General features: G+C 36.2%; 10 protein-coding genes and 2 long non-coding RNA genes across 16 annotated transcripts in view; 6 read left to right on the top strand and 6 right to left on the bottom strand.

Annotated features, from left to right (window-relative positions):
- The window catches only part of LOC110720529 (proline-rich receptor-like protein kinase PERK8), a 7,322-nt gene extending 827 nt beyond the window's left edge, over nucleotides 1–6,495 (top strand). For all 3 annotated transcript variants that reach the window (XM_021899578.1, XM_021899575.1, XM_021899570.1), the window contains 8 exons: nucleotides 1–1,087; nucleotides 1,739–2,146; nucleotides 2,234–2,320; nucleotides 3,422–3,492; nucleotides 3,577–3,653; nucleotides 3,767–3,914; nucleotides 5,096–5,257; nucleotides 5,346–6,495. The exon at nucleotides 1–1,087 is cut by the window's left edge. In XM_021899578.1, coding sequence (XP_021755270.1) covers nucleotides 1–1,087; nucleotides 1,739–2,146; nucleotides 2,234–2,320; nucleotides 3,422–3,492; nucleotides 3,577–3,653; nucleotides 3,767–3,914; nucleotides 5,096–5,257; nucleotides 5,346–5,936 — 2,631 coding nt within the window. In that variant the 3' untranslated portion in view covers nucleotides 5,937–6,495. The remainder of the gene's footprint in view (nucleotides 1,088–1,738; nucleotides 2,147–2,233; nucleotides 2,321–3,421; nucleotides 3,493–3,576; nucleotides 3,654–3,766; nucleotides 3,915–5,095; nucleotides 5,258–5,345) is intronic.
- Nucleotides 6,496–6,570: 75 nt separating this feature from the next.
- On the top strand, nucleotides 6,571–8,469 carry LOC110720546. The gene has a single exon (XM_021899585.1). The coding sequence runs from the start codon at nucleotides 7,883–7,885 to the stop codon at nucleotides 8,429–8,431; it is 549 nt and encodes a 182-aa protein (XP_021755277.1). The 5' UTR covers nucleotides 6,571–7,882; the 3' UTR covers nucleotides 8,432–8,469.
- Nucleotides 8,470–9,786: 1,317 nt separating this feature from the next.
- On the top strand, nucleotides 9,787–10,902 carry LOC110720518 (probable calcium-binding protein CML15). Its single transcript, XM_021899559.1, has one exon. The coding sequence runs from the start codon at nucleotides 10,328–10,330 to the stop codon at nucleotides 10,823–10,825; it is 498 nt and encodes a 165-aa protein (XP_021755251.1). The 5' UTR covers nucleotides 9,787–10,327; the 3' UTR covers nucleotides 10,826–10,902.
- Nucleotides 10,903–12,567: 1,665 nt separating this feature from the next.
- On the bottom strand, nucleotides 12,568–20,015 carry LOC110720508 (putative phospholipid-transporting ATPase 9). The gene is made up of 11 exons (XM_021899550.1): nucleotides 18,341–20,015; nucleotides 16,547–17,925; nucleotides 16,035–16,145; nucleotides 15,594–15,870; nucleotides 15,393–15,481; nucleotides 15,204–15,312; nucleotides 14,477–14,686; nucleotides 14,252–14,377; nucleotides 14,036–14,134; nucleotides 13,737–13,928; nucleotides 12,568–13,512 (listed from the first exon to the last, which is right to left on the bottom strand). Exons 1-11 carry the CDS (start codon nucleotides 18,737–18,739, stop codon nucleotides 12,889–12,891), a joined length of 3,615 nt encoding a protein of 1,204 aa, XP_021755242.1. The 5' UTR covers nucleotides 18,740–20,015; the 3' UTR covers nucleotides 12,568–12,888.
- A 25,552-nt stretch (nucleotides 20,016–45,567) lies between these two features.
- Nucleotides 45,568–50,574, bottom strand: LOC110720498. Its single transcript, XM_021899538.1, has 5 exons — nucleotides 50,346–50,574; nucleotides 49,093–50,166; nucleotides 48,859–49,008; nucleotides 47,499–47,684; nucleotides 45,568–46,019 (listed from the first exon to the last, which is right to left on the bottom strand). Exons 2-5 carry the CDS (start codon nucleotides 50,116–50,118, stop codon nucleotides 45,939–45,941), a joined length of 1,443 nt encoding a protein of 480 aa, XP_021755230.1. The 5' UTR covers nucleotides 50,119–50,166; nucleotides 50,346–50,574; the 3' UTR covers nucleotides 45,568–45,938.
- Nucleotides 50,575–56,021: 5,447 nt separating this feature from the next.
- LOC110720488 (probable glutamate carboxypeptidase AMP1) lies at nucleotides 56,022–66,775 on the bottom strand. The gene is made up of 10 exons (XM_021899527.1): nucleotides 65,581–66,775; nucleotides 62,834–63,076; nucleotides 62,383–62,535; nucleotides 62,238–62,306; nucleotides 60,535–60,622; nucleotides 59,818–59,901; nucleotides 59,628–59,716; nucleotides 59,067–59,180; nucleotides 57,110–57,244; nucleotides 56,022–56,759 (listed from the first exon to the last, which is right to left on the bottom strand). Exons 1-10 carry the CDS (start codon nucleotides 66,508–66,510, stop codon nucleotides 56,580–56,582), a joined length of 2,085 nt encoding a protein of 694 aa, XP_021755219.1. The 5' UTR covers nucleotides 66,511–66,775; the 3' UTR covers nucleotides 56,022–56,579.
- A 6,340-nt stretch (nucleotides 66,776–73,115) lies between these two features.
- On the top strand, nucleotides 73,116–93,883 carry LOC110720476. Of its 3 annotated transcripts, XR_002511334.1 has the most exons (7): nucleotides 73,116–73,550; nucleotides 74,019–74,140; nucleotides 75,568–75,707; nucleotides 77,131–77,213; nucleotides 90,468–90,573; nucleotides 91,799–91,851; nucleotides 93,411–93,883. It is a non-coding gene; the product is annotated as an uncharacterized LOC110720476 (long non-coding RNA). The 3 variants fall into 3 exon arrangements; XR_002511335.1 differs by lacking the exon at nucleotides 91,799–91,851; XR_002511336.1 differs by lacking the exons at nucleotides 77,131–77,213; nucleotides 90,468–90,573; nucleotides 91,799–91,851; nucleotides 93,411–93,883 and adding an exon at nucleotides 76,371–76,786.
- Nucleotides 93,884–104,823: 10,940 nt separating this feature from the next.
- On the bottom strand, nucleotides 104,824–125,905 carry LOC110720449. The gene is made up of 3 exons (XM_021899485.1): nucleotides 125,534–125,905; nucleotides 105,929–106,167; nucleotides 104,824–105,847 (listed from the first exon to the last, which is right to left on the bottom strand). The coding sequence occupies exons 2-3, from the start codon at nucleotides 106,116–106,118 to the stop codon at nucleotides 105,402–105,404; spliced, it is 636 nt and encodes a 211-aa protein (XP_021755177.1). The 5' UTR covers nucleotides 106,119–106,167; nucleotides 125,534–125,905; the 3' UTR covers nucleotides 104,824–105,401.
- Nucleotides 107,160–108,047, bottom strand: LOC110720458. The gene is made up of 2 exons (XM_021899496.1): nucleotides 107,580–108,047; nucleotides 107,160–107,489 (listed from the first exon to the last, which is right to left on the bottom strand). Exons 1-2 carry the CDS (start codon nucleotides 108,012–108,014, stop codon nucleotides 107,319–107,321), a joined length of 606 nt encoding a protein of 201 aa, XP_021755188.1. The 5' UTR covers nucleotides 108,015–108,047; the 3' UTR covers nucleotides 107,160–107,318.
- Nucleotides 111,928–123,833, bottom strand: LOC110720440. The gene is made up of 2 exons (XM_021899475.1): nucleotides 122,323–123,833; nucleotides 111,928–112,707 (listed from the first exon to the last, which is right to left on the bottom strand). Exons 1-2 carry the CDS (start codon nucleotides 123,167–123,169, stop codon nucleotides 112,598–112,600), a joined length of 957 nt encoding a protein of 318 aa, XP_021755167.1. The 5' UTR covers nucleotides 123,170–123,833; the 3' UTR covers nucleotides 111,928–112,597.
- LOC110720469 lies at nucleotides 123,921–125,197 on the top strand. The gene is made up of 3 exons (XR_002511333.1): nucleotides 123,921–124,052; nucleotides 124,314–124,388; nucleotides 124,981–125,197. It is a non-coding gene; the product is annotated as an uncharacterized LOC110720469 (long non-coding RNA).
- A 1,044-nt stretch (nucleotides 125,906–126,949) lies between the features above and the next one.
- Nucleotides 126,950–135,295, top strand: LOC110720430 (tRNA(adenine(34)) deaminase, chloroplastic-like). Its single transcript, XM_021899466.1, has 4 exons — nucleotides 126,950–132,062; nucleotides 132,157–132,244; nucleotides 133,733–133,860; nucleotides 134,810–135,295. The coding sequence occupies exons 1-4, from the start codon at nucleotides 128,245–128,247 to the stop codon at nucleotides 135,129–135,131; spliced, it is 4,356 nt and encodes a 1,451-aa protein (XP_021755158.1). The 5' UTR covers nucleotides 126,950–128,244; the 3' UTR covers nucleotides 135,132–135,295.
- Nucleotides 135,296–144,179: the final 8,884 nt, after the last annotated feature.

Here is a 144,179-nt window from a genome sequence, read left to right as displayed (position 1 = left end):
GCGACAGTATCGCCATCTCCTGATTCTGCACCTTCTGGTGTACCACCAGTTTCATCTAACCCACCACCATCACCATTGCCTGTAACACCACCACCACAGCCTTCAACAACACCACCTCCTCTTGCACAACCCACTGCTAATCCACCGGATCCTTCGACGCCTTCACCTCCGTCTACGGTGCCAAATGCTTCACCCCCTAGCAATCTAGGAACTCCAGTTGTTACATCACCACCTGTAGAGTCACCTCCCCCACCTACTGCTAGTGCACCACCCCCTGCTACACCTGTATCCCCTCCTCCAGCTCCCTCCACTGCTTCCCCACCACCGGTCCCCAGTGTTTCACCACCTACACCAACAACTAATCCCCCAGTAAATGCACCTCCACCTGCAGTAGTTACACCTCCTTCGCCACCTGCCAACCCGCCTACTGGTTCACCTCCATCACCCCCATCATCTACCCCACCTACAAGTTCTCCCTCACCACCTACAACTTCTCCCCCAACAAGTTCTCCAACCCCACCAGCAGCAAACCCACCAAGTAATCCTCCCCCTCCACCGCCAACGTCAAACCCCCCTGACGGGTCTCCACCTCCACCAGCATCGAACCCACCAAAAACTTCACCTCCTCCAGAAGCACCAACTTCTCCTGTAAATCCAACACCACCATCATCACAGCCTCCTCGAAGCCCTCCTTCTCCACCTGCTGCATCTCCTCCAAAGAGTTCAACTCCACCCTCTGGAGATGCCCCACCTCCATCTGATCCTAACCCAGCTTCTCCACCATCTACAAAACCAGGTGCACCTCCTGGATTGCGACTTTCTCCGCCGCCCCCAGGCTTAGTCCCACCGACTTCTAGTTTACCGGGGAATAGACCAGGTTCTGGTTCAACTGAAACTGCAAATAATGCTCCCAGTAATGGGGGGATTGGTATGGGAGGAGCTGTTGCTATTGGTGTAGTAGTTGGCCTTCTAATGCTTGGACTCATTGGTTTGGTTGGTGTGTGGATCTTTAAGCGAAACAAAAAGTCTTCTGGACCTTATGATGGGCATGTCATTCCTGCCTCAATTGGCTCTTCTCCACGATCAGGTAATATTTTTGCTCCTTTGCTGTGGCTGAAGAATGTTGATTACTGATAACTGTTTTCACTTTTCTGTTAATCTGATTTCATTCCAGTTCTTATTTTCCGTTTGATCAATATACTTTTTTAAGAAACTTTTGGCTGAAACCCTTTCAATGTCTCTCTAATACATTATTTCATTATGTGTCATTTACTTTTTCCTGGTGAGAACTTTTAAGTTGTGAATATATGCGGAGTTAATGTTAAGAGAATGCTACTAATATAATTTTGAAAGAAGTAACTCATTGCGAAAACTTCTTGCTCTTTTGATTAAAGGGTCTTGATATAACATTTCATCCCAAGTTGTACCAACTACCTAGCGTCAACTAATGCCCCAAAAGAATGTACTTTTCTTTCAGCAAAGTTTTACAAATGATAAGGTACCCCTACCAACAAAGTTCTACTGTCTTATCTGGTAATCCTTTATGCAGTGTTGTCTATCAATATGATACTCTCTGAAGATAACTTAGTTAAAGAAATTCATCAATATGGTGTATGAAGGTTTGGAAGCTTGTGAACGTGTCTATATAATGTTGATAATTAAATAGGTTGTAAAACTGGGTGAATTGGTGTAAAATATCGTGTTAATATGACTCAGATGACTACTTTATTGGTTACAGATGGAAAACTGTTAGTGACGACAGAGTATCCAGGTTCAAATTTTGGAGGCTCTGGTAGTGAAACACCCACTGATTATGGTGGATATGGCCATTCAAGGTCCTGGTTTACTTATCAAGAGTTGTATGATGCTACCAGTGGATTTTCTGATGAGAAACTTCTAGGTGAAGGTGGGTTTGGTCGTGTATATAAAGGACTTCTATCAGATGGCAGAGTGATAGCTGTGAAGCAGCTTAAAGTTGGTGGTGGACAAGGGGAGCGTGAATTTAAAGCAGAAGTGGAAATAATTAGTCGCATACATCATAGGCATTTGGTTTCTCTTGTTGGGTACTGCATTTTAGAGAATAAAAGGCTGCTTGTTTATGAATATGTACCTAACAACACACTCCATTATCATCTTCATTGTAAAGGTTTGCTCCTTATAGCTCTGCTTTGTTTTTTTTGCACCTTGTTATAGTGCTTGTAGATTTTTTTAATGAATGCCCTTATCTTGGCAGGAGATGAAAGGCCAGTTTTGGACTGGGCAACACGCATTAAAATTGCCGTGGGCGCTGCTCGCGGTATTACGTATCTTCATGAAGATTGTGAGTGTTACTCTTTGCTTTACAATTCTACTATAAATGCGTACATATATGTCTCACAATTATCTACAAAAAACATTTACTGGTTAACTGAGAATGCATTTGTGTTTCTCAAGTGCTGCAACTTTCTGCAAAAGAAGAGGGAGTCATAACCCTGGGTATAATACATCCAGAGCATATATGCAGTAGATCTAATATTAAGACTGAGTCCAAATTTTGGACACTAGATTTCTCCTTTTCCCTTCTCAGCAGCTCATATATAATTTGTTATGGCTAGAATGTCTTAAAATATCAAAGCCATGTGCAGATTTTAGGCAATGTTGGAGTTCCTTCATGTCTACTAGTCATATGCTCATACCCAGTCTAATTTGAAAAATTATAAAAGAGGAGAATGTGTAGCTGAAGGATTCTAAAATTTAGCACGCAGCCGACGCAGGACAATTACACAAAAGTGTCCACGTAGATTCATCCCTAATCACCTTATAAATCACTCACCAGCAGGCGGTCAGGTCTCAACCTTAGCAGTATGCCTATACCTTATCTTTAGTGTCTGCTGGTGACAACTGCTAACATGCTTGGCTTTCACTAAACTTACTGCTAGCCAGAGTTAGGATATGAGGAGCGTGCCCTGGATGACTGGATGGTGCTTCTTCTTCTTCCTTTTTTTTTTCATCGCTGCAATGTCATGTTAGATCACATTTATCCATTAGGTTGTATATTCCTGCATTATCACCATATATATTTTCATTACATGATCGTATATCTTTCTGTAAACCAATTTGCTTCATTGGTACTTAATGTTATATTAGTGTCATGACCCTCTGCTTAAGAGTCCATTAATTTTGTTCCATAGTTAAATGGAAGCATAGTCATAGTCTTGTAGAAATAAACTCTTAGACATATGTTGACCATTATCTATCCTTTCTCCATTGTCAACTTGATTTAGGCTTTTATATATTTTAAGACTGATACTTGACATGGTCCTTTACTTCTACTTGTTTTAGACAATCACTGATGGCTTCTTGTAATGTTCTTGCCCTAAATTTGTCTTCTTATACACTTCATTCTCTTTAATTTACTGTTTTTTTTTTTTTTTCGTGCCAGGTCATCCACGAATAATTCATAGAGATATTAAATCGACAAATATTCTATTAGATAATAACTATGAATCTCGGGTATGCAGTTTGCTCACAAGGCTTTTAGTCCTCAATTTCTTTCCTTTATATACCTTTTGGGTTAAGTGGTCTATTATTTTTCAGGTTGCAGATTTTGGACTTGCAAAATTGGCAATGGATGCAGAGACACATGTTAGCACTCGCGTAATGGGAACATTTGGGTAGGTATTAGTTAGAATGGTTGCCTTTATAGGTATATCTACCAAGTGAATATCTAATTAGGTGATAACATGTTCTTTGCTTAACATACCTGGTTGGTGCTGTCTGATTTCAGATACATGGCTCCTGAATATGCTACATCTGGTAAGTTGACTGAGAAATCAGATGTGTATTCTTTCGGGGTCGTCCTTCTAGAGCTTATCACTGGTCGCAAGCCTGTGGACGAGACGCAACCTTTGGGAGATGAAAGTCTAGTTGAATGGGTATGTATCTTGCCATTAGTCAGATTAACCTTTCATTGTGTAGTCCTGGCAAGAAATGGGGCATTGTTTGATTTCTTTGTATCATAAGCTTGAGGGGGGGTGCGCTGGGGGGGGGGGGGACATCTTTGTAGGGTTTGTATAAGAAAAAATAATCTTTTTGTTCTTTTATTCTCAGATAGTGTGAAACTGTGAAATATACATGACCGAACACAACTGAATTTACTTTTGCAAAAATAAAAATAAATGAAGAGGGTCTGCATGGATGGAAGAAAAATAGAAACAACCACCACCTAGTATGACTCCAGCTAGTGAAGGTTGTGGTGTATGCTGTCTTGTTCCTAACTATTTGAGATAGTGTTTGCATCTAAAAGACTTATAAGCCTTTTCAAAGAAGAGAGGTAGTATGAGAGTGAGGGATAGCTCAAGTGGTTAGAGCTTCCCTCCCGATTTCAAGAGATCTTGGGATCGAATCTCACCCCCGCCCTTGTGGCTCTCTAAACACCAAAAAAAAAAAGAAGAGAGGTAGTATGGAAGAAGTATTAAGTATATTATCATATATTTTAGCATAGATGGAAGAAAAATAGAAACAACCACCACCTAGTATGATGACTCCAGCTAGTGAAGGTTGTGGTGTATGCTGTCTTGTTCCTAACTATTTGAGATAGTGTTTGCATCTAAAAGACTTATAAGCCTTTTCAAAGAAGAGAAGGTAGTATGGAAGAAGTATTAAGTATATCATCATATATTTTAGCATAGTTGTCAATTTGCAATAGATGGAAAAAGCAAATTACTGCCTGTCTTTTTAGTTGTTCTGCTCTTTCCTATTTGGGATGTCGTGAAATAGTTCCATTTCGCTATTTGGTGTAAATTTATGGCTTAAATTATACACATGCTCTCTTTGCTCCTTTCCCCTCTTTATTTTTTTCTGACCTCCAAAATTTTGCCTTAATATCACAGGGGCTAAACTGTAATAAATTATCCTTTTCCTCATTTGTTATCTTCTTGCTATATGAAATGTGATCATAAGTCATTAAATGTTTTGATAGTAGTGATTTGGCATGATTTTCATGCTTCCTATGGGGTTCTTCCCCAATTTGGTGTGGTAATTTATATTTGATAAACCATTCCAATTCCAAAGTAATATTTTAGTCATTCTGAATCAAATAATTTTGCCATTTCAGGCACGGCCTTTGCTTGTTCATGCACTTGAGACGGGAGAACTTGACGGTCTGGTAGATCAACGTCTTGAACAGAACTATATTGAGAGTGAGATGCTTAGAATGATTGAGGCTGCTGCAGCTTGTGTGAGGCATTCATCTGTAAAGAGACCAAGAATGGGACTGGTAATTGACATTAATTTTGTTTTTACTGCTATTAGCCTAGTATGGAGAGAGTAGAAGTAATACAGATGGTCACTCTCTTGTTCTACAGGTTCTCAGAGCTCTTAGCATGTCCGACTCTGGAGATCTGTCAAATGGGCTGAGGGTGGGTGAAAGTCAGCTCTACGATTCTGCTCAACAATCTGCTGAAATTAGATGGTTTCGGAGAATGGCATTTGGTGGTGGTAGTCAAGATAGTAGTGATTTTTTCAGTAATCCCAGCCAGAATTTTGGGTACTCAGGCCAGAGCAGGCAGAATGTTGATCGTTCAACTCCGCATGATCATAATCGAAATTCTCAGAATGTGGGCTTTCCTAACCAAAGTGGAAATAATGTTAACGTTTTGGCTGATCATCATTCAAGCCAACACAATCAGCATAATAGAAATCTGAGTGGAAATAATGTCAACTTTTCAGCCGAGCGTCATTCAAGCCAAATCAATCAGAGCAATAGGAATTCCAGTGGAAATAATCTCGACTTTTTGGCAGATCGTTATTCAAGCCAACACAATCAGGGTAACAGAAACCCAAGTGGAAATTATGGTTACTTTTCATCCGAGGGTCATTCAAGCCAACACAATCAGGGTAATAGGAATCCGAATTTTTATAGGGAAGACAGCGTGAACCGGATGACAAGCTTATAAGGGGTGAATTCATCTCAAGGCGGTTGAAATTCGATATGATTGTTGGAAGGCTAGGCTCCGCTATGGAACATGTAGCTATGCTCTTTGCTGCATATTTTGCACAGAAATTTTGCATTTTCTCCATCATTCTTTATCATTGTAAGTATTACAGGTACAAAGATTTTGTTTAGCAAAATTTTTTACACTTTGGATGAAGGTGCTCTTTTTTTTTCATCCTACTCCCTATTTGGTCACAACTCCCTTTATCTAGAAATAATAGTCATGCACATAAGAAGTATGCTATATTAGGATTTTCGGAATAAGCTCACACTATCAATTTTGTGATTGATTTTACCCTTATACCTTCTTACTAAGATTGCGTTATAGGGAAGTACGAGAAGGGGTTTTTTGTGTATATAAGGTGTTGGGACAATGTAAGTTATGTAACTATTATTTCAGAACAGAGAGAGTATGTTGGTGCCGTTTTTGAAGTCTCTTGTTCGGTCTATATTTTGGTAATTGTACCTCTTGCTTAAGGATGCAATAAATTGTCGCGCAAGGTCAAGCCACCTTGATAATATATAGCACATGTATAAGTTCAGTAGCTCAGTAATTTGGCTAGCTTCATTCCATTTTTCTATAAATTAGATTAGAGGATAAGAAAATAAAGATATGTAGCAAGATTTTTGTCATGTGCTTGCATAAGTATCAGAAATCTATGGCTTGCAATCCTGTATAAGCTAAGCAAAAGATTTGATGCTGTAACATGAAGATCGCAGCATATGAAGGTTACTTAAAAGAGCAAAAATTTATGAATGAGCTTAGGTTTTACAATTAATACTCGAATTCAGGGGTGTAAAAAAGATTTATACCGAGGAGAGGTGAACTCATGGGTTAACCCAGATCAGCTCCATTCAACTCGTGAATCGCCTTTAACTTCAAATTATTATTAACTTTTTTTTTATGGTAAGGAGAAGGTCCATTCTAAAAGGGGGCATTTGGGATTGTAAGGAAAATCCCTCCTAAAATGTGTTTGGTGAGATTCAACTCCTGGCCTCACGCCTAGAAGTCGGAGAACTAGCCTACTACTATACTCTAGCCTCTTATCTCATCGCCTTTAACTCTAATAAATGACATATTTTGAACCTCAATTGAGCAGTGTATGACTTATACCATCCATGATGATCCATCAAGAGAATTGACCATCAACATCTTATAGTAATGGATGTTAAGAGTAAATGGGTCAAAATAAGTTTATTTTTTTTTAACTTCTATCTGTTAGGAGAACTAAGACTAAAGTCTAAAGAAAATGTCTTATAAGGTAGGTTGTTTTTCAATTTGTCTAACATGAATCCGTTACAAAAACTAATACTTGTAAACTCAATATATAGGTATTTCCTGACAAATTTTCCTACCAAGTATCGTTCCTCGAGTATATTTACGCATAATTTATCTATTTATCTTAAAGGAAGGATGGGAAGAAGTTGGTTATACCTGGAAGACAAGCCATTGTCACATGTAGGCTACTGATAAAGAAAGTTACCTGGAAGTGGACCTCCTTAAGTAGACATGAAGGAACATCAAATTGACATCTCCTTTTGATTCTTCTTGTTTTTTTGTGTTTTGCTAACCTCATTTTAATTTCCATTCGCTAAGTTTTTTTGTCTCCAAACTCCAATTCTTTTGACAAATTATAAACCATATGTTTTGTCTATGAAATACTAACTTTAAAGTTATCCTTTTTTCAAAAAAAAAACTCTATTAAAGAGTGGTTTTATTATATTCTCCTTTAATTTGCTTGCTTCACCCTTGTTCACAATGCTCTCCTTACAAGAGAAAGGAACATACAACTCTACAAGCAACAACTTCTTGTTCTCTTCTTTTATAATAATAATCCCTTTTTCTTTCATGATCACAACATCTCCTTGCTCGATCCCTCGATAGCTAGCTAGCTATAGCGCGATTCCATGGAGGATTGTAACATGGTTATCTCTGATTGTATCATCATATCATGTTGTTGTCAATGCTTGCTTCTACAACTCCTAATCTTCGTGTTTATACAACTCCCTCGTCGTGTGGCTCGTAAGACTAAGGAGTATGCAGAAAGGAAGCTAAGGAAGAGGAGGAAGAAGAAACAAGGTGATCATCAAGAAATAATGGTAGATGATCATAAGCAAAAGGCGGTATATGGGGACGAGTTTGTAGGGTTAGATGATGATGATAAAAGTGGAAAGTCAATGTCTTTGAGAATTCTTGAGTTAGAAAGTATGGCAATGAATGAGTTGCATAATTGGGGGAGTTGTAATGAAGAAGTTGATAAGGTGTTAGGGGAGTTGGCTTTAAAGGGAGAATTTGGATTTGGTAGTTTTTGGGGAAGAAATTCTGAAATTCAAACAAGAAAAAGTAGTAATTGTTATTGTAAATGTAATAGGAGATTGACAAAAGAAGATGAATTAGATTTTGGTAGTCACGTTGTAAAGTTTCATTTGATTGAAGTAATTGAATCTTTTGATTAACAACCTATAATTGTTATTTTTAATGATTATTAATTATATTATTTCAAAAGTCGCTTATTGTAATGAATGACTTAGTCATCAATTAATTATTGATGCATTAGGTTTGGACTTCCAACTATTTTAAAGTTATATATGGATAGGATTTTTTGACTTTTACCACAAAAAAAAATCACGAAATTATTTTTTACTACTAAAAATTTTAAAAGTTGTACTTGACCACCAAAAAAATTTCTAAAAATTATTTTTTACCACCTACCGTCAAGAAAACCCGTTAAATTTAACGGTTTTAAGAAAAACTCTTCGATTTTCGTGCGCAAAACATGTTGTTCATAAGTTTAGGGGGCATCTTGGCCCTACGGGTTCAATTTGAAGTCGGAATATAATTGACAAAAAAAAAATCAAAAATGCCTCGTTTTGCGTGTTTCACGCAAACCGAGGTATTTTTAAATGCACCAAAAGAAGCATTTCCGATCATTTTTTGTCGATTCCGACCTCAAATGGGACACGTAGGGCCAAAATGCCCTCAAGACCCCCCAAATATGATGTGTTTGACCCCAAAATCGAAGAATTTAAAATATTCCGTTAGGTTTTTGACGGTAGGTGATAAAAAACAATTTTTAATTTTTTTTTTTTGTGGTAAAATAAAACTTTTAAAATTTTTGGTAGTAAAAAACAATTTCACGATTTTTTTGGTGGTAAAAGTCAAAAAATCCATATGGATATTTTAGTTATAAAAAGTGTATATAGTTTTTAGATTCTTATTTAGTGTATTTTGTAATATAAAAGGTAGGATTTAGTGGATAAAGTTGTGTTTTCTTAATTATAATAAGAGGGGTTTGTACTTGGAATTGAAGGTGGGATAGCATAGATTGATTTAAGAAAGGCAAGCCTAATTCTTGTAAAGGATATTTTTCGTCATTTTATAAGTAATTGGGCCAAGACCTGGGCCAGGCCCAAATACATATATAATTTTTTAAAAAAAAATGGCTAAAATAACATTAAAAAATACCAAAGAGAAAAAAAAAAAAAACAATCATTTTGTAAATTCATTGCCTAGCTTGGAGAACCGGAGAAGTGATTAAGTGAAAACAGAAAATACTTTATATAAAAAATAAGGGTAATTCTATAAGGCTGCATATAAGCATTTAATATACTTCCTTTTTTAGTATTAAATGAGCAATTTATCGACAATGCACGAGTAAATCGGTGTAATAAATGTTTATTTATTGTCAACTCTTTTCATTTTTAGCTCCTTATATACAGCCGTAAGCTGCATACATCTGTTTCCAAAGATTAAAACAGAAAAAGTGATTTTACCTTGTCACAATAACAATCACAATGAAAAAACATGATCATGTGAGGTATAATTACCATTCAAACCTCTTCTCCAAAAATATAACATCCAAATTCACTAATCAAAAAATAAAAACATCCAAATTTTCATCAAATTACAGCAAAAAATTGGTAATAAAAACTCCTAAAAATTTGGCAAATGAACGACAACAATTTCAAGTTAAAAAAACTATTTTACAATTCCTAAATTTACAATTCCAAAATCACAATCAATTCTTTGACTCACATCCTCATGAAAGACCATAACATTATACATGCTCCACATTTTCCCCACTTGCTTCCCTTTTGATCATTCAAACAATTAAACCCTCCAACCAATTTAGACCATTTCAACCCTAATTCAATTCAACCCCTCTTACACCCTTTAATTTCTTATCCCAAAATTTCTTCAATCATAATTATATAACCAAAAACCAAATTGTTATGGCGAAAAAAATGAGCCATCGCCATAACAATTTGAGCAAATAAATAAAAAAAAGGAATTATTAGACGTCGCCCTAAAAGCCTGAAACACAACCCGTGTTAAATCCCACAAAAAAAAAAATGGATACCTTCAACCCCGAACAAATAAAACAACTAAAACACATATTTGAACGTTTCGACATGGACTCGGATGGGAGCATAACGCAGCTAGAACTAGCTGCGTTGCTACGCTCCCTAGGGGTGAAACACACGGGTGATCAAATATACGCGTTGTTAACATCTATGGACTCGAATGGTAATGGTTACATTGAATTCGACGAATTAGCACATGCCTTATTACCCGAGCTAAACAACCATGATATAATGATCAACCAAGAACAGTTATTAGATGTTTTTCGGCTGTTTGACCGCGATGGGAACGGGTTCATCACGGCAGCCGAGTTAGCCGGATCAATGGCTAAGATGGGTCATCCTTTGACGTACAGAGAATTGGCTGAAATGATGAAGGAAGCTGATACAAATGGAGATGGTGTTATTAGTTTTAATGAGTTTGCTAGTATTATGGGTCGTTCTGCTGCTGATATGTTTGGCCTTAATATTACTTGTCCTGTTTCTTAGATGTTACAATCAATTTTACTACTATGATTTTGTAATGTTCAATGATATAAGTATATATAAACCATGTTTCATATTCTTGGATTGTTGTTAATTGTTGTTAATTATTGGAATGGTTTAATCTAAATTGTTGGGATTTACTTGGTTTAACATTTACATTGTGTTTTTTTATGATTTGATTGAGGAATTTTGGTATATGTAAATTTGGTGAATGCAGGTTTCTTGTAAATTTGTAATTAAACTTAATGATTTGTTTTATGTTTGTGAATCTTGTAGTTTATCCAAAGGGCTAGCGTATGCGTTACTTTTTCTGTAGTCAATGTCCTTGGATGTTCAATGATTGATTATTATTATCTTTCTCTAATTCCATTCCTCGGAATCATTGTATGCCTTAATCAAGAATTTGTGTCCTCGAAATTATTGTATGGTTTCGGACCAATACTACTAGTCTTTTAATCATCCTTTATCCCTTTCTTGGAATTATTGTATGATTTCGGACCAATAATATGAGTTCTTTATCTCTTTAATGATCAATAACCATGATCCGCAACACGTTAAACAATATATAGCCAGTTAGTTAGCCACCTTAATTATCAAGGTCCAAGTGTTGATTTAATAACCCAATTAAATCTAGTATGCAAAGAACTATTTCTCTGTTTTAGTGTTCTTAGTGTAGCTATAAGAAGATTATAAACCAATTATACTTTGTCTTCTTTGATTTAATAATGCTGTAAGTTCTTATCTGGGTGTCTTTGATTTTGCTTAGTGATGAGTTTAACAATTACAAATTTACAATTAGACCCTAATATGTTCATATTAATTCTACTTTTGATGAAAATTCTGTTAAGATCGAGTAATAACGGTTAACCAAGTTCAATTTTCAACTAAATTAATTTCAAATGAATTTAACGCACACTTAATTTATGCCCTCTTGAGTTTTCCATCATGTGTTCCATAGGACTCCAACCAACCCATGGTTCGGAATCAGAAATATCTCTTGATTAACATTAACATTTTTCCAATCATTATGGCCCATTCAAGGCCCCAAACAAAATGAATGGCTTTTTCCACATTGATGGATGATGTTTATGGTACCCATCTCCATTGTTGTCATGTGCTTGTATAGTTTATGAGACTTGGCAAAGGGTATCTAATTGTTTGGTACCATAATTTATTCCTCTATAAATTTTAGGTAAATATATTTGGAGACTTATCAAACTTGTTTTCCTTTTTTTTTTTTTTTCTTTTTTAAGGGAAGGATTAAGGAGTAAGACCCTTACCGTATCTCAACCCTCACGGTTTTTTTTGGTTCGGTATTTGCGGGTCAGACACTTTGAGAGTGATGAGGATAGGTAAGGAATCTCCACTCCCAAGGTGTCACAAGTGGGGATTGAACCCTCAACCTCAAGGTTGAAAGGTGAAAATCTTACCACTAGACCAAACTTAGCTTGGTATCGAGCTTGTTTCCTTACCTGAATCATGTTGCAATATCAAATACTCCGTAATACTCATAGTTTAAATCTTAGAAGTAACTACATGTGCACAATGTATAATGTAGTACATGTACATCTCGAGTCTTTACGAGATTTTGACTAGCACAAATCGATCCCACGCGGACTATCGAATGAACATCAATGAGCTATGATGATGCTAAGCTAACTCGTAACTTTTGATGGACTTTCAAATGATATTGTAAGTTGCTTAACACTTAACAGTCATCTATGACAAGAAGCCTTATAAATATGTAGTAGAATAAAACATCTTTTTTTCCTCTATATATAAGAACACTGGATTTCTGTACAAAGTTCTACACAATTATGAGCTATAACCAAAGAATATTAGCAGTTGCTGATGGAAAGATAACGCGAGAATGTACATATTCTAGCCTCTTAATTCTGCCCTATCTGACACATATGATACAGGTTGAGTATACTTTTTCTGTACAAATCATCTTCAAAGTGATAACGACGACAAAATTCAGGCCGAAAAATTGACCTTAGTCCCCTCCAAGTTCTGAGGAGTTCTCTCAATGACTTTTTTTCTCTAATGATCCTATACAAATGTCATCAGCTTTTACTTTTCCGTCTATCCTTCTTTCTGGCTGCTGCACGGGCAGTGTAGCCCACAGTTTGTGGCCGTATTGATCTTTGCCTGACCATATGGCAGTACTCGGGGTCTTCGGTTTGACCCTCGAGTCTTAGCCATTGGATCATTTGATGGTACATGGGCACAAACCTCATCTGTATAGCGGAGTAAGTAAAATAGGGGAGTAAAGCTGAGATCACCACAAAAAATGTCAGGAGCCAAAATTTGGGTGCTGGAGCAAGTGACTCGACGAAAACCTGGTATCCTGTAGTTGAAAAGTTGGGATTCATTGAGCCATAAATCAAGAGGAAGATATACCAAAGAGCAATTGAACCCCAGATGACTATATGTTGTATTAGTGTAAAGTAGCAAATGAAAAGCGCCATTTGACAGTTGACCACCCAGACAGCACATGTGTACATAGTTGCTCCAAAGATTTGAAAGTCTACAGGCCTCCCGTCGTTACTGTAAGCCTGATTGTACATGGCTTCCTTGCAGAAGAAGAAGATGATTATACCACTGATCATTCCATTTACCATCCAGCTGAGAATACGCAACCAACTGAAGAGGACATTTTGAACACCTTCTTGATATAGTAAAGAGAACTGCCACAGGAACATTCATAGAGAAAAGTGTGAGATGAATAGAGCATTCATGATTTATTTAGTTATCCCTCTATCCTTAAATAACGCAAAGTACTAATAAGTAAGATTTTATTCAGGTTCGTTGTTAAAGATTTGTATTTTAAAAAGAAAAAAAAAAAGCACTACTTCAATTTTGTAATGATAAAATCTTTAAATTAATGGTGAGATTAGGACAATAAATCTACCTTGAGACAGAAACGTGCAGAAACATCTTGGTCAAAGACTCCCAAAGCAATTGCAGGAAGCGATGTGAAGAATACATTGAATGTTGACAAAAACCAGTCATTATATGCTGGTTGGCCAGAGAATGATGCATATGCCTCAAACAAGAAAACTGTGACTCCAAAAGTTACGTTCTTGTAGAAGAAATAACAGATCTGCCGGGAGAAAAAGAATGTGCCAACAAATTATCACTTGAAAATACCAAAATGATGGTGGAAATTAAACTAATTTAAATGGAACAATAGTTTCTAGTAGACAATACCATTGAGGTTATTCTTCTGTAACACCAATGACCATGGACAAGCAACAAACGCTCCAAAAATCGAAATTGTGCAATAGCAATATCACTGGACATTACAGCCTGGCAAGAAAGAAAGGGTAAGACATCATGCAAGAAAAGACTAAACGAGTGTTTCAAGGGGGAACACTAAAACAAAAAGACAAATCAGACAATTCCCAAGGCATGCTGTGTATATACCTGCATTCCTTCAACACCACTGATCCCAATTCCTATGTCAGCTTCTTGAAGCATTCCCACATCATTAGCTCCATCACCAATGGCCAATGTTGTTCTATTCGTACCATTTTTCACGAGTCTTGTGACCTGTGATTATCCATCGTGATTTAGAAAACATGACAAAGGGAACATGGAAATAAAAAAAGTTTTTGGAATCATGAGAAACAAGTAGCCATGCGAACTCACCAATGCCTTCTGCTTGGGTGATGATCGGCAGCAAATAACTGAGGCACAGCCAATAGCAAGCTCTAGAAATAAATTCTTCATATCATCTTCTAGAGCATATGCAAGAGATTTCCCATCAATAATCAAAGCATAGGCCTCAGAAGTTGAGCCAGATGCATCAAGTTGAGTCTTAGCAGTAGTAATTTGTTTGAGCACGGTTTCTCTGGATGCCTACAATGTTTAAACCATCACATTAGATATTACAGATTGAAAATAATACTTTCCAGCATGTAATTGCAAGAAGGCGGGGAAGCACAAGATTATAGGAGTCCATGTGATGACTGATGAGGAGCTATAAAATTGGCAATATATCCCTTAAAGTAATAGCTAACAGTGACAGACTGACAATTGTGACACTAATTCTTTTGTAACGAAAACAGGGAGATGTGCTACAAAGACTAAAGAATTCCTCCTGAGAGTTACTATCTGGCATCAGCATAATCACTCTAGGCCTAACTGAGAAATTCCTCCCATTAGAAGAATGTTCATGATATATTAATCTGAGTTCATTGCAAATACCAAAGAAGCACCGGTAAACTGGACAGTGAAAATAATTACTTCCTGGGCCATAAGAGTTTTTCAAAGGCCGCGTATGTCTAAAAGGTCAGGATGGTGGTTGTTTAGATGGTTTGCATAACTTTTTGTTTTATTTCATTGTGCATTAGTACTAAGATATTTATCAACTCACCTTAGTGATGGCATCTTTGTCACCCAACTTCTCCAATGTTTTGATTTCTGGGGTCTCTACACTAATTAGTATTTGCTTCATTCCCTGTCTCAGCAAGCTACAAGCAAACCTGAAGTTTCCATAGGCTTAAGTTAGAAATGGACTAGGATTTAAAGCGAGTGTAAATTGCAGTAGGACCAAAAACTATACCCGATATTAATAGCTGTCTCCATCTTATCCCCAGTCAAGACCCATATCTTTATTCCTGCTTGGGCAAGTTTGTCAATGCATTCTGGAACCTATACACAGATTACATGCAAAGATTAGATAAGTTCGATATCACTTTAACAATGGTTTATTTTTCTGAGCATAATTTCCCTATAAAAGAACAAGCAAAGATCCAAATCCTACCCCACGCTGAAGTTTATCCTCAACAGCAGTTGCACCAAGAAGAATCAAATCTTTTTCAATTGACTCAGCCACTTGCTCAACTAGTGATTCCTGATCTGCACTAACAGCATTCCTGGCAGCGTTAAAGTTTTCATTGAACTCTCTGTACTCTTCATCATCTATTTCCCGGTAGGCAAGTATTAAAGTCCTCAGTCCAGCATCAGCATATTCATTTACATGGTCTCTGGTCTGCTCCTCAAAGTGGCTGCCATGCCTGGCTAGTCGTGGAAACATTACACTGCATAGGATGAAAAGGAAATTGTAAAACACCCGCCAGAAAAAATATATATTATAGAAGTTGTTACGAATAAAGCAAAGATTGTCATAGTAAAATTAGAGTACAATTTATACACATGGAAAAGAGGAAAAGGGACTGAGTAAGAAAAGGTGGTTTAAACAAACCTGTCAGCACCCTTGCAGAGTAGAATTTTTTTCCCTTCCTCAGTTTCGACAATCACTGACATTCTTTTTCTAGTGCTATTGAACTCCAAGATACTTAGGACTTTGAACTCCCTGCATAACGGCAATACATGTTAAGAAAGAAGGACATAGTATAAACATTGGTTTGAATTGTACTGTTCACAAAATGTCAAAGAATACACAAGTAAAGTTGCTGTTTTCAAATATCGGAATATGAAGAGCTTGGACACTATGCAAATTCAGCACGCATAATGGTGAATATCTTAGTCTCTATATGCTTACTTCAGTTTTAACTTTTAAGCATCTTGAGGATGAAACTTAAAACCATGAAGTTGTTACAGGAACAATAAAATTAGGTAAATTAAAAACAATATATTCAATTTTCTAAGCTGGACAAAAGTCATACAGAATATATTTTGACTTTTGCAAAGGATTAATATATATATATGCAATAATATAATCAAAAGAGATCAATGTAATTGTTATTTACTAACCTGTCAATTATCTCTCCAGTAACAGGATCCAACTCATTCAATGAAACATTGGTCTGAGTCCTTTTGTGGAACTCGAAACCAAGTTCTCTAGCTGCAATAACAAAAGCTGCCTCATCGGGTGATTCTGCTTCATAGGAAACTTTGCCAGTTTCTTCATCTACTTCTGGAATCACTGTATGGCAAACGGACAGTAGTTGAAAGAACATCTGAATAACATGTGAATTTGGCTCGTTTACCCAGTTGCCATTCATAACCCTTTCGTCCTTGAAATTGAACCCTTTAACACCAGAATTTGCCTCAGCAAATTCCTCCTCAATTTCATCATGATCATTAACAATAGACTGTAAACCATTCATCAATCCATTGGGTAAAGGTGAACCTTTTCTTTTGGCCATAGCCCTCTCAACCTCTGTAATACCACGACCATAAGCTGTCCCTGCAATTGAACACTTAATGAACTCCATAGAATTGCATGTCAAAGTGCCTGTCTTATCAGAAAGTATTGTATCAACTTGACCAAGCTCTTCATTTAAGTTTGAGGTACGGGCATGAGCTGGCTTGTCAGTTTCTTCGTGATACATTAGAATATCTTGGTTGATAAAACGACTCTGGAGAACTTTCACTATCTCTATAGACACATACAAGGAGATAGGGATCAGGTAACTGTACAACATAAGGCCGGTGAGGAAGTGTAAAAACGCTGACAGTGGAGCTCTATTGGCATCGAAGTAAATTGTTGGGTGAGCATTCGGTCTAAGGTACCACCTCTTTACTACGCCATCTTTCAGGTCATCGTTGGTAGTAACACCAAACACAACAGATCCAACAAAAGACATCAAAAATAACATGAAGAATAGGAAGTATATAATCTTATCCATTTTCCTCTCAACCCTGCTTCGCTTAGAGGGTGGGTCAGTGGCATTCTGCATAACCTTGGTGTCATGACCAGTAAACACCACAACTCCATAAATATAATCTGTATTCCGAAGTTTCGAGTCTCTCAGGAGAAGTTGTTGGGGGCTGAGTGGAAATTGTTGCTCCTCATAATCCATAGTTCCAACAAAAGTATACAAATTGGCATTAGGGTCTTCACATCTAACAGTAGCTTTAAATTCCTTGAAACTGGAGTCCTCATGCAAAGATGTAGTAACTTCAAGAGCTTGTTTCAATTTCAAGTTTGTCTCCCCGTCGAGATTCATGGTTTCGACATAACAGACTGCATCCTCATAACTAGATGAAAGCAAAAGGATATCAGCTGGAAAGAACCCATCTTTCTCAACTTTCACCACATCCCCAACTTTAAGATAACTCGATTCTGACTCCTTAAACTCCCCATCTCCAAAATGCACTTGTACTTTTCTCTTATTCACCTCTACATCCTGAATAAATTATTAAATCAATATATCATACACTGGTTGACAATTCAACATCCAGCTATTAAGCTCAATAATTTTAAAAATTCAATTAGCATCCAATGCACCCCACCCTGTAACAGTCAGAAACTCAGAACTTGCTCAATCAACAACTAAATTCCAAAAATCGATCGAATTTAAAGACAAAACATAATCATCAAAACATACTTTTGAACTTAATCACATGCCATTTACAGCCACATAAAGTTAGGTTGGATTATTAAATTTTCAACAATGCAAGCCACATTTAGCAAACAAAAATCTCACCAAACAATAATTACTTCTACAGTTCTACATTCAATAACATAAACTCAAACAATGATCATACACAAATTAAACCACCATTTTTAGCTAAATTAAGGATAGAAATAGGATCAAATACCTGCTGATTTCGCCGCCAATCCTCGATGGCCTCCTTCAACATACTGACACCAATAACAAACACCAATGGTGCAATAGCACTAACAGCTGAATAAGGTGCAAGAGGAGTAAAAGCCAAGATTCCAGTTACCAGGAAAAAGAAATTGGCAACTCTCCTAAATTGCTCAAACAAAGATTTGGGTATAAAAGTTGCAAGTGTATACTTTGTTGTTCTAACATAATTATCTGGGTAATCTCTAATTGAAGACTCAAAACTATTTGGCTCATTACAATATACAACCCTTGAAAAACCAGGACCTCCAATTTGTGAAATATCATCTCCTTGAAAAGATGCTTTTCCACAATGAAAAGAATAGATCTTGCTAAAATTCAACCTCCTTCTTCTTCTTCCATGAACCATTTTTATTGACTAAAAATGGCTCAAATCTTGTAAGAAATTAAAGGTGGGATCTTTGGCAATAATTTTCACTCAATCTTGTAAAAAGATGAGTTCTTTTTGGGTTTTTTGGGCTTTTTCTTCCAACTTCAACAAGAACACCACCCAAAGTGTAAATTTTGGGAGAGTACCCAAGAAATTAATTAAATGCAACTAACTACCAAATTGTATGAACAAAACCCAATAAATACCTGACCCCAGAAAAAGCTCTAAACCCCAGTAAAAAAAAAAATTGACAAAATTATTTCTTCCTTCCAACAGCAACTTGAAAATGAAAGTGTTATGATTCTCAATAACCCGACCCAAAAACTCGTACGTCGCACGGGCTTAATCTAGCACACTCCCTCCACTTGTGTAGACAATAAATTAATCCAGTGGTTGCACCAAGCAGTAAAAAAAATATATGAAATTTTTCCAGCTGTATTGTAGAAACACACAACTATTAACAAACCTCAAACACACAAGAAAATCTCACAAGATATCGAGTAATCTCTGCAAAAGTGCAATAATACCCAGAAAGATAATTAATCACCTTATATAAAGATATTAAGAATATGAAAAAATAAAATAAATTTATGATGAAGAAGATGAAGAGAAAATTAGTTGCACATTCAGCAAAATAAATATAAGGTGATAAAATAGGGAGAAAATTATTTATGTTGAATTTTCAGGGTATTTTAAGATTATTTTTTTTTCTTCGACCAAAGAAGGCAGCTTTGAACGAAGACTTGAATCATCTCTCTCTTTCGTTTGACTTTCCACCCTTTTGTAATCTAACACGCATTTGCCCAATTTTTTTGATCTATAATTTAAAACCCATTTAAATTAAAATTAAAAATAACCCAGAAAATGAAAATGTAATAATAAAAATTCAAGATTTTCAACTACCATCAACAACCCCACAAAGGAAATTTAAGACCTTTATATAAAATAAAATAAAATAGAATATTCTAAAAGGGAATAGTATAGTATAATCGTATATTATATAGTTTTTTTATAGAATATATAAATTCAACAAAAGGGGATGATTGAAGATGACTGCAATTGATTTGATTTGGGAATCGCGGGAAAATTAAACCCAAATAAATAAAAATAAAATAAAAATTCTAGACTGGGTTAAAAAAGAAGAAGATGATGAAGATGAAGAAATTATTAATTTGTTGGTTTCAGGGGTTTTTTCTGTGAATCTTCTTCTTGTGATTTGTGTGACTGACTTTTTTGTTTCTGTTGTTTCGCTGAATCTTAGAGGAAAAGACATGTGAAGAACTCTTTACTGAGATTAATAATTAAAATTGATAGATGTACTCTTGTGGTAATATTAATTTTCTATCTTTTTTACTTTATTTAGTGGAGTGATGAGAATAAATTTACAAAAACAATTAAATTACAAAATAAATAATATAAAAGTTGAATTGATGTGTCATGTGTGTGATTTGTTGTGTTGTGTCTTTGATTCAATTTTGCATTATTAGGGATATTTTTAGCTCCCTAATTCACTATTGAGGTAATTAATTTTTTGTACATTTTAGGGTGCCGGGATGAAAAGAAAAATAAAATATCGTGTGGTCTAATTAGTTGGTATAATTAGCTAGTTAATTAATACAAATTGCTAGAGCTAATAGTTGATTTTTAGCCGAGGTGAATAGGTATAACCTAAGGGAACTTGATAATGTAATAATGAGCTGATGTTGATCCACCATGACAACACGATTGTATAGTATGATATGAATAGGAAACGATATAGGCATGTTGGTGTTAAAATTCTTAAATGTTAATTTAAAGAGGTAACTTGAGTGTAGATATATTATAAATTGATCGAATTAGTGTTAAAATTTTCAATTTGAAAGTGACATCGCATATAACATTAACTTAGAAGTTATTATCTTTATCTTAGTTCATTGAATTTATCTTAGTTCATTGAATTAAAATTGATTTTATATTCATCGAATCCTTGCTGATCTTGTTGTAAAACTTTTTTTTTTATCTAATTAATTTGTTTGTAGGGTAAAAGGTATGTTGTCTTTTTTTTTATTTTTTTTTTATTACTGAACAAAATTGGATTTTGTAAGACTAATGTAAGGAAATAGACCTACAAAAACCAACGACATTAAAATCGTTTGAGATATAACACAGTTACACAACTTTATTTATTTCTATCTTTTATTCTTTCCTAACAGATAATATTTGCAATTAGGAAACTAGATGGGTTTTAGGTATGTAATTATTCTAGGGTTATTTAGAATTTGGGAGCAAGAAGTAAAACATCCTAATTGATGTGGGTTTCTAGGTTAGGCTACAAAAGAGGTTGAGGCTTACTTTAGAATTATGATGGTTTGTTAAGGATGAAAAATTATCAAGAGGGCTAAAATAATTATATTTGATAGGACAAAGAAATTTCCTCATAAGCATGGTATTTTATTTTATTTTTTAATTATCGTATTTTGCTATTTTGTTCTATATTGTGTCTGAGGATGAGCTCGCAAACCATTCCATATGCAAGTATTTCATAATAACTAATAACTTTTTTTTTTACGGGTAATTACTAATAACTTCATACACTTAATTTTTTAAAGAAAATGGAATCTTCACAATTTTTTTTATTTTTTTATTTTTTTTAGTGTTTATAAAGTCATGAGATGAGTGATGAGAATCAATCCCAGGATCACCTAGAATCGGGAGGGAGAACTCTAAAACCACCTTAGCTATTCCTCATATCTGCATAGCTAAACTTTATACTTATCAAAATAGTGAAATACTTATTTTGAGTGTCTATTTAAAGTAAAGCAGAAGCTAGGTTTTTATGGAGCTACACTTCATATAATTCAATTTTTATTAAACAAACCAAGTTGAGAATTGAATTACTCGTTCTTAATTAGACTAATTTAAAAAAAAAAAAAAAAAAAAAAAAAAAAAAAAAAAAAAAAAAAAACCGAATAAAGCGGATCAATTCAAATGTCAATCATGTAAACAACTTACAACTAGCCACCACATTGTGCCATTGACTTCTTGCATTGTATCTTAAATTTCAAGTTTAAATAGTAAACCCACATTTATTTATAGTAAAAAGTTACAAGCTCATCAATATTTTACTCATTACTAAAAACTAAAAAATAGAGCAAATGTAAAAATGTTAAATTGACTGGAAACCTGTTGAGGTGGTACTAATTTAGTGAATAAAATGACAAGTTGTTGAACTAATTTTAATTAAAAAAAAAAAGTGAGTAATTAATAAAAGAACAAGAGTAACGCCGTCATTGAGGGCATAATAAGGGAAGAGGTGAGTAATTAGTGCAACCGGTGAGATCGGTCAAATGTCTTTGGTGTCTTACGTAATCCCATGCGTTTCTAAGGAGGCTTATATAAGCTCATTATTAATTATAAAACTCCCTTTATTTTAATCTAATAAACTTTTAGACGTAATTTAGTCGCTTCACTCAACTATATATTAAAGAATTCATCCGTACAATATTATTTTTAATTAGTAGAAAATATCTACATGTTTGAGTTTGAACCAAAGAATTTTAAGGTATTAAGAATGTGATATTGTGATCGAGATTCTTTGATTGTTTTGTGGGCTTTGTAACTGTTTGACAATAAGAGATGGATGATTAGCGGTTTGAATTAGCTGTTAACTGATTGTATTATCGAACTAGCTAGTTTGTTGTATTGATTGTGCTGTGTAAAAGTGTTTTGGTAAGTGTTTATTAGATTTTAGACTTTTACATTAATTGGGTGAAATGATCACCTACAAAATGTTACAATAATACAAAGTTTATTTGAAGGAAAAGTTTGGGACATCCCAATACATGATATGTACTAAATTTGGGTTAGAATACTCATTTCGCTAATAATAATAATAATAATAATAATAATAATAATAATAATAATAATAAATTAATTAATTAAAAATAAAAAAAAAAAAAAAAAAAAAAAAAAAAACCTCTCTACAAACCAAATTGTACTACGTATAAGGTAGATTTTTACGTACGTTTAAGCTTCTCTTTCAACTAAACATTTTCATAAGAGGTTTGGACTAGTCAAACCTCTCTTTTTGACCCAAATTATCTCCATCAAAAATTTCAGAATCCATACTTTCTTAAAAGTTTATATTTATAAGTCAAAAATAAAAAAAATTACAAAATAGATATTTTTAAATTTTGATCTAATTATTATTATTATTATTATTATTATTATTATTATTATTATTATTATTATTATTATTATTATTATTATTATTATATCTTAAAAATAGACAAAGTCATATAACCTATAAAAAGTTACTAGGTAGCCGAGATACAATGTGAGCCCCCCACTCCTCTAGTTATAGCAAATCTAATGCTAGTAAATATATGAGCAGTAGCACGTGCCCCAATGTCTTGCATCGTCAAGAATTTTTGAATCCGCTTCAGCAATGCAACAATCTCTTTCTCTATTTCCCCAAGTGAAGAAAATTAGAAGGGAATGAAACCATATCCAATTGCCTGACATCGAGCGTCATACTTAACCCGCTTTCGATGAGCCGCATCAGCCACAACCCGCCCAGGAATGAAGTCAGATAGCCTTGACTGTGTCAAATGAGAAGACATTATTATTATTATTATTATTATTATTATTATTATTATTATATCTCAAAAACAAAAGTCATACAACCTACAATAAATTAGTGGGTAGCCGAGATACAATTTGGGCCCCCACTCCTCTAGCTATAGCAAAGCCTACTCTAGTGAATATATGAGCTCAAGCACGAGCACCAATGTCTTGCGTCGTCGAGAACCTCTGAATCCGCTTCAGCAACGTAACAGGCTCCTTCTCTAATTCCCCAAGCGAAGAAAAGGAGGCTGATATGTCTTTTCAAATAAAAATATATTAGATGAAACCCGTGCGATGCACGGTTTATTTGTATTTTTATAAAAATATTTTTTGTATTTATGTGATAAAATTTATTATGTTATTCGTTGTATGTGGTATATTATTTAATATTTTTATTTTAAAATGAATTGTGAATTTCCTCTTATTCGTTCTATATCTAAAAAATAATCCATCCTAATTGCAAAAGATAATATATTATATCTAATTAATCTATACTGTAAAATCACATTTGCCAATTTTGCTTATGTGGTATTTGAATTATTAAATCTAAAAGAATTTGCAAATCTTTTATTTGATTGGCTATCATTAAAATTTGTAATCTTACATGGCGCGTCAAAACAATTTTATCCTCTAAAAAGTCAGAAAAAGCTCTCCTAAACAATCAATAATTAAGTTAGTTGGTATTAAATAACACGGAGTATATATATATAGGAAAACACTAAAATGTTGTGACCCTACATTTTCAACTTTTCATATAAATTACCTATAGTTTAATTTTTACCTTTCTCAATCCAAGACCTCGTGTAAATTATCGTGTGGAATGTTGTTAGATTTGTGGTAATTTGTATTTTTATAATATAAAATATTTTAAAAATTAAAATTTTTATTATAAAATCTATTAATCTATCTATCTATCTATATATATATATTATACTAAAAGACAAACGCCTCAATGTGAGGATGACAAATGTCACTCTCTCATTGGCTTATCTTATGTATAAAATATATCTATATAATTACTGTTTACATATTCAAGCATAGTTATTTTTGTTAAACTTCAAACAATAAAAGCAAGTTTCTATACTTGCATAAGATTTTCATGATTTCCTAACATAAATATTGATTTAATTTATAATAATAAAATATATACTTTCCAATACTACAAATAATCCATAACGTCTTTCCAATCTTTATTTGTAGTCAATTTAGAGAATAATAACTAATTTGTTAAACTTCAAACAATAAAAGCAAGTTTTTATACATGCATAAGATTTTCATGATTTCCTAACATAAATATTGATTTAATTTTTTTTATAATAAATATATACTTTCCAATACTATAAATAATCCATAAAGTCTTTCCAATATTTATTTATAGTCAAGATAAAGAATAATAACTATTTGAAGCAATATGATTAAAGTGGCATAATTAAGGAAACAAATATTTCGTATTTTGAAAGACTAATTTTTTTTTTTATGAAAATTAAATAAAATCGATAAAATTTAGTTTGACGTGAATTATGAAATCAATACAAATATTTAAAAATAATCAGATGTACAATAAAATATTGGGCACCTATTATAAAAGCTACCCTGTAATGAATGAAAGTTATTTATGCTTTATTAATAAAAGTTACCCAAAATAGTTTACAAGTTACCCTAAATTCAATTCAAGTAATCGGATGAATACAAAAGTTTTTGATAAAGATACAAAATAGTGTAAAAATTGCTTTTATCGTTTGTTGTACGTACAACTTGTACTCTTTGACAAATACTGAATGCTAAGCCGAAATGTTGTCTTGCAAAAAAAATACATAATCTTGAACATAAATTTAATTTTAATCGGCCTTTCATTTTCTATACAATGTCTTTTACAATGAACTTTTGTTTTTCTTGCATAAAAAAAATGAACCAATAACCAATCTAAACAAGAAGAATAAAAGTTAAATTGAATTAGACATTTGACGGAAAAGGGACAAATATAAAATATATTATAATTATTACTCGTGTTTTAAATTGTAATATTCGTAATAAGAATGCTATTACTTATGATTTTTTTTAGAAAAACTAACATTTTGATTTAAAAATCGTGCATTGATCATGTACTATACTAGATATACAACAATCATGTGCAATAATTGATGTTGTTTTACACATAATAATACTTTTAACTATAATAGTATGTGTATATAATATAATTTTTTTTATAATATAAAAAAGTATATGTATATAATATAATATTTTATAACACGTGTCCTTCATATCAAGTGTAGTCCCAATCACCACTACACCAATTGGTTGTTGGTGTAGTGGTGACTGAGACTACACTAGGTAGGGAGGACCTGTGTTCGCTCCCCTGTAACAACAATCGGAAGGGGATTGAAACCTAATAACCTAGAACTGATCCTCAAATCTGGATTAGCCCAAAGGGTGAACCGGATAGAACACCCAAAACTCAATGCATATATGACGGAAATTAACTTATCCTTTATCTATCTTAAACAAAACTCCAAAGTCTAAATTTTTTTTCAAAATATAATAATAACATTTGTAAATTTTTGTTAATATGAAAGATATAAACCTATCAAAATGTATATATAGTTAAATTGTTTAATAACTTATATCGAATGCGTAGTTTTATTAAAATTATTTGCATGTAATCATTAAATGTGTTGGATGTTGTGTAGCTATGCAATGTCCAAAACTTTAGTTGAGCGACTTTGATTTAGTGATTGTACGGTAAAAAGATATGACTTCGATCTTGAAACCTAATAGTCTAATAAATTCTAAATAGAAAAATTAAAACAAAAGAAAATGAAAATATTAAATGGCTTTAAATATTGAAATAAACATAACTTTTTAAATCAATTTAGCGAATTCAAGAGACAATTTTAAGACTTTTAAAATTAAATGGGGGAAAATATATGTAAAAAGAACATTTTTAGATATATAAATGTCCATGCACTATTATAAGAGTTTTGTTAACCTTTTTATAATTAAGGTAGGGATAAATTTTAGTAATATATACTTCGTATATTTTATTTATATAAAATTATCAGTATCCATACCTATATACGAAGTATTTGTGTTGTATACTATATGGAAAAATATTGTGTAGAACGGACTCACGTGAGTCAGTTCTATTAATAGGCCCGCGCGCGGCCCGATTTATATTCTTCTTCAATTCTTATTCTTCTCCTTCATCTCTATTGCTTTCTTCTGCAAACCTTCAACCATGAAAGGACTCTCAACAATGGCGGCGACCTTCTCAAATTCTATTCTTTGTCAAGAACTTATATGACTTATACTAATTTTTTGCATTGATGTTCCCAAATAGAAGCTCGGCTGCTTTATCGGCAATATGAAGCGGAATATGCTCTGAGTCATCCGATACATATATAGTTGTATTTTACAAGAATAGTCCATTAAAAAGCATTCATACAACTTGAATTGCATAATGTGCAGTAAAATTTCATTATCTGATCAAGCTTTTTAGAGTATGTAGTATAGGAGTAACATATTTTACAAGAAATGTCAGATATTAACCTTTTAATGTTTGATATAAAACTTATAATGTCAAATATAAAACTTTTGATGTCAGACATTAAACTTTTAATGTATGCATGATAGTAAACTTGTAAGGTTTGATATTAGAATATTATTGTCGTCATATATTAGAATATCATTGTCAGATATTATAATATATTGTTAGACATATTTTAAATGTCAGATATTAAGTAATTAATGTCAGATATTTGTTTATTATAGTCTGGTATTAGGTTTATTTTGTTTGGTAAAAAATTAGTATGGTCAAGTGTTAGGAATCTTTTGTTTGGTAATAGATTAGTATGGTTAGGTGTTAGCTACGAATATTAGTGTCATGTATTAGAATATTATTGTCAGATATTAAAATATTAGTGTCATGTATAAGAATATTATTGTCAGGTATAAGTATATTATTGTCATGTATTATAATATTATTGTCAGATATTAAAATATTAGTGTCATGTATAAGAATATTATTGCCAGGTATAAGTATATTAGTGTCATGTATTAGAATATTATTGTCATGTATAAGAATATTATTGTCATGTATAAGTATATTAGTGTCATGTATTAGAATATTATTGTCAGATATTAAATTATTAGTGTCATGTATAAGAATATTATTGTCAGGTATAAGTATATTACTGTCAATCTGTCATGTATTAGAATATTATTGTCATATATTAAAATATTAGTGTCATGTATAAGAATATTATTGTCAGGTATAAGTATATTAGTGTCATGTATTAGATATTATTGTCAGATATTAAAATATTAGTGTCATGTATAAGAATATTATTGTCAGGTATAAGTATATTAGTGTCATGTATTAGAATATTATTGTCTAATATTAAAATATTAGTGTCATGTATAAGAATATTATTGTCAGGTATAAGTATATTAGTGCCATGTATTTGAATATTATTGTCTAATATTAAAATATTATTGTCTAATATTAAAATATTAATGTCATGTATAAGAATATCATTGTCAAGTATAAGTATATTAGTGTCATGTATTAGAATATTATTGTCGGGTATTAAAATATTAGTGTCATGTATAAGAATATTAGTGTCATGTATAAGAATATTATTGTCAGATATAAGAATATTAGTGTCATGTATTATAATATTATTGTCAGGTATCAAAATATTAGTGTCATGTATTTGATATTAACACATGTGAAGGACATTTATAGCTTCATTCATCATTTGTTTTTAGCTTTAGCAAAAAGGGGGAGAAGTTGATGATTATGTGAGTACCCACTGACATTATCTTCTGAAATAACAAGAAAGCTAAAGATTTACCAGGCATGCAATTTCTTCATAACTATATTAGGTAACAATTAACATTTATTTACAAAACAAGTTTTTTGGAATCGATAAATTCGAATGGTGAAAGCATAATGAAGTAAATAGTTCAGAAATCAAATGAAAAACCAGATTTTTGATTCGATTTTCTCTCTCCTATAACTTCATTTTTAGTTGTTGTAGGAGAGAGAAAGGTTGAAGTTTCAAAGAATCGATAGTTTCTCGATCTAGACTCGGAAGCCGATGTTCAAAGCTCAACCTTCTTCTTCGGAGTATCAACAATGACGAAAAACAATCCAAGAAAATGGAGGAAGAAGCAGTACTAAGGAAGAGTTGGTGTCGCGGGCCTCGCGATCGGGTTTAGTTTACCCGTGTCTTTTTGTTGGCCTTTTGTTATTGAGCCCGGTCTCACACAAAACCTTTTGATACTATATTTAATCAGCTGTTGGTTATATATGTGACTATTATATAATATATATGTTTTGGCACAATGGTTAACTTAGGAAAATATATGTTCTGGTAGGTCAAATATAAGGTTATTATTGTGTCTATAGATTTAATGAGTGCGACGGGTAAATAAAACATTTATATATTAGATTGATTGTAGCTACTGATGCGGATGGTATGATAAGAAAATTTTAGTTTTTTCTCAACAGGAGATATAAATAAATTAGTCCACTTCTTATATAGCTATGTGGGGTATTATTCAATTATTTTTTCAATTAATAAAATAACATTATAAAAAAGTAAAAGAAATTCAAATAACATAAAATACTATTCAAATAACGTTCCTTTAATTTTTTTTATTGACCATTAGTAACCAAGTCCTTTAATAGTAAATGAATTACCTTTTTTTTTCCTACGGGTTTAATAATTTGATTTATAAACCATGCATCGCACGGGCACTATGCTAGTTAACTATTACTAAAACAGAAGTTGCTGACATTACCATTGCACACGTGTTGCTTTCTCAATAAAAAATTTCCCGCCTAAATGCAATAATGATGTCTTTTTTTTTTGGGAAATCTATCATATTTAACATTTTTAAAATTAAAATATTGGAAGCTTTTACATTGTATTACAACTAAAATCTATTAACTTATCGTAGGAAATTGAAGCAATTTTAAATAGCACACTAATAATTGACCAACTTCATTGAACTATGAATTAGACAACGTTGAATAGATATTATATCATAATATTGATTAAAATAAAAAAAATTAAAATTATTAAATATACGCAATTCTTATTTATATTCATGTATAATACCGATTTATTTTTAAAATGTACAAACTTAAAATAGGCTTCATATAAACCATGCATCACACGGGTTCTAACCTAGTTGGAGATATAATCGATCAAATTTATACCTAAAAAACCGTTGAAACACAAATGAGAAGAAATAATAAAGAATGGAGGGAACATTTAAAATAAGGTACAAAAGCACCAAATGTTTAAGCAAATTACACACTCTCTTCACTACCATTAATTTCCTTCCAAATAACCAAAAAAAAGGATACAAACATGAGACATCACGTACTATATTTTGGGATGACAAAAGCAGTATGAAAAATAATTTTTAGGTGCAATTAATGGGCAAATTGTGTAATTTTTTTTATTATTTTTTTATCGAGTCATAAAAAGTAGTGATGTAAATGAGATTTTTAAGTCAAATGGACATATATTGTATAAATACAACAACTTTATGGTACAACATGCCACATCTTGAGGCAGGGGTTACTCGAGTTAATCGATCAAGAGTTACTTGAAGGGTTTAAACAGGGGTTACTCGAGGGGTTTACTCAGTCAAAGGTTATCTGAGGGATTACTCAGTCAAGGGTTACTCGGTTAGGGGTTATTTAAGGAGTTCGATCAGGGGTTACTTGAGGGTTTAGTCAGCTAGGGGTTATTTACTTGATGGGTTACTCAGTCAGAGGTTACTTGAGGGACTCGATTAGGGGTTAATCGGTCAGAGGTTACTCGATCAAGAGTAACTCAAATAACCCCTGACTAAGTAGCTCGATTAATCCCTAACTGTATAACTCCGACCGGGTAACCCCTGTCGCATGGTACATCAAGCCGCATACAAATAATCGTCGTATAAATATTGTCACTAATTAGGAATTTTTTTTTTTAAACAATATTTTTCAAATAGATTGTCAGTATTCCGGCATTCCCTATAATAAATACGAAATTGGTACAACATTCTGAAACAAGAAACTATAATCCAATTATATATTGAAATATTTCCTTGGTGCACCTACTACAAAAACAATACTCCATGTTAGAAAAGATAGGTATGTATGATAATATACATATAAAAAGAATAAGGAAAATGCTATACATAGCCCTTAGGGCTACATATAAGCATTAAATTTACGCTTGAAAATCGTAAAAAGTTCAAAAATCATAAAAATATAAACACTAATTACACTGATTACGCGTGTTTTTGTCATGAATTCCTAATTTTAGACAAATTCCAAAAGTGAATTTAATGCTTATATATAGCCCTAAGCGCTACATATAGCATTAATAATATAATCATCATAGATAAAAGATTTATAAAAAAAAAAACCATAAAAAAACCATCATAGATAAAAGATTTATAAAAAAAACCCATAAAAAAACCATCATAGATAAAAGATTTATAAAAAAAAACCATAAAAAAAAATACATAATGAATTAATGATAGAGTGTTAGAGTTGTCCATCTGTCTGGGATATTGTAATCTATAATTAATTTATTAGGTTATCTACGGTCATAAAATTGCTACTCCTAATATTTTACTCAATCATGTGGTAGAGTGATTAGATTAATTGTGAGTTTATGTGACTCTTCTAGAAGAATCATTCTTGAATTTGTCTATAGGAATTAAAATTTGTATACATTGCTTTCTTTATAATGTAGGGTGTGTTTTTTCACCTGATTTTCACTAATATGAACTTATTTTAAATTAAATGAATTTATTTGAACTTAATCGAATTTAGGGCATATTCTCATTGACTGAACTGAGCTGAACTGAACTGAATTTCAACGTATGAGAACAGACCCTTATACGAATTTATCTTAATTTAATTAAATTTATCTAAATTTATTCAAACTTAATTTAGTTATAATTTGATGAACTTGAGTAACCCTTATCTAAACTTATTTTTTCCGAACTAAACTTATTTAAACTTTAATTGAACATTTTAACTTAATTGAAATTATATCAACTTATTATATTTGAAATAAGTGAAAATGAGGGCCTGTTTACATTTACTGTACTAACAGAACTGAACTGATTGGAGTTGAACTAAATTGAACTAAAGTGAGCTGAAATGAATATTTTATGAGACATGGAAATTAAAAGCTGAACTGAACTGATTGGAGCTGAGCTATACTGAACTGATTGGAGCTGAGCTAAACCGAACAGAATTGAAATTAAGTAAATGTGAACAGGCCTAAAGGTGAACAAAATATGTCCTTATTCATCAAGTTAACTCGGAATCAGAATTAGGACCATAAAATTAAAGCTAAGATTTATTGTGTACAATATATATATGTGGAACTTCTAGAATATTAATCTTGAGCACGTTTTTTCCCTACTTTTCTTTCTTATTCTTATATAATCAATATACAATATATTATTTTTACTGGGGCGGTTACCACGTATGGTACGCGCACCATAGCTAGTCATGTCCAGGGAACTCTTTTAGCTCGGCCTTAAACCACAAATTTAGTTGTTGACAATTAATAAATATGCAAACAACATTCTTTGCGGCATAAATGTCCCCTCATCATTTTATAAGTGGCCTCTTTCAATAAACATGTTTCTTTACATTGCTAATATATTGATAATAGGATGGTGAAGGCAATGAGTAGAGCATTGTGTATACGCCTTCATCATCACATTTGCAACTGATTTATAATTAATAATAAAAAATATATATATTTGTATGAGTATAAAATACATATCAATATAAACTTTCAAATAATTGATTTTACATTATTAGTAATCAAACACATTAATGATTAAAATGATGCATTGACGAAGGACAAGTAATAAGTCACAAACCAAATCGATAGCGGTTACCAAACACACAAGTACACAAAGAAAGAGGTCTGGGTGTTTAATTTCCAGCTTAGGCAAATCAAAGAGTAGGTTATCCCTACTATTGATGGGGCTTTAACACAAATATTGTACATATAATGGTACAACCTGATTAGATACAAATCATATACGTGTCACGTAAAATGTTGTTGTTGGCCTAATAATTTCAACAATTCATGTTCTAGAATCCTTTGACCAATCATTATATCCCACATCACATGCTTCATACTTTCACATGCTTTCTCTTTCCCTATTCATCTTCAACACTTTTTACTATTCTCCTTTTATTTTATTTATCTTTATTTATTTTTATCAACGTTACGTACTAAATTTCTTTTTACCTTCTTTATTTTTTCTGAAGTCAATTAATTGGTTTCACAAAACGTGATTCATGGGGTAATAAAGTAATGCGAGAAATGCATTATTATTACATGCATGCAAAGCTCTTTATGTGAGTGTTATGGAGTTACTCGTATTACTTATTGGATTAATTTAGAAACCATTAAATAAATAAATGGTATTCGTATTATTTAGAATTGATGAACAATTATTTCCAAAGGCAAAGGGATCTTATAGTATATACATGGAATAATGGCAATTTTCTGGGAGCTATGCCCAGTTAATTTCTCAGATAAACAAAATTTGTTTATCTGATGGTATAATTGTCTTTTCAAGTACCAATAGAGGGGTATATGCGTCTTTTATGTACTAGTTAAGGGGTACATGTGTAATTTTCTCACCAAACAGTAAAAGCAAAAGGCAAACAGTAATTGGATAGCTTACCAAAAGTATTGAATAAATGACCCTGCTTTTTCAATATATTTACAAAAATGCCATACAAAAATTCGTTTATCTGGCAGATTAACTTGTATTTTCCCATTTTCTGGCACGCGGTTAGAAAAAAAGGTCGATTTTTTTACTCAAATGCAAAATTACAAATTGACAATGAAATATGGCACAAGTTTAATCACTGATCGACATGAAATTGTCTACGACATAATTAAATTCACATCGATTTGGACTATAGTTATACTCACTAACATCCATTAAACTTATTAAATAAATCATAAAACATTGACATCGTTCACGTTATAAATTTAAGTGTCTTACATAAATATATATGTTTTGCACCAAAAAAATAACTATATGATACTGAGTTTTATAATGAATTAATAACCAAGATAATGTGAATTAATCTAACTATAAAGACATGTTCATGTTAATGATTGCAAGTGAGTTAGAATTCATATCTATGATGGGTGTAATTATACACCAAAAAAGAAAAAAGAAAAGAGAGAAAAAAAAAAACCCTTAAAACTTGCCATTGATGACATATGAATGATTGATACATACATCCTAAGGTTATGTATACAAAGTTAAATTATAAGACAATAAATGAAATAAAAACATTAATCATGTCAATCGATACATGATTTTGTCATATTTTCTAGCTAAATTAATACAATTAATTAAGTAATTTAATAGACCTCTTTCGCCAAAAAATAATAAATAAAAACAATAGACCTCCACAATATAATCTTGATGCAACATGTGGTATGTATCGGGGCTTAATTAATACGGAGTATGAAGTATATATGGATCATCGCTTACATGAACCAACGTCATTATATTATTAGATTGGAAGATGATACCCATGAATCAAACCAATAAGCTTCAAATATTACTCATACTATTTTTTTTTTTTTTTTTTTTGAAACCACTCATACTAGATTTTATGATTCAAAAGAGATTTAATATACCATGTTATTAAATTTTGAAATTGAAATATTGGACACTTTAGTTTGGTTTTTATAATAACATCATTGTAGTTGTAACCGAATTTAAAAATTGTATCTGATTTGATAATCATATACTCCGTATATTGATTCGGGTGACCTATTTTTGGATCAAATACTGAATAAGGTTTTCGAAAAGCCCTAATACGTATATCAGACCCTTGACATTATTGAAGGTGCATTGGCAAATGACAATACACAAAGCTATCGAGTTATCCATACAAAAGGTGAAAAGGAGTAGCACAATTATCCTACTATAAAATGTGTGCCATAAAACAGTGATAAATAAAGGTCCCTATGAAATTGCTTTTGCTTTAAATAATTTTAAATCCTTTCAAAAAAAAAAAAAAATTTAAAAAATTAAAAAAAAAAACAATTCTAAATTTAGCTAACTTTTTTTAATTACTAATTCTAGATTAAAATAATTATTCTTGTCTTTTATTACATATTATTGTTTATGAGAAAGGGATAGCTCAAATCGTTAAAACTCCCCTCTAGATTACAGGTGATCTTAGGATCAATCCTCAATATCACCCGTCCTTGTGACTCTCTAAACACTAAAAAAGACATATTATTTGATCTGTATTGTTTATCACTTAGCTTTAACATTGTATGATTACATTGATTCTGATTTTTGAGCTATTGCAAAAGTAAAGAATATTATATATTCGTTACTCCGTACATAATAAGAACAACTTTGAAAAATTAAAATTAAGGAATCTAGAATAATTTTACCCGTGCATGCATGACGACGCAAGCATACATTTTAAGTTTCCCCAACTTTCCCGGTGATGAGATATTGAGATCCAAATTGGACCAATTCACACGTTGTTTGTGCCTCAAATTTTCTACTTTTTTCTAGATTATTCTTTTTTTCTTTTGTTAAAAAGATTTGATCATTAATTAGTACACTAGCATTAGTATTATTAATTAAATAATTAAACAATGTGCTACAATTAAGGTTGATGTTATTGACCTGTAATAAGATAATTGAAGGTTCCAATCATGGTCAATATAGTCTAATATTTAATTATATAGTTTGTCTAGTTGTCAAAATGTCAACTAGTTCCTGCTGCAAATAATGTTTAACGATATCATACTTTGCCTTGAATTTTTATCTTGACCAATGACAATCTTTGCTAAGTCATATTAGCTCTGAAATTAATTAATGTAATTTCTCATAAATTATAATATAATAATTATAGTAAAATAAATAAAAGTCTATGCTCTAAAAAAGAATTTTTCTACACATGCCCAACTTATATATAGATTAGTCCGTAATGCGAAGTACAAGGAATTTTGCTAGCATGTCAAAGCCTCTAGAAGAAACACAATTATTCAAAGGTCATGGTACATATATTGAAAAATAATTAGAAATATAAAATGTTTTGTTTATAATTCCACTCTAATAATTTGCTACGCGGTATAACTCAAATATAATTAAGCAAATTTAATTATAATGTTACCATATGTCCAAAGTAGTAATAAGCTTCATTTCTAAACATATGTTTTACTTCAACGGTTTTCATGCATTTTGAAATATGGTACAAACAAAGCTAAGCGAGCTAGCAGGTGGGCTGACCATTGTGCTGGCTCATGTCACAAATTTTAATAATTATTATTATGAATAACTCATGGCCCATTGGCGTGTCGTGTATCAACGAGCTTATGACAGACTCGTGTCATGTCAAAATTTCTTAATATCATAACTCATATTTGAGTAACTCTGGGCATGCAAACCTTCACATGCAATCACAAATGCTGAAAATGAAGCACTTAGCAGAGAATCATCTTGCGTGCGTAGGCTGCGCAAAAAACTGTGTGCAACATCTAAGCTTGCTTGCAACCTTTGGTTCTCTTGTGCCCTGATTTAAGGTTTTACATCTTTGTGGCATGATTTATGTAATGTTTTAAATTTTAGTTTCTCCATATGGCGGCTACTAGGAATTTACTCGGGGAGCAATTTAGGATTGTTTGTTTAGGGTTCCACGATCTATTAATATTCCAATCAAGACCGTGGTTAGGTGATCATTCATATTGAAGCCTCAAAGCCGTCATGCCACATTAGAGAGCTGGGCATCGTGCCATGCCGGGCTACCGCTGGCCGTGTCTCATCATGCCAGGAGGTTGGTCGTGCCGTGTCGTGCCGGGCTTGGGTGATGGCGGGTCGTGCCGTACCAGGTCGGCACACCCCAGCCCACGGTACGACGCGGCCCACGTGCCTGACGAGCTGGGTCGTGCCGACCTACGTGCCAACCCATTATTTTTATTATTAATTACCACCTCCATTTCATATTTTTGGCAACTTTGGGGTATTATTTGTAAGATATAAAATATTCTGAAGTTGCAAAAAATATGAAACGGAGGTAGTAAATAATTTTATTATTAATTAATTAATTTTAATATATATTTTTTTTATATTGTCATGGTTCGTTTATTATTATTATTATTATTTATTATTATTATTATTAATTATTATATTTATTTTTATTAATTTTATTATTATGGGTCGTGTTGGCGGGTCAAAAGTTCTTACCGCCGGCGGGCTCTTGCTGGGTTTTTATTTTTTTGTTCACGGCCCATAGCCCACCCCTCGTGCCTCGTGCCATACCGCTCGTGTCGTGTCGGGCCTCTACCATCCCATTCCCGTGCCGCTTGCGGGCCAGCCCGGCTCATGCCAGCTCTATGTATTCATCATGTTCTTTCTCCATTATAGTGAATTGAATTCCTCACTTGTGGATTAGGTCTAGTTGGCTAACCAATTCCATGTAAACCCTTTTGTGTCAGTGTGTTTAGTTTTTTTATTTTCTTAATTTATTGCCTTCACAACCTTTATATTCATTGATCATTACTTCACTCTAATCAAATACAACATCACCTATATCTCAACTAAAAAGGTATGAAGAAAATGAGACATGTGAATGGCATAAATTTGCATTACATGGGTAGTGAACTAGTGACTAGCTTAGTGTGTAATAACAATAGGTTTTTCAATTCTTACAAATTTACTTAAAACTTCAATATCATTATGAAATCTTCCTTATAAAAGACGATGATTGTTGAAGTTTGCAACTTTAATAAATTTCATTACAATGATTTATTAAGAGATAATGATAATGAATTAATGATGATATGAATGCCATATATATATTGCCTTGTAGCGCCACTGGTACAAATCGTCCTTTTGCGGACCCTTAATTGTGATATTATAAATTATACACTTGATTAGTCGACATTGATGTTTTGTACTCCGTACTATGTAATGATATTTACCCTTTTTTTAAAAAATAATTTGAATTTTGGCTTTATTTAAAGAAGTTGAGTAAACGGAAGGAAAACGTGATTAGACAAAATAGTAAAGAAAAAACACCACCACTAAATATTTGATTTGTGCAACGTTATTGAGCCAATTGGGTGGATGTGATTTGGGTCTTTAGGTTGTCCACTTCTAGCAATAAAATCACTTAACCTTAATCTTGATATAATGTTATGTCATTACTCATAATGTATAACTTCCAATTTCACAAGATAGAAAAAAAAAAAACATTTTAAAATCAAACGTTGGCTCTCACCATCCTTTACATTGCCAAAATATAAGATCACATCACCTGTTAAAGGATCAACTCAATCAAAAATTTAAGGTGATGCGTGAAGTCCATGATCGGTTTATATACTCCTTCACACCCCCTCATATGAGAGCCCTATTGGACTTGAAATGTGGATATAGCATGAGCTCCTCCATACCCAGCGTTTAATATTTATTTCACTTTGAAAGGAGGAGTGGATGAAATTCAAACCCGACCTTTGTGTCACGCTAGCTCTGATACCATGTTAGAGGATTAATTAAACCAAAAGTTTAAACTTATGGTTGACGTCCATGATAGGTTTATATACTCTATCATCACCATCATTTAATTAATTAGCTTGAAAGTAACAAATTTAATTTTAACATCAAGACTGAAAACAATTGTTAAATATCACGTCAGTTCATTTCAGGTTCAATCAGTTCAATTCACTTCATTTCCTAATTTCCTTTTCTCATAAAATATTCATTTTATCTCTATTCAGTTCAGTTCAGATTATAATGCTTGTATAATGCAAAAATTCTCATAAACAAGGACCTTAACCAAAGATTACTCCTTTCTTGTTGTTTACCTAAATTTACTTTTTGGATCACCGCCTCATATTTTAAATGTCAATAGGGAGCTCATATCTTTACTTCCAATAAAAATTACATTACGTTACGTTCAATCTCACTAGTCACTAATAATATTCTTCGATCTCTCACATCTATTCTGAATATAACTTGAGAGAGCATATATATATAATTAATTAAGGACTAAGGAAGTGCAATGATATGATTGCTCTAATAGAAAAAGGCAATAATTTTACAACAAGGAAATGAGGTGACATCATAAAATGAGTATGTGCAAAAAGCATAGGTTTCAATCACGTCTTTTGTGTATGCATATTTCAGCATGCTAACAACCTCCACTACTCACTATTTTTTTAAAAAAAGCAAATAATGCAACAGTATTATTGATACGCCTAACGCCATGCATCACAAATTTCAATCTAGCTTTACATACCTTGTTTAGCCCAACCATGATTTTGATATGTTTCCGCAAGTGTATGTTAAAGATTTTGCACCAAAAAGGGACATTTTTTTAAAAAATGCCCAACTGATTCACCGAAGCTTAGCTCCAACTACATCCGGATTCGACTCGGGTAACACACCTGGCTTACGGTGGGTAAGTCTCTCAACAAGAGTTTCTACATATACGGTGAGATTCGAACTCGAGACCTCCCTTAAGCAACATCAAATTGCTTACCACTTGAGCCAACTCTTGTTAGTTACCAAAAAAGGACATCCCTCATGCATTTCTTAACCAAAATAGGGGTATCATATGTAAACCTCATATACTAGTACAACCAATAAAAAAAAAAAAAACCATTTAATTATACCTCTTCGCTAGTAATAATATCCTTATATGTTACACATAATTATTCGAGAGTGCTCCCATTTGCTATCCTAAGAGACAACTAAAAATCAAACGAAATTCACTACGGGTCGATTCTCTTCAGCTTAATTTCAGTTCAACTCAGTTCTTAATTTCCTTATCTTATAAACAATTATGTTCAGAGCCTATGTCTCACGTATGTAATGCCATAAGGCCCATAACTTATTTCATTCAATTTATCATGTTTGAACTTACCCTATTTTAATTTATATGAAATTACGTGCGGATAGAAATGTGTTTTGTGATGGAGATATACTTGAAAATGATCCTATATGATCATATTCGATCATAAAGATTCCAAGATCATATGCAATTCATATTGAATTGAATTTCAACAATAGGAAGACCATGGAAATTAAATGTCTTTGATGAAATCCAAGTGTGTACTTAACAGTTAACACACTCTTCTATGAGATTAACTTAGCTTATTGCTTGTATCAGCAACTAGCTAGGCATGCATATGAAGTATATTTCCAATCAAGCTATCTTTCTTTCTCTTTCTCTTTCATTATCAACATGGCTAACTTCTTGACCGTAGAATGAGTCAATGAGATCTAAAACTTGTTCATTACCCAAAACATGCAAGCTCATTCCCTATGTAAAAATGAAGGTTCATTAGTTATGGAAACTAATAAAGTTACATACAAAATTTATGATATATTCCGTAAGAAAGAATTTTGATGTTGGATTAATGGATTATAGAAAGAATTTTGATGTTGGATTAATGGATTATAGACTTTGTTTGGTTCAACTTTTTTTTATTTCAAAATACCTATACTAATGTCATTGTATCAAAACTTATACTGCTTGAATTTGTTTGAACTTATTTAATTTTCTGAAAAAAGACAAGATAAAATAAGTTATGACAAACAAACTCTTATGTGACAATGTGCTTTCTTATGTGTAAAGCAATTTGTTACGCTTTGCATTTTCTTTTTATTTGTTACACTTTGACCTTCACGATCTCCAATGCAAATCTTTGCCGACAAATATATTCAATTAGGTATGTGTAAAATTTATAAAACATTAATATATAGAGAATTCATTTCAAGAGTAATCAAACATCCCACATAACATCAAAAAATTACGAGTACTATATTAACTTTGACTTAGTCCTTTATTTATCAAACATTTATAAAATAAAGGACGTGCAATAATATATATGGAGTCTAGTAATTTCATTATTTGTTCAAGAGTGTTTGTTACGGGTCTCAAGTCAAACACAAACACAAACAAGATCTTAAAAAGCCAAGTTAAAAGTAAGTAGAAATAACGTTACATAAGTGCTTGTAAGAAAATATCTATTCCCTCTTGTTTCTAATTCTTTCAATGTTAACGTCAAATTATACATCAAATTAGACATAAAACACACACTTTAACGTTACATACACATTGGAATAAGACTCGTTTGGCCTTGTGCGCAATCTTTGTCATCTTTAGAGGTGGGACTAAACCTTCTTTTTAGAAATGGATTATGGAATCTAGTTGAGCAGTTGATTTGGTAAAGAATTGAAGGATTCTAAATAATAGACACAATTCATGTATTTATGGGACCAAAAATAATAATATCTAGCTACTACACTATACTACTTTTGTGTACAAGTCTCTATGCAATTATTTCTTAATTATCCATGCAAATATATCATTTTTAATATTTGCATTTTATGGTTTCAAGTAAATGTTAAAAATAAAGAAACAAATACTATCAAACAAAAAAATAAAAGTATTATTGATTTATTAGTATTAGGTTTTATTGATATATATTTTCTTAAGATAATTATACCAAAAAGTTGGTATATGAATTGATGTTTAAGCAATTATATAAAAAAAAAAATTTGTGACGTTTATGCTGAAATAATTAGCATCTAAAAGTACATTTATATTACGTATAACTAATGAGATTCATGTTTGATTGGGTACTTTATTTCCAAGCAACCAATAAAAGAAAATTATCATGAGATTTTTTCAACCAAAGAATTTGTAGCAAAGACTTAATCTTAATTAATTTGGCCTACTATTGATTTGGTTTGCATAAGATGGCTTCTTTTCTATATTTTGATAAAAAAAAATTGCATTTGGAGGTTTAGGACATAAAAAAGGAAAGATTAGGAGATTTAATTTGTTGTGAAATTATAAACCAACTTACGATTCGTCATCAAATTATAAATGTAAGCACACCATTGAACTGCCCTCACTAAAATTAGACGTAATAACATTAAATAGGTAACAACCTCTCTCGATCTTGCCTTGTTACAATACAAGTATCATATAAACTTAGTATATGCTAGCTAGTGACTATAAAATATAATTCCACTACTCCTAGGTTATACGAGTATCTGTTTCCCTAATTTTACTAAAAAAAACCCGTAAAACAAAAATCACTGAAAATTCAAAAAATGATTATTCACGGTTCACTCGTACTATTCATATTTGAAGGAGAGAATAGGATGTAAGAAAATTACGAAATATTATTTATAATTGGATCCCACAAAATAAGGTGAAAGATGATTAATTATGAATATAAGGTGAATAAAACATGATATTATTGGTCATGGTTTGGTTGATATCCAAATACTTAGAAGTAATAACTTGAATACTACAAGAATTTTGTAGGCGTGAATAAAAAACTCAATGTCAGAAAAAAAAAAAAAAAAAAAAAAAAAAAAAAACTTCCAAAAAAAATTCGAACTTCAAATATTAAATCAAAAAAATTTTACTCACTTCAAAGGTGCAAGTTAGAGTCTGTTCTGATTTACTGAACTAAACTAATTGGAGCTGAATTGAAATGAGCTAAAATGAATTGTTTATAAGAGATGAAAATTAGGAACTGAATTGAACTAATTAAAGCTAAAGTGAATTCACCGATGAACTGAACTGAAATATGAAACGTGTTCTCTGATTTGGAATTATAGGTTCTTTATTTGTTTTTGAGCTATATATTCTTTTAATTTATATATTTTTCAATAATACGACCCATATATCATGTTCATTTTATTTTTGAATAAAAAATGAACGTGTGTGTTTTGGATTTTTTTTTAAAGTATTCTTTAGTTTTCAATGCGGAGATCAGACATGTTATTTGCAATCAACTTATACATTACATTTTTTGTTGATTTTTGGATTTATGTACATTCGTTTTATTTCTTATTATGTTATTTTAGGGTCGGTCCATATTCATTTGTTTTAGTTTGTATGTACGTTATTTGAATTTGAATTTTATGTTCATAGGCTGTGTACCCGAGTGCACAAACCAATTATTTAAGGATGGGAAATTTCATAGAAATTCAAGTATATAACATCCAAAGCTATAACCAAAAGCAACTAAATGGGAACTTATGTAACTAAATTAAGGCCAAAGTAATCAGATACATGTCATGATTGTCATCCTAGTTAGGCCCTTATAATTGCTAGTCTTCTAGCTATTGTATTTGCTTCCTTGTTCTTGGATGAAAGTGAGCTTACAAAAAATATCAATAATAATAAATAAATAATTTTTTAAAAAAAAAAAAAAAAACCAACAATGTATAATTTGAGTATAGTGTGTCTAGAAGCTTTGACATTAAACATCTAATTAATTCTCTAGGATTAGATGACGTATGTGGATTTCTTTCTACAATTGAAACTTTGAAACTTATATCTTTGGACTTGACCACTTTCTTCCGCTTTTTAAACTAAGAAACCTCTCATTAGACATGCAAAACTTGTCATTTCCTTAGTACTTATTCTTCTATCACATGTAATACTATTATCATCTCTTTATCCATTGAGCTTAGCTCAGTCTACAGTACATTAAATTTTTATCGTAGGGAGTTAGGTAGTGACATAGTGTTTTCTTCACCGGAATTTTACATACGTAGTACATGTCTTATTTATTAGTTACGGTATAAATTATATATTGAAATACTTATTTTATCGATCTTATGCTTCGTATAAGACCTCAATTATCAGAATTAACATTTTTCTTATTTTATACAATTTTATTAATCTTTATATAATAGGAATTCCTTATCCATATTATATCTAAATTAACTTATTAATTAACCTTTTATCTATTTTGACATTAATCTTATTCCATATACTATCTCTGTTTCTTATCATTAACGACAAAAAAATATATTATCTCTCACAAAGTCTCTGTATTACCCATTTAATTTGTTGCATATAATAGAAAACAGAGGTCGTAAAAGATGAAAGAATACAATAGTTCTACCAAATGTCTATCACCTAATTTATGATTTCAATACCGTTGGCAATTTCTATAATACTTCTATAATTGGAGATTTGATAATACTTTTTTTTTTTTTTAAAAAAAAAAAAAAAGGTTAGATAGCAGTATTAGGTAATTCTGAGAATGAAGTGATGATGATACAAATTCAGCTACTTGTGCGTCTTGTAGTGTTGTTAATTGCAAAGATAGAATTGGATAATTACTAAAATGAAGTGAGCTCAACTATGTTACCACTACGTTTAATCTGTTGTTACATGTCAATTTCTTTCATTTTTTGCCTTTGTTTCCCATCATTTCTTTTCTTTCTTTCTTTCCCATTTCCTTTAATTTTGATTTCACTAAATTGTGTTGATATAATAAAATGGTGGCGGAGTCCTTACCAATTAAATGTGTTATTGATAGAGATTTTTTCCTTATCTATTACATTCCTTTTTAATATATACACCCCTGTCACTAAAACTATATCTTGATCCTCGTAGTTGGGTTAGTTGTAGGGAATATGGTAACAATGAATCCCATATCCATTTATGTACGCCTTTTTTAGGTCATGAATAAATTGGATCGATCAATAATTATATGTTTTTTTTACCTTGATAATTGAGGGTTTTTATTTAATTACTGCAAGCTGAAATATGGTTTGAAGAGAAAAGTCAGGTTATTTGTTTACATCAACTAAAAATTAACCAAAAATATTATGCTAGGCATGTCTTCTTGCTAAAGAATATGTCATGGAACAGCTAGATTACAGAAGGCAATTAGAAGAATTTATCAATAGTTTGGCTAAATTCTCTTAACATGTAAGGCTGTACGTATGCATATAGTTTAAACATCACATAAATTTTTTATACTACTAATTCCTAGGTTTCACTTAAACATACTTAGTGTATGCATATATATAGTTTGTTTTATATATCTAGTTTGTTTTATATTCTTAGCAACAAGGGATGACAAAGGACTTGAATGAGCTAAAATTGGGGACGTAAAATAATATCCATCACTATATTTGATAAGAAAGTTATTATTTCTTTGTAAGGAATTTTCAACGGATTTTGCAATGTGAATTACAAGCGTAACTACTTTGTCCTCTTATTATATACAATTGTGATCACGTATTTTAAATTTCCTTGTTACAACAATCTTAATCTATACTTCGATTATTTACCGGGACTATTTATTAAGATAACGCGTCTTTCATCATCACTTTCACGCATCTATGTACCACCCGTGCATCGCACGGGCGAAAACCTTGTTACATTCATAAACCATGTGAATTTTTATCTATTAGCCAATTTTGTTGGAGGCGAATAGTTCAACCAACGTGTTGGACCACTATGAAATAATTCGAGTGTTATTTTACGCAGAAATATGCACAATAAATCCAAGCTTCGGTCCATAGGTTATTTTGGGCTTTTGTGGAATGTTTAGATGGACTGAGTTATTTTTGGGTATAGCTAAAACGAGTGATGTTTCTTAAGCCCCCGACAGTACGTTAGATAGTGGTTTAATACGACAGCAACTAATTTAATTTTTATTTTTCCCTATTTTCTTATTTTAAAAAGATCATAAGAAAATTAATTTTTTTATTATTCATGTTTTGTTCTTTTACTTTAAATACATTTGTTATTATTGTTGTTATTATGCCCTTTTTTTTTTTTTTTTTCAAATATGTGATCTTCATTTTACTATTTTAAACAATTTTAACACTAATGAAAGCATGAGAAAAAGTAATGATGTTAAAATTTGAAATTATTATGTACAACAGCAAAAGCAATAACAATGTATCTAGAAATATACTTCCTCTGTTCGTTCCAAATTAATTCACACTTTTTTTTAATCACATTTATCAATGTAAAATTCAATCGAAAATATATTTAATTATACAACTATAAAAAAAACTGAAATTAAATTATAATTAATTACACATTGAATACAGGCGTAACAAAATCCCACGTGACTGGGTTTTATGAATTGGTTTCTTGGCGGTAATAAAATAAGGAGTAATTGGAAATTCAGGTATCAAAATCAGCCAGTTTGAGAAAATAAAAATAGAGTAAATTGCAACATGAATGGACCCAAACTTGACTGGGTAATGACCTAACAAGTTGCATGATTTATATTGTATTTCCTGGTCCATTAAAGAGGACAATGACAGCCCAAGAACAAATCAAGTCTTTCAACTAGAGACTAGGTCAGTCTCAAGAACTTTGATGCTTACAATTGAACAGTTTCTTTCCCTTCTATATTTCAGCAAATCTATCAATCGATTACGAGTTCGAATTTGCCTATCATAGGCTCATAGCTAACAACAAAATTGCAAAGTGATGGACAAACGATATAAGTCTAATTTAGCATGCCCACATGTTGATTGATGAAATTTTGCCTCAAAAAGAATGACATGCAACATTGGAAAGATACAACCAAGTACAAATAAGTTCCTAAAGCTGTAAATGGATGAAGGGTTATTCAAAACTAATCCTCCTTTTTAGGAAAAGGATGTTACAATGTCCAGAACATGATTTTGTTGGACTTGTAGGGTGTAAACAGCCAATCAGTAATCGAACAAGGCTAAATAATTTTGCTCACTTGTAAGACTTGGAAATCTCCAGCACCAACTTATCCATGAACTGGCATTTTCGATGAAATCCCCAGCCTGGGTTACTCTGCATCACAGATTAATTCAATATTACTACTGTGTATTAACGATTGAAACCACATTTTTAAAAGAGAGTTCAACCAGTAGATAACATGATCATTTAAAAGATTATAAACACTATCATGCAGCTTAATAATAAAAAAAAAACACTATTATTCTCAAGCATGAATAAAGCGAGTACATTTCTGCTTGAGTGAAAAACATAAAATTCCTAGAGGGTTCAAGCAGGGTGGGTTGTCCCTCCAAAGAATGTTGTTTGTTTGCTTGTCTAGGTAGTATCCACTATCCAGTAAATATTGAGTTTCAGGCATATTTAAAAAAGCGTCAGATGCTAGCTGAAACATTAGCCATCACATGCTTTCCAAACAAAGCTCTGTACTTGATAAAATCTCAAACAAACATACACACTTGGAAGTTCAAAAGAGATTATGTGCTCTCTTCTCACCCCCACACCCTAGAACATTATTATCTCAGTAGCACAAAAGTGGGGTGATCACCATCCTTTTCACAAAGCTTACATCCCTAACAGTTCTATGCAATAAGACAAAGCAGCTAAATCTATCAAATAAGTCCATACTAATGCCCTCTTATAGAATATGTTGGCCTATACGTGCAGCTCTATAGACTCTCACACAAACTTCAGCCTACTCCTTCCTGTCCCAAATTAAATGTCCTGCTAGGCTTTGGCAATTAAATAATTATAATGGAGTGGCATTTGCATGTTATAATGCGATAAAAATTGAAACTGGATGGAAAAAGTAGCAAGAGGAATAGAAATTTTGATGAAGCGAGAAAAGGTACCGAGAAAGTGAGGTTCTAATATAGCTGTCAAATCAGGGGTGCAGGTTGTGTTCAGTTTGGAGGGTTGGGTTGGGCTTGCGGGTCAGAGTGTTCATGCAGGTCAGATAAGAAAATGGTTCATTTTGTATTTGGTCAGATTGTTCTCAGGTCAGGTTGATTTTGGACAGCCGTAAGGTTCAGGGTGGGTGGATTTTTTATCTTATTTTTTTTTCTTTCCATTTTTAGTATATAGCCAATAATATTACTTAGGAACAGAGGGAGTATGATATAATTAGTACATCTCTCTATCAAAAGCAGAAACATTTACTTTCCTTAATTGTGTAGATGCACATAGATGACACTAAGTTTCTAAAAATTCATCCACGATCGACATACCAAAAAATAACTGATCAGCATCCCACTTAGAGCCCGGTAGAGATATCAAAATCTATATCACTTTCTTAGCTTTTATATATTTGGATCAACATCTTAACAATTCTGATCTAGTGAAGTAAGAATAGAAAGAGAAAAATAGTAAAAGAAATTTCAAAGCTTATATTATACATGTGCCATGGCAAAGAATTGAAGCTCAAATGCTTAATGCACCACAGATATTTAGCAGAAAGTTAAGGTATTATACTGCCAAAGGTTACTCCTAAAAAAAATTTACCCTAAAAATGTACTTTGCAAGGGAGGACAGACCAACCTGAAGTGAGAGAACAGCACGGTCCGCGAAGTGCTTCACTGAATTTGGTGCACTAGGAGGAAGAGTTTTTGCAACTCTTTGCAGTTCTTCATGTTGCTGCTTTGCTGTTACCGTGTCAGGCCCACAATAATGATCCACAATCTCTTTGAAAAGTGGCACCTTCTCCATTGTTTCCTTCATAATTTCCTGATAAAATCCATACAATAGGTTTCAGTAAATAAAAATGGATATTGGACCAGAAGAATGAATTAATCATCTAAACAATTAGCCACGAGGAAAAAACATTCCAAAATGCTTAGAAATAGAAGATACTCAGGTAGCTTAAGAGCTATGCATCTCACTATCTTGCTAGGGAATAAAAAAATCTGCAGTGTAAAGATATCATAGAGAAGACAGGAAAAACAACTTCTATCTCTAGAATCATACATACAAGTAAGCCAACTCTGTAAAAGAGAATTAAAATCATATTCTGTTGTCAGTCAATGAATACCAATAGTTGGGAATCGATTTCCAATACAGCCATGGAAACCCCCATCTATCCTTAGAGAGACAAACTTGCTCCTTGTCATGGAAACCCCCATTATGGACAAATGGAAAATCAGGTCAGGAAATGCAATTGGATGCCAAATTATGATCATTCCATGGGTAACTCAGCAGTGAATTCATTATCTAAAAATGCAAATCATAACTTTCAACTTCATTATACGGAATCATTAATAATTATTGTTCACGGATCAGTAGATAGTATGACTAACCGCATTACAGAAATAGAATGAAGAGACACAACTTATGCATAGGAGAAAGGAAGAGTCAAAGATAGAGAAGAGTGGGCAAGATCTGATATGTCAGCCTCAGTGAAGGAACCATGGTCATCCCCAAATACCACAAAGGCTTCAAAAGAGCTAATTCCCATATAACTAGTGCATATACCTCTGTGTGTGTTCAAATTTCTTCTCATCATAACAAGTCAGCTTAAATGATCTAATATCCATATGACTAGTGCATACACCTATGTTTTTATCAAAAAAAAAAAAAAAAAAAAAAAACACCTATGTTTGTTCTAAACTTAATTTCTATCTTAACATGTACGCTTTATCTCACAGTGCAATTAGTGCATGTAGAAAATGAAGATGGGTGAATGGATGATTTAAAAGGAAATCAAATATCAATGCAAGGGAAGTGGAAAAGGCCAATCTAAGCATCAAGGATTCCATATGCATCAAAATTCAAAGATACAAGAAACAACTTGCATAAATTTTTTCTTAATAAAAAACATTAATACTCATCTACAAGGGATTTAAATAGCATTGAAGAGGACAAGCTAATAGCAGAGCATGCAATGTAGCAGAATAATGCATACCTCCCACTCTTCTTCATTCTCTATTTCCTCATAAGCCATCAAGAATGGCTTCATCTTCTCAAGAGCATCACGAAGAGGAATAGGCGGGTTCTCATTAATATCAGGATTAGTCTCGAAATCTCCCATCAAGTATTCAGGCTCCAATTCGATCTACAATCCGAAGGTGAAGTTAACAAATGAAATAGCCTGTCCAAGTAATTATTTAAAAAAAAAAAAACAAACAGTGGTTATTACCTTAAGGTTGGTATCAAGTGCCTCAAGATACTCATCATCCTCAGGATCAGGTAAGACATCAGTACTCATGTCTTCAAATGCCTCTGACAGTTCAGCCATCCTGCTAGGTCCAAGTGCCTTGGCTAACTTCTCACCATCTGCATCATCACCCATGGCAAAATTCTCATCATCATCCTCATCCATTTCTTCATCTGAGTCATCTTTCAGTCTTCTAACCCTTCGTCTCCGATCACCTCCTCCTGCAGCACGCCCACCCTCTTTTCCATCGTCATCCTTGGACAAGATACCAACTGCCCTATTTTTCGCCTTCTCTAATTCCTCTTTGGTTAACTTTCTCCTTACACCAGCAGAGCCCGTATCTCCTTTCTCAGATCTATCTCTCCCTCTTCCAGCCTCAGAGGGAGGAGCACCAATTTGCTGCCTTGGCCTAAGATGCCGATTCTCTTCCTTAGCTCTAGTTTCCACAACCGGTCTTCTTTCAATGGTTCCCCTCCCTGATCCTCCTCCCAATACATTCAGTATATTTTCAGGAAAATTCTTCTCTCCAATGGGTTGACGAGGCATAGAAGCTACTGACTCAGCTTCAACACTACTACCTGTTGATTCATCCTTCTTAAGAAATATAGGCCTCTTAGGTTGCAAATCCTCTTCATTTCCCGCCTGCTGCACCGGACCACCTCTACCCCGACTTAACCCTAATTGCTGCCCCGGTGGGTTGGGAGCAACAAAACCATTATACGAAGGACGGAATGAGGTACCGTGCCCCCGTCCAGCAGGATGAGGCGATGATTCATCCGAATCATCCAATCCCTCATTTGAACCAGTCATTCCAGCCACAAAATTAAAAGCAGGAGAACCCGAGGCGGCACCTCGGCCACGCCCTCTACCTCCACCACCACCACCTCCTCCGCCAGAACCATCCCCAGCAGAAGAAAAGGCAGAACAAAAAACAAGTTTACTTGTCCTCCCAATTGTTGTGCTTCCTACACTACTAGGATTCATAAACAACCCAATTCTTCCTCTCATTTTCACCCCTTTCCCCCTAATTCTATCAAAAATAAATCAAGGGTTCACCTTGCCAATACAAAAAATTATCATCAGTATTCTAATCTAATGCTACAATCAAGTTTTATACATGGAATTGTGCAATTGTTTCAGTCTACAAATCAATTAAAAACAACATTAAAGCATTGATAATGAGAAAAATGTATGAACTTGAATTAACAAAGTTGCAATTGACAAATGGGGTTTACCTTTGAATATTGAATTTGATGAGGAAGAACCCAGTTTGCAGTTATTGTAACCGGTTGCGCGGCGTTGGTCGGAGCCACGATGGCCGCCGGAATGTAAGACGGTGGTTTGGTTGACGGCGGTGGGAAAGAGCTGGAAGTTAAGAATTAATTTTTTGGATTTTGGAAGTTGAATGAAATGTAGTGACTGCTTACTAGTGAGAGTTTTCAGAGATGGAATCGAAAAAAAAAATGAGAAGGAAAAGGATCGAACTTGCGATCTATGGGTAACTAAAGTACTTACGAGTTACGACACACAGTTATATACACCGTGGTGTACTGTACACATTGAAAATTTTACCCTCATTTTGAGGATTGTTTATCATTTAATTATTAAATGGAGAACAAAAATTAATATTAGATTAGTTGGTTGTACGGTGCACTCGAATGTATATAACAAATTTTAATTTACAAAGTATTTATTAAAGTGAAATTGATTGGTAAGGATTTTATATCCCGTACTAGTTTGAATTTGTTTGGTTTGTTGTTGGACTGGTTTTTACATTTCATTTAAAGAATGAAATGTGAATCTTCAAGGGTGAAGGGGATATTAAATGTGGATGCTTCATTAGTTGAGGAATGATTAATAAGTTTGAGTGTAACCGCTCGAGATTCAAATGGCACAATCCTTTTTGAAACCAGAAAAGTTCGAGTTATCAAATTATGCTTATTCTAATGGAAAAGATAGCACCTTCTAACTTTAAGGTTGGGGGTTCAATCCCTAACAAAGACACTTTGAGGTGAGAATCCCTTACCCTTCTCTCTCACTCTCAAAGTGTATTGTCCAGCAAATACTTGACCAATTTAACCGTCTTAAAAGGAATAAAGGAACTAGGGTACCCCTGCTTTAAGATTTTAATTTACATGACTCCACTAAAGTAAACATTACTAGATGAAGTCTGTGCGATGCACGGTTTGTTAGTATTTTTTTCTTTAAAAAAAAAAATCATATTTATGTGATTAAAATTGTTATTATATTAGTTTTAAAATATTAGATAAAATTCCTAATCTCAAAAGATAATATTTTGTATTTAATTAATTTAAACTTTAAAATCTCATTCGTCAATTTTTCTTACATGACATTTGAATCATTTAATTGTAAAAGAAATTAATAATCTCTTATTTAATCAATTAGTATTATATACTCTTGGAGTACTATGGATCATGGTACTCCTTACACAATTGCGTAAACTTTATGTTATTTTGTTTACACTTTATATTATTTTGTTTAAATGTTGTGTTATTTTGTTACAATAATATGTTATTTACTTATTTATTACTTCAACCCCAACTTATGCTATTTTTAATTTACATTAAATAACATGTACTTATTTAAAAATAACATATATATATATATATATAAATTGAAATGATAATAAATTCACATCAAAATAACATTAGCAGTGTTGAGTTTTAAGGCATCTTGAAGAGATTCAAACATTTTAAAAGATACTAAATTTCTGGAAATAAACACATTTACACTCTTAAATTACCTTCGAATCAATTGATTTCTAAGAAACACAGAAAATTAGAAGAAGAAAAGAGGAGAGAGAAAGTGTGTTAGATTTATAGTTGGAGTAGTGAGAGGAAAAGAGTGAGAGTGAGAGTGAGAGTGAGGTTGATTCCTAGAAAACCCAGAAAATTGAAAGAAGAAAGGAGAGAGAAAATGTATGATTTTGAGTTGGAATAACTGAGAGGAAGAGAGAGTGAGTGCGGGAGGAAGATGAATAAGACAAATGGCGAAATAACATACATGTATTTAAAAATAACATATACATAATTTGACGTAACAAAGAGTTAACATCAAAATAACATGAGTTTTATAAAACCTGGATTACCGTGTGCATGGTACTCCAGGAGTATGCTAGAAATTGCGTATTTAATTGGCTACAACTTAAATTTATAATCTCACATGGCGCGCCAAGTTAATGAAGCCCGTACAATGCACAATTTTTTTTTTTTGAATTTTTTTAAATTTTTTTTTAATTTTGTACTAAAATTTGTTAAATATTTAGATAAAATTCATACTATCAAAAGATAATATTTTACATATAATTAATTTAAACTTAAAAATCTCATTCGTCAATTTTGCTTACGTGGTATTTGAATTATTTAATTATAAAAGAAATTAATAATCTCTTATTTAATTGGCTAAAACTAACGGTTTTTTTGTATTTAATTTTGTATATTATTTTGTAATTTCTTATTATCTTTTATATTAGAATTAGAATATTTTAAAAAAATTAATTTTTTTTAATAGAATTAAAAAAAAATCTTTTGATCGATCTAAATGATTTTATTTAACCACCCGACGAATGAGATAATATTTTCATAGTTTATTTCAATTTAACAAATTCAAGTTTTGCATACTTGACTAATGAATAAGAATATTTTTTTTTAAAAAAAACAAACTTAAGTTGATTTTTCTATTTCGTATGCTCAACAAAAATATTATTCCAAAGCTTTACATAAACTTGTTTTTCCTAATAAATATTTCAATGAGAACAATAAAAAAATAACACATAAGCAAAATGTAAAAAAAAATAATTATTAGATACACATAAATATATGTAAGAATATTATTAAAACCTAATAAAAAATATCGATATAATTGTTGCGGAATATATCTAAAAATTGTAAATGTATAAAATCAAATCTATGCATTGAAATTTTTTCATCATTAATTATTGAATCATTATTTTGTTGTCGATATGACAACGCGATATTGCTTATTATTTGGAACGACTGAAAAGTTTCTAATAGAGTAAACATTTCATAGTCTTCAATCAAATTTGGACAAAAATGTTGAACACAGTTGGCTTTAAATTGAGGCATGAACTTGTGTAATCACCCTGAAATTAAAAATAAGAAATTAAATTAATTTAATAAGTTGATTATGCAATCCAAATCACAACATTTGTTTTTAAAAATACCTCTTCGTCCAATATTACCATATCCAGACTTATTAAGCTATTTTGTTTGCGGAAATTTAGTACATCAAACAGGTGAAAAACTCGTACTTTGAATTTTTAATCATTTTTGCTCGAATTTAATTCTCTGATATGCATGTAAAAACGAAATTCATCAAACAAAATACAAACATATGAAATTAAGCTAAAAAGTACCCTACCATTGATGACCTAAAACTGACACAAAATTACCAATACAAAATTCTCTAGATGTGAATTTTGTATAAATATGAAATTTTGTTGGTGTCGTATATATGTCAATTTATAACAGTAGGTATAAAAAAAATTTAATTTAATTATGTTTAATGAACAATTTTAATTTCTTATCATAAACACTATCAAAATTTATCTTATAATGATACTTTTCGGAGGTATTATTTAGCATTTGTGATATAGTGTCACAAGCTAGATAATTTTCCCTTAAATTTTTATTTGACCGGAAGTGTTAAGTATTAAAGTGGAATTATCATACTTATTATACTTTAATGGTTAAAAAAAAAATCATTTATAAGATAATTTTGATTCGGTTGCATTATTAAAGTGGAGTTGTCATTCCTATTCTACGGGTAAAATTTGTGCACTTTTCTTTTTAAGATAATTTTTTTCCAAAAAAATTATTATAAGACAAATAAAGATAATGATAGATGAAAATTATTATAAGATAAATAACGATAATGATAAATAAAATTTGTGGTTTTTCATCCACGTGGCATTAAAATTTTATAAGATAAATATCATATCTTATTCGCTACTTTTACCTACGTGGCGATACAATTTTTTTGTGGCATTAAAATTTTATAAGATAAATACCATATCTTATTCGCTACTTTTACCTACGTGGCGATACAAATTTTTTATTCAAAATTAAAATACAAATCTAATTTATCATTAAACGAAATATTTACTTTTCTTATGTGGCGCCCCGAATGCTTCCGAAAAATGCCTACTTTATTTATTTACTAGATGAATCCCGTGCGATGCACGGTTTGTTTGAATTTTTTAAAATAATATTTTTACATATATATTTATATGCTAAAAATTGTTAAATGTTTAGATAAAATTCCTGATATTAAAAGATAATATTTTATATTTAATTAATTTAAACTGGATAATCTCATTCACCAATTTTACTTACGTGTCAGTTAAATTATTTAATTCCAAAAGAAATTAATAATCTCGTATTTAATTGGCTACCACTAAAATTTATTATCCTATGTGGCGCGCTGAAAAAATTAAATCCTACGTGGCTCTCTAAAAACTCAGGAAAAAACTCCCCTTTATAGCCCGGGTTGTACGGTTGTTTATTGAATTTTAAGATAAATTTTTAATCTATATGTCAAATTTTAAAACATATCATTGATACAAAATTAGTTAAGAATTTATGTGTTTTTGTGATGATTTAAACTATATAGTAGGCATGTAATGACTAATAATAATAACATTGGTGAAAAACATTTCTTGACCCTTAACCTGAAATAATGACCCTGTCCGAAATGACTCGTGACCTGACCCGATTAACAGGTCTACACACAGTAATAAAATTATATTAAATTGTAAAGTATATTGTTTTAATTGATTAGAATATATTATAAATAATGGATGTGGTGCATTTTGAGCTAATTACTTCGCTCCAAAAAAAATACTATGATACAAAAAATAAATTTATATGATAATTTATGATACAAATTCTTAAATAGACCTGGTTCACACTAATTTATTGTGGACCACTAACATTAGGAAAACTATGATTGTTTTATTAGAAAAAAAATGGTCACTATAATAGAAAAAAGGTCTCTATGTTGAAATAAAAGCCATTTTGGTAATATATATGCTATAAAAGGTTAATTTTTTTAATGAAATATTTTATATACTTGTTAATTTGAATAATAAAGGTCACTATGTCAAAACTAAGGTCATAACGTTGTACTTTTAGTTCACAATAATATTAAACGTTATACTAGTTTTAATAAAGATTATTATGTTAAAAATAAGGTTACTATGTCAAAATTAAGGGTCACTATGTTCCATATAATGTCAGTTGTATGTGTATAAACCTCGGGTCCACAATAACATTATTGTGGACCAGGTCCACGCAAGATTTTCTTAGAGTGTTATTTTTTTTTAATAAAATTATAATTTAATTTGTACATATGAAATATTGGAACTTTATCGAAAATAAAACTCTAAATTAACAATTTTATCCTAAAATTCTATCCAAATTTGATTGAAAATAGAATTCTAAATTAACTTTTTTATCTTACTAATTGAATTCTATATAACTCTATCCTATGTGGCGCGACACTTGGCGAAAAGTTGAAACGCCAAGTGTCGCTATCTCGTCGCCTGACTAAAAGTTTAGCTTTATATATTAGTTATATTGTTTCATTAGGAAATTCATTAATTAATCAAGGAGCTTGCAAAGAAAATAATTTGAAAAAAAAAAAAAAAAACTCACCTTTTTTTTACTCTACTAATAAATTATATTCAGAAAGATGGACACGCCGTATATTAATGGAAATTGAAAATTTTGAATATATAATTTCCATTAATATATTCCATCTTCCTGAATATAATTTATTAGTGGAGTAAAAAAAAAAGGTGAGTTTTTTTTTTTTTTTCCAAATTATTTTCTTTGCAAGCTACTTTTAGACCCTCCAACACGATCAACAAACATCAACCAATCAGTTAAAAAAACAAGAGCGAGACACAAGTCATAGCTGGCTAGCTGCTATGTTCTTGAAAACTGGTATCAGCATCACTATTAGAGAGAGCTGAAGGCAAACAAACACACATTTCTTGCAAGTGAAATATGGTTACATTTCACCAGATAAATAGATATACAAGATTTCCAGGAAGATTCAGGCGTCCTACGTTCTAGTAACAACTGTACAATAAGCATAGGATGCCCATTTTCTGGCAGAAGGATGTCAACATTAAACTCTACATTCCATCCGAAAAGTAGAGGAATGCATCAAACAAATCCTACACCTGCCAGCTGCTAAGTATGTTCAAGTTAAACCTGCCCAGTACTTCTCCAACTTTGATCTCTTGACAGCATGTCAGCAATCCTCAAAATCTGACGCTGAAAAAGTGCTCGACCTTTTCTTGTTCATGCGTCCACTGCAAAATGGTATTAGCTATACCTAGGTCCAGTGACCAAGTTGTAACAACAATATGTTCACCTGCCCGAGGCTAAATGCATGTAGGTGAAATTTGCCCGCATTTTCTATCAGCTTAGGTCTCCTTTCAGAGCATTAGCTGCTCTTTGGATAGCTCTGGCAACCCTCCAAATCTCATGCTGTATTGTTGCTTGATTTTCCCTCTTCGTTTGTGTAGATTGAGAAATAGCATTAGCTATAGAAGGAAAGAAGTCTACCTTGCTATCATAGTGGTTGGAAGGTCCATAAACCTGTAACCATAAATATTATTGCAAATCTTTAGTCACTACATGAAGAATTCTTGAGTCTTGACAGAAATAATTTAAGCTTTTCAATAACAGCATAATTGTCTTTGATAATGAAACGACTGGAAAACTAGAGATAAACATCTGTCTCTTATAAAAAACTCTATTTTTTGTTTGAAGAAGCACCGCTTTTGCAGAGTACTAGTACAAGTACTAGATAGTGGCAACATGGAGATGATGTTTGCCTCTGCATACTACAGAGTCAGACTACCACGAATTACCTTTACAAATTCATTATTGCTATCTTACGTAGTAAAATAATGAAATAACAAAAACAAACAAGACACATTGCTTACCAGATGCTTGAACCACTGATTCCCTAGCAGCCCCTCAGCATCTAAGAAACCTCTTTCTGCAAGCATCAACCGATCATTTAACATTCTTTTCTTCAGTACTTCAAGATCACTAGAGACCCCCTCAGCTCTTAGATTCTGCAATTGTCATTCTGAACATGTAACAACATCCAACAGCTATGTTTCTTCATTTAAAAGAATAAAAACAAGAATACCTGCAGGGGCGCTTCTTCTAATTCATACATCATTATGCAAACAAAAAAAATGGTTTTTATACTATGCCCAATGTCATGTTTTCTATTACAATATTCAGGACGATTGTTATTAAAAGGTCTTGCTTTCTGTAGATCATTAGAGCTAGAATCCAATGGAGCAGTTTACTTGAGGTCCCATCCAGTAAAATTCTGCTATTAGCTTGTCTTACTTCTTAAAGATCAATATTTCACCTCCTTGGGACCAATTTTGGAACGTAAGGAAGCCTTGGACATAGGGAAGGACAATGGGCGCAATTTTCTCAAAGAGAAACAAAGTCCAAAAAGCTCCCCTTTTTCTAGGTCTTTTTCCTCACTGAGGACCATGAGCAGGTCAATCAGGTCTTTAGGACTCTTTACATCTATAAGGCCAGCAAAGATACAGAGCAATGAGTGATGTCATACTTTCCAGTCTCAATCCTATCTTCAGAGAAAGTAGAGAACAAGCTAGGGTAAAAAAATGATTCAAAATTACAGTTGCTTTTGAAAAAGAATTCTTTCAAAGAATGATGTGATGTTTGTGTCTACTTCTCCATTGCCTTTCTCCATGCACACAACTGGATCAATCCTTTTTCGGTTTTTTTTGTGAAGCGTTAGGTTTGTCCTGACGCTTTGTCTGCCTAGGAAATCTTCAAGTTTGGTACAGGAAACCGGGAAGTATTATCTGGATATGCACTCTCTTTGCAAATAATTTCAAGTACTAATCATTCCCTTCAGGTATGGACATATAGCCAAAATCAAATGGTAGTCTAGACTTTGTTTATGAAGTTTCCCAATAATGTCTTCCTAGATTATTATTTCTCTCTTTAAGAGAAGCAAAAATCTAGTTTTTTTCCCTTTCTTTTTCCCCTTAATGTAACCCCTAATGTATCTCTTATCTGTTTTTATGGATTATTTTTCCTCTATATATTCTACTTCTCTACTGAGGCTAAGTTTCACTAGGTTTTTGCTGATGTGCTCTGACTTTTGTTATCAAATCTAATCAAAATTTGCTTGTGTAGTCTGATCTAAGCTGATGAATAATCATAATAATTGTGGTTGCTCCTGCTGCTTTTTTTTCCAGCTATTGCTACTACTGGAAATGGCACTACAACTATTGCTAACACCACCACCACTAAAACCAACCTACAACTACTAAGGATCCTCTTCTTCCTCTTGCTACTTCTTGTGTTGATGCTAATGCTACTAGTATTGCCAATGCACCTTCTGCAGCTGTTAAGACTCTTCTTCCTACTCCTACAACAGCTTTTGCCTTTTGTTGATGCCACTGCCTACTAAAAATGTTGCTATCACTTCTGCTACTGCTCTTGCTGTACCATCACCACCATGACTACTACATCTAGTATTACTCGAGCTACTCTAATTATAAACTGCTACTGCTACTTCTGCTGCTCCACCTACTGTTGCTCATATTATTGCTTCACCTACTGTCTAATACTAATACTCTACCCGAGTTTCATAATCTGGATTGGTCAATATAATTCACTATTTTGATCTTATTCTTGTTGCACAGTCCAATCTAATCTGACATAAGCAATAGAGTCCCAGAATAAGGTGAGCTAATCATAGCTTGAACTTTAGTTTTATGTTTAAGATAAGGAAAAAAAAATAATGGAATAAGAATACATTACTAAACTATTTTAGTTACCATATGCTCGTAGGTTGTAGCACATGAGAGCATCAAATGTAGTTAGATAAGCTTATCTCACCTTTGCTTCCTCCTCAACTTCTTGAGCTACTGCAAATAAATTTTTGATAGATCTAGATATAGGAGTAAAGGACACAAGACCTTCCAGCTTATTGCTCAAGATACTTGTATACTCCTGCATAGACGTAGAAAGGTCACTTGGTTAGCCCTCCAATTTTTACAGCACAAGGAGCTTTGACCAAGTTGCTACCACACGATATACCATATGACAGAAAAGATCATTACAACAGAATAATAAAGGCCAAAACCCTACCTAAAAATCTTCATAACATTGTCAAACATCAAAGAGAATAGAAATAGCAGAAGGCAAGTGAAGATTATACAATTATCTCTAACAGCACTTTGCATGGAGTGATATCCTTCCTCCACTTTTTTTTAACCTTTATAAAAAGTATTTGCACAATCATGCTTGTAGAAAGTAGACCATATCTTCTAATAAAAAGCAAGTATACAAGAAAACAAATACGTAGTAAGAACTTCAGGTTAATTAATATTAACTCTACAGTAACGTGTAAAAAAAAACAAAAATGGTGAAGAGTATATCAAGTATAACACGGGATACCTGTAACTGCATTGCATATGAATGATAATTGAAGGGAAGAATTGGATCATCAGCCAAACGCAGAGCTAGAAGGCCCCAAAGTCCCGCCACTATACAAATCATAATTTATGAAGGTTATATTAAGACACTAAGCATCAGCCATGTTTTCCTAAAAATATAATTTACAACTTCAACTAGGAAAGAAACTGACCAGCCGCATGGCGATGGAACAAAGGATCTCCGTGGTTTAACATCCAGTCATACGAGTCAAAAGCTGTGTGATAGACTGGAAAATCTGGGGGCAAAGTGAAAAAGTATAATTATCACGGTTTTGAGCACAAACAAAATATTAGGGATGAAATAATTCAGTTACTTTCAGAAAAATTAGAGATTATGACCATGAAAAAAAATCTACATTTCATCCATAATCTAGGATTCATCTTAGAGCTGTCACTAGGGCATTATTATTAAACTATTTCCATGTAAAAATTAAAGTTGGCATGTAAAAGAAAATTCAATTTCCTCATACAATTACTTTCTTGTTTCCATCAAGTTGCTTGTGTCTTCCATTACCCAGCCTCTTCCCCACAACAATTATCCTCCTCATACAATAACTTTCTTGTTTCTATCAAGTTGCGGGTGCCTTTCATGTAAAAAACACACATTAAATATTCCCTTCATACCTAGTTTTAAACTTTAGTTATGGTTCAGCACTTCAGCAAGTAAGGAAACCAAAATGAATTGATCCATCCGATGAATCTAAGAAAAGTCATAGAAGTTCTGACTATTGATGGAAAATAAGGAATCTGTAGATCCTTTTCTACCTAGTAAGACATCATTAATTACAAAGAAACATAAGAAAAATGACATTATTGATACAGAGCCCTTTGTCCACAAATTAATTAATTAAGCTCTCTAAGAGAAATACCTTTCCCATAGTACATATCAACAGAAGGAACCCCTGCATGCTGCAAAAACGGAGCAAAATCAGAGTCCACTCCACTAAGCCTCTGGATCTGCAAAACAATGAAGAAAATATTACAAAGTTGACATGCCCTCAAAGAAACCGATTTATACTATTTTCCTCCTTTTGTGGCAGAGTTTTAATGATAAAGGCTCACATCAGCTATCAACTACGGGTATGTTTTATTCTTTCACTTAGGAAGCAAATTTTTTTTTGATGGGAAGTGGCAATTGATTAAGCATGTCACCAGATATACAATCTCGGTACCCTTTCTTTCTCCCTCATTATTACTCTCATATGTTTGAGGCCAGCATGTGCAATTCATGGCAAGCTACTTGTCAATAGGCATGTCCCATACTGACAGAATGTGTCAAAAATAACAGGACTATAACAGTGAGAAATGGCACTCAAATAGGAAATAGGTGCTGACGGAACTGATCCTTAAAACTGCCAACCAAAACCGGAATCAACTTTGAAGCAGCTAGAAAGACTCAATGAGCCAAATATCCAGCTAGACCATCCTCCCAGTCTCAGCAGAGCCACGTGTTTCATGACTTTCAATCAATCAATCAAAGCCTTAATCCCATAAGTGGGGTCGGCTGTCGGCTACACGTGTTTCATGACTTTGAATTTTAAAAATAGGAAGTTATTTCACAGCTAGAGAAATAACCATTAAGCCAATATATAATTATGCTTAAAAGCCTTAAATACATGTATTCTATCAACTTCTTGAGCCATGCTTTATTTTTTTTTTTATTTATTTTTTTTTTTTTTTTAAATGAGACTGAATCAATAACATCCCACCAAGTGCCAGTGGTCCAGTATTTGCAATAACGCAGGTACGAACGCCAATCTCAAGCTTCGCTATGAAAACAGAAATTTAAACCCCCTCCATCGACTATTAATTAACCTGATGAGGGGTCGAAAAAGAATTGCAAACATTACGACAATTTCGCCTCCAGCTTTGTTACTGACAAGTGACCACCCAACCATCTTGTAGCATAATGGCATTTCAACAATAATTTTTGAAGAACCTGATAATACCTATGAACATCATAGAGAAATTTGACAAACATCGGTGGATGGATGGAATAGAAACAGAGATAGGCGTTCCCTCACTTTTTTAATGTTGTTTTGAATCTTTTTTTTTTTTTGGTGTTCTACCCGGTTTACCCTTTGGGCTAATCCGGATTCGGGGATCAATTTTGGGTGGCTAGGTTCCAGTCCCCTCCCAATTGTTGTTGTAGGGGATCGAATATGGGTCCTCCCTACCAAGTGCAGCCCCAATCACTACTGCACCAACAACCAATTGGTATGTTGTTTTGAATCTCAGACAAAGTATTATGAGATGATTAAGAGCATGGGCCCCAACCCTTGAAATCCAAAATAATAATATGGCAAATAGACTACTCTACACCGTGATATTGCCTCCACACACATACCAACTGGCAACTAAAACAGATTTTCCAACACCTATATTCCATCGGTCCATCCATTTAAACCAAGTCTGTATTTCAATCGTTTATACATTCGAGACAAAGGGGCTTGCTGAAAAGAGTCGCACTACTTCAAAAAGAGATAAGAGATTCTAAAAATGTTACGCTGGAGCAGAGGCCCAGGTATATATACTACTGCATGAAAAGAGGACAGTACTTTACGAGGCTTACATTAATGCCTTTGTTCCTGGCAGTCCACTGGTCAAAAATAGTTTTATCTGCAGCATCAGGATCCTTGATCTACACCAATTCAAGCCAAATTTCACATATTAGCAATACGTATCTATACGGCTCAATTATTACATGATTTTCTTACCTTCTTCGTTATGTCAGTTAGAAGATCATCCAGTTGTGGAGTCATACTTGGAAATAATCCAGGACCTTGAACTGCACAATCCACATTCAAATAGGCTACAGCCCTAGAGCCAAGATTCATGATGTTTTCTTCAACCCATTCAGTTGAACCTATCTGGAAAAGAAATAGATATGACTAAGTAAGAACCAACATTAACAAGATCCTAATGAAGAAATCACATGAGGTGTAGCTATATGCAGGACACACAAGTTTATCCATTAAAATCAGTATCATTAATGAATTCTCAGTATAGTTATTTCTAGGTTCACTAAGCATTTGGAGTATTAAGGACCAAAAAATGGTCACAGCTAGTTACATTCCTTGTTAAAACAAGCACAAAGCTTGAGCATAACTTTCAAAAGTACTAAGATTTTCCACATGTCATAAATGGAAATAAATAAAATTTACCCACCATCCCAAACTCTTCAGCATCCCAGCTGCAAAAAATAATTGTTCGGCGAGGCCTCCATCCCAAGCGCATCAATAAGGCATATCTACGAGCAACATCAAGTAGGGCAGCAGTTCCACTATTAGGGTCCACAGCACCGAATGTCCACGCGTCTCTATGGTTACCAAGAAGTACATAACGGTCTGGCTCTTCTGATCCCCTGATGACAGCAAAAACGTCATGAATTGTGGCATTTTTTTCTTTTCCCTGCATAAGAGAACCAAATAACAAATATAAATTTGAAATCAGACAATTATAACCACAATAAGCAATGAAGGAAAGCCTTCAAACAATCTATGAATTAATTAATCATTCATCATTGAGAATTATGAAGCAAGCCATTTGGAGTTTACAACATGAACATTCAATTTGGGAAAGCATGTACTCCCTCCATTTTCTTTCGATGTACCAACTTATCTTTGACTCTTGATTCTAGAAGAATTGGGTGGACAATAAAAAAAATGGTGTATAAAGTAACAGAGAGGTTGTACAAAGTGTGTGTGTGTGTGTGTGGGTTGGGGGGCAAAGGTGTAAAATAGTAAAATTTGTTTACCCAAAATAGAATGTAGAAATAGGTACGTGGGTGTGTGTGTAAAGTAGAATTAGGTACATCAAATCAGAACACCTACAGAATATGCGTGCATCTTTCGGAAACAGAATAGAATGAAGTAGAAATAGGTACATGTATGTGCATGATTCTAGTGATGATTCGGGCTGCGGGTCCCACATAACGACTATTCAAATGTTTAAGGATTAGGGTTCATGTGAATGAAAATGAGCTTTGTTGAGGTTAGATAATTACATGTTTAATTAGGGTTTTATTGATCTTTTTGATTTGAATAGGGTATTATAGAATAGTGAGTTAAGGGGAAATCATGGAAATAGAAGTGAAAAGGGAGGGTAAAAGTGTGGCCCCACAGCCAGAATCAACATCGGAATCAGGTGGTGAAATCAATTTTTTTTTTTTAATAATAGGTAATATTTTAAAATAAAATTCAAAGATGTGGTTAAATCAAAAGGCAGGGTTTATGGGACTTCAAGCTCTTAATGTTGATAGATTTGTACGACATATGTGCTAAGAATCAATATATAGGGAAAGGGACAATTAGGTAGCTGCATCAGTAGTAGTAGCTTGAATAATAATTAGGTAGAGGGAAAACTCTATAAATAGAGCTGATTAGAGAGAAAAATCATGTTGAATATTGTTAGAGTGGAAATACTTTAGAGAGCTTCAGCTTATTTTAAAATTTTAATGCACAATTCATCTTCTTCCTTTGAATTTTTGCATAATTTATCTAGCATATAGAAAAGTTCTCAAAAGCTCAAGCTTAGATGGATTGGGCACATTAACAAGAGGCACAATCAAAAAATCATAATATAGCTTGAACAAGGGATATTAGGTAAAGCAAGAACCCAGCCGCAACTCACCTCGCGAACCCTCAAAATAGTTTATTACAGCATATTTAACTTCAATTTGGTCTCTTGAAACTCAAGGAAGTATCATCTTCACATAAATTTAACTTGTCTTATGTTATTTAAACTTATTATTCTGGAACTTATTGTAGTCGAATTTATTGTATTTGAACTTATATGACTGTAGAAACTCAAAATATGGTGGTGATAATAGAACCCCAAACATACACCAAGTATAAAATTAATAAGTGAAAATTAAGAGGGGAAAACAAAGCTGTGTTGCCTATACCAATTACTTTGACCCCTCCTCTTTTTTCTTATTGCACCTAGTTAAAATAAATAAATAAATACAATTGTTTTGTAGTTTCCCCTACCACCTTCCCTTCTAAAAAGAATTTTGCAGGTTTGCTGCCAGAAAAATGTTAGGGGTAAGGCCATAATGCTGCATAACGGAAAACTCAAGGACCATATTATTAGTCATGAATCATCATTGCCTTAAAAGAGCTGATTACATTAATATAGATCACCTTATTATTCATCTTGTAAACAAAGAAAGAGACAAGTTATATACACAGTGAAAAAAAAAATGAACTAAGCAATGAACTAAAAATCAAGAGCAGAAGTATATATATTTCAGACTTTGCTTTCATCAGGAGGAGTAAGGGCCAAAAAGAGATGCTATCAATGAACAAAGGGCCAAACTGAGGATTTTCCTTAATAATTCATCAACTACCTAAAACAAAAAATCTTCAAGCTGCTTTGGTAAAGCAGATACCTTATTCAACAACTACCAACAAAGAGAGCACAATGGCTAGCTATAGTAGCTAAATCATCACTACACCTTTTTTCTTTGATGATTTACCATAAAATTTTTATTGTGAATATATGGACTTAAAATCCATTTTAAACATTAACATGAACATCAAAATATACAAACTCTAATTCATTTATCCAGCAATCAAACCTCAACAACCCTCAACCATAAAAACTGTCGTCACAACGAATAACATGACTTCCTAAAATGAAAGCAATTCCAACAACCAAAATATGAAACTTAAATAGAAATACTTTACTCACTCAGCCTACCACATTCAGAAAGATACAAAACCACCATAAAATTGACCATAACTTTTAGCAAAAACACCAGTTCCCACAAACAGTTACAACATAATTCAGGACCACATTTCCTAACATACATAGCATAACACAAAGTCAAAATAAACAACAACAATCCAAATATAACTTCATTAGATTTCCAAAATTCCAAATCAAACCTTAAAATTTCCAAAAATTCAAACCTGATAAGTAAAATTCAGCACAGTAGGACCAGGACCAACCCTTAAATTGCTATCTTTAAGGGCACCCCTCCATTCTAAGGGCACCTTAGGTCCCTCAAGTGACCTTAAAATACCCTCAGCTGTCTCCATAGATATTGGCAAAGATGGAATTTTAGGAAACCTTTCTTCCACTTCTTTCTCATTTCTCCCTAATCTCTCTCCTCCTTCCATTACACTCCCCCAACCAGGACTCAGTGGGTCCCCCACACCCTTCATCACTGTCCCTCTCTCCACCCCTTTAACATACTCCCCCTCGGTGTACATCAGCACCGCGACAGCCCCTCTTAGCTCCGCCCCTTTCACTGCCCCGCCTCGGGACATCCCCTCGCCTCTCCTAACCACCACCACACACCCACTAACGTTCACCCCCACCACCCCCAACGCTCGGTAATCCTCATCCCTCCCGTAATTCGCAAACACCGCCTCACCCACCGCCGTCCCCGACGGCGAGTAAGCATGGTAGGGCCGAATTACGTCAAACCCCACCTCCGAAGTCTCGATTTCTTGACTATTTAGATTACTAAACTTCGCCGTAAGCGAAATTTGCGTTGGATAAGACAACAACACCTCGTACTCCGACACTTTTGTCTCTAAATTAAGATTTTCAAAGTGGGTTTTGACGTATTGCGCAGTTTGATAACCCTCCCGGGTTCCGGCGAGGTGGGGGTGGAGAGTTAGCGCACGAAGATACTGTGAAACGGTGTAGTTTGATGAGAGAGAAAGAAAAGTGTCGTGAAAATGGTGAGTTAATTTCGACGCTTTCTGGGGTTTTGCACTTGTTTGAATCTGGGTTTTTTCAAAAGTGTAAAACCCCAAAACACAGAGCAAAATTACAAAGATGAAGGTTGTTGAAGGGCGTTTGAAGATGGTAGAACAAAGATTTTGAGCCATTTCTAGTGAGAGAAAGAGGAGAGAGAAAATGATATACTGTAAAATGAATGAAGAAGTTAAGAAATCGACGCTTTAATCAACAAATGGAGGATTTCAAAAGGTAATATTAATGGCGATCAATGGTATGTGTGTCTGAAAGTGAAGAGAGTGGCTTTCAATGGAAAAGTTGTGGGGTCAACAAATAATTTGAAGAGACCAATGGTGGGTCCCACCTTATTTGTTGGTTTTGTTCTTGGTTGATGTACAGTCATTTTTCCCAGATTTTTTTTATTCGACAGTCAACCTGATGAAGAAGATGTATATTTTCATAAATCAGAACCATATATACTATACTATTTCCGAAGCAAAATCGTATAATAATATGGTTTCTAATAAGGATATTCCATTAGTAAAATCGTATAATAATATTTTTGTCTTTTGAAGGGTTGAAAATAAAATATAGTTCCTAATAACAATAAGAAGAAGATGGAGGCTAAAGGTGGGATTATTTCTAGATTACGCAAAGGTGAGATTGTTTTGAGAAAAAGTGCAAAAGGTGGGATTATTCTTTTCAATTTTTCCTAAGAAGAAATTTTTTTTTGAGACAAACAATGATTATAAGGGCATTTGGTGTTTAGCGGATTGAGCCAAATTCAGCGGATAGAACTCAAATTAAAGAGTTGACCAAGTTGTAAAATTTGATCTACATTTTAATCAGCTAATGTTGACCAAGTTGCATGAAATCAACTAATTTAAAAACGCGGGGTTTATCAACGTTTTGGTAGAGCTGATTAAAATCTAGATCAAATTTTACAACATTGTCCATTTGATCAGAGATATATAACTGTAGACACCTAAAAATGTCTCCCCAAAACCAAACCCGATGATGAACAACCTTTTACCGCCATTATTGGTCGGGTTGAGTATTTAATCTTGGAGTGCTCAAATCCATATTTCCATTTCTTAAATCAACCCAATTCCTAGTCCATTTCCCCAAATTATAACTTATTTTCCTCTTTTCGTGCCTTTAAACCCAAAATAATTCATTTCGTGTCCTTTAATTCATTTCGTTTCCTTTTATAAAAAAGTTTAATTTGGTCCATAATCTGGGTCTAATTATTGAAAAGTTGGATGGGGCTTGAAAAGAGCTTTACAACGATATATTATAAGCTCAAATCCGAGTTATAACGAATAAATTATGACCAAAATGTTAAACTGAGCCAAAACTGAAATTGAGCCCACACCGAAACTGAGTTCACCTTACCTACGACCCAATGATCATGTGGAGGGTCCAAATTATTTAATCTCATTCCTAAACCAATCAATAACATAATACTAAAACAGACACCAGAATCACACATGTCAATTTCTGGTGTAACTTTTTCCCTCCAAAAAAACCCTTACATTTTTTTGCGAATATCTTCTTTGAGAAGTTTGGTATAATATAACTATCATAATATTATTTCAAATATTTTATAGTATCTTTTATAGTAAATATATTACGTAGTACTTTAGTTGTTAATCCGTTTCCATAAATATTACTCTATATGACAAATCTTTAATACATCATAATTTTTTCATTCAATTGATTAATATAATTTAAAATGATGAATGTATTAAGTTATAGATTTGTACTACACAAATTATTATTGAATGGTAATTTTGAATTTTTTTATTACTTTAATTGGTTTCTCGCTTAATTCTAATACGAATAACCTAATAAATATATGAAGGCAGTTTAGCAACATAGCATAACATTATAAACACTTTATCTATACATGTAATCATGTAAGATAATTTGATTAAATCCGTTAGTTTGTATTTGTATCTCCAATACTTTCATAAAGTATCATAATTTAGGAAAAAAATTGACTAAATATTAAAACAGGGTTATCATTCCTGCCCATTAAGTGTAATACACAATTTTAAATACTCATTTGATTAATAAAAAGAAAATTTAATACTAAATTATCATTGAATTTTTAAAACACTCATATGGTCTAACATGTAGATGTAGTTTTAATATACTCATTTGGATAACTGAATTTTTCGTTATATTCATGTTTCATTTTATTATATACGCAAAATAAGAAGATAATAAATTTGTTATAGATATATTTTATCTATACTATTTTTTCATACACTATTTTTTTCTTTCATTGATTAAATTTAGTGAAATAACCGTGCATGGCACGGGACCTAATCTAATTAGGATTAATTAGAAACTTCTATAAGTTTCTAAAAGATCTTAATTATCCTTTTTGAAAAGATAAAATTAAAGAGTTTGAAATTGAATAAAACTTTTCTTTTTGAAAATCCTATTTCTATCCGAATTGAAAGACGTTCAAAGATAGTCAGATATGATTTTCGTGCCTCATATTTTTTAACCAAATTTTATATGGTTGGGTATCTCTTGAAATTATCTTTCCAATGATATATTATAATATCAATTCCGAGCTAAACGGAAAAGATATGAATAAAATGTCAAACTCTATCCAAAACTGACACTGTCTCACTATTTCAGCCATATCTTTTATTCTACAAAATATTTTAATCTGATTCTAATTGGGTTAGAAAGTAAACTTTAAGAGTTTTCCAACGATATCTTATTTATCTTATTCCGATTTCTGGATCAAAAGATATGATAAAAACAAAACCCGCAAAAATTGTTGTCAATCGCAAGAGTTTTATCCGATTCGAATTCTTATCTTTTCTTGATTCTTCGACCCTCTTTTTTCCTTATAAATAAAGGTCATATCTCCCCTTTTTCAATCATCAACAAGCTTAATCATCAAATAATTCTCTTCTCCCTCTTTAGCCTAAACACTAGCCTCCCCATTCTTTCACTATTCCTTCCTTTAAGCACTCCAAAGAGTCCATATAATACCCAAAGTTCTATACTTAAACCAAGGCGTGAAAGGTATAATTGACGGAGGGTTTGGACTAATTCAACTCTACTTTTTAATTTAATTGTTTCAATTTGATTTATATTTTTATTGAAGTTACTAACAGTTTATTCATGATGTAGCAATTCAAGGAAACGCTGAAAGTGAGTAATTAATTCACTTAATTACTCTTATTATTTTATATTGCTAGTATCATGATTAGGGTTATTATTATAATTTGATTAGACTAACGCTATTATTGTTAAATTGCTTCCAATATTAATGTTTATTCTATTATTATGATCACCACATTGCATGTTTAAATGGAATATGTAATTGAAAATCACGCCTAATAAGATAATTTGGACGACCGGTTTAGGTTCCTTTTTAATCTTATTGTTAAATCAAGTGATCACAATATTTTAGAATTATGTGTTGCATTAATATTCAACCAATTTAGCTTAATAATAGTTTGGAGAAAATTGAATATTTTGTTTGTATGCCTTTGAGATCGTAGGAATCATTTTTCACTATAAGAATCGAGTAGAGGCCAATACGGGCGAATGTGACTCCATGACTCACTTCGTACCATCAACCCCGATCCTCCTTTCGTGGTTCCGAACCATATGGAGTTAGTAATCTCATGGATCATGAATGGGGTGTAACCTTCACGGGTCAATCGTTGTTGCCTATCGTCGTCCCTTTCTCGTGGTTGCCTTTTATGATCCGTGAACGGTTTACAAGTTCCTTAAAAACTTGTTGGCGGCTCCCTGCTTTCCTTGTCCCTAATCGCATATGTCAGTTCCCACTTCCTAAGAGTGCCAAACATATTCACAACATGCTTTAACGTAGGCGCACTTCAAACGACGCCTACAATAACCATCTAAATTCAATTGGAGAACTCCATTAATAAAGAAGAAATTGCAAGAATGAAGTAAAAAAATAAAACAATTTGCTTCCAAAAAAAAACAAAAATTTCTGGCTAGTTACTCCACAGTCTACAGTAATAAATTTGGAATAAAAAGAAATTAAAAGAATGGCTGAGTTGTGCCATTGAGGGATTTATTTATTGAAAGTTTTCTTATCAAAGTTAAATATTTTTCAAATGCGAAATAGACAAAAAGTTTATACCAACAAAAAAAATGCTCGTATTTAAGTGATATTCACAATCTTCCATACCAAAAAAAAGGAGAAACAAAGCCGGGGCATCGCACGAGTCACTAACTAGTTTTTTTAAAAAAGACATAAGAGTTCTCAACTTTATACGATGTGCTGCATATTTTAGGGGAGATGAAATAATATAGTCAAAATATTATTCCTCTGTAAGAGTTGGACGACATTATATATAAGAAAAATACAGTTTTATATCCCAACTATGGATGATTTACTTTTAATAATCCCAACTAATATTTATTATCTAATAATTCTAACTATGGGGGTAGTTTTCCTTTAATAGTCCCAACCGGTCAATGACGGATCAATGACCTGTTATAATAGGTGATCATGACATGTGTCAACACATGAATGGTCCAAGTTTAAAAATATTAATAAAAAAACATATACGAAGTAAAACTTAAAATAAAATTTTTAAAAAAAAAGATTTTTTTACTTTTGCTACCTATCAAACACCTCAATTTCAATTTTGCTACCTATCAAAACTTTTATTTTATTTTACTACCTAACATATGCCATTTTTTAACTTTTGCTACCAGTTAACGGAATCTGTTAATAATTCCGTTAAGTTTATTTTTTTTTAAATAATAAAAAAATTAAAAAATAAAAATAAAAATAAAAAAACCCAGCTGCCCCTGCCACCCCTCCCCTCAACTGCCATCGCTTCCCTCCCCCCCTGCGGCCGACGCCCAGAACTTCGGCCGTCGCCGGCGCGAACCCACCCCCCTTCCTTTCCCCCACCCCTACGCTGCCAACAAACCTTTCCCCGTTCTCGCTGCTCGACCCCCACCCCCACCCCAAACCAAAAACCGACTTTTTTCCCCTCCCTCCACCGGAATCTACCCCCCAACCACATTTCCCCCACCGAAATCGACCCCCCTCCCCTTTCCCTATCGTTTCGGCCTTCCCTAACCCTAAACCACCACCCCAAAACCACCCAAAATGAAACCCTAAATTCGTATTTGGTGGTTTTGGGATGGTGGTTTAGGGTTAGGGAAGGCCGAAAACGATAGGGGAAGGGGAGGGGGGTTGATTTTGGTGGGGGGAAACATGGGTGGGTGGCGGATTCCGGTGGAGGGAGGGGAAAAAAAGTTGGTTTTTGGTTTGGGGTGGGGGTCGGGGAAGCGAGAACGGGGAAAGGGAAGGGGTTCGTTGTGGTGGCTGGTCGGGGCAGCGAGAACGGGGAAAGGGTTCGCCGGCGCCGACCGCCGGTAAGGGGGAGGGGACTGGGTGGCTAACGGGGCTGGCTTGGTGGCAGGTTTTTTAAAAAAAAAAATAATTTTTTTTCTTGGTCGCTGACGGGGAGGCATTTAAGGTGGCTAAGGAGGGAGTGGTGGCCGGAAGGTTGTAATGACGGAGGCGCCATCTCACTAACGGAATTATTATCAAATTCCGTTATCTGGTAGCGAAATTTAAATTTCGGGATTTGATAGGTAGTAAAATAAAATAAAAGTTTTCTCAGGTAGAAAAAATAAATTTGATGTGTTTCAGAGGTAGCAAAAGTCAAAAAAAAAAAAAACCCAAAATTCCAGCCACCCTCTCCCCTAACCTTACCGCCTTGCCGGAACCCTAACTCACCCCTAACATCGCCGGAAAACGACCGACTAACCCCCATAACCACCAAAAATAGCCTGCCGAACTCTTCCACCTATTACCGACCCCCAAAATTAAACCACATACCCAGATTAAAGAAGCGTCGAACCCAACTACCCGAAACTAGTAAACCACCACCAAAAATAACAATCCCTTCCAAGACTCGTCCCACCAAAAACCCTTGAACAAGCCGAGCACGGCGTCATGATAGAGAAATCCAGCCTGCTCTGCTTTACTCTACCCAGAAGCTCAAAAGAAGAGGGTAATAGGCTGTTTATCTTACCTTTATAAAAACAAAAAAACTTCTAATATTGTTGATATTACAATTTTACCCTCAATTACCTACTCTAACAACAATACTCATGTCCGACTAATCAATAATCAATAACAGAGGTTTTTTTGGTTCCCTCTAGGGTTTCCCCCTTGGGAGGGTTTTTTAGCCTCCATTGCTAGATTTTCTCTACTTTTTTTTAAGGTTTTCCTTCAATCTTCTCCTTTTGTCTCTTTCTCTTCCATATTTTTTTCTTTTGGTCTCAATTTAAAATTTTTAAAGGGCTTCCACCAGTGTTATAACTGGTGGTAAACCCCAAAAAACTTATTAATTGCTTTCAATAAAGGATCACATCTGTATGACGGTGTTTATTCTGTTAGGTTTAATTTATTTGTTTGTTCGTCTGCCAAAGATTGAAGATTTAGAGTTCACAATCTCCAAAGTTATCTAGAAGACCATATGAGTTTTTTCACCCAAACAACTATTCATCCGTGGATCTCAAGCCGAATTAGAGCTAACTCACAGATTGTTTTGTTTCGGATGAAGATTTTTATAAAGACGATCGTTGATCGAATCTGCAATGTAACTAGTTATAAGGTGAATTGTATTTGTATTGGAATTTTAGATTTCCTCAGAATTATTTATAAGTGTCGTTTGACTATCTTTCATTAATGAAATCCTATTCTTCTTAGAGGCGGTCCCCATTGATCTATTTGATTAACAAGTTATGTTAATCTATCAAATGGCTTATTTGTAAATAAAGCAAACAATGAATGCAACATCTCAGCTTTCGTTGTCTGATGTAACATTCAATGGTGGACGCTTATGCTGAGTCGGGCGAAGATGTTGCTAACAGAGGTTAACTGTAAGAGTTAACGGGGTGTCGAAAAGCTTACGCCATTGAAGCTTCCACCATTGAAGCTTCCTCCTTCCTTCCCCGATCTCCAGCCATCTCCCACCGACACTACCATCTTCACCGTGTCCATCTTCCACCACACCGCTTCCTCATCTCCACCTTCATTCCACCGACACCGCTTCCTCATCTCCAGGCCACCTTCATTCCACCGACGGCACTACCATCTCCGGCAGTTTCACCGCCAAATCAAATGAAAACCCTATGATTAAAGGGTGAAGTTAAGGTAGGGGTGACCATGTCCACCATTAAAGCTTTCATTGAGCTTACCCTACAATGTGAATGGTGATGTGTGGATAAGAGAGACGACACTTTGACGCCGTTGGGTACTTGGGTAACAGTCATTAATCTAATTACAATGTATCAATATGTTAATTTGTCCCAATCAGCACACATATCAGCATCCGCATTTTACTAGTTTGCTCCACTTAGGGCTTGTTCTCATTGAACTGAATATTTTATAATAGAAGGAAATTAGGAGTTGAACTGAACTAAATAGAACACATCACAACATAACTGAACTGGAAATTGAGTTGTATTGAAATTGAACTGAAATCTAAGTTGTATTGAAATTGAGATGTCTTATAGTGTGGGTTAAGATTAAATTGGAGTGGAGAGAGCTACAGAGAGATGATGGGAACTTGTAAATCATTGTTGTTTGTTCCTCTTTCTTTATCATTTTGCTCTCTTTCAGAATTCAAATTGTAGTCGTACGGTATACAATCGATGTTTAAGAAAGGTCATCTCCATCTCTCTTGAGTTGAGGAAGCCCACAAATAACTTTTCGACATTACTTGCATTGGAGTGGCTTTTGAGGTAAGATTTTCTTTCTTCTTATCAATCATCAGATATCAAATTCACAATCTAGGGTTCATCGAAATTAAATTACTTTTAGTGTACTCAATTTAGGATTATTCTAAGGGACACTATTAAACTATTGGCTATAAATCTTATAATGAATCAAATTAGTGTGAAATTTGATTGAATACTTTTTATTGAGATTTGCAGTTTTAAATTGGGTTTTTGTAGGATTTTAGATATGAGTTTTGCGAAGAAATGTGTTTAGTTTTAAACTAGGATTTGGTTTTCTACAAAATTGCAGAGAAGGGTTTCGCAAATAAAGAGTATAAATTTCTGATTATGTGAGCGGAAATCAAGAAAGATAATGGTCCTCTAATGTCCAATATTAATCCTACTAATAATCAGGTATAAGTAATTGTTTTTGAATTGAAACATTATTTGCCTGATAAAAAGTGAGGTAAATATGATATCTGAAACTTTGTTGCATTTCTTTTTGGGATTTTATTTTGAATTAAGTGTTGATTGGGTGTTAATTATAATATTTGCTTGTATGTTGAGTTATAGGAAAGGCTTGTAGTGGGAATTTATATGTCCATATGTCTTAGTTACATTCACCTTTCGAACTCCATAGGATTGTGTTGTGAAGGATGTTCTTATTTTTTTGATTAACTCTTGAATTTATGTTATAGTATAATTATAAACAATTCCACGAATCCAGATGAAGGAATAATAATGGCTAATCTAGGAAATTATGTAAAAGTTCCCGAATTTCTCTGGGAAATTCAGCTATAACAGTTAATAAATAGATAAATAAATTCCTTAGTATATGCCTATAACTTTATTTTCTTAGTCTATGACGGTGCAGTTGGGTTAGGATGGTGATTATGGTAGTACTGAGGATTGGATCATGCGTTCATGACCTTGAGTGATGTGGTAGAGGAACTGGTAGGAATTTATAATCCTTTAGGGGAGATATTGGGTATAAGGAATCCAGGAATTTAGGGGTAACACAACCAAAAAAGAAAAGAGGAAATTATTATGCACACAATTAACATGGTTTGCGGACTTGGAGGTGTAAGAAATATCTCTAATTGGATTCTGTTTAGTATCTGCATGCTTTTATTATTATATGGTCGAGGTCGTGGTGAAAGTAAGATAATGCTCTAAAATGTTCAATGTAATGCCAATACAATTTGCTTATATCTTATTCTCTATGTAGTATAGTTGTATAGTGCCTATATTATATTCGTCGGGATGGGAGGGGGAATAAATTTTTATTATAGTTATGGTATTCATGATTGTATGACAATATTAAAGGTTTGCTTCCTATTTTGTGTTCATGGTCAGATTTTATCAAAACTCCATGTCCTAAGCTTGGTTAAACCCTTTAGATGTGTATTATTTCGTATTTTGGTGGTGATTGTCCCTTTGTTGTTGAACAGGAATTTTGTTAGTGCCTGATTGACCGGATAAGTTTTGAGATACTACCTACATTACATCCTTGGAGTTGATATTGATGATACAATGTAGACATGCAGTTATATCATCAGTTCATCACCCCTTCTCTGTGGATAGCCAAAAGGTGAGGCTTGCACTCAAAGAGAATCAAATTGATATACATTATATCATATCAATCCTATCACTGCTAAGAACATGGATGCATCATTCACTAGTAGAATAAACGTAATGGGAAGCCCCAAATGGCAAGCGGTTTTGGAATTCCGCTTGCAATATTGTAAATGGCAAGCGGTTTAGGGTGAACCGCTTGCAAAATTGTAATTGGCAAGCGGTTTGTAACGTCAACCGCTTGCCATTTGTTAAAAAAAACCCTAAAAATCTCACGCTCTCTCTCCTCCTCCCCTCTATTTCTCACGCTCTCTCTCCTCCTCCCTTCCATTTTCACGCCCTCACTTCTCTCTCCAGCTCTCCTCCATCTCCGTTCTCCATCTCCTTTTTTTTACTCTCATCTCCTCACGAGCGACGGCTTCTCAGTCCGGTGATGGTGCGAGTGGGTTTTCGAGCAAATTCGACCCACGATTTTCATTTTCGAGCAAATTCGAGCCAAGACCATCATTTTCGAGTTTTTTAGGTCAAATTCGACCATAAAACTCTAGATCTAGAGTTTTCATGGTCGAATTTGACCCTTAAAACCCAAATTTCAAGCTAATTTCGAGGTTATGGTGGAATTCATGGTATTTTTTTTTTTAATTTTATGGTGATGTGTGGTTGAATTGGTTTATTTCAGGCCGATCTGGTGTTGATGGGGGTTTTGGTGGGGGTTGTGGTGGGCGAAGTGGGCTGGGATCTGGTGGATGGTGGGGGTTTTGGTGGGCGAAGCGGGCTGGGATTAATTTATCTAAATATTATTGGATGGGTCGTGTTAGGCCAAGCTGGCTGGGATTTGGTGGATGGTGGGGGTCGTGTTAGGCCAAGCTGGCTGGGATTTGGTGGATGGTGGTGGTGCGCGTGCGTGGATGGTGGTGGTGGTGGTGCATGTGGATGGTGGTGGAGCTGTTACTGGAACAGCTGTTGTATTTTTTTTTTTGAATCAAGCTGCTTTTTCATTTTTATTACTTGTATTAATTTTTTTTTTTTTTTTTATGAAATGTAATACTTACAACAATCAATTAATTTATCTAAATATTATTGGTTTTACATATAGTTTGTTCGTGTATCAATTTTAGTGAAAAACACCAAAAAAAAAAAAAAAAATAAAATTTATTTATTTTTTATTTTTTATAGCCATAATGGGCAGCGGTTTGGCGCCAAAACCGCTGCCCATTCACTACTAATGGCAAGCCCATTCTGAACCGCTTGCCATGTAAAAGGCTAATGGCAAGCCCCCTAAAAGCATACGGTTCAGAACTGCTTCCCATTAGGGGGTTTGAACCGCTTGCCATTACGTATTTTCTACTAGTGATTCTTCACTCATGCTGTCATTTTCAAATACAAGGCAGAAAATTATTTTTTGATATATTCAGTTAATCAGAAGTACATATTCACAGCTTCCAGGATATGAAAAGAGGAAAATATATTTTTGAATTCAGGCTGGTGAGGAGACTTTGCTTTGGAAGGGGTCCTGGGTCAGGTATAATGTGTTCATGGCATTAAGAGTCGCTTGAAACCTATTCTTGGTTGAGTTAACGTATGCATCACTGAGTTAAATGGGCTTGCAAATGAGCATCTCTGGTCTTTGAATTTGTCACACATCATACTTTGATTAGATTAGGTAGGGGCGTAGGGCTGAGGCACCTTGGTCGCATATTATGACAACCATCATAATTAGAATTGTGATTGTTCCTTTTTATAAACAAAATGAAAGCCAGAATAGCAATAAAATCTTAACACACTCATTATTAATCCAATAAAAAGCATATGTTCAGTATACTGAATGTGTGATTTATCTCTTTCTGCCTTTGAATTTTTTATTACTTTAATTTTGGGGCGTCAAATTGTTGATTGTGGTTGATGTTAGTGTTTGATGATAATTGATTATCCTTAATTTGCTATGTTTAATGATTAATTAGAGGTAGGCCTTAGTTTGATTCATTGAGATTGAGCCTTTGAAATGTTTGTTTTTTTTCTCAGCTCTTGATTGTGCAAATGGGTTAGGATGGTGATTATAGTATGGGCAAATAATTGCTATAAATGAATGTTGCTTGTAGTTCTCTTTTTATAACTGAATAAAGGTTAATTAATTAGAGGGGTTTATGCACTAATGAATATTAATTTGTAAAACAGAGTAGTTATAATTGATTTTTAGCATACATAACAAATAACCTATTATTGAATATGGAATGAGTGGTTACTTGTAATTAACAGTTTAGCTCGATTTTTTCAGCTGAAGGTTTGATTAGGAGAGTTATAGGCTGATGGATTATATACACATTAATTTTCATTGTGTTTCGGGTGAAAACAATGGGACCTTGCCGAAGGTCCGCTGAAATGGAGAAGGCTGGATTCGGTCCAAGTTATGTTGGGCCGAAGATTTCCTGCACAGTAAACACACGTAAACTAGCCTCGGGGGTGTTGCCGAGGAAGGCCCCTCCGATGCTAAAGTCAGTACAATGTGTAAGAAGAAGACACTATGCAAGAGAGTTTGTTGCTTGAGGCTTTTTTGGAATATCTCAGAATATATGAATGAACATATGAATCTATGAATGAATCAGAATGAATCTCCCCTTTGAATGTATCAATATGATGGCTTTTATACCTCATCATACATGGAGAGGTTGGGCCTTAGCCCAATTGGCTTGCTTTGTGGGCTGACCTTTGACTTTAGCACAATTGGAGAGTTGAACCTTGACCTTGAGCTTTTAATTGGATCATTTAGTGCTTAGGCCCAATTGGACTAAATTGGACCCAAACAACTTGCCCCCCAGACCCGATTTGGAAGGATGACGGGTCGGGTTTGATTTAATTCAGAAAAGGAGGGAAGTAAATGATTTAATTAATCCAAAAATTTGAATTTAAACCGTAATTAATGAGATAACAACGATTAATGATTGTGGAAGTTGGACGGATAATGGGCAGTTTAATCACAAGATCATGTGTTTAACGGTTACTTAGTGGAGTACTTAAGAGAAATTAAAACGCAGACTCCTCGTATCCCGTACCTGGAGATATAAACAGAGGCGCGTCATCTCTCCTCACTTATTCACCAACACAAACCCAAAATTCTCGAGAGAGAAACCAAGAACCCGCATCAAAACTTCGCAAATTCCCCGAGCATTAAGCTTAGAAACTGAGACTTGCCACTACGAACTCGTAAATCGGCAACTTTCGCTTCAGATTAAGGTAAATTCCTTTGATTTCAGTTTATTTTTCTTCGAATTCGAACTCCTTCCCCTTTTCTTTCGACTTTTTTCTTCGAAATAATCAATGGCAAGAGGAGTTAGAGGTAGAGCCCGTGCTCCAAGAAGAGCAAGGCCGATTCCCGATCCTAGGAACAGGATTGGGACCTGGAATGGACAAAGGCCAGAGTCTGATCCTGCTGAAGGGATTAGGGCGACTCCCCTTTCCTCGGCTCCTCCTCAGAGAACGGAGGAGCCGAGCGCTTCTGGACGGGATGATGAAGTTCCCGCTGTCCTTTGGGATATCCTCCCCGGGTTTTCAGAATGGGAGAATGCCGAAGTTGCTTCGGCCATGATAAAGAACCGCCCCTACCCATGGTGGGTGGAGAATGCCGATCAATATCGATTTGCCGAGCAAATTGAGTTGCATTACGGAATTTTTGAAGCTGATGGGTATTGGTGCCGAATGCCCTCGGCATCCGATAGAATCCATCGTCCACCCCCGGGGTATGTGGGGGTGTACACAAGACAGCTTCAGTACGGGCTGAGGTTCCCTTTGGACGTATTCGTCCGAGACTTGCTGATCCATTACAACATCTCTCTATGTCAGTTAACTCCCACCAGCATCCGAAGGGTGATGACATACTTATGGGTCTACAAGTTCTTCAAGTACGTGCCGAACCTGCACTGCTTCAAAAAGCTCCATCGGCTAGTGCCAAATATTCAAAGTGGGCACGGAAGCCATGGTTCTGGGTGGTACCGGATTGAGTCCCGACCCCAATACCTAACCATGTGGCCAAACGACTCTTCAGACAAGGACTGGAGAGGTCAATGGATTTGGGTTAGGGCACCCACAGATCCGGGCCACCCTTGCGTCTTCAGCGCTCCCCGGTACCTCGCTGAGCCTGATCCCGAAATGGGAAGTCTAGGTCCCCCCGCAGATAACGGGGCGGATCCGAACCTGGATCAGCAACATATCTTCGGCAAGCTGCCGAACCGGGGGGGCAGTGGCCGAATGCAGCATATCCCGGAGACTTGGCTCCCCGATACGCATTACGTTTTCCAAGAGAACATGCTAGCAGCTGTTGGCCTCAGCCGAAAGTTTAAGGATGGTAAGCTTCTTCGGCTGGGGCCGAGGCTTTTTAACTATCTCTTTTTCTTCTCTCGCTTCGCTTTTTTATGCTGTGCCAACCTATCTGAGCTAACCTTTCCCCTTTCCTTTTTTCAGAGCGGGACGAGACCAACGTTGGCATTAACTACGCTCGTCTTGGTGTCAACCGAGAACGAGTTGTAACTGAACGGGCCCCGTCTATCACTGAGCCGAGGAATAGGGAAGTTCATCTAGACTCTTCCCACTTCCAAATTGAGGCTGTTGCTCTGTATCAGAGGCAGAAGCCTTGGTGGAAGAAGAGAGACCCCTGGTTTCAGCTGCTGGACGAAGAAGCTGAAGCTGCCCGCACAGCCGAAGAGGTTGCACGGGTTCTCGAAGCTTGCGAAGGAGGAGAAGGGTCCTCCAGAGCTGCTGAAGCAGAAGCTGCAGCTAGAGCAGCTGAAGAAGACGAGGCTTTGCTGAAGACCTCGGTGAGCTTTCAGACTTAACTTTTTCTTTTTTCTTTTCTTCTTCTTTTTTTTTTTTTACTCACATTCTTCCTTCCCCCCTGTCTGTTACAGTCTGAAGAGAGTAACAGACACAGAGAAGGGAAAGCTCCTGCTCGTCCCGAAGATCAAATACAAGGAGAGTCCTCAGACTCAGATATGGACGAGCAGCCCCTTCTGAAAAGGCGCCGAAGGATGGCCATCATCGGCCCTCATGACTTTCAGAGGAGGCCGATGACCATCGGCGTTGCAATAAGGGAACCCGAGGAAGGCAATGGATCGCCGAGGGTTCCCCGGCCACCACCCCAATCACCTCAAAAGACCCCTCCGCCACCTCCTGAGATGGAGGTGGATCAGAGAACTCCCGAATCTAAGGGAGGGGTCCAAGAAGAAATTAGGGAGAGTGCTGCTGAGCACGAAAACAAGGATGCCGTGATGTCCAGTGCTGAGGGCTTCACGGCAGACATCGCAAGAGAGGTTGAGGCTTTCGTCCTCACCCCTGAAGAAGAGGAGGTCATAGTAATTGACTCCTCTGAGAAGGATGATGCTGAGCCATCCAAAGCTAATCAAGCTCCATCGTCATCCTTCCCTTCTTTCCAGACTCTGCAATCTGCAGAAATGGGTTTCTCGGCCCCCCGAATTCCAATCCCAGACCACATCTGGGACCTCATATGGGGTCAGAACCGAGAAGGAGCTGCAGCCTACTTCGGCGATTTTGCTGGCATGTCCGAAGTAGATAGGGCAAGGATCTGGTCGCTGAAGGCCACTGCTGGGATGGGCGAATCCAGCAGATCAGTTCCTGACCCAGCCAGGTCTAACCAACTGCTGATGATGCAGGTAATTTTCCTTGTCTTCATTTCCTCTGAAATTCAGCTCTTTATATATATATATATATATATTTTTTTTTTTTTTTGTCTTCCTGTTTTCAGTTCGTGCACAATCAGACTCTCACTGTAGAGCTGATAGATACCCTACAAGATAGGGTAGACGCTGCTGTGCACGACAAGAAGGTGGCTGAAGAGGAATCAAAGCTTGCTAAGCTGAAGCAAGCAGCAGCTGAAGAGAAGCAGCAGAAGGGTGAGGAGTATGAGAAAAGAGCTGCTGAAGCCCTCAAAACCTTCTGCGACGCTATGGAGAAGGAAGTTTTTCCCCCACTGATGGAAGGGGAGAAATTCCTCCAGGAGCATATGGGAGTGGACGTCTCCAAATTCAAGGCTGTTGTTGAGAGCCGTATTCAGGAAGGAGCTGCTGCACAAGCTGAAGTGCAGCAACGTCTAGAAGCTCTTGAAGCTAGCCGAATGGCTGCTGAAGAGCTGCTCCGGGCCAAAGATGTCCAACTCTCAGAGGCTGCTGCTGCTGCCGAAGCTCAGAGTTAAACTCCATGAGGCTGAGGATCAACTGATGACACAAAAAGTTGAAGTGGCCCAAGCTCAGACAAAGGCTTCCCAAGTTCAGCAGGAGCTGAATGAGCTGAAAGGTTCCTCCTCCAAGCTCGCTGATGAGCTGAAGAAATCCAAGGAAGACTTGGAGGAGACCCAGAAGAAGCTGGCTGATGCTGAGGCTCTACTCAAAGTCCGTGTCTATACCCAAGAGGAATATGAGATGGGTTTCAGAAACGGGTTCCGAGTATGCCGAAGAGTCTGCCTTCATGCTGAACCGAAGCTGGACTGGTCTAAGTGTGCTGAATGGGTCCAGAATCCCGAAGACCCTCATATGAAGTATGCAACTCCAGCCGAAGCTGAAATCCTTAAGGCTGAGGAAGCCGAAGAGGAAGCTGAGAGAATGGAGTTGGAAGCTGAACAGAGGGAAAGGGAGGCTCGGCAGAGTGCAAAGCCCGCTTCTTCTGCTGCTGGGGCTGAGGCCACCATGGGGCTCAACGCTGATCAGTCTGATCCTCAGGCTGAAGCATAGGAACTCGGGCAGTCGTCTTCAGAATCTTGCGGTTCATCATGTGCTTAACTTTAGACTTGTCGCTTTCTGAATTTTTTGCCTTGTTTTTTGCTTCAGCTTGCCTTGTCGTACATCAGTTTATTTTTTTTTTGCTTATGTACGTATTTCGGCAGCTGTTATTTTCCGCTTGTGGGCGGCTGCCGATACAGTTTAATTGAACTTGTAGCTCAATTTCTGAGCATGAATTATATATCTGATGCTCTTTTCTTCAGTTGCTTTGTTTTTGAATGCTTTACTGTTTCTGTTTCTTCAATTCTGCCGTACATACTTGCACTGAGAGTGCTTCTTGCCCCCCAGAAATTGAAGTATGACTTCAGCGGAATAAGCAATTTCTTCACTTCTTCAAAATGGGTATCCGAAACACAGGGCCAACTGAAGGCAGTGCTTCTGGGATACAAGTCTTACTGAAGATTGACTTCATCTGAAAGTTGGATATCCGAAACACAGGGCCAACTGAAGGCAATGCTTTGGATATTAGCTTTCTGGGATACAAGGCTCAGTTAAGGCAATATCCCAGAATTGTCCATGGACTAATGTCTTTGGAGAACAAGTCTTACTGAAGTTTGACTTCAGCTGAAAGACCAGTGTTCTTTAAAAAGACGCATATCCGAAACACAGGGCCAACTGAAGGCAATGTTTCGGATAATGGCTTTCTGGGATACAAGGCTCAGTTAAGGCAATATCCCAGAATTGTCCATGGACTAACCTCTTTGGAACAAGTCTTACTGAAGTTTGACTTCAGCTGAAAGACCTGTGTTCTTTTAAAAAGACGAGTTTTGTCAGCAATCTGAAACCCAGTTACCCGAAGGCGAAGGTTTCAGACGAGGCTGATATAAAAATTTTCAACTGTTGCTGTTATCCTTGATTTTCTGTCTATCTTTGAAAAATGGATACCCGAAACACAGGGCCAACTTAAGGCAATGTTTCGGATAATGGCTCTCTGGGATACAAGGCTCAGTTAAGGCAATATCCCAGAATTGTCCATGGACTCATGTCTTTGGAGAACAAGTCTTACTGAAGTTTGACTTCAGCTGAAAGACCAGTGTTCTTTAAAAAGACGAGTTTTGTCAGCAATCTGAAACCCAGTTACCCGAAGGCGAAGGTTTCAGACGAGGCTGAATAAAAAACCCTTAAAGAGTAGATAGAACAAAGAAAATTTTGAAAGGATAAAAAGTTGCAAACATTTATATAAATGGCGGCTCCAAGGCCTTTCATTAGTTCAAAATGTACTTACAAAGATTGTTCTGCCCCGAAGGGTTTACACATGGTATTTTTTCAGTACATCAGCGTTCCAGTGATTTTTCAACTCAGTTCCATCCAACTGCCGAAGTCGGTATGTCCCTGGCTGAAGCTCATCATAAATTTCATAAGGTCCTTCCCATGCAGCTGAGAGTTTCCCATGGATTCGGCCTTTCTGAACTGCAACAGCATTCCGAAGGACAAGGTCTCCAATTTTGAGAGGCCTTGCATGGACCCTTCGGTTATAAAATTTGCTGATTCTCTGCTTATAGGCGGCCATTCTATCTCGGGCTGAGTCTCTTACTTCGTCGAGGAAATCAAGAGATTCCCTCATCAGTCGCTCATTCTCAGCCGAGAAGTGGTGCACTCGAAGGCTCTCAGAGCCAATTTCCACTGGAAGGACGGCTTCGACACCATACACCAGTTCAAAAGGTGAGTGGCCCGTTGCCTCTTTTTCAGTTGTCCGAAGGGACCAAAGGGTTCCAGGGAGCTCCTCCAGCCACTTGGACTTTTGATCTTCCACCCTCTTCTTGAGGGCACTTAAGATCTGTTTATTTGCAGCTTCGGCTTGTCCGTTACTTTGCGGGTGGCATACCGCTGAATATGCCAGTTTGATGCCGAACTGATCTGTATACCGCTTCAGCGGTAAGTTATCAAATTGCCTCCCATGATCGAAGACAAATACTCTCGGGATGCCAAAGCGAGTGATGATATTCTGCCAGATAAATTTTCTGACAGTTTGCTCTGTAATGTTCGAGGCTGCTTCGGCCTCGATCCATTTACTGAAGTAGTCAACTCCAACTATCAGCCATTTTTTCTGGTACACAGCCTCTGGAAATGGTCCCAGTATATCCAGTCCCCATTGGGCAAACGGGAGTGGATTAAGGATCGGCTGAAGATCCCTTGCTGGCTGATGGATAACTGGAGCGTATTTTTGACATTTTTCGCATTTCCGAACCAGCTCCTTAGCATCTGCGATCATGGTGGGCCAGTAATATCCAGCCCTCAATGCCTTGTGGGCTAAGGTTCTTCCCCCAATGTGGTTCCCACAGATGCCGAGGTGAATCTCCCGTAGGATATAATCTGCATCTGTTGGTCCCACGCATTTCAGCAATGGGGCTGAGAAGGACTTTTTCAGAAGTTCCCCCCTGAAGACAATGAACCTAGAACTGGTTCTCTTCATCTTGGAGGCCAAAGCTTTATCCTCAGGAGTTTCTCCCCGAAGCTTGAAAGCTAGGATGGGGTCCATCCAACTAGGCTCTGGGTCAGCGCAGCACACTTCAGGTGCTTCGTCGACACTTCTCTCTCGACGCACTTCTACATATACAGATCTGTTCAGCTCGGTAAAAGATGAACTAGCAAGTTTGGAGAGTGCATCGGCTTGAGTATTCTGACCCCTTGGGATCAGCTGAACCTCAAAAGTTTTCAGCTCTGCAATGACTGATTTGATCTTGGCAAGATAAGCTATCATGGAGGGCTCTTTGGCCTCGTAGCTGCCACTGATCTGATATGCAACTAGCTGAGAGTCTGTTTTTAAGCAGACATGATCGGCTTCCAAGGAGATGCACAATTTTAGGCCGGCGATTGCTGCCTCATACTCGGCTTCATTGTTCGAGGCCTTAAAAGAAAACTTTAGTGCATACTCAAAGGATTTGCCTTCGGGAGAAGTTATCACTACTCCTGCCCCCGAACCGTTTTCGGTGGAAGACCCATCCGTAAACACGGTCCAGACTTTCTTTTCACTGTCTAGCGCTTCTTGGTATGAGCATTCGGCCAAGAAATCCGCTAGGGCTTGAGCCTTAATGGCAGCCCTCGGACGGTAGCTGATGCTGAATTCGGTGAGCTCAAAAGCCCACTTGGCTAGCCTACCAGATTTTTCAACCTTGCCGAGAACTTTTTCCAACGGCTGATCAGTTAAGACCACTATTTGATGGGAATCAAAATAGGGCCTCAGCTTCCGAGCAGCTACTACTACCGCGAAAGCAACTTTCTCGAGTAGAGGATAGCGAGTCTCGGCATCCGTCAGTGTATGACTGACGAAGTAGATCGATTGCTGACTCTTACCCTCTTCCTTCAGCAATACTGCGCTGATGGTGGCTGGGCTAACGGCCACATATAGGTACAAAGTTTCTCCTTCAGCTGGGCTAGCCAGCGTTGGGAGTTGAGCCAGATGCTCCCGAAGCTGTTTAAAGGCGTCTTTTTGCTCTTCCTCCCAAACGAGCTCTTTTGTTTTCGGGAGTTTTAGGGCTTTGAAGAAAGGTAACCCCTTATCCGAAGCTCTGGAAATGAACCTCGAGAGGGCTTCCATTCTTCCGGTGAGCCGCTGAACATCCCGCTTCGTTTTCGGCTCAGGAAGGTCGAGCGCCGCTTTGACTTTAGAGGGATTGACATCAATCCCCCTTTTGCTGACCATGAACCCCAGGAATTTCCCTGACTTCACGCCGAAGACACACTTCTTCGGATTCAGCTTCATTTGATGCTTTCTCAAGGTGGCGAAAGTTTCAGCCAGGTCCTTTACATGGTCCTCTACTTTTTTGCTTTTGACGATCGAATCGTCAACATAGACTTCCATGTTTCGGCCCTTTTGATCGGCGAAAACTTGATCCACCAGCCTTTGATAGGTTGCCCCCGCATTTTTCAATCCAAAGGGCATCATTTTGTAATTGTACACCCCAGCGTTTGTGACGAATGCTGTCTTGGCTCGATCGTCGGGGTGCATAAAGATCTGATGATACCCCGAGAATGCGTCCATGAAGCTAAGCAAGGCATGGCCACTTGTCGAATCGACTAGCTGATCGATTCTCGGCAAGGGATAGAAATCCTTTGGACAATCCTTATTTAGGTCCGTGAAGTCAACGCACATCCTCCAGGTACCATTGGGCTTCTGAACCATCACCACATTTGCCAACCATTCTGGATATTGTCAAGGTTCAATGAATCCTGCCTCCAATAATTTTTTGACCTCGGCTGCGATGTCTCGGTTCTTATTGGCGGAGTAATTCCGCTTCTTTTGCTTAACTGGTCGACACGTCGGGTCAACATTAAGCTTATGGGAGATGAGGTCTGAACTTATCCCGGGCATATCAGCTGCCGAGAAAGCAAACACATCTCTGTTATCCCGAAGGAGCTGAATAAGTTCGCAACGGGTGTTCGGATCAAGGTCCATCCCGATTGTTACACATTTCTCAGCGTCTCCTTCGGCCAACTCAACTGTTTCAGTCTGTTGGTCCATGTCCATTGCTGATGGATTGGACTCTTCATTATCTGGCCTGCTGCCAATGTCAGCAGGTGTCCCAGTCTTTTTGTTCTTCGGCTGGCTCTCTGAGTCTTGCGGCTCAGCTGAGGAGCTAGCCTTTTCCCTTTCGGGCCCTTTACCTCTGGGTACAGATCCTTGGGCCGAAGCACTTAGGCCTTTCGGCTTTTTTGTGCTTGGCTCTCTTTCTTTTTCTTTCTCCTCCTCATCCTTGTCGTCATCTGGGCGACTACTGGATGGCTTGAGGTAGTTGCACCTTCGGGCGTCCTTTTGGTTGCCCTGTATCCTTTCGGGGAAGCCGGCGTCTGAGACGTAAATCATCAGCTGATGATAAGTTGAGACGACCCCTTGGATCTCGTGAATTATGGGTCTCCCCAAAATCACGTTGTACACTGAAGGAGCGTCGATGACCAAAAATTCAATCATGACGTTCCGGGCTGCCTCATCGCATTCGATGGTGACAGGAAGTGTCACCTTCCCATCTGGATAAGTTGAAGCCCCATTGAAGCCGGATACCGGATAGGGTACCGGCGTAAGGTGCTTGGGCTTCAGCTTAATTTGATTGTAGGCCTTTCGGAACAGAATGTTTGCTCCACTGCCACCGTCAACAAGGACCTTACTGACGTCGTGGTTGGCCACCGTGGCGATGATCACCAACGGATCCTCGTGAGGGAACGTAATCCCCCGGCAGTCGGCGGCTGTGAACGTCATGTTCGGCACCGGCGACTGGGGAGATTGAATGTCAGCGTTGTTCACCTGGTGAGTCAAAGCTCTAAGGTGGCGCTTGTGCTCCCTCCGAGAGTATATTCCTCCCGAGATAACATTGATCGGAGGGAATTTCCCCTCCGGCTTTTTACTGTTTTTCCGGGGGAAATCAAGGTCCTGCCGAGGGTCCTTTGCTGACCTCTCGGATTCTTTTTTCTCGCGGTGATCCGCGATGTATTTTTTCAAGTATCCCTTCCGGACCATGTCCTCTATCTGGTCCTTCAGTTGGATACACTCCTCAGTGTTGTGGCCCGAAGACTCGTGGAACTCACACCACTGATTTTTATTTTTTCGCTGATACCACTCTGGGAGTGGTCTCGGCTTTCGCTAACTCTGCTCCTCCTTCGTCACACTGTAAATTTTGGCGCGTGGAAGAGAGAGCGGAGTGTAGGACTCGTATCTGCCTGTGTATGAGGCAAATCTTTCCTTCTTTGGGTCGTTGGCCAAAGATTGCTCCGGGGCCTTTGACTTTCCCTTTGCCTTATGGCCTTGGCCTTCAGACAAGGGTATTTGCCTCTGTTTCCCTCCCCCGGATTGAGGTTGGGTTTTCGCTTTGTTCCATTCTTCGGCTCGGATGAACTTATCCGAAGCACTAAGAGCGTCCTCCAAAGTCTGCGGGGTATGCATGACCATGAAGTCTAGGAACTTTCCTGGCTGAAGGCCATTCTGAATTGCGAAAACGGCTAGCCCCTGGTCCAGCTGGGAGACGCTTGATGACTCGTTACTGAAACGGGTCAGGTAGTCTCGGAGGCTTTCGGTTTCCCCCTGTTGCAGACTCATGAGCTCTGCGGTAGTCTTCTCTCGGCGGTTTGCCGTGGAAAACTTGCTCCTGAACTTGGAGGACAAATCATCCCACCCTGTTACGGAGCCTTGCCTTACTCCCTTGGAGATCCACGCTTGCGCGACCCCCTTGAGAGTGGTTGGGAAATATTTGCACCAAGCCGCCTCGGATCTGGGGCAAAGATGCATATGAGTCTCATACGAGGCCACGTGGTCCTTCGGATCCGTGGTCCCGTCATATGTGATGTGCGAAGGGATTTTAACCGTGGGTACGCGCTCTTCCAGTATCCATTGCTCGAATGGTGAACTAGCGGGTAGCATAACGGCCTTGCCCTTGTTCCTGGCCGAAGGGACCGCGCTCCGCCCTCTTAGAGAGGTAGGAGTGGTTTTCGTCCCTGGCTGGGAAGTCTGGGCCTCGGCTGCAGGGAACGAGAGGCGACTACGCACGCTCGGTTCCTGGCCGCCGAGTCGGTCAAGGACGCTTCTGCGAACAGTCTCAGGTTCTCGGTGAGTAGATTCTGGCCGAGAAGCTGAGCTGCTGCTCTTATGCGCTTCTGGTCTTGAGGATGAGGATCCTTTTAAAAATTGAGGGTTCTTTTTCCTCTGTTTTTCATTTTTCCAAGAATCCTCCTCCCACTCTTCCAGTTCCCGGAAGGAAGGAAGCTTCCCACCATCATGGTCTAACTTCCTCCGCTGATGCCGGGTATGCGGAGGAGTTCGATCACGAGGTGGTGGCATATTTTGTGCCCTCATCGCCTCCATGAGTACTGCCAGCGCTCTTGCCACCTCTTCCGAGCTGGGCCCCGTCAAAGGGGTCCTCGGCCGAGTGTGGGAATGAGGGCGCGCAGCCGATGGTTGGCTTTGGGACACTGAATATGTCCTATGATCGGACTGACCCCTGCTAGACCGAGAGTGACCCGGCCTATATTGAGAGTCATGAATTACGGGAGATAGGGAATCCTCCTTGTATGATCCTCCCCCCGAGCCGGCACCCTTGGGAGAGTTCCGGTCCGGCGAGGGCGATGGTGTAGGGGTTTTAGGCTTTTCGCCCGCTCCTTGACGGAGGCTTTTGCTCTTGCGGTTCTTAGCCATTGCTGCTAAGATAATTGCAAGATGATCTTGGTTAGGAATTTGGCTTAAAGATTTTTGAAAGTCTTCCCCACAGACGGCGCCAAATTGTTTCGGGTGAAAACAATGGGACCTTGCCGAAGGTCCGCTGAAATGGAGAAGGCTGGATTCGGTCCAAGTTATGTTGGGCCGAAGATTTCCTGCACAGTAAACACACGTAAACTAGCCTCGGGGGTGTTGCCGAGGAAGGCCCCTCCGATGCTAAAGTCAGTACAATGTGTAAGAAGAAGACACTATGCAAGAGAGTTTGTTGCTTGAGGCTTTTTTGGAATATCTCAGAATATATGAATGAACATATGAATCTATGAATGAATCAGAATGAATCTCCCCTTTGAATGTATCAATATGATGGCTTTTATACCTCATCATACATGGAGAGGTTGGGCCTTAGCCCAATTGGCTTGCTTTGTGGGCTGACCTTTGACTTTAGCACAATTGGAGAGTTGAACCTTGACCTTGGGCTTTTAATTGGATCATTTAGTGCTTAGGCCCAATTGGACTAAATTGGACCCAAACACATTGTTTTGGCATAAATTTTGGGCTGTCATATTGTTTGTGAAGTGAGACTAGTGTGGTGGTGGTCTTTAATTCTAAAGTATGATGGGTCTGCCTTCAATATATGTTATTTCCAACCTTCCTATGAGGCAATTACCTACTTCTTCAGATTGAGCTCATTCCTGAGCTTTAGATTACCTCAAATTGTGTATCTTTCAAATTTTATATTCAATTTTGATCTGTGACTGCTTCATCTTGTTGTTTTCATTTTATTTATGATTCTCTTAATCTCTTCATAATTATGATTTAGATATAAAATAAATCCTCTTTGAAAGCTGAACAGGATTGAAAATCAGAGGAGCAATGGCAGAGATATGAGGTTTTAAAGTTGGTTTTTAAAGTTGAAGCGGCTTCTGAATTTTCCATCCTTCAATGAATTAGATTATGAGGTAAGCTTTCTTTATTAATCATCAAAAAACCAACTAATAATCATACTTAATGATGTTTCGAATGATTATGCACGTGATTATATATATTGATATTTTAAAGCGACAAGAATTCTATATGATATTTGGAGCCTAATCAAAATTAAGCACAAAATTGAGCGTAGTGAAGTACAAGTAAAATTAATCCGAGTTAAGCCATGTCGGTGTTCGAATGATGTATTCATGTTGTGTGTACCATGGGAGCACCAGGCAGTTGCTACCCACCTTACCCAAGTTCCACTTCTGACCTTGAATCTGTCCACATCTACCACTTCTCAAGAAACACTTTCTATGGTTATCTGGAAGTAAAAAGTAGCTTGCACTTTATAAATTATATATGTATTAAGTTTTACCTAAATGTTTTTAGCTATATATCCTTGCAAAAGTAGCATCGTGCATAATGGTTTGTATAGTATATTAATCTGGGTAATTCAAAATGTCTTTCTTCCTTACTTTGTCTTTTGTGATTCTTTTGCAGTTTGTATCCAAATATTTGTCAGATCGAGCCTATTCGTTCCCAACCCAAAAAAAAAGAAAAAAATAAAAACTGAGCAATTTTGATAAAGATGTTGCACACTTATTTTCAAATAGCAGTAAAATTTTATGATAATAAAGAAAATAATGTTGTTAGATGTGGGCATGTGTTTGGACCTCTGTGTCTGCACTTGATCAGGTTTGTCATATTTGTATCATACTTGTTATTTCACTAAATTATTTCTTCATTTTCCCCTCTGATTCTGCTGGCAATATAACACATAAATCTTAATCTTACAAGCTGAATCATTTATTGTAGGCTTGTAGCCTTGAACACCTTTATTGTCAATAGTTGTAGAAACATGTGATCAGTTTATTAGGCTAAGAGTAATCATTACTCTTGTATATGATGCTTATCAAGGAAGACCTAATTTATACTCATTTGAACAATTTGAGAGTGATGATATCTTTAATTTCCAAGCCTGAACAATAAAAGTCAGCATGTGATATTTTAAGATGAGATAAGTGAAGCTTTTCATTAGTACTGTAGAATGTAGTTTACTCTCAAATTCTCATAATGGAGAAGCCTTGGCTCCCTTGAGAGTTTACAACTCCCCTATCGTCGACAATTATGGAAAATTGGATGATACTTATGTATGTTAATGTGAGGTTATATATATGGGATTTACATTGTTTGACTCTCCACTTTGTTAAGATTAGCGGTGGCAGTAGTGGTGGTGGATGTTTTGAAGATCAGGTGATTCAAAGGTACGTATTTTCACAACGACCCACCATATTGAACTAATAGCTACAAATATATTATTAGTGAAGCTATAAAAGATTATAAAAGTAACCTTATTGATATTTTAAAGCAAAAGGAATTTTATATGAATTTGGGAACCTAATTTGGTAATTGATTGAGTCAATTTAGAGGGTTCTTTTAAGGTGGATTATTAAACAATCAGTTAAAAGTACTCGTCATGAAAGATTATACGAGTCATTTTCTTGGTACTATAAGCGAGAATAATTTACTATGATTGCAGACCCACAAACCTCGTTTGTTTTCCCCATTTTTTTTTCTTGCCTTGCTTCCATTTTCGCTGATCTGATGGCAGAACTGCTCCCATTGTTGCCAACACCTCTATCGGCTAATGCCACAGCCTATCTGGTTATTGCTTGTGTATGTTAAGCATTTTGGGTTAAATATTGGCATGTATTGCTTGTTGGCTTTTTTACAAAGTACTATATGGTTATTGATTTATTGACTTATACCAGTTCTTTAATTTGCTTTCAGTTTCTGGGTTGTTTAAGATAATGAACTAACTGTTTGTTACATACATTCCCCAATTTCATTACAATTGATCTTTGATTTTTGTCATTTTTCCCCCTTTCTTTCTATTAGTATGCGTTAATCTTTGAAGTTAGATTCTGAAGTTGTGGGATTATTGATTTGATATCTGGGTCATAGTAATTGAGGCTAGACAAAAGGGTGATAAGGAAAATAAATTAAATTAAGAGATGGGATTCATTGTCTTAAACTTCATTAGACACTTTTTTTTGGGTCAATCGTTGCAATTGAGGTGGTTCTTTGAGTAATTGACATTTATTTGATTAATCTCAACATTCAATGCCACAATTTCATTTCCCTCGCCACATTTAAAACATCATTTTCATTTTAATTGGTGGAGAATAGCCTTTTACCATTGCCTTTGCCTTATATTTCTGGGATTTGATTTTTTAAAATCAGTTGTCCATGAGGTATCCCGTTTCCTTCTATTTCAAAGAATTACAGAAACTCTTTCTTGTGGTTTCTCTAAATGAACCTAAAATAAGTAAATTAAGAGGAGGTGTGATTAAATAAAAAGTAGAATATAGAATTTGGAACAAATGTAGCTTCATAGATAGTTCCATTGACTTCAAGTATAAGTGATTCAAAGTGGGGCAGCGTAGATTCATTAGCCAACAACCATGTATATGCATGCATTTCTATTCAGAAAAGAAAGAAATTTAAAAAAATTGTCAGTTTTGAAAATCATATACCTTGAAGATTATCTGCAGTAAGCCAGTACCACATGAATTTGCAAAAAAAGTACATAAAGGACATAATGACGGCAAACTAGGATGTTATGTGAATTAGTAATCTGGCAGCAAGAAACTTATTGAATTGAATGTTGTAGGGGAGGAAATTCATACATCAAATCTTTGTTATGCTCCTTTACTTTTTATAGTTTAAAAATATTTAGCTTATTTTGTGCTATGTTCGCAGTTCACAGTACACTGCTTTAGGTCTCGTGATACCGAATACTTACTGGTTGATTTGGTGTTAGGTTCTAGCCAAGGATGATGAAAATAACGTTTGAGCATTGTACATATGGGGGAAACACAAGAACAGAACTAGGGCAAATAAACAGATTCAGCTAGAGAAGACTTGGTCAAAGCTCGTAAATATGCTCCTGATGACATGGTTTTTGCTTAGCATGAAAATTTTGTAGCTAGAACCAGAAGGGGCATGGCAAAGAAATGCTGGGACAAAGAACTGAACCCAAGAGATCTATTGCAAAATCTTTGAGGCTGCTTGATGTGTTTAGTTTATTGCAAGCTTATTTGTACCTTTTTTAATTTTTTTCTCTATGTAACTAGCAACTTGCTTTTTAAAGACTGCATTTTGTGGTGTTCATTAAATTTACATGTGATGTGTTCTTTATCTTTTGTTTCATTTATCTTCACATTCTGTAAAATTTATTCTTAGAGTGTCTTTGCTAAATTTCCTTAGTATTATTTCAGGAGGTTATGACTTGCTATTGTTATAGTTACAAACTTACAATTTCGCTTGGTAAAGTAGTTTGAAAATCTCCACTCTCCAGTAATGTTTATGCAGGAACTACTTTGATGTTTCTTAGGTGGTATGAATTCCTTGATGCACTTCAGAGATTGAATGCATGATAGTATGGAAGAAAGATATCTAAATAAATTTCATCTAACATAATTTCTAGGAAAAATTGTAAAAAATAATACAAACTTTGAGCGGTCTGCCAAAAACAAGTCAAAGTTTTGATTATTCTAAAAAATACGAACTTTAGGGAGTGTCCGTTTTAAACAAGTTATGATCGGTTGGTGACTTGATTAAAAATACAAACAGGTATTTAAGACACGTGTCATTGTTTAATTGGTTTAACAATTTAATTTTTTTTAAAAAAATTATCTAATGGTTTTTTTTTTTTTTTGGTAAATCAGTGTAAAAGTTTTATAGCTCAAAAAACTTTTTACAACTTGTCCCAAATTGGGAGCAGACTAAAAGGCTACAAGCAGCCTGGGCAAAACAAAGAAAAACTATACAGTAAGTTTTTCTATCCTTTCTCTATCTATCAACTTCGACTTCCTAGAATTTACACCTAGAATCCTATTTTTAACCTCAAACTTTATACACTTTACAACTGTATCTATACAAAGAATTTTCATATCCCAAAAAGCTGCATTCCTAGCTTTCCAGATCTGATATATTACTGCTAAGGCGCATACTGTTAGCAATCTTCTCTGGAACTGAGATTTCTGCTTCTTTATCTGCCTCAAGAGTGTTGACAAGGTGCTTGTGTTACAATCCAGAGTGATCCAGCTCAAGATCTGCATCCATATCTTCTTGCTGTAACTACAGTAAAAAAATAAGTGCCTATGAGTCTCTTCTTTATCTCCACATAACAGACAGTCTGTTAAATTTCCAGCACCAAAACTATGAAGTCTATCTCTTGTCATCAATCTTCCCTGGAGTGCCAACCAAGAGATAAACTTATGTTTCGGCACAGCCCATCTTTCCCAAACAAAACTATCCCATATGCATAAAGGGAAAACAGGCCTTAGAGCCTTGTAGTGCTTACTGATCTTATAATCACCTTGCCCAAATTGACTGTTAGAGTATAAACTCTTTAGCCTCTCTTTTACAGCACAAAGTTTTTTCCAATACCAACTTGCATCAGCTTGTGGCTTGTAATCAAACCGATTCTTCCCCTTCAAGTACACACTATTCACCCATCTAATCCAAAGATTCTCTTTCTTTTGAGCAATAGCCCAAACATGTTTTCCAAGAGCTGCTATGTTCCAGGTTTCAGAATCCTGGATACCTAAACCCCCTGCAACCTTTGTCTTACACACATCATTCCATGCTACATAACAAGCTTTGTAATGCAAACTGCCATTCCAGAGAAAATTTCTGCATATAGCCTTAATTTTGTCAAAGACAGCCTTGGGGAGAATCATAATCCGAGCCCAATACACCTGAATACTCAGGAGAACAGAATTGATTAGAGTTACCCTTGCAGCAAAAGAAAGATTCTTAGAGCTCCAAGTTCTGAATCTAGAGCACATTCTATCAATCAGATGTTCACATTCAACTGCTGAAATCCTTTTAGAGCAAATTGGAACTCCCAAATATCTGAAAGGGAGCCGACCCTTTGAAAAACTAGTGATTTGCAAAATCTCCTGTATAATATCCTCCTGAACACCAGCACAATAAACAGAGGTTTTCTCAGGGCTAGCTTTTAACCCAGTGGCTTTGGAGAAAGCCTGAAAACCTTTCATTAGCAACTTAACAGATTCCACATCCCCTTTGCAACAAAGGATGAGATCATCTGCAAAACAAAGGTGGGTGAGCCCTGCTTCTTTGCATCTAGGATGAAACTTGTAATCAGTTTTGAGACTGATAATTTTCAGAATTCTGGAAAGATACTCAATGCATAACACAAAGAGAAGAGGAGAAAGGGGATCCCCTTGTCTTAAACCTCTTTTAGACTGAAAGTAGCCATGTAAAGAGCCATTTATCATTAGAGAAAATCTAGGAGATCTGACACAAACCATTATCAGCTTTATGAAATGCCCAGGGAAATTCAGCTCTTGCATCATTTCTTCAATAAATTCCCACTCAACAGTATCATAAGCTTTCTTCAAGTCCAACTTAATTAGACAACTAGGACTAGTACCAGAACGTTCGTAATGCCTCACAAGATCTTGACAAACCATAACATTGTGAACTATGTATCTGCTGTGGACAAAAGCACTTTGGTTCTCAGCAATAAGAACAGGTAACACTTGTTTCAATCTTTCACAGAGAACTTTGGAGATACATTTGTAAAGGACATTGCAGCAGGCAATGGGTCTAAATTCAGTCACATTTAGAGGAGATTTGGTCTTAGGAACCAAGGTAATAGAGGTTGAATTTATTTATTTCAACATTCTTCCAGTTTGCAAAAAATTAAGCACAACATTGCTTACTTCCTCCCCTACTGTATTCCAGCTTTTCTTGAAAAAGTTGCTCCCAAAACCATCAGGACCAGGTGCTTTATTATCATCAATATCAAACATTGCTTTCTTTATTTCCTGCATAGTGAAATCTTTAGCCAAAATATGCTGCATGTATTCATCAAGAATAGGACCAGATTTAACAACATGCTTGTGAACATGAGTTCTCTGAGTATCAGATGTACCTAGCAGAGAATCATAATATTCTAAAAAACTTTAGGGACATCATTCATCCCAACTAGAGTACCTTTCATATCTTGTATTGAATACATCTTGTTTTGCATTTGTCTTTTCCTGAGAGCTCTGTGAAACATAACTGTATTTTGATCTCCATCCCTTAGCCAGTCCATTTTAACTTTCTGCCTCAAAAAAGAGAAGTAAGTGTTCTGAGCTTGCAACATTCTCCTCTTAGCAGCAATCTCATTATCCCTAGCCTCTCTATCATCTGGATTTTTGTGAAGATTAACTTGACATTTATCTAGATCATTCTTTGCCAAATTATACTGAATTTCCACATTCTGCACTCCATTCTTGTTCAAAGCGATTAAACTTCTCTTCACTGCTTTCAATTTCTGAACCACACAGTACATGGATGTTCCCTGAATTGGAGTTTTCCAAGCCTGGGAGACTGTATCACCAAAATCATCTCTATTGATCCAAATATTAAAATATCTGAAGGCCATTTGATCATAACTGAGATAATTCTAGGGCAGTGATCAAAATCACCTTCATTCCCAAAAAACATTTCTGCTTGACTAAACATATTATCGCATTTCTCATTAATCAATCCTCTGTCTATTTTTGAGAAGACCCTAGCATCACCACTCTGCTTATTATTCCAGGTGTATTCCCCCATACTTCATATTAAACAAGTCACATTTCTCTATACAGTTTCTAAAATCAGCTATATCACTCCATGACACAACAGCTCCAATCCTCTCATTAGCCTCAAGTACACAATTAAAGTCCTCCAATACAATCCAGGGTTCCTTAATTGAGATACTTAAGTCAATAAAATCCTTCCATAAAGGCACCCTATCAGAGTTAGCATTAAAATCATACACAAAAGTACAATGAAAACTTTCAGTCATGCTTTTAGGCTTGACTATGCAATGAATCAGCTGACTAGTGCACATAAGAATGCTCACATCAAAAGACAGAGGTTTCCATGCCACCAGAATTCTTCCACCTGGGTGCATACTGTTATTACAAGTAAAGTTCCAACCATCAAACACTTTAAGGTAAAGTTTACCCATGTTTTGGGATTTTACCTTAGTTTCGAGGAGGCCAACTAATCCACAATTATTAGCAGAGATAATCTGCCTTATTTTCAATTGTTTGCTTGGAATGTTGGCACCCCTCACATTCCATGCCATGATTCTATCCATGGCTGTCAGAGGGAATTCCACCCTCTGCAGCATGAGCATTATCTAGTACCTCAGAAGGGAGCTCCTGAAGAACAACAAAAGTGTTATGAGTAACAGTAACTTCCATCTGAGTAGATCCTTTCCTAGTAGACCTTAAAACCTGTTGAAAAGGTAAATCCTCAGTATCCACCTTGTCTTGTTTCTTCTCAGTTGTATGTACATGATTACCAGTAACCATAGAAGTCCCCTTCTGCTTCTCTGTTTCCTGAGCGACCCAAGTCTCTTTGTCTGAAACAACATGTTGTTTTCCATGAGCATTTTGCTTCTTTGGCACCCATTTTGTCTTCTTCTTCCCTCGACACTCTACAGCTGTGTGTCCCAGTCTCTTGCAAGTAACACACAAAACAGGTCTCCATTCATAAGTCAAATTAACAGTCACCTTAATGCCCTTCTCATTAATGAAAGTGATTGAATCAGGTAGCTCCTGATCAATACCCACTTCAATCATGACTCTAGCAAAGTGCAACATCTCTCTCCCTGCTGTAGCCTTATCCATCTTTACCCAATTTCCAAGTTTACCAACAATCTTCTTTAGAGATTTTTCCCCCCAATACTTCATATCCAGATTCTTAATCTGAATCCAAATTGGAACAATTTTAAATTCCTCCTGGGAAATCACTAAATCAGCTAACCAAGGTTTCAGAAAGACAGGTTTATTATCAAAAAAGATTTTAAGCCCAGCAACTACTTTATCACGATTCTCCATAGTACTGAATCTAACTATGAATATCCCTTTCTCCTTCAAAGAAACTTTATCAACACCCAGATTCCTCCAGATCCGACGGAAAAAACCCTCCATTACAGTTAATGGTGGATTATCCCCACACAAAAAGCATACAACAGAGGAATTCCAGTAATCAATTTCATCTTGAATATCTTCCAAATCAATTACAATATTAGATTGGTCAGCAATAGAATTTATACCCATATTCCCACTTGTACCATTCACATTATTTGCCCCAAATTCCCCATCAAACGAAATCTGTAAATTCCTAGAAACAGAGTTTACATGCAAAACAGGGGGTTAAAACTTAGGGTTACCTTCCTCCATTGAAACCTTCGAGCTAGCCTTTACTGCACTAACCCACTCAGAGAAGGTCCTTCGCACATGCTCCCGTTGTTCCAGATCTCCAGAGAAGCTTTCGGAGATAAGATTTGATCCACAAAAAATTATTCAATTTCTGGGTCGCCATTTCTTCTTCCAAATCCTTCACTACTTCCTTCGATTTCTTATTCTTCTTGGATTTCTGTGTAATTTTTTGTTGTTTCTGGACAATTTCCGAGGAAGATTGAGTTCTTGTGACCACTGCCATGGCGGCTCAAGCTGACGTGCTTAAGCAAGGTTCACGCGCTCTTTCTCTCTCTAGAAATTTTTTTCAATCCTCAAGTTTCTATATTATCTAATGTTTTTAACTTTTAAAAGATATAAAAATAATATTTATTATTATTATTATTATTATTATTATTATTATTATTATTATTATTATTATTATTATATCTCAAAAACAAAAGTCATACAACCTACAATAAATTAGTGGGAAGCCGAGATACAATATGGGCCCCCACTCCTCTAGCTATTGCAAATCCTACCCTAGTGAAGATATGAGCTGCAACACGAGCCCCAATGTCTTGCGTCGTCGAGAACCTCAGAATCCGCTTCAGTAACGCAACAACCTCTTTCTCTAATTCCCCAAGCGAAGAAAAGGAGAAGGGAATGAAACCATATCCAATCGCCTGACATCGAGCTTCATACTTAACCCGCTTCTGATGAGCTGCATCAGCCACAACCCGCCCAGGAATGAAGTCAGATAGCCCTGACTAAGTTAAAGGAGAAGACCCTGTCAAATCAACACAGACATCGCGACCACAATCCCATTAATAAAGTAACACATCCACGGGTCTGAGGGCCTCGTCGTTCCCTCCGGCCAACCCAATGTCAACCTCTTTTCTCGCTAAAATCCCAGAACGATAGCAAACATCAACAAGGGTATCCCGAACAACATTATGCCGATGTTTAATACCCACAATACCAGCACAAGACACCGCGTGATCACCGAAAATATCTCCAGCAAAAACCCTCGAACAAGCAGAGCACAACGTCGAGATAGAGAACAATGGAACACCCAACCGATAGGACAACACACAGCGATAAGTCTTGGCGTTCATCGTCTGACCCAACCTTGAAATAGGAACCGCCCGAAGCCAAGCAGAGGTGTGATCACCCTGCTGTGATTTCCATAATGCTGATTGTCGAGGAGTTAAAGAATAAGTAGATTCTGCAGAAGCGGTAAACTTTGTGAAATATATATCTGCCAATTTCTTCATGAGTTTAGGGGCAGCGACCTCACTGGGATTACTCAAAATGTCAGACTCCACTGTTCCATTAAACAGACTCAACGCATCCTCAAAGGCTCGTCCAAGACCAACAATGCCAGCATGCCGAAGAAGTTGTGTCTGCAACCCAGCTGAATGTAACCGAGAAGCAAGAAAAGCATAGTGACGAACATCACCTGCAAAATAAACACCAAGCCCTCCAAACGCAAATGGTAAGGTGGCAAGTCGCCACTGCCAATCACCAAACCCAGGCCCCAAAGTAGTAACAATATGCTCCAAGGAGATCGAAGGGCAGTATCAAAAGTGCGCTGAGCCACCTCAAAAGTACTAGGAGGACAAGTACGTAATGCAAAGTAGAGTTTTGAAACTCCAGTACATGCCCTAAGTAACAACAGCTCACACTGAGGATCATCGAGCATAGCGACCTTATTCTTAAGGGCAATGGTCTTGGTCACCCTCTGCATCACAAGCTCACCACTAAAACCAGAATCGGAACTAGCGGGACCTCCAAGCAACCTAACACCACACAAAGGTCGAGCAATATTAGGTGGAAAGACATCCACCAGCCTACTTCGAGGGTCTTCTGTAGGCCAGAAAACTTCAGTTTTTTCCACATTAAGACATAACCCAGAACGAGGTCCTTCCTCCATAATCAACTGCAGAACTTGCCCCACCACCAAAGTGTCACCAATAATCGTGTCGTCATCTAAATACCAAGCCTGAAGACATACATTAAAAGTCTCTCTGATTTTACACACCAGGGGTTGTAAAACCAAAGAAAAAAGCAAAGGACCAAAGGGATCACCCAGCTCCACCCCTTGAGACGACCATAAGGTATGGTCCCCATAGTACAACTTGACTGGATTAGAATAGCAGAATTCTACCCATCGCGAAATGCCCGGACAACGACGACGTACCTCACGTAACATGACCGAACGATCAACCAGATTGAAAGCATTTTGAAAATCCACCAACAACATAGATAAACCAACATCAGAACCACAGTCCTCAATCAACCGATTCACCGCATGAAGAATTGCCTCACCACTTGAAGAAACCCTAACACCAAATTGAAGACCATCAAAGTAACTCCCTAAAGACTGACCAACCATAACAGCACCCACCTTCAAAACGAGACGCCGCCAAACCGTACCCACAGCAATAGGACGGATACCACCATCGGGCTTGACAAGTGGCGTAAGAGGAGCACTAGCAATGTACTCTCCTAATTCCATAGGACATCTCCCAGCTAGAAAGAGATTAACCACCCCAGTAATAGAGTCAACCAACTCATCTGAGACTGCCACAGCTGCACCACTCAAGCATTCCATAAGATTTTGAGCATGCAAACCATCCCTACCACATGATGTGCCACGAGGGAAACTCCTAATCCGATCCAAAACAACAGCAGCAGTCGTAACGAGATGAAGGTGATCAATAGGTATATCAGGCAAGGATGGAGCTGGAGATGAAGGGTGCTTTGACTGTAAATCTGCAAGAGTGGCGTCATTATAAGGTGCAACGCCTGAAGAAGAAAGAACCCGAACTGCAGCAGTGTAATGGCCATCACAAATCTTTCTACGACACTGCTTAATATTACGCTCTTCCAAATCAATGCCCTCATCATCAACCGACGACAAAGTAGGAGAATCCTCTGCCAAAATTTCCCTCACAAGCTGCAAATTACCACCCGCTACACTCCAAGAACAAATAGCACGGGAAATATTCTCTTCTTGATGCCAACGTCTTACCGAAGACCGAGACTCACGACTACTCCGCGGGCGAAAGATTTTAAGGATGCAAAGAGGTAACACCAACAAAGAGACCCAATTAGAAATGTCATCAGGCTTAGAGATCACCTTATCAAGAGCACCTTTCAGAACCCTAGAAAACCCCAAACGACACTTGGGAGGGATAGACTTAACAGAGCGAAACCTCTTAGAGAATACACAATGGAGAGCCACATCAAAACCACCGTTATGATCTCGCACCTATCCATCCATACGATCAACTCGAGCAGGAGAAGAAGGAGATTGCGGCTTGGTGAAATTATGAAGCACAAAATGAACAACACCATCACCTTCATCAGGGGGTGACACATCCTCATCCCCACCATGACGACACTTAATACGTACCGTGTGCGTTTTATAGCAAACTCCACATATTATTATTATTATTATTATTATCATTATCATTATTATTATTTATTAATATAATTATAAAAAAAACAACCCTCCTCCACCAGCCGCCCCTTCCCCGGCGCCAGGACCGTACTACCGGCCACCCTTTATTGACGTTGCAGCCACCACCCTCGCTGGCAACCCCGATCCCCGCAGCCATACCCTTCCTTCTCCCCTCCCCGACTCCACAACAAACCCACAAAGCCATTACCCCCCCAGTCCACCACCGAAAACCCCAAATCGCCACTTCCACCACTCCCAAAACCCTAGCGGCTAGGGTTTTTGATGATGGGGGAAGGTCCGATTGCGGGTTTCTGGGGCAGGAGAAGGATGCTTCGTGGTTTTTTTTTTTGTGGGGAGTGAGGGGATTACGTTTATGGTGGTTTAGAGGAAGGGGAATAGAGTTTCTATGATGATGGTTTGGAGGGAGAAAGGCGGCGAAAGTGGGGTAGGAATGGGTGGTGCGTCGACGATGTGGCTGGGCTGACGCTATCAGGTTTGGGGGAGGTCGGTTGTTGGTGGGGGAGGAGGGACTTTGGGGGAGGGGATTCAATGGTTCAGGCAGCGCCGGGAAGAGGGAAGAGGGAAGGGGGAAGCGGGTGACGCGAGGGGACGGGGGTCGGCGCCGGCGCCTGCATCGGGGAGTGGCTCTGGGCGCGATCGGTGCCGGAGGGCAGAGAGGGTGGCTGGTGGAAGAGATATTTTCTAAAAAAAATATTTTTGAAGAAATTTTTTAAAAATATTTTAATTGTTAATTAAAGTTGTTATTAAGGGCCTGTTCTCTTCCGTTGAAATTCAGTTCAGTACAGTTCAGTTCAGCTCAGTTCAGTTTAGTTCAGTTCAGTTCAGTTCAGTACAGCTCTTAATTTACGTCTAATGATATTGCTAATGATATAAAGCCAAATTTCATTCTTTTAAGATCTTATTACAACGATGACGACGACAACAACAACAACAACAACAACAACAACAACAATAATAATAATAATAATATTAAAAATAATAATAATAATTATAATAATTATAATAATAATAATAATATTATAATAATAATAATAATATTAAAAATAATAATAATAATTATAATAATTATAATAATAATAATCATCAATAAATAATAATAATAATAATAATAATAATAATAATAAAAATAATAATACTAATAATAATCAATAAATAATAATAATAATCATCAATAAATAATAATAATAATAATAATAATAATAATAAAAATAACAATAATACTAATAATAATAATCAATAAATAATAATAATAATCATTAATAATAATAATAATAATAATAATAATATGTACATTTGTATATACACATATGTATAGTAATAAATAATCAATAAATAATCAAAGATCACTAATCCGTAGTTAAAAATCACTAATTAATAAGTTCAGTTCAGTTCAGCTGAGTTCAGTCAATCGGAACAGGCCCTAATAGTTAATTACATTGTTAAACAAACCGTTTTTTTTTTGGGAAATTCTACATGGTGGCCCTCAACTTCCGTAATTTCTATTTGGTGGAAAAATAAAATCAACTTAGTCTCTAGTGAACCCCAACTTTTGTTAAACTCTAAATAGTGGCCTAATCTCACTTAAAACAGGTTAATAAGTGGATTATGGCTATCTTTTTAACCTTATTTGCTGCAATTACTAACTTACCCCTATTTTAACACTTCTCTCCTAAATCATTAATGTTGACTTAAACACTCACCCCCAATTCAACCATTACGCAAATGATCAGAGCAGCAACTGTTCATCTTCTCTTTCAAATTTGCGACTTTAATATGTTAAAAAAAACAAAAAACTTTTGATGAAATTAATCAATTTGTGGAGATTATTTGGCGTTATTTTGTAATTGCGCACAAATTCCATCTGACATAGTCAATTTGCGGGAGTATTTTTCGATCGATTTTTCGGGTTAATTTTTGGGAATTGCCGTGAAAATTGGTATTTACGACTGAAGATCAATTGTTCGGGGCAGCTTTGAGGTTACCAGGTATATTTAAAAATTACCATTCTAATTCATTCCACGAAGGGTTACCAGTTCATTCGGGTTCGCTGCGCGAACGGATGAATTTTCGTTTAATTACATCAAAGTATAGGTGCGCTTCTAATGGTTGCTTCAATTGGGTGAAGATGAAGCCATGTAACTGCATTCCTACAAAAAATTCAGAAGATTGTTGGAGATATGCGCAGTAGCTTTAATATAATTCTGAAGATAGTTGTTGGTGTTGTTGTTATTTGCTTATTAATCTTATTGAAATGATGATCTGGGTTAGATGCAAAATGTAAGGATTTGCTCCAATTACAATTAAGCTGATGTAATCAGTTATATTAATGAATAAAATTTCCCTTTTATTAATTATTAACTTCCAATTTATGTTGGTTTTACATTGTTTTTGGATTATATTGAATAAAGTTGAATATCTTAAAGAACAACACATGCAAAAAACTATAATTTGCAAATGCAATTAAACACTTGAATGATGAGTAAAAATTTAGTAAAAAATTACCAATAACTCAGTTTAGTATAGCAAAAGACTTGAGTTTAACTAGATTATTACAACTTAAAACTAATTGAAATCAAATATCCATGAAAATATGAAACTAACTTAAAATTAATATGAATCAAATATGAAAAACATCTAGGCTTTATGTTTCCCTTTGCCTTTACTTTTGTATGTGGCCTGAGATGAATGAGAAACAACTTGTGGCTGAGAAAAAACCAAGGTTGAGCTTATAGTTTGCATCCTGGTTGAAGTTTGCAGTGGTTGAGATGTAGAGCTTGGTTGAGATTTGGTCTTTCTCCTTCTTTGTGTTGTTGAGGGTTGAGAACCAGTTGGTTGGCTTGTTGAGGGTTGAGATCCTGTTGGTTGAGTTGTCTGGGAACCAAATGGATGGACTTTTTTCTGTCTCTTATGTTGGTCAATGACAAAACTCAGTGATGCTTTCTCTTTTGCACTCAAACCACCCTTGCATGTCTTTAAATTATGCCCATATGCCTTGCAATTTGAGCATTGAACTGTGCTAGATCTTTTACCCTTATCTGGCTCATCATCTGCTCTTCTCCTTTGTCTAGATGGGCCTTCCAATGCCTCTTCTCATTGGGGGAGGATTAATGGTGGGCTGGTCAATTTGAGGCCAATGTTCAGGATCTGGGATTGAGTTGATAGCAGGCCCATAAGCTTGTTTATATGCTGCTACAGAGTACCATGTGCTAACATAGTTGTGTGGATCATGTCCTGCATACAATATTGCTCTTAATGCATGCTTACAGGGTATCCCAGATATCTGCCAAGCCCCACAAATGCAACTATTTTTGTTCAATGACACATGAAGCATTGATCTTCCTTCCCTAATCTCATATTCTCCTTCTTTACTCTCGAAGGCTTTGCATGATCTAGAATCAAGCATGAGCTTTTGAATCCTCTTGACAATATTAGGACATGGCTGTGATTCATTCCAAGCTTGACATTTCTGCCTTCTTGCTGCTATCCTCACCATGCACATCCTTCTTATAGTTGAGTCACACAATAAGATGCAAATTCAAGTTAGTTTTTGTTCACTATAATCAAATCAAAAAAAATTTGTAATTAGTTTACCTTCCAATAAAGTCAACACAGGTCTGCATCTTTCAATCCCTAGTGTAGCATTGAAGCTCTCCACAAAGTTAGTCTTGTTCTCATCACTACATATCTTAGGGTCAAATTGATGTTTTGACCACCTCGATTGGTCTCCTAGTTTAGATAGCCATATCAGTGCAAGCTTGTTTGTCTTTTGTATCCTTTCCATTGTGTTGACCTTACATGTTTTGATGATGACTCAAGGAACCTCAGCAAACCTATAACGAGTTTAACTTTCGGTTTTAGCTTTGATTTGTGACAGGTTCGTGCTAGGAAATTCTTGAGTGAGAAGGGAGCATGGAACAAGATCAGAGCTAGCTATGGAAGAATAAAGAAATCAATCAAGTCGTGTTCCTTGAAGGGAACTGAAGCTCAAGAGTTGAAGCTTCAAAGGAAAGTTCCTTGGGTGAGGAACTGCAGCTTCAGAGTCGAAGCTTCTCAGAGTATCAAGGAGTCTAATGTATTTTATCTTTACTTTAGGAAACTTGTATTTGTGTTAAGTACATTGCAATTGATTTGATTTAAGTGGATTTAATTTTAATTTGATAAAGATTTTATTTTCCATATTTTAACTTGTTTTAATTTTATTTCGAAAAATATTTTTTAAGTTAAAATGTCTTGTTAGTTAAAAAGATTTTCTGTTTTAATTCTATCCTATTATTTTGGAAAATCTAATTTGGAAAATATTCTTTATAAACGGCTATTTTACTTGGTCAAGGAAGTTGAGAGAAAATAGGAAGCAGTAAACCACTTCCTTGTAATGTGCTCAGCTTGCTGCTCAAGCATCCACGAATTGCACTTCCTTAGTTTAAGGAAGTTGTGATTAAGTGGTGATTAAGGCAACTACGATTTAACTGCCAAACTCTTTTATAAATAGCCTTGGTTTTTAGTTGGAGAAATACACTTGAGCATTATAGTCTTTTAGCTTTTGAAAAAGAGTCATAATCCACTTAAGTCCTTGAGTGTCTTTGTACTTAGCAATTTAGAGTTTAATCTTTGAGTTGTATTGGGTTAGAGTTTGGGGAAACTCTAAGAGTGTTTTATTGCTTTGAGTGAAGCAAGGAGAAAGAGAGAGAGTTTGAGAGTTCGACTGATTGAGGGATTAGTTGAAGGGAGCTTAAGTTCATAGAGGAACTTGAGTTTAGAGTCTTAATTTGTAATAGGTTGTTTGCCCTATTATTATTAAGAATTGAGTTTAAAATCCCTTGTGGTCGTGGTTTTTCTTCTTGATTAAGGCCAAGAAGTTTTCCACGTAAAATCTCTCTTTGCACTTTTAGATTTTATTTGAGTTCCTTTATAAATTCCGCAAAAAAATACCCTAGTTCCTCTACAATACAATTCACCCCCCCTCTTGTATTGTTCATTCGAGTCAACACATTGCCTTTCTAAAGGTGAATGGGGAAGTAGCACTACATGCTAGCCAGAATAGAGAATGCATCAAAGGACCAGGAAAAGAGGTTTTCCAATTCTTAACCAATTGTTTGCAACAATATCTCCTCCCTACTTCTGGCCACAACTCAGTTAAGGCAAGATCTATTCCCTGGACATGGTATATAATTGGATATTAGATTAAACATGATACAATATACTGAATAAAGAAAAGGAATGAATTAAGTTCTAGAACTCTTACTTTTTGTCTATCAGATATAATGCACCATTCGTTTCCTCTGTTGCAATCTTTCAATATGTTCTTTAAATGACAAATAAAGAACTTCCAGTATTCTCCATCTTCAACGGGAACTATAGCCCATGCAAAGGGATACAGTTCATTATTCCCATCTGTAGCAACTGCTGATAAAAGGACACCTCCATAATTTCCCTTCAGATGAGCACCATCCACCCTAATTAGACTCCTACACCCTGCAGCCAGCCCTTCTATAACCTCTTTGAATGAGATGAAAATGTTGGAAAAAACTAGAGACCTTGGTGGATCATTTCTTTGCTTCCAAGCACAAAAAGCTGATGAACTAGGATTGGTCTGCTTAACCATTTCACAATATCTAGGAAGATGGCCATATGATTCATCATGACCACCATTAATCTCTCTAAGTGCCATACTCCTCATTTTGTACAATGTACTTGTAGCTAAACATGGGCACGGGCCGTGCCGGCACGGGCCCGACACGACTTCGGCACGGCACGGAACGGCGGCCCACTTGTGGGCCGTGTCGTGAACAATTTTCTGGAAAACGGCACGGGCACGGCACGTGGCACGGCGGGCGGCACGTGGGCCGGCACGTGGGCCAGCACGCTGGCACGACCCGCCGGCACGACACGAGGCACGGCCCGGCACGGCACGACCCGTGCCAAATGACCGTTGGAAACTAGCCATTTTTGGTCGTTTTCCAACAGCTATAAACGGCTAGTTTCCCACCCCATTTTCCACCCAAATTCCCTATAAATACCTCATTTTTTCCTCCAAAATTTTCACAATTCATCAACTCATCTCTTCTCTCTTATTCTCTAATTTTCTTACTCTCAAATTCTCAATTCTCAAATTCCTACAAATCCTACAATCTTGCTCTCTTTTGTGAAAAGAAAAAAAAAATTCCTACTCTCTTATAAATTTTACATTTTTACTATTATTACTTTTATTAGTCTACTACCAAAAAAAAATATATTGTTATATTTATATTCGGGAAATTATAAATTCGGAAAATTATAAATTCGGGAAATTATAAATTTGGGAAAGCATTGAAGCGTCATTGTAAGATCTAACTCAACTTTATTTTAATTGTTATTGTTATTGTTAGTTGTTAATCTTGTTATTAATTATTGTTATTATTATTATTATTATTATTATTATTATTATTATTACTATTATTATTGTATTCTTGGAACTACTTAATTATATAAAAACTACTTTCTATTTTAATTGTGGGTTATTTGGATTGTTGAAATCTGTCTAAGGCGGGACCTGGGCTCTGGACAACGTCGCTCCTAACCTCTCCTACCTGGGATCTCATTGATCCAAGTAATCTACTATTATTATAATTATTTTTAAAAATTTAATTTATATAAAAACTACTTACTAATTCTTATTGTTATTGTTATTATTATTGTTGTTAATTGTTATTATTATTGTTATTGTTACTTTGTTATTGTTATTTGTATTATTATTATTATTGTTATTGTTATTTTTATTGTTATTATTATTAATCATGGCATCAAACCCGAACTCTTCCTCTTCCTCTAGAAAAGTCAAGTCAAAACGTAGGGAATCACCAAACCCAAACACTTCAATGCCTATGCCCCCCTCCTAACATGCCCTTTCCCTCCCCTAACATGCCCTTTCCAAACACTTCCACCCCTTTCTTTCATCCCCAAAACACGGGAGGGCAAGAACAAATGGATGATATGGCTCCTTGGACCCAATTTCAACAAACCCAATTTCAACAACATGAATTTCCTTTTCCTCCTCCTTCCCAAGGTAGCCAAACACAAGCCTCCGGGTCGAGTGAACCATCCACCCAAAATCCTAACATATTAGAGTGGTGTACCGAAGAGGATTTTGCTCAAACCAAAAGAAAGAGTGAAGTTTGGTCACATTATCAATTAAGTAAAAATGGACAAAAAGCCAAGTGTCGGACTTGTGGTAAAATTTTCTCGGCCGATACCAAGGGAGGGACGGGACACCTTAGTAGACATTCAAAAAAATGTGGTGGACCATCTAGTGATCCAACCCAACCTAAAATTTCTCAATTCCATCCACAAGGCTTCATTTACAATTACGAGAGAGATAGGGATGAACTTGGGAGAATGATTTTACATGCCGAAAAACCTTTTCTTTTTGCCGAAAATGATGCCTTCAACAACTATATTAACCGAGCACTACAACCAAAACACAAAAAAATCTCCCGAAAAACCGTTCGATCTGCTGCCATGAAGACTTATCTAGAGTACAAATTGAAATTAGTAAATGAATTAGCTAATCTTCCTAGTAGAGTTTCTTTAACCGCCGATGCATGGGATGGTGGATACGGACTTCACTATTTATGTGTTACTTGTCATTGGTTAGATAATGAGTGGTTGTTACAAAAACGCATCATTCATTTTAAAATGCTTGAATACCCTCATACCGGTCTTAACATTTCACATCATTTAATGGAAGCCATTGATGCATATAGTCTTAGGCATAAAATCATGTCTATGACTTTCGATAATGCAACTTCTATGACATATAGTGCGAATTTGGTCAAATCCCAATTGACCTCGATGTTATGTTAGATGGAGATGCACTTCATGTTAGATGCATTTGTCATGTTCTTAACTTATGTGTGAAGGATGGAACACAAGCAATTGGTCCATTTTATCACAAAATAAGGAATGCTATTATGTCTATTAATAGCTCTAACATGAGATATCAAGAATGGAAAGGTTTTTGCAGGCAACAACGGATAAAAACCATAAAAATATCACCGGATTGTCCAACTAGGTGGAACTCCACCTATGAAATGTTGAGTTGGGCAATCGAGTACAAGGTTCATTTAACACTTTTTTATAATATGAAATTTCCACAATGTGCTTTACTAGAAGATGATTGGGTTAATTGTGAAAAATATATGCAGTTTTTACAATTACTATATGGTATGACACATTGTTTTTCTTCTGTATATAATCTTTGTTCTCATTCTTTTCTTAGCAATGCATGTTTACTTGCACAACTTTTTGCGGAACACCGATCACAACATGTTTATTGTGGATATCTTCCATCCATGGAGGAAAAATGGCGTAAATATTACACCGATATTCCTATGATTTATATTTTTGCTTCTATTTTAGATCCTAGGCAAAAATATGATGGCACCTTTTTATTAATTGATATTTATCATAGTAACATGAATTTTGAAGATGATGTTGAAACTTTTAAAAATAAGGTGACTAATGAGTTTTTTTTCTTTATATAGAGTTTATGAAAGTAAATATGAAACCGTGTCTCGATTTGCCCCTTCTCAAACATCCAAAAATGTAAGTAAACGGGCCAAAGGTTTATTTGCACAAGCTGCTAACATGATGTCCAAGTTTTCAGGTACGGAATCATCATCAAGTAAGAGAACACAAAGCGATGTTTCGGAGTTGCAAATGTACTTAAGTTACGACTTCATGAAAGGCATGGACGATGAAGAGAAGTTTGGCCTCGACATTCTTGATTGGTGGAAATCACAAACCGTGAAACATCCAATTTTGTCGGCAATGGCTTGTGATATTTTTGCTATCCAAGTCTCCTCCGTTGCCTCCGAAAGAGCTTTTAGTGCGTCGGGACGAGTTTTAGACGATAGAAGAACAAGACTAAAACCTGAAACACTTGAAATGTGTGTTTGCTTCAAGGATTGGTTGGATGCCGAAACTCGTTCTCAAGATCGTACTTATGCACAAAACGACGACGACGATGAAGGAACGTCGACTTCTTTTAGTACTCATACTTCTTAATCAACTCAATTGGCGGATGAACTTGAACCTCTAGGAGACGAAGACGAAGACGAAGATGAAGACGAAGGCGAAGACAAAGACGACCAATAATAATTACATGATTACATATTTACATTATACACTATTGTATACTTTTTGTATTATCGAACTTCGTATAATAAATGAAGTTATTCAATATTCATACACTATTGTACGATTTTTAATTATCATTACTTATTTTGTATTATTGAATTATCGTACATTCGTATCGGCTACCGTCATATAATAAAATAAGTTATTCTTCAATTTTTTGTGTTTTCGGATTATCGCACTCGTATTTTTTTTATTATATGCATTGTTGTTTTTTGCTAAATTAATAAAATTGTTTTTATTTGATTATATAAACTTAAACATAATTATTAATTAGATAAATAATTTATATAACCTAAATTAAAATAAAGTTGTTCAAAAAATGAAAACAAAATATATTAACATTAACATTTACATAAATTAATCACATATATTAAGTTGTACTAAAAATATATATATATATATATATATCGTTTAATTCGTTTTTTTTTCATTTATTAAAAAAAAAATTTAAAAAGGGTGGCACGGTTTGGCCCGCGGCCCGGCACGACACGGCCCTCAAGGCAGGTGGGCCGTGTCGTGCCGTGAGCTGGGGTGTGCCAATTTCAGGCACGGCACGGCCCACCGCGGAGCCGGCACGGCCCCCACCGCGGCACGGCAAGGCACGGCCTGCGGCGGTATGGCACGACACGTTGCCCATGTTTACTTGTAGCCATTTGAACCCCATACCTGCTCCATAGTAAATCATTCAATGTTTTTCCAGTGATGTCATTGTTAGCCCTTATATCTTCCATTAGCTTACTTGCTGCCTACTTTACATTCACCAATGGATTTATCTCATCTAAACCCTGCAAGTGTGCTCAGAGTTTTGTATACTCTTAATAGCCCATGTAGTGCCATCAGGGAGTACACTTGAATGAATCCTCCAGTTACAATTCAACGCTAAGCATTGAGCAGTAAACCTGGTTGGACTTGATCTATCTACTACTAAAGCAAAACCACATTGGATATAGTAATCTCTAAGTACAGAAATAAAGTGTGATTTGTCAGTAAAGATCATCCATGGTTTCAACACAATGCTTCCAAATTCTACAGCATCAACAAATTCCCCATTCTTATACATTTTGCTGAAATAATTGTCATCATCAACTATTCACTCTCCCACTTGTCAGACAGATAAGGATCATAATTGTCATTAATCTCCCCAAACCAACCATCTCCTTCATCACTACCATGTTCCCTTTCTAACACATCATGAACTTGTTGAAGCTTATAAGTTTTGATGATGATGAACTTAAACTAAAGCAAACTCAACTAAAGGTTTAAAAGTGTTTAAGTACAGGAGAAATGGACCTTAGTGAAGGAAGAACATCTTTATTATGAAGACTTGAAGAATCTTTAAAGAGTTAATCAATAGAAGAAGAGTTCTCTAACAAGAACTAAATTCCTTAACAGGAATGTTCCCTAACAGGAACTTGAAGGTTGTAAGCTGAAGACAGTACGTTCCACAAGGAACTTAGGCTACGAAGTTCCGGTTGTGAACTGGAGACCAAGTGACAGCAGGAACTTGTTCTTGGCCTGCGTGAAGCCCAAGATATTCAGAATTACAGAAGCGCGGCATTGAGATATTAATTTAGTTAAGATTTTATCTTCTAGATTTATTGTTAAATATGTTAATAAGATATGCATGAAATCTATTAGAGACGTGACAAGATAATTTAGCAAAAAGATAAAATTGGAAAAATATAAAAAGATAGATTTTGAAAAAAGATTTTGTTTTAATTTATTTTCCTAAAATCAGTTGCAAAACGATATTATTCTCTAATATATATCTTCTTGTATTTTTTGGAAAGGATTTTTCTTTAATAAAATGATTTACCAAAAATCATATTTAGAGATAAGGAAAGTTAACATCTTTATCTTTTGAAAACCTACTTTCTATACAAGTTATACTTGTATAAATAGTAGAGGTAAAACTGCTTTCGATTTTTGTAAGTTTATGCGTGAAGAAAATCTTGTGAGCTTTATCAAAGTGTAAGTTTGCCAAGCTTTATCTTGTCATATTAGTTTCGGGTTTTATGCATAGCTTGCCTAACATATTCTAGACATATTATTTACTGTAATTGATTGGGTATTTGGGTGAGAGTGTATGAGATTTATTATCACATACATTAGAAGTTATTTTGTAAAAAGAGTGCATTGGTACTGTGAGAGTACGAGTGAATTCAAGTCAGGGGATTTGAATTGGGTAGGATTGAGTCTTACTGTGCTACAAGTTCTAGTTGGAACTTGTGTTTAAAGGTCTGGATTATAATAGGTTTGTAATTTCTTCATTGCCCTATTATAGTGGATTGTTTGTGTGTTTGAAATCCCTTAGAAGGGTCGAGGTTTTACTTCCAGTTGGGCCCTGGAAGGTTTCCTCGTAAAACTGTGTGTGCACTATCAAGTTCCTTTTATATTCTGTTTTAAATTTGCAAAAGTAGTCATTAGGAACTTAACTACAATTCACCCCCCCTATTGTAGTATTCGTTTCAACTAACAATTGGTATCAGAGCGAGGTTCTCACGTGTAAGAAGATAATTTTGCTGAGTAAGATCTTGAGGAGAAATGAACTACAAGGAAAAACTTGAAGAAGGGTACTCAACCCAACGCCCACCTATGTTTAACGGTAAGTTTTATACCTACTGGAAGAACAAAATGGAGATTTTCATTAAGGCTGAGAATTACCAAGTTTGGCGTGTTATTGAAGCTGGTGACTATGAGGTAAACGCAACAAATGATAAAAATGAGGTAGTTCCTAAACTTATTTCTGATTATGACAAAGAAGACTATCAGAAACTCGAAATGAATGCTTTAGCAATAAAGTATTTACATTGTGGTCTTGGACCTCATGAGCATAATCGTATCATGGGGCGCAAGACTGCTAAACAGATTTGGGATCTACTCGAGGTCACTCATGAAGGAACAAACGAGGTAAAACGTTCTAAAATTAATTTACTGATGTCTAGATATGAAAGGTTTGAAATGCAGTCTAAAGAAACTATAGAAGAAATGTTCACTAGATTTAATGACATAATTAATGAACTAAACTCTCTTAGAAGGCATATTCCTATTAATGAACAGGCTAGAAAGATTTTGAGGAGTCTTCCAAAGGATGAACGTTGGAGATCCAAAGTTACTGCCATGCAGGAAGCTAAGGACTTCACCAAGTTTAGTATGGAACAACTAGCTGGATCACTTATGACTCATGAATTACATCTGAGTTTCAATAACGAAAGTTCCAAAAACAAGAGTCTTGCTCTAAAGGCTCTAGACTCAGAGGAATCTGAAGTTGATGAAGAGGAGATGGTTATGCTAGTCAATGATTCAAAAAGATGATGAATAATAGAAGGTTTGACAGAAACAAGAAGCCCACTGGTTCTAGAGACACTACTTGTTTCAAATGTGGAGCAAAAGATCACTTCATTAAGGATTTTCCACTCAAGGACAGTAAGAACAAACCTAAGGAGCAATCTAAGGAATCTAGAGTGTATAAGCCTTACTTCAACAAAGACAACGTGAAGAAAGCAATGCTAGCCGCCTGGGGAGATACTGATACAGAAGAAAAAGAAGATCAACCTCTTGAAGAAACAACCCATCTGTGCCTAATGGAAAAAACAGATGAAAAGGCTAAGTTGAAGAAGGAACTTAAAGCTGAGGTTCCAGTGAGGGGGAACAACACTTGGTACCTCGACAGTGGTTGTTCGAAACACATGACTGGAGACAAATCTAGATTTCTCTCACTGGATGCCTATTATGGAGGAACTGTGACCTTTGGTGACAATATGAAAGGAGATATAATTGCCATTGGCAAAGTAGGAAGTTCAAGTTCCCATGCTATTGATAATGTATTTTTGGTCGAGGGTCTCAAACACAACTTGTTGAGCATTTCACAATTTTATGACAAAGGAAACTCAGTAAGTTTTACTTCAAACAAATGTAGAATCATTCATAATGACACTGGGAACATTATTTTAGAAGGAACTCGTAAAGGGAACACATATGTTGTGGATCTTAACGAAGTTCCTAAAAGAAATCTAACATGTCTCAGTGTTATTGAGAATGATCCTCATTATGGCATAAAAGATTTGGTCATGCAAGCTTTACATTACTTGATAAGCTTAGAGCTAAGGAACTTGTGGAAGGTCTCCATTGCATCAAGTTCCTATATGACAAAGTGTGTGATGCTTGTGTTAGAGGAAAACAGACTCGAAGTTCCTTTAAATCCAAGAAAATAGTAAGCACCAAAAGACCTTTGGAACTTGTTCATATGGATCTATGTGGTCCTATGAGAATCCAAAGTAGAAGTGTTAAGAGATATGTAATGGTAATTGTTGATGATTTTTCAAGATTTACTTGGGTTTTCTTTCTTGTTAGCAAAGATGAAACATTTGATGAATTTGTAGCCTTTGTAAAGAAAAAACAGAGAAGAACAGGTAGTCCACTGATTCACCTTAGGTCAGATCATGGCACAGAATTTGAAAATTCTAAATTTGATGAATTCTGTACTGAGCATGGTATGGATCACAACTTCTCGGCACCAAGAACACCACAACAAAATGGAGTGGTGGAACGCAAGAATAGAAGTCTTGAAGACATGGCTAGAACAATGCTAATCTCAAGTGGTTTGCCAAGAAACTTCTGGGCAGAAGCAATTAATACAACATGCTATATTCTCAACAGAGTTTCTGTTAGAGCCATCACCAACAAAACTCCCTATGAGCTAATCAAAGGGAGAAAACCTAACATCTCTCACCTCTGATCTTTTAGTTGTAAATGCTTTGTTCATAATAATGGTAAAAGAAACTTAGGAAAGTTTGATGAGAGAAGTGATGAAGCTGTTTTCTTAGGATATGCCTCAAAAAGTAAAGCTTATAGGGTTTATAATAAGAGAACAATGTGTGTTGAGGAATCTGTACATATTATATTTGATGAAACTGAACAATTGATTGATGTACAGGAAAGTGATGATGACTTTGAAATAGGACTTGTTCGCAAGGTGGATCAAGATGAAGAGTCAACATCATTACAAAAGCAGCTGGAAGAAAATGAGGCAAATACAGAAGCAAATGAAGATCCTACATTAGAGAATGCAACAGGAACTCCTCAAGTTCCAGAACAGAACGAAGCTGATCAAGAAGTTCCAGAAGAAGTTCAAACTGAAAATCAAGATGAGGTTCCAACAGTTGAACCAGTCACCAACAATGAAGAAAGATTGTATCCAATTAAAGACTTCACTCCAAAGCCTTGGAAACATCAGAAGTCTCATCCAGTTGATGCAATCATGAGTGATATCACAAAAGGAACTCAAACCAGATCTCAGCTTAGGAACTTCTGTGCATTTTATGCGTTCCTATCTTCAATGGAACCTAAGAACCATGTTGAATCTTTGACTGATGCAGACTGGATCAATGCTATGCAAGACGAACTTAACGAGTTTGAAAGAAACAAAGTATGGCATCTAGAACCTAGACCTAAGAAAAAGAAGAAAATTGGTTTAAAATGGGTGTTTAGGAACAAGCTAGATGAGCATGGTATTATTGTCAGGAACAAAGCTAGGCTCGTAGTACAAGGTTTCAATCAACAAGAAGGTATTGACTATGAAGAAACATTTGCTCCTGTAGCCAGGTTAGAAGCTATACGCCTACTTATTGCATTTGCTGCTTATATGGGATTTAGGCTGTACCAAATGGACGTTAAATGTGCATTTTTGAATGGATATCTTGATGAAGAAGTCTATGTGGAACAGCCTCCTGGATTTGAAAATCCAGAATTCCCAAACCATGTCTACAAGCTTGACAAAGCTCTTTATGGGCTGAAGCAAGCTCCTAGAGCATGGTATGAAAGGCTGTCAAAGTTCCTATTGAAAAATGGTTTTAAACGTGGAAAAATTGATAAAGCATTGTTTTTAAAATCAAATGGAACTGACATGACATATTAGTTATACAAATTTATGTTGATGATATTTTATTCTGTGCAACTAATGAATCTCTGTGTAAGTATTTTGCTGAACTAATGAGTGGAGAATTCGAAATGAGTATGATGGGAGAGTTAAACTTCTTTCTTGGATTGCAAATCAAGCAAACTGAAGAAGGAATCATGATCATCAACAAAAATATAACAAGGAACTGATCAAGAAATACAAGATGGAAAATGCAAAAACCAATAAGACTCCTATGGGTATTGGAACTAGATTGGATGAAGATCCACCTGGAACTTGTATAGACCAAACTATGTATAGAGGTATGATTGGCTCTTTACTCTATTTGATAGCAAGTAGACCTGACATATCTTTTAGTGTAGGTCTATGTGCCAGGTTTCAAGCAAATCCAAAGGAATCTCACCCCGTAGCAGTAAAGAGAACTCTTCGTTACTTAAAAGGAACTGATGACTTGAGTCTCTTCTATCCTAGAAGTGACTCATTTGAATTAAATAGCTTTACTGATGCTGACTATGCAGGTGACTTGGTTAACAGAAAAAGTACTTCAGGTATGGTTCAGTTCTTAGGACCTTGTCTGGTTTCTTGGGGCTCCAAGAAGCAAAATACTGTTGCATTGTCCACAGCTGAAGCTGAGTATGTGGCAGCAGCAACATGTTGTTCACAAGTTCTATGGATAAAACAACAGGTTAGAGATTTTGGTATTATTTTTGAATGTGTCCCTATTTACTATGACAATACTAGTGCTATTTGTATTTCTAAAGATCCAGTTCAACACTCAAAGGTAAAGCATATCCACATTAGGCATCACTTTTTAAAAGACAATGTGGAACAAGGGAATATTAAGTTAGAATTTTGTCAAACAGAAAGTCAAATTGCTAATATTCTAACCAAACCCTTGAACAGAGAAAGATTTGAGAAATTGAGATTGGAACTTGGGATGATCAAGCTAACTTGATTGCTTCTGAAGTTCCAAGATATGGTTGATTCAAAAATAGTGTAAATAAAGTTTAAAGAGCTTTTGGCGCAACTTTGGTGTGACAAATATAGCTGAAGTGTCACCGTTGTTAATTACTAAAGGTAAGTTCACTAAAATACTTATTTATGTAAGCAATTAATAAAATACTGTGCATATGTGTTTAAACCGTGTTCCAATATGTGTATATTTAGAAAGAAATTATGATTTGTGAAATTAAATGAATTTGGAAAGAAAGTGAATTTTGAAAATACATCCTGCCAAATGATTTTACAAATTAATTGAATGTGTTTCAATTAATGACTAAACAGTAAAACCATTCAATTCCCTTGCACCGCTTCAATAAATATAAAAAGCATCTTTCACCCACCTTTTCACTCCACTGTCAAATCGCATTCACCCTCTTCAGTAAAAACTCAAGAACAAAATCACAATCAAACACCATGGTTATTATTGCAAAAATCGTTTCTTCTGAAAATTCCCAAAACACCGAACACACCATTCAAGAAGAAACTTCACCTTTAGCAATGGTGAATCATAAACCTTCTCCAAAATCAACCGAAAGTACCTCTAATTCTCCCAAACCCTCTGAAAACCCGAAGCCTTTACCCTCAAACCCTAAGGAAGTTGAGAGCAAGAATGTTGAAGAAGAGTACAATACCTCAAGTGCACTCGATAAATTGCGTCAATGGAAATAGAAAAGAGAGAAAGAAAAGTCACTTGAAAAGGAAATTGAGGAAGTTGATGAGTTCGAAAAGGGGGAAAATCTAGGCGAAGAGGAAAATCAGGAAGAAGAAGAGAATCCGGGAGAAAGTGAAGCAGATGCCTCTGTAGAGGAAGAGGAAGAAGAGGTTGATGAAGATGATAACCAAGTGGAACTTCTTGCAAGCGCGGGAAGGTATGTTACTGGTCATAGACTTGATAGTACATGGTGTAAGAAGGCTAGGTTTTTAGAATTCTTCGATTTAATCAAATTTCAAGGGTGGGAGTATATGTTATCTACTGCTTCTAATAATGTGCTATATCCTGTGGCTATGGATGAATTTTGTGAAAAATTTCAAGTTAAACAAGGGAAGATTTTTAGCTTAGTAAATAAAAAGAAAATTGAGTTTGATGTTGAGAAACTAGGTAAAATTTTGAAAGTACCTACTGCTGGATTTGAATTATATGTGAAGGGGAAGAATACTGTGAAGGTAGGAAATTATCTCAGTGGAGATATAGTTGAATTTTTGGAAGGAAAAAGGGGGAAGAATGTTATGAGCCATAATGATCTTAGCCCTCTCAATAAGTTGTTGTTCAATTTGGTGAGGAAAACCATATTGCCCAGAACTCAGAAGAGAAGCCAAGCATGCTTGATGGACTTGGCTGTCATCTTCTGTCTCTCCAAGAAAATAAAAATCAACTTTCCATCCTTAATGTACCAACACCTAGCACACTGTATTCCACGAAAGAACAAAGTGGGATATGGTGCATTGTTGTCTACTGTGTTTGAATTTCTAAGTGTGAAGCTCAAAGGAGTTTATGAGGGATTGGAGGAAAATCCAAAGGATGTGATTAATGGGGAAACACTTCAAGGTATAAACCTTGAAGTAGTAAATGGAAAGGTCAGAAAAAGTGAAGTAAAGAAAGCAGTGGGAGGAAAAAGAAAAGGGAAGAAAGTTCCATAAAAAGCTGTGAGGAAGAGTAGGAGGATCTCAGCTGGTAAGGCTCCTCAAACTGGCTTGGAGAAACCACTTGAGATAGATGAGGATGAGGACAAAGTCATTTCAGGGCAAGTGGCTGAACTGGTGGACAGAGCTAACATTGCAGAAAAGCAGTTGAAGACAGCCATAGAGCAGATACAAGATCTTGAGAAGAAGGTCCAAGGTCTTGAAAGTAGTCTCAAACTATAGAAGTTGGAGTTCCAGAAGGACCTTAAGAGTCTTCAAGATAAATTGGAGGAGTATGTGCAGCAAAATGTTGAAGACAACAAGAAGATCCTTGAACTCCTTGAAACTTAAACAAGACCAGCCTCATCCATCCCATTTTGTCTAGCCTATTCCTAGCCTCACTTTTGTTTCTCTATGTTTTATTAATTCAGTCATGAACTTGTCACATTTCAATTTCTGTTTTAGAACTGTTTTTTTTAATATTGTAATATTTTGGAAAACTAAGCAGGAAGTTTCTTTTGACTTTAATGAAGCATTTTGGAACTTGGTGCAACCATGTGTGTGTTATATTGTGAAAGTTTATGTAGAAAAGTTGAACTTATTGGAAGTAAGTTAGCAGCGCTGCCTTAAGTTTCCCGCACTCGATGAATTTCTTGTGGGGCTGTTGTTAGAAATTTAATAATCTTGAAAAAGCAGGACTTTTTGATGATGCCAAAAGGGGGAAAGGAGGAAGCAAACTTGAAGGTTTCAGTCGTTCTGGGTTCCAGTTGAGAAAATATCAAAACTTCTCTGTTTTGGTAGCTTAGTTATTTCATGTTCTGTTTTTCTTTGTTTTGTGTGTTTTATTTTCCTCATTTTATTTCTGTTTCTTGTTTCTGTGTGTTTACTTTCTGTCAAAAAATCAAAAATACAAAAAATACGTCCTTCTATGTGTTTTAACTTTTGTCAAGAGTTTGCTTAAGTTTGTCATCATCAAAAAGGGGGAAATTGTTGAAGCTTATAAGTTTTGATGATGATGAACTTAAACTAAAGCAAACTCAACTAAAGGTTTAAAAGTGTTCAAGTACAGGAGAAATGGACCTTAGTGAAGGAAGAACATCTTTATTATGAAGACTTGAAGAATCTTTAAAGAGTTAATCAATAGAAGAAGAGTTCTCTAACAAGAACTAAATTCCTTAACAGGAATGTTCCCTAACAGGAACTTGAAGGTTGTAAGCTGAAGACAGTATGTTCCACAAGGAACTTAGGCTGCGAAGTTCCGGTTGTGAACTGGAGACCAAGTGACAGCAGGAACTTGTTCTTGGCCTGCGTGAAGCCCAAGATATTCAGAATTACAGAAGCGCGGCATTGAGATATTAATTTAGTTAAGATTTTATCTTCTAGATTTATTGTTAAATATGTTAATAAGATATGCATGAAATCTATTAGAGACGTGACAAGATAATTTAGCAAAAAGATAAAATTGGAAAAATATAAAAAGATAGATTTTGAAAAAAGATTTTGTTTTAATTTATTTTCCTAAAATCAGTTGCAAAACGATATTATTCTCTAATATATATCTTCTTGTATTTTTCGGAAAGGATTTTTCTTTAATAAAATGATTTACCAAAAATCGTATTTAGAGATAAGGAAAGTTAACATCTTTATCTTTTGAAAACCTACTTTCTATACAAGTTATACTTGTATAAATAGTAGAGGTAAAACTGCTTTCGATTTTTGTAAGTTTATGCGTGAAGAAAATCTTGTGAGCTTTATCAAAGTGTAAGTTTGCCAAGCTTTATCTTGTCATATTAGTTTCGGGTTTTATGCATAGCTTGCCTAACATATTCTAGACATATTATTTACTGTAATTGATTGGGTATTTGGGTGAGAGTGTATGAGATTTATTATCACATACAGTAGAAGTTATTTTGTAAAAAGAGTGCATTGGTACTGTGAGAGTATGAGTGAATTCAAGTCAGGGGATTTGAATTGGGTAGGATTGAGTCTTACTGTGCTACAAGTTCTAGTTGGAACTTGTGTTTAAAGGTCTGGATTATAATAGGTTTGTAATTTCTTCATTGCCCTATTATAGTGGATTGTTTGTGTGTTTGAAATCCCTTAGAAGGGTCGAGGTTTTACTTCCAGTTGGGCCCTAGAACGTTTCCTCGTAAAACTGTGTGTGCACTATCAAGTTCCTTTTATATTCTGTTTTAAATTTGCAAAAGTAGTCATTAGGAACTTAACTACAATTCACCCCCCCCTCTTGTAGTATTCGTTTCAACTAACAGAACTTCATCACTACCATGTTCCCTTTCTAACACATCATGAATTTCATTCCTAACACCACCAGGACCTTCATTACCTGCAGAAACTTGCATGCTACTTTCTCCATGCTCAAAAATTCTTCCCAACATATGATGAACCCCCACATTAAATTCCTTTTCAGTTATCACTTGTGCTTCAATTTGATGAGAAGTATTAAGCAAACCTCTCCTGGCAGCTGTACTCTTAGGAATCTTATGAAGAAGTAATGAATTATTGTGAGAAGATGTTGTATACAGGTTTGGTGTGTCAACTACAGGAGCATTTGAGAAGGTAGTTGTGGCAGTAAGGGTTACTGGTTCATTTGGTGGGAGTTTTCTCGTAACTGTCAACCTCTTAGCCCTAGGTTTTGACACACTAGCCCCCCCTTTACCTTTATTCTTCCTTAACTGACTCCTTCCTTGTTCTTCTTCATCATCTACTCTTGCCAAGTTATCTAATATAACATCATGCATATCTAACAAAATATCATTTATTTCAGTCCACTCTTCATCATTTTGACTAGTCATATCATCTATTTCTTTGTTGTTAGACTTAGGTGGTTCAACTCCAAAATGTATGTGTGTATTTTTCTTCAAACTTTCTGTCAGATTCCTAGCAGCTACAACACAATCAGAAGGTTCACTCCCTGATCCCACATAAACTATGATCACCTTTTTGCTTCCTAACCTTTCTAACATTGACATTAAAACACTATCACTCATTATAGGGATATGTTTCTTATTATAGCAGTAAATAAAAGTAGGGTGTTTAGGCATCATGTAACGGTTCTTCCTAAACAATTCTTCATACTCTATAATTAAGTCAATCCACATAACTTTGTCTACATCATCAATTGCAACATCAACCACATGTTCAGCACTCTGAAACTTTAACACAATTGGTGTAATACTCGATATTTTATAACCTGATTTATTATACGCTAATATTTATTTTATTAGCTTAATTAAAGTTTTGTCTCTGTTTTAACAAGAACGAATGTTTTAATCTTGAATTTTATTTTAATATTATATTGTTTCAGAAGCTAATTTTAAGGAAAGTAAATTATTATTTTACAGCTTATTTCCGGTCAGTAAAATGTTTAAAGATTTGTATCAAAATATGTATTTTTACCCGAAAAAAAATGACCAAAATGCCCTTACTTATCATAAGAGACAAAATCCACCTCCTAACTTCATCCCTTTTTCACCACTAAGAAAAGAATTGATAATTTCATTTCTCACTGTTTCCTTTACCATTAGTTGCCTAATTCTTGTGATAATCTTATCACTTAATAAACTTTTATAATCTTTTCTTGTAAGCTATTGATCCTTCACCGTTAAGAAACAAAAGTGCAAAGGATAAACTTTGCTTCATTCAACTAGAAAACAAAACCCACCTCTTGCTTCTCTATTCCCCTCACGGTTAAGAGCTTTATAATACAAAGTCTAATTTTGCCTTTCCATATAATTGGTCACTCAAAACCCCATGATTATCAATTTAGCAAATCTTGATCTTATCTTCTTCTTTCTTTCAAGTTCATTCTAGCAACCATATTACTCTATATATATATATATATAACGTCACCACCGTTCACTAGTGTCATTAACTCATTATATACTTTCTTTTCTCCTTTCGTAAACTTTCTTGTCAAACTAATGAAAATGGCCTTCTAAGACCCATTACCTTATTGCTTCGTATACTACTAATTAGCCCAAGGTATAAGTAGTATTGTTTCAATGTTCATATTTATTCTTTAAAGAGAAATCTTGTTATCTAGTATTGTTTTTCTTGTAATACAAAAATAATTCTTATACTTAAGTTAATGATTTAGTGGAAAAACTATGACTTCTTTGAGTCATAAAGCTACGTATGGTATTACTTGTATTTAGAAATAAGTTTGTTGATTTTATACTAAAATAATTAAAGAGTATAGTTTTAATCATTTTTCCTACTAATGCAATAATTTATATTTTCAAGAAGAATCGGACCTCGGAGCTCAGTGAGAACGATAGAATAAAGGCTAACAGGAAGGTTATCAGACTGTAAATCGAGGTAACGGCTATTGCTAGTACCCGCAATTCCCTTCAAAATGTGTTTATAAAAGCATGATGTCAATTTTGAAAGTTAATTATATCTCTGGATTTATTGACTTGCGGGATGATGAATGTGTTTATTAATGTACTCCAGTCTAATGATTTATATGAATGATTTTATTGATAAACGTTGTTTTATTGATCTTTGGATCTTACGAAAGTATGTCATGAATCTATGAATGACTTATGTAAAAGTTACACAACATGATAAATAACAGTGAAAAACCTAGTCCGTCTGGCAGTATATGTTTACAGGTTACTTTTCGGTCATGCATGTACCCATGGGGCATTATCCCAACTATGTCGAGCATCTGCTCTATGTTATGGGCACCGGCCCATCGCGGAAGACGTTCCGCCATGTCATACTTGCCAGCGACTAGCATGTTAATATGAACGTTATATATATATCATTATATGAATTTTATTAAATGTTTTAAGATACTCTATTCTCCCTGTTTTGTTAACTAAAATGAATTGAAATGATGTTACACTACTAGAGTAGTTCGTTACTGAGTTTTCGGCTCACCCGTTTTTATGTTTTTATGTTTTAGGTACTGCTGGGGATGATGGAGACGAGTAGTAGCGAGGATTTTACTTTCAGTTATCACTTAATAGTAGTTATAGTTTTAATTTGTTTAATTTGAATAGTAAGACTAAGCTACTTAGTAAAGTTTGAGATAAGATAGGATTTTCTATTATAAAAATTAAGAATAATGTTTTTTATAAATAGATTACTATGTTTTATAAATCAAGTTTGTTAATTAAGTATGTTGTTGCCTTGTAAATCTCGTGAGGGATTTACGGCAGTGACGTCCCGACCGTGTTAGGTTAATTTCGCTGCTAAGATTATCTTAATAATTGAATTAGAGGTCGGGGTGTTACAATTGGATCCATTCTGCACTAACAAATAAAACATACAAATCCAAGTCATTTTAGATATGCAAATCGTCTCCAAAATTACAAAATAGAACAATAGCAATACAATGCAAAAAACCAAATAAAACCAGTACATAAATGATGCATACAAAAACAGAGTACTAAGTCGACCTAATAAGCATATATGGCTACAATTACTAACATAAGGTTCAAAGTTTAGAACTTAACCTCAAAGCTGCCCCTAACAATTGATCTTCAGTCGCGAATACCAATTTTTATGGCAATTCCCAAAAATTAACCCTAAAAATCGATCGAAAAATACTCCCACAAATTGACTATGTTAGATGGAATTTGTGCGCAATTACAAAATAACGCCAAATAATCTCCACAAATTGATTAATTTCATCAAAAGTTTTGTTTTTATTAACATATTAAAATCGCAAATTTGAAAGAGAAGATGAACAGTTGTTGCTCTGATCATTTGCGTAATGGTTGAATTGGGGGTGAGTGTTTAAGTCAACATTAATGATTTAGGAGAGAAGTGTTAAAATAGGGGTAAGTTAGTAATTGCAGCAAATAAGGTTAAAAAGATAGCCATAATCCACTTATTAACCTGTTTTAAATGAGATTAGGCCACTATTTAGAGTTTAACAAAAGTTGGGGTCCATTAGAGACTAAGTTGATTTTATTTTTCCACCAAATAGAAATTACGGAAGTTGAGGGCCACCATGTAGAATTTCCCTTTTTTAAAAAAAAAAAAAAAATTAACCGGTCATTCAGATTGCAAGTCAAATTACTTGTTTAAAGCGAACAATCCCTAAAGTTTGTATTATTTAGAAATAACCAAAAGTTTGACTTGTTTTTGGCGGACCGCTCAAAATTTGTATTATTTTTGACAAATTTTCCTAATTTTTATTGTACATGTTATTATCTAACATAAGTTCTAGACATCAAAAAATTACTTTAAAATGAAAGAGGGAATTAATAAAGCTTTTACACTATTTTTAACCTTTCAAAAATGAGAGTTTATTGTGCTTATAATCATAGATTTTTTGCTTTCCAACTCGATTAGTCGGGCAATTTATTAAATCAAGTCAATTTCCGCCAAAGTTAAAAAACTTTGGGGGAAATTATCAAACCAAACATACGTTGTTTCATTAACAATATATCTAGCCACAAGGTGTGCTAAAGTATTACCCGGTCTACCGACATAACTACACTTAAAAGAAGAATAGTCAACTTTTAACTTCCTAACTAGTGAGTAGCCCGAGCGTTGCCCCGAATCGCTACTTTTATATTCGTGCAATTGAGACATTTTTTGTAAGATTTTGAAATATGAAATCGATATTATTGATTTATTGATTTTTAAAAAAAAAAATAATTAAATCATGTGATTTACACTTATGTATAATCTTTTATAATGTTTATAACACTCTTGATAATGGGCTAAGAATAGGGTGTTCAAAAAAACCCGACCCGATTTTCCGATGACCCAGTAAATACCAGACGGAAAATTTAGGAGAAAAATCTATTTTTTCGGGACGGGTACCCGACCCGGTTAAATTCCCTTCTATCCGGGTCGGGACACGGGGCGGAATTCTTCATTATCGGGTACTCGAATACCCGATAATAATAAATTAATTTTTTTTTTAAAAAAAAAATTCTAAGGCTACAGCCCAGCCCACATACCCTTTTGTTTTGAAACAAACTTAGGTTTCCAGAAGCTTAAGCTCTGCCGTTCTCTCTCTTCCTGCCTCTCTCTCTTGCTTCCTTCTTCTTCCTTGAATTCCTTCTCTATTCTTCCTACTTCCATTGCTTCTTCACTCTTCAGTTCTTCCAACATCTCTATTCTCAAACTCTCAAAACCTCTTCTCAACCGCCTTCTTCTTCCTTGAGCCTCGATCTGCTTTGCCCACCTTCGTCTGAGACTCGGTGCTGCTCGAGTAGGTGGTTGCTGCGTGCTACTTCGCCCAACACGGTGGTCGCTTTGTTCTATGTTGCAACAGTCAACAGTACCTTGGGAGCAAATTAATTGTAATTTCTAATTATATTTTTTCTATTCTAATTTCTTTGTATATTTCAAATTTTATTATTATTATTGAAACAAAGCTTTGTATAAAGTTATTTTGTATCTTGGTTGTTCAATTGTGTGGAGTTTGGGTAGTAGATCTAAATTGTTTTTCAATTTTTTACCTTTTGGGAGCAAATTATTTACAATCATTCAAAATTCCGGGTACCCTATGTCCCGACCCGAATAATTCGGGTACCCGGAACCCGGGTACCCGAAATATTCAGGTCGGGACATGGGACAAATTTACAAGTACCCGAAACTCCGGGTACCCGGGTTTTCGGGTACCCGGATTTGAACACCCCTAGCTAAGATGGTTCATAAGCCAGCTTTGAAATAATTGGTTGGGTAGGTGATGTGGCATCATGAAGTATTTGTGAAGTGACGTGGCGTATTATACAAGGATCTATGTAGAACATGAATATTTTTATAAATGCCTTTTAATAGATTAGTATAGATGTCTTCATAAAGGAGCATGAGAGTGGAGTATCCTCGTTGTTTATGTTGCTCACCACATTGGAGGCATCGCATTCGAGCTCAAGGTTCATGTATCCCCAACTGCTTTGCTAATTGTATACCAAATCGCTGAACCATGGAATTATTTTGTCCGTTTAGTGCCAAGTGCCCGTTTAAAAAATAAAAATAAAAAAAAACATTTAATCAACATCAAAAAGTAAAATGCAGTGAAATCATCGTCATCATCATCATCGTCTCTAACCTTCAAAATCTCATCTCTTCGACACATCCACATGACTTCCATCTCAAATCCTCCATTAAAACACTTCCTTCCTTTCTCTCTCCTCTCAAGGTAAGAAATTCCCATCTCCCTTTCTCTCTCCTCTTTTTATTTCAGCTTCAAGAATTGCTTTTTATGATGTATACAACGTACAGTAGTAGCTCAATTATATCACTAAGAACTTATTCTGCTTTTAATGATTACTCTTTTTGTTCAATTGAAAAATGCCCATCAATTTGTTGTTCTTGTTGTTCATTTCCTGTTAATTCTTGTAAATTAGTTGTACCCACAAACCCTAGCATATTATATGGGTTAAGGCAGTCCACCTTGATTCAATGCCCTCCTTCTAGGAGGTTTATATTGGGTTCTAGTGATCGGTATTGTTGTCGGTCTTCTATTTACGATGTGGGGCGATGTTGTTGCTTGGAATCTAGGTGTGTTAAGCAGGAGAGAGTGGTTGGGCTTGGTAGGAAAAGTTGTAATGAGGAATGTTGTGTTAAAGAGAAGAGGGGTATTGATGTTGATAAGATTAGGGGTAGGATAGGTATGCCTAAGCGCGATTTTAGAAGTAATGCACTTGGAGATGTTGAGGCTATGCTTAGTTTGTTGAGTGAGGAGGTTGTTGAGGAATGTGGGGTTGTTAGGGAGAAAAAAAGGAGCTCTCCTCGGGAAGGGAAAGCTGTGAGTAAGCCGAATATTGAGAGGTTTAAGGATAGAAAGCCGAATGTTGTGATTGAGAAGTTAAAGGATAGACAGCCGAATGTTGTAAATGAGAGGTTAAAGGATAGAAAGCCAAATGTGGATTCTGTGTATAGGGAGGGTGATTGGAAGAATTATAGACTGGAGTCGGGGGGTAGGGTTCAGGCTAGGTTTGAGGGTAATAAGAGGGATGAAGAAAGGGAGAGTAGCTCTATAGATGAGGATGGAAGGTTGAGGAGAAGAGAATCTAGTTCATCCTATTATTCTCTTTCAGATTCAGGGGACTTTGGGAGTGATGTGGAAGTTGAGATACAGCAAGATCAGTTTGTCGGAGAGTTGTTGACCAGTCAGAAGAAGGATTCTAGGAAAAGTGGGGGCGTTGTAATTAGTGAAGCTACCAAGCAAGACTGGGAGAGGTATAGAGATGAGAAAGATCAGGAATTGCGAAGTAGTAAACGTGATGATTTCAAAGTTGGTGGCTCTATTCAGCGGGATTGGAGAAAGAAATCAGAGAAGAAGCTTACTGCAGATTCCGAAGAAACTGATTCTAGATATTTCGAGCAGTCTAAGCTATCCCAGGCTCAACAAAGCAGTTCTATGATTGCCTCAAGTTCGAAAAAGCATTTGAATTATCAAGAACAGTCTACGTCCGATGTAAAATCTTTTGGGCAGTCAAATTCCCATAATCAAAACAACAATCGATCTAGTAGACACTCTAAATCTAGCAGTCACCATGAATATTTGACTCAAAAAAATAGAGAAAATGTTGAATCAAGTTCTACTACATGGAGAAGATCTGGCCAGGAAGATGATTTGAAGATGGTTGGTTCAGTTCAAGATACAGGATGTGAGTATTGCAAAACATCTGGTAGAAACATGGACAAAAGAATGACACAATCAGACTTCCAAGGGCATGCTGGGCCGACTGGGATGAGTGCTAAATTGACCACAAGTGCAGAAAGTTTGCGTGAAAACAGACAAAGGAAGCACGATATGAGTTTAAGTTCTCACCAAAGTTCAGTTGAGGAAAAGAGTAAGCAACATGACCAAATTCATGTGGTGACTGGACAAACCAGCGCAGAGAGAAAATCCCAACATTATCATGATATAATTTTTACTGATGCTATACATGCTGAAAGCAGTTTAAGGGAAACACAACAATCAGAAGCACAGATACGCAATTTGATGGAAAAGTCAAAAACTACTACAGAGAACCAGTCTGAGAGTAGACGTAGGAAGGAGGAAAAGAGTTCGATTTCACTTCAAACCTCCCATAAGGAGGAGAATAAGCAGCATGATGATATTTGTTTGGGAACTAGTCTAGTGGATGCAGGGAGAAAGCTCCAACATTACAGTGGTATCATGGATACTGATGCTAGTTATTCTCAAGATACCTTGAAGTCACAGCAGCAATCAGAAATTCGAATGAAGCTTTTGGAGGAAAAGACAGCCTCACTTGTTGCAGCTGAGGAAGTGAAAAGGTTGCGTCAGGAATTAGATGGTAAAGTGACTAAGAATCCTAAATCCAGTATAGTGCCTCATGCTGAGAGAGGGGATTCAGGAGTTCATTCTTCCGATTTGGAGGTCAATAGTCAGTCTTGTTCTGATAGGAGAGTATATAATGAGCAAAGTTTTTTAAAATCAAAGGTGAAATCAGTAGAAGAATTAGTGGAGAAACGCAAGCGGATTGATGAAACAATTGTTCTATCTACACTTAGATCTGAGGTGCAGGGCCCTGCCACTGGACAATTTTCTGGAGAAGCTACTATAAGCCAACCCTCAGTACCTTTAATTTCTCAGACAGCTGTTCAACAATTTAGCGGGGAAGAAGCTAAAAGTGGAAAGCTAGTGATGACATCTCCACCATACCAATCTGTAAGCAGCTCCCAGTTTCAAGAAGCATCAAGCAGCTCTGTGAGAAATGATATGGGAAAGACCGAGGAAGCTGGTTCTGGTAGTTCACTTAAACATCCTCAATCAAGAACTTCATCATCCTATGGTGAAGTCTATGGTAGCAAGAGCATGTCTGGTGAGGAGTATAATCATAGGGATGCGCTAATTTCAGCTGCACGTATGCAGGAAACATCAACTCAGATTGTTGGTGAATTTACTGAGAAGATGAGACTTGAAGCATCAAGTTCTGACACTAGCACTGAGAACAAATTAGAAAAACTAGATTTAAAGCTTCAAGATAAAAAGTATATGCTGAAAGGATCAAATGAATCGGATTTTGATAAGACAGACTTACAGAAGCAAGGTTCAGAGCATCCACCTCAGGTTGCTAGTCCTAATCCTAAGAAGAAAAAGGCAAAGAAGCTAGATTCAAAGCGTTCATCTGCAGATTCTGAAACCAAGGGATCCTCAGATCAGATGTGGGATGTGAAGGATCACTTTGTTCATGAAGCCTCAGAAATGGAATCGTTAGAGAGTCCAGCTTCTGGAAGTGTTGCTGTTGTTAGGACAGGAAAGTCTTTGTGGAGCACTGTTGCGAATGTATGTAGACTTCGATGGGGTTCACATTCAGAAAAACAGAAGTCTCCTGGTGAAGGAAAGACTTCACCTAGTGGATCTGCTGGTGGCGAATCATGGTTCTCTGGAAATGAGGCAGATGACGCAGTTGACGATGACGATGGCATTAAAGCAGAGCAGCTAGGCTTGCTGCAAGAGGCTACTTCTGATCAATTATTGATGGAGACCCCTAGGAGTCAGAGTAAGAAGGATATAGTAGTGAACATGGATGACAAATTGAGCAAAGTTGATGCAGGTGCTTCATCCTCTTCTAGTGTAGTACAGAGCAGTTCACTATCAGGAGATGCCTTTGTTAGTGAAAATATCAACTTGAATGTTCCCCGACTTATGTCACTATCCAGCCCTTCTATGGATCTATCCAAATCATCTGTCAGCCAGTTGAGAAGATCAAATGCTTTTGAAGATATTGATGAACCTGAGAATAATGAGGCACCCATTAGTCCTTCAAGCGAGACTGATGTTATTGCTTCTGAGGGAACTGATGTTATTGCTTCTGAGGGAACTGATGAACTAAAAACAAAGAAGCTTCAACGCAGCAAGGTAGTTTTGCAAAGGTATGATGAATGGGAAGATGCTTATAGACGTGAACGTGAGCAACGGAAAGTTGATGAAATTTTTATGAGGGAAGCGCTTTCAGAAGCAATGAAAGCTGCTGATGCTTGGGAAGTTCCAGTTGGTGCAGTACTGGTGCAAAATGGAAAAATCATTGCTCGTGGGTACAACCTGTAAGTATACTCGTGATTCCCAGAATAAGGATTCAAGACTGTTTTCTCTGTTTCTGTTTTAAACTTTATTATCTAATTAATGTGCATGTTTCAGGGTAGAGGAATTGAGGGATTCCACTGCCCATGCTGAAATGCTTTGCATAAGAGAGGCCTCAAACTTCCTTCGGACATGGCGGCTTTCGGTAAATTCCTTTCTACTGAGGCGATTTCTTTGTAGTAGACCCTGTCTGTGTGACATGTGCCAAAGAGAGGACCTATGGGCCTTTCAAGTCCATTTTAATTATTTATCTTCATATTGTTTAAAGTTTTGATTTTGCATATATTTCTTTTTACCGACGATGGAAAAAATGAGGTAAGACATTGTGTAAAAATGCTGACTTTTGGGCTGGATAAGCTTTTGGTGCATTCATTGTACAAGTTCCTTCAGTTTGCTGATGTTTGGCTTGGGTTGCTTGTAAAGTTTCGGGATGGATAATCTGCTCTAGATTCACCATTGTCCAGATTGAAGCTCAAAATATGAGATACTTAGGAAGTTAGAATATTCCCTTAAAACAGATGGCCAGATTCTTCGCATATACTTACATATGTAGTCTAATGTTGTAACATGTCTTAAAACAAGTTGATGAAGTGGTGCAGGGATTTCTTAATCAATTTTTTAGCTTATGCATGTGTTTGTCACCCTCCTCCTTTTTCCATTTTTCATCTATCACAAGTATCTGATATCTGTTTGGGTTGGATGAACATGGGTATCTTATGTGAATCTTCTGATTGTTTGTGCTTGTGCTTTGTAAGTCTTCCTGAGTTTTTTTTTTCTCTACTTCAACTGCTAGAACTATGTTACCTGAATTTGGACTTCATTATTGTATGTTTATTTGTAAGGCAATGACTATGTGCAGTAAATTGTAATGCATGAATAACCATGGAAACATTAAAAATTTAAGTGGAATGTCTTTGACATTTCCAAATTAGTATACAATGGGTAAATTATGTAGATACGCTATAATGAAACTTATATTTTTTGAGATTGCTCAAGGCCTGATCGCCGATGATGTAAGTTCTGTTATATAAGGTATCTTTGTGCTTACTTTAAGATTTTATTTAATTTTTTGAGGATGTAGTATGAATCTTGGGGTTCAGGCCATTTATAGGCTCTAAATACATAGTAAGAGAACTTCCTATCTATGATAGTAAAATATGATAATATTGCCATTCTTCTTGTCATTATCACATGTACCCTCATGTTTTTTCATCGTTATGTATCCGTCCTCATCCTTTCGAACGTTTTTAAGGTGAAAAAAAAGACCATTAATTATGCTTGTCATGATATTACTGTTCCCTGTAACCAAAGCAACTTTGTTAGCATCTTTATTAATGGGTCAAGGTGGCTGGAACTTTCTACTATACGGGAGTTGGAAAGTGGTTAATTTTTAAAAGTGTTTCGCTGTGAGGACACCTTGTCCTCTTGCCGTGATTTATTTTTCACAGTTAATTTTTTATTTTTCTCGGCACGATAAAAATAATGATGTTTGTCATGTGTATATAACTATCAGCCCTTTCAATCTTCTCTAATTGATTTCAACAATAAAAAAATCATAGTGTAACATTTACGATTGTTGGGACCTCTTTTGATTTGGTATTCCCTGAAATTATCTCCCTTTTTACTTCTTCAGGAAACCACTCTCTATGTAACGCTGGAACCATGTCCTATGTGTGCTGGAGCCATTCTTCAAGCCAGAATCAGTACCCTTGTTTGGGGTGCTCCAAATAAGCTTCTTGGAGCTGATGGCAGCTGGATAAGGTATTTTAAACTCTACATTCACTTGGAATACTGTTATGGACTGCCTTAGTATTTTCTGATTTAAAGACTAATTAAGAGATAAAAGCTTGATACTTTGATTAATAATGGCTGAAATTGGATACAAAAGGGATAGATTAATAGCTTAAGGCTATCACTCTCTTGATAACTTTAGGTTATCACTCTCCTAGTAACTTGAGGTTACTACTCTCAACATTTTTCCTCACAATTCACATGCCATCCTACTGCATATACTACCCCTATTTATACTAAGGTCAAGTGACTACTAACCTAAAAGTACTAAGTTTCCCAAATTGCCCTCCCTAATGTTAATCTATTACAAATACTTTATGTGAAACTGACTTTTGGTGTTTCTTAACATAGCCATGAGAATTACAAGTATGACTGGTTTATTATTTCAATTTATATCAGCAAAATGCTTCCATCAAATCAGCATGTTAGTGACCATTGTAACTTAATACGAAGTATATGTTATTAGGTGTTAGCTGACTAGCTAATTGGAAGTAGATGACCCTCTTCGCCTCTTGTATCTTTTTAGTTTTGACTTTCAGGCGAGATGCACCTTCCATCCTCATCCCACCTGTGTTTTCGGTGCCCTTAACTTTGTGGTTGTTTGTCTTTGATTTAAGCAAAACGGAATCTGTTCTCATACAAGCATTTCTTCACTTTTAAAAAAAATAAACAGACATGATCTCATGTTCCTGAAACCCTGAGCAACTGAGCCTCATAAAAAAATAAATAGACATTTTTTTTTTGCCAACTTTTGTATTTTAAGAAGAGATTAAAAAAAAATGTCAGTTCTTGAAATTTCTCATACTCCCGTATCATAGTATCTTGCTTTGTTCTATATGACCTCCTTAAAGCAGACATTACTTGTAAAATTAAGTACAGAAACTTTTCCAAAGATTTAATTTTTGTGGACGCATTGTAGGCTTTTTCCGGATGGCGTTGAAGCAGAACAACACCCAGAAGAATCAGAGAAGCCAGCTGCTCCTGTACACCCTTTCCACCCAAAGATGGATATTCGAAGAGGGATACTGCAAGAAGAATGTGCCGACATAATGCAGCAATTCTTCCAACTCAAGAGGAGGAAGGCCAAAGCTAAGGCCAAGGAGAAGGATACATCTTCATCCGATGAATCAGGCCAACCTTCTTGCTTTCCAAAACCACACCATCGGTCAAAATTGTTGCATAAGATGCATAATGTTTTCCATCCTTCAAAACAGCAGGCTGATCAATCTTCAGGAAAGTAAACATGTGATGGTTAGTTTTTCTAAAATGTACAGATCAATGATATAATATGTGTGAATTAGTTTCTAAATGTTCATAATTCTACTTGAATAACTTCCACCTGTAAACTGTGCAAAGTCAAATTCTGGACGATTTATATTAATGTGCCGACTTTTCCATGGATTGAGTTTAGGCCCTCAATTTTCACTTTTTTCACTCTTTAGGTACTTTCTGTTATGAAATTAAAGAGAAAAAGGGAAAAATAGAGGAGAGAATAGATCTATATTCATCTTACTGAATGATGTGGGAGTATATATATATACATGTGATACAATTAGGGTTTCATTGTAGAATGATAATAAACCTAGTAAATCTAGAATATCCTAGAATTATCATAAGGGTATAATGGGCATCCACTTAAATACATATATTATATAACACTCCCCCTTGGATGACCATTATCAAATAATGTGCCTCGTTAAAACCTTACTAGGAAAAATCGGATGGGATAAAAACCTAGTAAAGGAAAAAGAGTACAACACTTTCGTAATACGCTTTGACACTGTCTCGTTAAAAACCTTACTAGGAAAACCTAATGTGGGACAAAACCATGGTTAAGGGAAAAAGAGTGCAGCGCGTATTTTCTCCCACTGATGAATTCATAATTTGATATCTTCCAATGTAATGATCTGATCCAATGCCTTAGTAACTTCACACTGTAGCTGAATAACATTCCTTGAACGTTGATCCTCCCTAATCAAACTTGAATTTCTTCAGTGGGAGGCATCTTCATTCTTCATACTTGTAAGAACAATATCTATATTGCGTTTACCACTATCTCATATGATATTTTTGTTTCAAGTTGCCTAACCATCAAAATTATGCCTTCTGGAGGTCGTAAAAGTAGCTATTGATAATCAAATATTGATAATAATTTATGACAACTCGTAATATCTTGATATCATTATCTAAGCTTTTATAAATCAGTAATAATATAACATAAGTAATTACTATATACTTTTACTCATGGTTCTTCTGGACCTTAAAGAGATTATTCTTACAATAATATATCTCATTACTATTCTTCTTTAGACAATTTGTATTTTATACGAGAGTCCCCAATGAATACAAAATCAATTAATTCTCACATGGTTGAACTTCAGGCGATATCTCAATAACTTAGTCACCAATACTCAACATGAGTTTAATATCAACTTCTAAATATAGAATTTGAAGGGCTAGATATTTGAATACATTGTGTGTAAGTTCTTCAGGAACTTTTCATGCATGATACATAACATGCTTATTGGACAGTCAACATATAAACTTTCATCACAATTATAAGCCCAAGTATAAGTTTCTTCTTGTAAGTCTTTATCATAATTATAAACTCGTCATACCACAAACATTCACATATAACATAATTGTTGATGTATAGAACTAGTGCTAATGCATGCAATATGAGATGTAGAATTTGATTAGGGGATTTTTCCCCACCAATCACCATCTGACAAGTGGACCAATCAGGTTTCGCCATGTGTCCGTCACATGGGCCAATAGGAGCTTGCCACGTGTCAAGCAATGATCCGTCCACTATGGACCAATTACGACACAACACGTGTCCTTCCCATGACACCTGGGATAACCGGTCACCTAGGCCCAACTTCCGAGGGAAGCCCAATCAGCCCAAGGTTAACCTAAACCTAGATTGGCACGTTTTCCGAGGTTATAAATACCTCCCTTAATCCTCATTAAGGGAGATTACGCAGATTACACACATTAAACTCTCTCACCTAGAGAGACCCAATCACTTTAATTTCCGCATTAATTACTCCTTAATCAAGTACTAACTTGACCGTCGGAGGCGGATCTCCAATCATCCGGAGCATCCGTTTGTTTTGCAGGTACAGGCGTCCGGTTCCAGTCTCGGAATTGTAACTCTCCCGCAGGACATCAGAAAACCCCGAAACATTTTGGCGCCGTCTGTGGGGAGAGTACTTCTGATATGGCATCCACGTTTGTACCAGCTCCTGAAGAGAGACGTCCCCTGGACGACCCTCTAGTTCAGTCGGACCACGATACTGAGAATGAATTTGAAGTTGAAGCTCACACAGCTTCAGACGGGACCCTAAGGGCCCGACGTACCCGTCATACCGAAAGGAGGGAACGGGAACATCTTCAAACTGGAAGCGAGCCAGCAGGCGCACCGCCTGTTCGGCAGCAGCCGACTGATGGGTCTGCTCCCATCACAAGGAACGAACTCATGACCTTCATGAGGGACTTCAAGGGAGAAATTCAAGAGTTGATCAACAAGAAGCCGCCTGCTCTGGACAAGGAGCAGTCGGTTAAGAAACCCTCCACTTCACGGAAGAGGAAGCCAGTTCAAGGGCGAGAGGCGACCCCTCATCCTAAATCTAGGAAGTGGGAGCCACCTGCCCTTGATTTCACAAAATACCGTTTTCCTACTCCAGGAAATAGGAAACATGTTCGTCATATTCAGGCGGACGGGTCGAGGAAAACATACACAGACGCTCGGCTACTGCTAGAGCAGAAGAAGAGTGACCGATTGTCAGAGCCGGCCTCTACTTCAAACTTCCAAGACAGTCTGCGAAATACGTCGATGAGGCATACTCAGTCGTATCATGAGAGTCAGTCAGGCGGCACCTCCCGTCAGTCCGGCTTTCATAGCGACCAGGCGGTACTAAACTTACCGTTTGTACCGCAACAACAATATTTTTTACAGCCACCTCTGTTTGGTGGACATGCAGCAAAAAATGTCCAACCTATGGACTGGCAGCTACGGTTGCTTAGACTTGGTGAACAGCCGTCGGCCTTCTCCAAGGAAATTACTGAAGCCGCTCAGCCGGCCAAAGTGAAAAATGTATTAGTAGGCGCCTATGACGGCACTACTAACCCAGAAGACCATCTGATGGCATTCACCAACCTGATGTACCTTCAAGGGTTGGATGATCCCACTTGGTGCAAGTGTTTCCCAGCGACTCTCAAAGGAATCGCACAACAATGGTTCGGCAACCTGCCGACTGGTTGTGTAAATAACTTCAAGACGCTTGCTTACTTATTCACCTCCAACTTCGCCATGAACATCCCTGCGAAGAAGACGACCCTTGATTTAGGAACAATTCAGCAGGGCGAGAAGGAGGGGCTTCGTTCTTACATCAGGCGGTTTAACCTGATGAGAATACAGATTCAAGGGTTACCGGATGAAGTAGCCTATACTGACTTTTTCAGAGGTCTCAAAGACGGGTCGACCTTCAAATTTGATTTGGTCCGAAAGAGGGTGGCGACTCTTCAAGAGGCCTTGATTGAAGCGGAAGCTTATATACAGGCGACTGATCTTTGTAGTACGGTAAAACAGTCAGACGGGAGAAGGTCCGAAAAAAGAGAAGGACGACAGAAACAGTCGTCAAACAAAGACGAGAAGAGAAAAGAGGTCTGGGCGGCTGATTCCTCTAAACAGCTGGCCCAGAAAAAGAAAAAAGAATTCAAACCATACTCCCCAAAGTATGCGTTTGACAAGGATAGCCAATTTATCCTAAAGGAAATCAAGGGACGGATCTCAATTGAGAAGCCGGTCCCCATGAAGGGTTCTGCAAACAACCGGAACCAAGAAAAATTATGTGATTATCATGAAGATGTTGGTCATCACACCAATGAATGCATCAGTCTCATGCGGTATCTGGACCGCCTGGCTGAGCAAGGTGATCTTGACACTTATGTCAAGAAATCTACGGGGAACACTTCCTCGAAAAAGCAGTCGGCCAAAAAGAATCAACAGGCCGACAGCTCCGATACAGATGATGCAGTCGTTTACACCATTGCAGGCGGCTTCTCAGGAGGTGGCCCCACTATTAGGGGCAACAAAGACAATATCAGACGGTTAGATGTAAATTTCGTTCACCAAGAACGGCCTTCCAAATATTCATTTCCTGAGATTGTCATCACTGAAGAAGATCTAGGAGGGGTAAGAGGGTTGCATGACGACCCTATCGTTATTGAATGTAAAGTGGCCAACCAGAGAGTTGGCTGAATTCTCATAGATACCGGAAGCTCCTCAGATCTCATCAGTAGCAAATGTCTGTCGAAACTAAAATATCAGACTGATTGCATACATCCGGCATCCCACCCTTTAGTAGGGTTTGGAGGAGGAGTCGTCCACCCAGTGGGACGAGTGGATTTACCCATCCGCCTGGGCGAAAAAGGGGAAGGACGACACATGGTAGTCCGGTTCCTGGTAGTAGAAGAAATCTCGGCCTATAACATGATTCTGGGACGACCAACCTTGAATAATTCCAAGGCTGTTATAATCCCATCTCTTATGTTGCTCAAGTTTGAGAGGGATAATGGAACAGTCGAGTCCCTAAGGGGAGATCAGAGGATGGCCCGAGAGTGCTATCTCTCGGATGTCAAGCCCACTGTTATGGCCACTATGTCGAGCGGTGGAAAAATAGACCTTGACAATGTCAAGGAGAGTGCGCCTGTTCAAGAAGCAGGCGGCAAGAAGAGAAAGGCATCCCAGACAGGGGCCGCAAGAAAAGACAGAAAATAGCAATCATTGGCAGAGGAGCGGTCGGATGAATTCCGCCCTCAGCCAGCTGGTGAGCATACGGACCTGATGTTAGATGACTCGCGTCCTGACAGAACAATCAAGGTTGGGACGACTGCTCTAAGGGACCTGGGTGACGATTTTCACAAACTATTGAAAGAATACAAGGACATCTTTGCATTCGAAGTCCATGAAATGCCATGCATTAGTCCTGATCTGGCGGTACATAAACTGGCCGTGGATCCGAAAAAGAAGCCGGTACGGTAGAAGAAGCGGAACCATGGCGAAGAAAGAAGTCAGGCGGCAGCCGCCGAAGTTAAAAAATTACTTGATGCAGGGTTCATTCGGCAATGTTACTTCCCAGACTGGGTTGCAAATGTGGTGCTTGTTAAAAAGCCGAATGGCACCTGGCGAATGTGTGTAGACTACACAGACTTAAACAAGGCGTGCCCCAAAGACAGTTACCCTCTGCCTAAAATTGATAACCTGGTCGACTCAACAGCCGGCCATGCTTTGATGAGCTTTATGGACGCCTACTTTGGTTTCCATCAAATTCCTTTATGGAAGAAAGATCAGGAGAAGACGGCCTTCGTCACTGATCAGGGGTTATACTGTTACACGGTCATGCCGTTTGGTCTTAAGAATGCCCCGGCCACTTTCCAGCGAATGATAAACACTGTGTTCTTTGATCAGATTGGGAGAAATGTCGAGGCATATATTGATGATATGATTGTCAAGTCTAAACTTCAGAAAGATCATCTGTCGGACCTCCGAGAAACTTTCGCCACACTCAGGCGGCACCATGTCATGCTCAATCCCAAGAAATGTGTCTTTGGAGTTGAGTCTGGGAAATTTCTCGGATTCCTTATCAATCAGAGAGGAATAGAGGCGAACCCTGAGAAGGTGCAGGCGGTCATCGACATGCAGTCGCCTCGTACCATCCGAGAGGTTCAGAAGTTAACAGGTTGTCTGGCGGCCTTGGGAAGATTTCTAAGCCGATCAGGCGACAAATGCCTATACTTTTTCCAGGCAATTAAGAAAAAGGCAAGGTTTGAATGGGGGCCGGATGCTGAGGCGGCCTTCCAGAAATTGAAAGTTCACTTGCATTCCTTGCCGAGACTGGTCAGCCCTTTGCCCAAAGAAGTACTCTACATGTACCTGGCCGTCTCTGATCATGCGTTAAGCGCTGTTCTCCTTGCTGAAAGAGACGGCTGTCAGCTCCCGGTCTACTTTGTCAGTCACGTACTGAAAAATGCCGAGTTGAGGTATCCCTTAGTGGAGAAATTTGGTCTTGCACTCTTCATGGCTGTTAAAAAATTGAAGCCCTACTGTTTGGCACATGCAGTCGTCGTGTATACAGACCAACCTATCAAGCGGCCACTGACCATCATGGAGTCGTCAGGCCGAATGATCAAATGGGCCATAGAAATACAGAGCCTAGAAGTTACCTTCGAGCCTAGAAAAGCAGTGAAGGGGCAAGCCTTTGCTGACTTTATTGTTGAGATGACTCGTCCTCCTGACTCTCAAGTTCCAGACCAAGTCTGGAAGGTATATGTGGATGGAAGCTCTACTTCAAATGGTTGTGGAGCAGGCGTCATATGTCAGTCGCCAGAGGGCGACAGGTACGAGTATGCTCTACGCTTCAGTTTTCAGGCCTCAAACAATGAGGCAGAATATGAAGCTTTACTAGCCGGAATCCGCATGTGCAAGGCGGCAGGGGCAAGAAAAATAGACGTCTGTTCCGATTCACAATTGATAGTGAGTCAGTACAATGGCGAATACGAAGCAACCCATCCGGCCATGATCAAGTATTTACAGGCGGTCCGACAAGCAGTCGGCTCCCTTGAGGATTTCCATCTTACCCAAGTGCCGAGATCAGAAAACAACCAGGCGGATGCACTTTCAAAATTAGCATCATCCGCCTCCTGTGATAATCCTCGAACTGTTTTTTGGGAAGTAATGGAGAAGAGAAGCATCGAGGAAGACCCTATTGGAATCCTAGACAGAAGCTCAACCTGGATGGATCCAATCAGGGCATATCTGACAAACGGTACCCTGCCGGATGATCATCAACAGGCGGCAGCACTGAAAAAACGAGCAACCGGTTTTGAAATAATAAAGGGAGAACTTCACAAAAGGGGGTACCTTCAACCCTTCTTAAAGTGTGTTACTCCAGAAAAGGGACGAGAGATACTAGATGATCTTCACTCTGGTTACTGTGCTTCCCATATAGGCGGTAGGACGCTTGCTCAACGGGCAAGGCGGCAGGGCTACTTTTGGCCTACTTTAGAAGCAGATGCAATGGAGATGGTGAAAAAATGTGACAAGTGCCAAAGGTTTGGCAAGCTAATTCACCGTCCGGCTACTGACCTCACTACCATTCATAGCCCACTACCGTTTGCTAAGTGGGGCATGGATATTCTGGGTCCATATACGCCTGCTACAGGCGGAAGGAGGTACATACTTGTTGCCGTCGACTACTTCACTAAATGGGTAGAGGCGGAGGCTGTAAAGGGAATCAAGACGAAGGATGTAATTTCATTCATCTGGAAAAATGTCATCACTCGGTTCGGGGTTCCCATGTCTATGGTTTTTGATAATGGTCCCCAATTTGAGACGCCTGTTCTCAAAAGCTGGTTAGGTGACCAAGGAATTGCACACTACTTTGCATCTGTCGGCCGTCCACAAGCAAACGGCCAGGTAGAAGCCTTTAATAAAATCATCTCAGACGGTCTCAAGAAAAAGATTGAACGAGCAGGCGACCTATGGGCGGATGAATTACCACATGTTCTCTGGGCCATTAGGACGACTGAAAAAGGGGCGACTGGAGAAACTCCATTCCTCCTAACTTATGGTGCGGAAGCTGTTCTTCCAATAGAACACTACGAGCCGACTCTTCGAGTAATGCTATATGACGAAGAGGCAAACTGGGAAGCCATGCGCCTGGCATTAGACTCACTTCCTGAAAGGAGGGGCAATGCTGTCTTGCGCCATGAAATTTACCGCCTGAGAATTACTAGATCATACAACAAAAAAGTACACAGGCGTCCACTCAAAGTGGGGGACTTTGTACTTAGAAAAATGGAAGCAGTTGGAAGGGCTAATGAGTCTGGCAAACTAACTCCCAACTGGGAAGGACCCTACCGAATCTGTGAAGAGGTCAGGGACGGTACCTACCGTCTGGAAACACCAGACGGCCAACCGTTGCCTCGAACTTGGAATGCAGATAATCTTAAGAAATATTTCTTTTGAATGATATAAATAGTCAAGGGCTAATTAATAAAAGTTTGCATACTTAATATTCAATTTTGTACTAAGAGGGGCACGCCTACTAACAAACAGTCGGCTACTCTCCATACTCAGTTTTCATTTTTACTTAAGAGGGGCATGCCTACTGACAAACAGTCGGCTACTCTCCATGTTTAATTTTTATTCTTACTTAAGAGGGGCAGACCACCTATACATTTACAATCGGCTACTCTCCATTGAGTATTTTACTCTATCTTCAGAGGGGCATGCCGTCTGTACCTTTACAGTCGGCTACTCTCCATTGAGTATTTTACTCTATCTTCATAGGGGCATGCCGCCTGTACCTTTAAAGTCGGCTACTCTCCATTGAATATTTTACTCTATCACCATAGGGGCATGCCGTCTGGATATATAGTCGGCTACTCTCCATAGAAGAGGGTCGACTGGTTCCAAAGCACACAGCCACCCCCCTTATACTTAGCTAAAAATGATCAGGGCCTAGCCGACCCTGTGCCTAAACAGGCGGCTACCCTCCTCTTACTTAGCACCTACGTTCACCAAGAACTAACCAATTCCACAAGCCGAATGATCAGTCCAGGCGCCAAGCCAACTGATCCAATCTTCAAAACTAATACGACCTGTCCCAACATCATAGCAGGCGTCCGGCGGCATCCTTCCGGATGAAATTCGTCGCAGAGAGCAGCTCCCTTTTGGGTGGAACATTGCTCTATAAACTAATTACACGGCACCTATACGACTGTCCCCAAGGGCAACCATGTAGCCGTTTTTGAGACAAGGATAACTCTATCACTAACCAAACCAGTGGTAGCAGTTGACATCTGAGTCAGATGACCGCCTGTATTACTTGGGATAAATGCAGAGGGTACCTCTTGAGTTAATAGCCAACAAACATTGGCGAATCAAAAGGTTCAGCCGGCCTCCGCCGCCTGGTACCTTTACTACTCAAGCAGGAGTGACGGCGACTGAGTAACACCAAAGTTAACTCATAGTCACTCTCTCAAACTTAGTATGGAGCGTAAAAGGTATGAGTCGTCCGCCTGTTTTTAGCAAACAGGGGCTCTCAACCACTACTCCTACTAGGTTAACAACCTATGAGTTAAAAGCCAACAAACATTGGCGAATAAAGGGGAACAACCAGTACCCACCGCTTGATACCTCTACTACTCAGTTACTTGGCGACTAGGTAACAATCATGTTTACTTGGTCACTCCTTAAAAATTTAGTATGAAACTAAAAA

Source organism: Chenopodium quinoa, unplaced genomic scaffold (genome assembly GCF_001683475.1).
Source record: "Chenopodium quinoa cultivar QQ74 unplaced genomic scaffold, ASM168347v1, whole genome shotgun sequence".
In the NCBI taxonomy this organism is placed as follows: Eukaryota; Viridiplantae; Streptophyta; class Magnoliopsida; order Caryophyllales; family Amaranthaceae; genus Chenopodium; species Chenopodium quinoa.
Note: the sequence above shows the minus strand (reverse complement) of the source record. Positions and strands in the feature narration are given on the sequence as shown.

Excerpts from the sequence above, each read along its gene's own strand:
- LOC110720546 (XM_021899585.1), top strand. The coding sequence starts at position 7,883 with ATGGAGGATTGTAACATGGTTATCTCTGATTGTATCATCATATCATGT.
- LOC110720458 (XM_021899496.1), bottom strand. The coding sequence starts at position 108,014 with ATGAGGAGTATGGCACTTAGAGAGATTAATGGTGGTCATGATGAATCA. Across the intron at positions 107,490-107,579 it reads TTATATCTGATAGACAAAAA|GGAATAGATCTTGCCTTAAC; the intron begins GTAAGAGTTCTA and ends TACCATGTCCAG.
- LOC110720488 (XM_021899527.1), bottom strand. The coding sequence starts at position 66,510 with ATGGCTCAAAATCTTTGTTCTACCATCTTCAAACGCCCTTCAACAACC. Across the intron at positions 62,536-62,833 it reads ATGCTGAAGAGTTTGGGATG|ATAGGTTCAACTGAATGGGT; the intron begins GTGGGTAAATTT and ends TTTCTTTTCCAG. Across the intron at positions 57,245-59,066 it reads AAGTTGAGGAGGAAGCAAAG|AATCTAAGAGCTGAGGGGGT; the intron begins GTGAGATAAGCT and ends TGACAATTGCAG.
- LOC110720498 (XM_021899538.1), bottom strand. The coding sequence starts at position 50,118 with ATGAGAGGAAGAATTGGGTTGTTTATGAATCCTAGTAGTGTAGGAAGC. Across the intron at positions 49,009-49,092 it reads CACTTGATACCAACCTTAAG|ATCGAATTGGAGCCTGAATA; the intron begins GTAATAACCACT and ends TTCGGATTGTAG. Across the intron at positions 46,020-47,498 it reads GTGCTGTTCTCTCACTTCAG|AGTAACCCAGGCTGGGGATT; the intron begins GTTGGTCTGTCC and ends TCTGTGATGCAG.
- LOC110720440 (XM_021899475.1), bottom strand. The coding sequence starts at position 123,169 with ATGTGGATTGACTTAATTATAGAGTATGAAGAATTGTTTAGGAAGAAC. Across the intron at positions 112,708-122,322 it reads GGAACATGGTAGTGATGAAG|TTCATGATGTGTTAGAAAGG; the intron begins TTCTGTTAGTTG and ends AGCTTCAACAAG.
- LOC110720449 (XM_021899485.1), bottom strand. The coding sequence starts at position 106,118 with ATGGAAAGGATACAAAAGACAAACAAGCTTGCACTGATATGGCTATCT. Across the intron at positions 105,848-105,928 it reads TGTGTTGACTTTATTGGAAG|CTATAAGAAGGATGTGCATG; the intron begins GTAAACTAATTA and ends TGTGTGACTCAA.
- LOC110720430 (XM_021899466.1), top strand. The coding sequence starts at position 128,245 with ATGATGTATACAACGTACAGTAGTAGCTCAATTATATCACTAAGAACT. Across the intron at positions 132,245-133,732 it reads TTCGGACATGGCGGCTTTCG|GAAACCACTCTCTATGTAAC; the intron begins GTAAATTCCTTT and ends TTACTTCTTCAG. Across the intron at positions 133,861-134,809 it reads GCTGATGGCAGCTGGATAAG|GCTTTTTCCGGATGGCGTTG; the intron begins GTATTTTAAACT and ends GACGCATTGTAG.
- LOC110720508 (XM_021899550.1), bottom strand. The coding sequence starts at position 18,739 with ATGGTTCATGGAAGAAGAAGAAGGAGGTTGAATTTTAGCAAGATCTAT. Across the intron at positions 15,313-15,392 it reads GAGACAGCTATTAATATCGG|GTTTGCTTGTAGCTTGCTGA; the intron begins GTATAGTTTTTG and ends TGGAAACTTCAG. Across the intron at positions 13,513-13,736 it reads CTGCACGTTTCTGTCTCAAG|TTCTCTTTACTATATCAAGA; the intron begins GTAGATTTATTG and ends TTCCTGTGGCAG.
- LOC110720518 (XM_021899559.1), top strand. The coding sequence starts at position 10,328 with ATGGATACCTTCAACCCCGAACAAATAAAACAACTAAAACACATATTT.